Source organism: Myotis myotis, unplaced genomic scaffold (assembly GCF_014108235.1).
Source record: "Myotis myotis isolate mMyoMyo1 unplaced genomic scaffold, mMyoMyo1.p scaffold_m19_p_1, whole genome shotgun sequence".
Classification (NCBI taxonomy): domain Eukaryota; kingdom Metazoa; phylum Chordata; class Mammalia; order Chiroptera; family Vespertilionidae; genus Myotis; species Myotis myotis.
In genome coordinates this window covers 47,217,705-47,335,665 of record NW_023416313.1, presented here as the reverse complement: position 1 = coordinate 47,335,665, position 117,961 = coordinate 47,217,705, and the positions used below count along the sequence as shown (strand labels likewise).

The 117,961-nt window shown below is 38.8% G+C and overlaps 4 protein-coding genes across 4 annotated transcripts in view; all 4 read right to left on the bottom strand.

The window, feature by feature from the left end:
* Positions 1 to 4,322: 4,322 nt before the first annotated feature.
* LOC118669784 (alpha-fetoprotein-like) lies at positions 4,323 to 41,437 on the bottom strand. Its single transcript, XM_036336120.1, has 14 exons — positions 39,056 to 41,437; positions 37,966 to 38,017; positions 37,678 to 37,819; positions 32,016 to 32,227; positions 29,902 to 30,034; positions 26,082 to 26,179; positions 24,936 to 25,065; positions 22,054 to 22,268; positions 20,066 to 20,198; positions 18,369 to 18,466; positions 17,434 to 17,572; positions 16,598 to 16,824; positions 8,998 to 9,130; positions 4,323 to 4,433 (listed from the first exon to the last, which is right to left on the bottom strand). Exons 1-14 carry the CDS (start codon positions 39,138 to 39,140, stop codon positions 4,389 to 4,391), a joined length of 1,842 nt encoding a protein of 613 aa, XP_036192013.1. The 5' UTR covers positions 39,141 to 41,437; the 3' UTR covers positions 4,323 to 4,388.
* A 3,498-nt stretch (positions 41,438 to 44,935) lies between these two features.
* Positions 44,936 to 64,958, bottom strand: AFM (afamin). Its single transcript, XM_036336107.1, has 15 exons — positions 64,829 to 64,958; positions 63,022 to 63,070; positions 62,587 to 62,719; positions 61,724 to 61,935; positions 60,768 to 60,904; positions 60,067 to 60,160; positions 59,180 to 59,309; positions 57,193 to 57,404; positions 54,473 to 54,605; positions 52,094 to 52,191; positions 50,498 to 50,630; positions 48,525 to 48,748; positions 47,283 to 47,415; positions 45,803 to 45,859; positions 44,936 to 45,128 (listed from the first exon to the last, which is right to left on the bottom strand). Exons 1-14 carry the CDS (start codon positions 64,929 to 64,931, stop codon positions 45,824 to 45,826), a joined length of 1,827 nt encoding a protein of 608 aa, XP_036192000.1. The 5' UTR covers positions 64,932 to 64,958; the 3' UTR covers positions 44,936 to 45,128; positions 45,803 to 45,823.
* Positions 64,959 to 78,353: 13,395 nt separating this feature from the next.
* Positions 78,354 to 98,860, bottom strand: LOC118653135 (alpha fetoprotein). The gene is made up of 15 exons (XM_036303826.1): positions 98,688 to 98,860; positions 97,820 to 97,871; positions 97,201 to 97,333; positions 95,223 to 95,434; positions 94,010 to 94,142; positions 92,816 to 92,913; positions 89,495 to 89,624; positions 86,938 to 87,152; positions 85,158 to 85,290; positions 84,513 to 84,610; positions 83,805 to 83,943; positions 81,294 to 81,517; positions 80,062 to 80,194; positions 78,834 to 78,888; positions 78,354 to 78,489 (listed from the first exon to the last, which is right to left on the bottom strand). The coding sequence occupies exons 1-14, from the start codon at positions 98,770 to 98,772 to the stop codon at positions 78,844 to 78,846; spliced, it is 1,830 nt and encodes a 609-aa protein (XP_036159719.1). The 5' UTR covers positions 98,773 to 98,860; the 3' UTR covers positions 78,354 to 78,489; positions 78,834 to 78,843.
* An 8,382-nt stretch (positions 98,861 to 107,242) lies between these two features.
* LOC118669774 (albumin-like) overlaps positions 107,243 to 117,961 on the bottom strand; it is a 17,649-nt gene continuing 6,930 nt past the window's right edge. The window contains exons 7-15 of the mRNA XM_036336093.1: positions 117,689 to 117,818; positions 116,035 to 116,249; positions 114,783 to 114,915; positions 113,574 to 113,671; positions 111,766 to 111,904; positions 110,709 to 110,932; positions 109,193 to 109,325; positions 108,494 to 108,561; positions 107,243 to 107,262 (exon numbers count right to left, since the gene is read on the bottom strand). Of these exons, the coding sequence (XP_036191986.1) occupies positions 108,520 to 108,561; positions 109,193 to 109,325; positions 110,709 to 110,932; positions 111,766 to 111,904; positions 113,574 to 113,671; positions 114,783 to 114,915; positions 116,035 to 116,249; positions 117,689 to 117,818 (1,114 nt within the window). The 3' untranslated portion in view covers positions 107,243 to 107,262; positions 108,494 to 108,519. The remainder of the gene's footprint in view (positions 107,263 to 108,493; positions 108,562 to 109,192; positions 109,326 to 110,708; positions 110,933 to 111,765; positions 111,905 to 113,573; positions 113,672 to 114,782; positions 114,916 to 116,034; positions 116,250 to 117,688; positions 117,819 to 117,961) is intronic.

Genomic DNA, 117,961 nt, shown 5'->3' with positions numbered 1-117,961 from the left:
TGCCCCGACCTTTAAATACAGTTCCCCATGTTGTGGTGACCCCCAATTTTATTGTTACAAATTGAACATAATTAAAGCATAGTGACTAATCACAAAAACAATATGTAATTATATATGTGTTTTCCGATGGTCTTAGGCGACCCCTGTGAAAGGGTCGTTCGACCCCCAAAGGGTCACGACCCACAGGTTGAGAACCGCTGGTTTAGAGGAACAGGTAAGCCGAGGCTGCAGGGTTGGCACAGAGAGTCAGGGACGCTGCTAGGACCGGGAGCTGGAAGGGCCTCCTTTGAAGAAACCTAGGACAACTCTGTGTATGGTTGGTTCTGTGGCACCTTTAAGGCTGCATGGGACAAAGGCCAGGCAAGTGGCTCACCAGATGGCCAGCCCACAGGGCCCTCTCAGGGAACCTGCACCATGTTGAGGAGAAGGTGCAGAGAGCAATGATGTGAGTAGGGCACAGGCCTGCCCTGGGGCTCCAGATTATGCCACCACAAATCAAAAACTGGGAAAGTAGTGGGGGAAATAAAGGCTAGAGAAAGCTGCAAGCCACCGGCAACCAGCACTGGGCAGAGCAGTGGAGAAAAAGTCGGCCACCCAGCCAGCCACTAGGAATCAGGAAAGATAGACTTCCTCCTACGGTGCTTCTCCAATGCCCTCTGCTGGCAAAGCATGGCATCCAGCTGCGAAGAAAACATATTTAAAGGGTCCATATCCATTTCACAAAGCTGACAGCAAAGAATGAATTTGGAACACAGAGGCAAAAAATAACTGGCATGTCAACAAAACACAAATTAAAGAAAAGTAGAATATACTTTTTGGCCTATTAAATTAGTAAAGATTAAGAAGGGACAATATTAAATACTCAACAAATTACAATGAGATGGACTCTCAAACTACTGTAGCAATACAAATGTATATAACTAGAACAATTAAGCTATAATTTCATATTATAATTCTATTTTTAGAATCTTATATTGAAATAATCAGTCATACAAAGACATTATGCAAATATACTTACTATATTCCTATTTATTGTTGTAAAAAATAAAATAGCTTAAATGTCAAATATAGAAGAAAGATGAAAGAAGGAAAGAAATACTTATCTATAGAATGTTATGCAGCTATTAGAATTGTTCCCAAATGAATTTTAATTATAGGAGTAAATTCTCCTTATGTACCTAAATAAGACTATACACACAAATATTCTAAAACATTTCCTATCCATAAAATATGTGTTTATATGTGTGTGAAAACACTGGCATTTGTATATATAACTCACAAACTGAAGACATGTTCAATGTGGTTATGTCTGGATTATAGAATTATCGATGATTCACTTTTTAAAAATTTTCTCTGCTTATTAAATATTTTATAATGAACACGTGTTACTTTTTAAATCAGGAAATGCAAAAGCTGTGATTAAAAAGTTACCAACAAAAAATAGCAAGTACATGCGAACAGAGTTCTACTACATGCAAAAAAGTTCAACTAAATTATTTAAGTGAGGCATTAACATCACTTCTGTGGTAGTTGGAAAATATATCCATAGTGTCTTTGTACTCCCTCTTTAAGGAGTATAGCCTAATCTTCCTCACCTTACAAAAGGATTGGACTTAGTGACTCCAGTTCCAATGAACAGAGGAAAGCGGACGTGACAGCATGTAACTTTGGAGACTAGGTCATCATGTCATTGTGGCAACGTCCTTGCTCACTCTCATGGACCACTGGCTCTGGGTGAAGCCAACTGCCATGTTCAGACAGCCCTGGGGAAAGGCTTACATGAGGAGAACAGAGACCTTTTGCCAAAAGCCAACAATGAATTGAGGCCTTTCATCCATAGCCATATGCGTGGGCCATGAGATAGCCTTAGTCAAGCCTTCAGATGATTACATCCCTGTCTAATAGCTATAACCTCCTGAGAGACCCTGGCCCAGAACACTCCGCTAAACCTGCCCTGGATTCCTGATCCTCAGAAACTGTGTGAAATAAGAAATATGTGTTGTAGTATGCTGCTAAATTTTATACTAATTTGTTATATCACAATAGATAACTAATACAATTTCTAAGGCCAAAAATCTGTTCACTTTAGAGTCATCTTTGCAAAATAAAAGAATATAAATTTTTGTCACAAAACCATTTATCCTTGTCTTAATGGTCTTATTTCACCACCAGTTATACAGTAGTTCAGATTTAATTCCAGATGTTATATTTATTAATGATAGAGTACCTGTCTTTGGATACTTTGCTGCACTTAATGATATGTCTTGTGTATAGAATGTGCTCAATAAAAATCAACTGAATAAGGGCCTGAGTGAATTAGTGAAGAGGTAAATAAATTATTTGAAATATTTTTATAAAATCCCCTGTATGTACGCCTCCTTTTTCACAAATATGATCCAGCTGCTGAAGAAGTACAGAGCCTTTTCTATATGATTTCCCCTGATATGATGGTATAGTTTATTATCTCTTGGCTGTGTGAAATATTCAGATATTTCAGTGTTACTATTCTGTGTTACTATGGCATCTTGTTTAGGGCTAATCAGATTGATTTCAGAAACTGAAGGGGCCAAAATCCATTCGCAAGGCAGTTGATGAGGTGGAAAAGCTGGCAGGTGTACTATTATGTTGGTATATCTACACATGAAAGAAAAAAAGGAATAGGAGGACAAAAGCCATTAAATGGAATGCATTTGTCTTCTAAATTAATAATAACAGCTAGAACCTATTAGATTGAGCCATTTTGTCAATATTTGACCTATAAAAGCAGCAATTCATATTGTTCAAACTAATAGCACTTACCATTTCAGAAGCACTATTTTAAAGCATATATATATATATATATATATATATATATATATATACTCATTTAATGTTCATTAAGTCTCATGAGGAAGTTACTCCTTCAACCCAATTTTATAGATGAAGAATAGAAGCCACGAAGAGGCTAGGAAGCTAGGTAGACATCAAATCTATGGCTTCAGAATCCACACTTTTAAACCACCTCAGGCTGTGGCTTCACCCTAAATCACACTCCCTCAATCTGGCATCCTTTATGTATCCTCATTTGTAAAATGGGAATGATAGTTTCTACTTCATGAGATGGTTGTAGAAGTTATAGGAATAATACATGTAATAATATGATCAAAATACATGGGTGGTTGGCACTTTGCTCAGAAGTGTGTGATATCAGCTGTTATAATTAAACTATGATATGTCCCCTCCCATCATTGTAGCCCTATCTTCCACTAAATCTTATGCCCACTACTTCATTCTTGTCTTAAAGCTAGTCAAATCATTGCTTGAAACACCTCACACACTACCATCTCTCTCTCTCTCTGTTGAAACTCTGTCCATTTTCTAGTCCTTGACCATGACCTTTCCTGGTCTCCGTGACAATGTGTGCATCAATACTCCTGTGCATCATATCATCAATTAGCTGTGCTCTGACTTCTGATACCAGAAATTCGAAACGTGCCCTTTATTGTAATTCCATATGTGTTTATATCTTGTATGAATTCATTAGTGATCTGGCTTTATCATATTCATGTTATTCTCTGCAGCACCTAGCACAGCATATTGGACATCAGAGTTACTTAACAAATGTTTATTGGGTTTAACTTGCTAGTGTATATAAGTATGCTGAAATCACTAGAGTGAGAAAACTATTTAGAATCAAGTAAAGAGCACTATAGTAAAAACTACATTTTTTCTCTAGTAGAAATAATTCACTTATTTAGTAAGCACTAAAACATTTCAACTTACTTTTTTTCTTACAAAAAGAGATCTGGAAAAGTTAAAAAGGCCATGATAAGTTCTTTATGTCATTTATGCCAGGATTTCTGGGGAAAAGACTATTATAAATTGTCATTGAAAGCTCAATTTAATTTAAATATAGTAGGACCCATCCAGCATCATGTATATAGTGTAAAGATGGAAGACAAAATAATTATGAAAGTAACTTTATTACAAAGCACACTTCATTCAGTTCTTTGATGATCACTTTTAGAAGTGGTATAGACAGAAGCTCCAGTTGCATTTGGGATATTTTTTTACTCTAAAAACCCAGCAGCCAGTTTCCAGTGGATGCGGCAGCCCGTTCCATCTTCCTGAGGCTCTTCAAAGATGCCTTGACTTCCTATTTCTGTTGCTGATTCTAAGAAGCAGGAAAATTATGGGGGGATGGAGAATGAAAGTGGGTTGTACAATAAGCAGATTTTTCTGCTGAGTAGGAAAGGAGAATTCAGTGTAGACTGGCTAGAGTTCTTGGGCAATGTTGTGAGTAGCTGAAAAATAATTGCTGGTTTGAATATTAGACATGGGTTTCATTATTCGTGAAGAGCAAAATGCAGATCTCAGCAATCATCCTACACTGATATTTCTGGAATCATTTAGCCTCCCAAGAGAGACTGGCACTTTTCTATCAGTTTGGACTCCTAAGGAAAAAAGGAAATAAGCACATCTGTGAGAGAGGGAAAAACAAACAAAAACATTTAAATAGCTCTGACCCCCATACAGAACATCTTTAAGGCTTCCCTATTTCATTCCTGAGATGGGCTCTGAGTGCCTGCTTCTCACTGTCTTAGAATTTCCCACAGGCCCAGTCCCTTAGCTTAAGGATTTAATTAACTGCAATGTTTCTCCCATTTTCAGGACCCCAGACCTATAATAAATAAAAATTTGCTGCCTCCTCACAAAAATAATATGGGATGCTTTTGCTGCAAGGCAAAAATGGACAATCAACATCAGCTTCTCACTGAATTTTAAAACTGCTCTAGGCTAATTTTGAGCTAAATCATCACATAGAACTCCACTGCTAAGATACACACACACACACACACACACACACACACACACACACACACACACACACAATAAATGGCTTACACTCCTAAGAGCCCCTAGGATCCTGTGGAAAATATTAGAAGTCTATTAATTTAGTCCTCCTTCCAGCCCTCAAACAGCACCACACCTGAATTATCTAGAGAGATTGGAATCTATTTATGCTTGTTTTTAAAAATACCTCTGGAGTTTAAGTATGGTCATTTCTTTGGTAAGCCATGACTTTTATATCAATCTTCATAAGAACTTTGCTATAAGCAACCTCAAGATTCTCATATTTAATCTTATTCATTTTCTCTGAATCTAACAATATTGGGGAAACTCATATTTCTACATATCAGTCTTTCCTGACCTTACTTATTCCATAGTTTCTTATTTGTTATGATAACAAATGCTGGGGAAGAAGGGAAGAATTTTTTGGTAAAGATAAAGAAGAAGGGAGGTGCTGGAAAAGATTACTATAATAATGAAGAATGCCCAGAATGAGATAAGAAGTGATGATAATTCCACATTTTGAGATAAGGCACAAGCAAGATTTTAAAATACAAAATTTGGACTTCTCTGATGGAATCTAGATAACAGAGAAAAGAAAGAGGAAACATCTTACCCTGAGACCAAATCAGCCATTCTTTGATTTCCCATAATGCTGGACACATTGGGAGACAGCTAGCTTGTCACCCTTCCTAAGACTTTGGGATAGACATTACCAGTTTATTTCTCCATATCCTTTGGGACATAATTTTAAATCCTTTTTCCAATCTGGAAACTCTTTGGACATAATTTGCCAATATACTTTTAAAATGTGTTGCCTCTCATCTTTTCCAAAATTACAATTCAATAACAGTAAAAATGTACAAAAATTTTTAAAGAATAAAGCCCTATCAATCCCACATCAATGTAAGAGACATTGATGAAGTTCTGGGAAACCAAAGGAAAGCCTTTGGTATGATATTAACTGATATACCAAAGTGTAGAAATAGGAGCTCAGAATAGGAGCTCAGAATAGTGAGGAGGTGTACCAGCACTAGAAGACCAGAAAGCCACTGATTCTGAGCTCCTTTGGCTCTTGTCTGCTGCCTCACCTATTTTTTAAACTTCCTAAAGATTCCTGAAGCCACCACTATCATTTCAATAAATTAATTTTTACTTAGGTTACCTACAATTTGATCCTATTATTTACAACCAAAGAATCCCAACTGACATAGCATCAAAAATACTGTGCAAATATATGATAAAATAATATTTAAAAATATGAGGACCCAGAAACCTGATCTTCCTTGTGACCATTTCAAAAAATGCATACAGCCTAGCCGGTGTGGCTCAATGGTTGAGCATTGACCTATGAACTCAGAGGTCACAGTTTGATTCCTGGTCAGGGCACTTGCCAGGGTTGTGGGTTGGTCCCCAGTGGAGGGCGTGCAGGATACAGCCTATCAATGATTCTCTTTCATAATTGATGTTTCTATCTCTCTCCCTCTCCCTGGTCCTCAGAAATCAATAAAAAAAAAATTTTTTTAAGAAAAAATAATACTTACAAAAGTAAACTTGACCAAACTTTAGAGATGATGCATAGTTACCTATAATAAACATTTTAGAAGTAATTCTAACAAATTTTAATTAACATAATATTTTTTTTAGATAATTTCTATTATCTCCTTTCGTTTGGGAAGAAACACTAAAAGAAAATAGAAGAGGAAGGGGAGGGAAACAAAAAATATTTGGGTTCTTCAACTATTTGGTTGAAAATTACTATTAGGCAAAAAAGTGTGGGGAAAAGCAGACAAAAATCTTGCTGTCATGCTAATGATGAAATAGATGGAGCAAGCACAATTCATACTCAAGAGCAAGAAAACTTTCTTGGGAATGCCCAGGCACATGCCCTTCTGCAAAAGTGTTTATTTGTTGTTACTCAGGTAGAGACATGTTTTCTGAATACTTCACAAAAAAATAAAGAGGCTTTAAAATAACTAAATAAGTTCTAGTATAGGTGATTATTTTCATTTTGTGTATTGGCTAGTCTGGGGGTCAGCAAATTTTTTTCTGTAAACAACCAGATAGTAAATATGGAGGATTTTGCAGTTACTATACAGTTTCTGATACAACTTAATTCTGCAACTACTCAATTCTATTATTGTAGACAGAAAGCAGTGGTAGACATTATGTAAATAAATGGGCATGCCATGTCCCAATACAACTGTATTTACATAAACAGGAAGTGGAACCAATTTAGCCTGAGAGCTGTAATTTGCCTACTCTTTACTTGACTTTAGATATATGACTTTTAATATAACACACATAATACAGCTGAATAGGTAGAAAAGGGCTACTGAAGGTAAGTAGGCATTCATGAAAATTGCTACCTATAAAAACATTTTCATGGGCCATTGCTAAACTTAGCCCCAGTCCTAACCAGCCTCAGCTGGTTTTACAGTTTTGACTGTAAAGGCTGCTTTATTATGATTTTTTAGCTTTATCCTTGCATTTTTCTGCATAGATACTATTAGCTACTGTATCCGAGTTTCTGCTCCTCAAGTCATGTCCCTGGAAGAGCAGTCCATCCTGACTCCTCTCTATTAATTTACGTGAATATGTGCCACCATGAAATTTAAGTCCCATAACTTTATCATCTTACGAAAAGTCATTTGCTTGTTAACTATATGCAATTACATTAATTACTGAAAACAGTCTCCTGGTAGGCAGTTCGGTGTGTGTGCACAGAGAGATACTCTGATTTGGCATTTGTTCTTTCCTCTTTCTTTTCTCCAATTCCCTAATCTAGTGATCTGCCTACTGAGAAAATAAAATCTTTACATTTCCTAGTTTAACCCCAAATTACATTTGGTGACTCTTGCTGATTGTGGCCTTGAAAATTTCTAGAACAAAACTACAGTTTGCTCAGACAGATTTTTAAACTATTATTTCTTTAAAATTTCTCTATATTTCCAAGGACACCATTTCTCTACAATTACCAAAGTCTTCAATTCACCTTCTTCTGTTCACTCCCAATCCTAAACAACCCAGTGCATCTGGTGGCATGACCCCTGTATTCATCTCTAATCATGTCTAACACTCCTAGTTTCCTCAAATAAATATAAATATTAGCATATCCTAAGATATCCTAAACCCAATTACACCAGTCAATCTAGATCAGCCATTTTCAACCTGTGTACCGCAGAATTTTTAAAACATGCAATACCTTACTAGTCAGGGACACTGACCTCTTTTCCCTTTCAGTGGTTCTCAACCTTCTGGCCCTTTAAATACAGTTCCTCATGTTGTGACCCAAACATAAAATTATTTTTGTTGCTACTTCATAACTGTAATGTTGCTACTGTTATGAATCATAATGTAAATATCTGATATGCAGGATGGTCTTAGGCGACCCCTGTGAAAGGGTCATTCGACTGCCAAAGGAGTCGCGACCCACAGGTTGAGAACTGCTGATTATCAAATTAAAAAATGATAATAGCCAAAACAACAATGGCTGTTGATGTGAATACCCTGTCTCTTTTTTTAAAATATATTTTTATTGATTTCAGAGAGGAAGGGAGAGGTAGAAAGAGAGAAACATAAATGATGAGAGAGAGTCATTGCATGCCCCCTACTGGGGACTAAGCCCACAACCCAGGCATTAAACAGTGACCTCCGGCCTCAAAGGTCAATGCTCAATCACTGAGCCACTCTGATCAGGCATGAATGCCCTGTCTTGAACCATAAATAGGTAGGTCATACAATAGAGCTGCATCTTATTGGTCATGTTGCATAATAAGGTTGTGTCTGAGTGGTTATTTCTTTGGACCAGAAATTCTTATATACAAGTATAGGCAACTGCTTTTTTAAAAAAGTCACGTTAGAGCAAAAAGGATTAGTAATTACTATTATTTTCTTGCAAATCAATCAAAATTATACCTGTTTTTGGTCACATAGGCAAAAAGTATATTTTTTGATATGCTGCTGAATTTTAGTAATACTTTATATGTGCCATGAGATGAAAAAGGTTGAAAATTGCTGATCTAGACTGTGATTTTTTTCCTAATCCATTACAGATTGGAATGGAAAAAAGAGGGTTTTTTTTTTAAAAAAAAACACAAAAAAAAAAAAACACAACTTTGCTAAGTCCTAAGAGTGCTAAGAGAATAGACAAGGAAACAGAAATACCTCTTCTTGGAAACATGTTTCACGTTTTTCTGCTTGGCAGCACATCTTTACCAGCTGAGTAAAATCCACAATAATTGGTTTGAACTGCATCTCTGTTGCATATGGTCTCTGTTTCACAAGGTTGCTGAGGAGCCTGAATCAGAAATGAGTTGCAAAAATAAAAGCACCTCTGATTTCTACAAGAAGAAACTCAAAATAGAGTAAAGGTTTAAATGTAAGACTCGAAACCATAAAAGTCTTAGGAAAAAAAACATAGGCAGTAAAATCTCTGACGTCTCTCTTAGCAATATTATTTCTGACATCTCCTCAGGCAAGAGGAAATAAACAAAATAAATAAATAAATAAATAAATAAATAAATAAATAATAAATGGGACGATAATGAGCTGAAAAGTTTTGCACAACAAAGGAAAGCATAAAATAAAGAAAAGATAATCTACTAATTGGAAGAAAACATTTTCCAATGATACATCCAATAAGGATGTTAATAATCCAAAATTTAGAAAACTCAGACAACTCAACACCAAAATAACAAACAATACAATTAAAAAGTGGACTTGACATTTTCCTAAAAAGGACATACAGACGACCAATAGATATATGAAAAGATGCTCAACATCACTAATCATCAGAGACATGCAAATTAAAATCGCAATGGGATATCACCTCACACTGGTCAGAATGACTATCATCAGTAAATCAACAAACAAGTATTGGTGAGGATGTAGAGTAAAGGGGACCCTGATACTCTGTTGGTGGGAATTAAAATTGGTGCAGCCACTATGGAAAATAGTATGGAGTTTCCTCAAAAAAATTAAAAATGGAACTGCCTTATGACCCAGCAATTCCATTTCTGGGTATATTTCCAAAGAAATCCAAACCACTAATTTGAAAAAATATATGTATCTCTATGTTCATTACAGGATTATTTACAACAGTCGAGCTAGGACGCAACCCACATGCCCATCAGTAGACTCCATATAAAACAGTGATACATATATATAAGGGAATATTACTCAGTCATAAAAAAGAATGAAATCTTACCACTTATGACAGCATGAATTGGCCTAGAGGGTATTATGTTAAGAGAAATAAGACAGAGAAAGGAAAATACCATATGATTGTATTTCTATGTGGAATCTAAAGAACAAAACAAACAAATAATATTGAAACACTCATAGACACAGAGAACAGATTTGTGGTTGCCAGAGGAGAGGGTTTTGGGAGACTAAGTGAAAGAGGTGAAGGGATTAAGAAGTACAAATTGTTAGCTTCAAACTAACCATGGGGATGTAAAGTACAGCATAGGGAATATAGTCATAATATTATAATAACTATGTATGGTGCCAGGTGGGTACTGGAAATATTGGGGGGAACACTTTGTAAATTAAATAATTATCTAACCACTATACCATACATCTGAAAGAAAAAAATGATACATGCTTTTAAAATAAAGAATTAGCTTAAGTATCCTATCTAATAATAGACAAACATGGTAATTAACTGTACCTCCGATATGCTTACCATTGGCTAATCAGGGCAATATGCAAATTAACTGCCAACCAAGATGGCGGCCGGCAGCCAGGCAGCTGAAGCGAACAGGAGGCTTGCTTGCTCCAGTGAAGGAGAAAGCCAAGGTTCCTCGCCTGCTGCTGCTGGGCTCTGAGCTTGCACTCTAAGAAACAATGTTGCAATTATATAAGCTAAACAAACCCCATGCTTTCAGCCAGCCAGGCCTCAGAGCTGGAGTTGCAACAGTGTTTCAATTATAGAAGCCAAACAAATCCAGATACCTGCTTTCAGCAGCCGAGGTCTCAGAGCTAGAGCCGAGCCTCAGAGCTAAAGCCAGCTCTCAGTTCCAGTGACAGCCATAGAAGGTAAATAAATCCCAGAATAAAAAAAAAAAAAAAGCAAACAAAGAAAGGTTGGGAGCTTCAGTCACCCGCCAGCCTGAAAATGGCCCTCAGCCCCTCACCCAGACTGGCCAGGCACCCAGTGAGGACCCCCACCCTGAAGGGGGTGTGACCAGCTGCAAACAGCCATCATCCCCTCATCCAGGCTGGCCAGGCACCCAAGCAGGACCTCCACCCTGATCCAGGACACCCTTCAGGGCAAACGAGCCAGCCCCCACCCATGTACCAGTAAAAGGGTAATATGCCTCCCAGCACTGGGATCAGCGGAGCTGCAAGGCCTCCCAGCACTGGGATCAGCGGAGGCATGAGGCCTCCGGGAGGTGCAGTCAATTTGCATGTTTCTCCTTTATTAGATTAGATATTTTATTTTTAATTTTCAATGCCATGAACTTGTTTTCAGTTTTTTTTTTCCCCCTAGGGTATTAATCTTTTATTTTCATCAAATTTATGCACCATTGTATATACCGTCTTAAATCTTCCAGGGGCCAGGAGGCCTCGCAGCTCCGCTTGACACTGGGGCAGTGAGGCCTAGCTGCTCAGCTGATCACAGTGCTAGGAGGCTCGCTGCTCCACTGTGCCTGATAGGGGAGAGCTCCCCAACCCCCTGATAGGCCCTGCTCTGTGTGTGACAGGGTGAGGCGCCCAACCCCCCCATGGACCCTGCTCTGTGTGTGACGGGGTGGAGCCACAAACTCCCCATTGACCCTGCCCTGAGTGTGACAGGAGGGAGTGTCCCAACCCCTTGATCGGCCCTGCTCTGTGAGTGACAGGGGGCGGTGCCCCAACCCCCTGATTGGCCCTGCTCTGTGCGTGACAGGCTGTGGTGCCACAACCTCCCCATCGACCCTGCCTTGAGTGTGACAGGGGGAGGTGCCCCAACCCCCCAATCGGCCCTGAGTGTGACTGGGGGTGGCATCTCAACCTCCCGATCCGCCCTGCTCTGTGCATGACAGGAGGCGGCACCCCAACTCCCCAATTGGCCCTTCTCTGAGCCTGACCAGGGCTGCACCTAGGGATTGGGCCTGCCCTCTGCCACCTGGGAGCGGGCCTAAGCCAACAGGTCGTTATCTCCCAAGGTGTTCCAGACTGTGAGAGGGCACAAGTGGGGCTGAGGGACACCCTCCCGCCAGTGCACAAATTTTTGTGCACCGGGCCTCTAGTAATTTTATAAAATAATAAAGGAATCTATTTACTACAGAAAAAAATAAAATAAAATAAAGTCACAAGCCAAACATTCAAGAACTCCAATTTTCTATGGGCACTAAATAATTAAAATGCCTTATTGTCTTTAAAAAAAGGAGAAGAAGAAGGCAGAGGTCTGGGAATGAGACTCAGAGCAGGGGTATCAGGATGTCATGCTAGCTCTCTTCAGCATTACAGATATAAGGCCACCATTTCTATAGCTGGAACTTTGTGCCACATGGAAGCTAGACCCCACAAACAACTATGTCACATACTTGTCATAAACTTGCAGTTGACTTACCTCTCCTGCTCTTTTCAGCCCTTCCCCACTATGATCAATTTCTCTCAATCTGACTGTTTTTATTTAAAAATATTTCCTTTAATCCTTTCTATTCTTTTAGTTTAAAAATCCTTAATTTACCTTTTTAATATATTACTAGAAGCCTGGTACACAAAAGTTCCTCAGCCCATCCCTGCACCCTCTCGCAGTCTGGGAGCCCTCACTCCTTACTGCCTGCCTGCTTGTTGCTCCTTATGCTAGGCTCACTGCTTTTTGTGCTGCCTCAAAGGCAGTAGAGGCTCCTGCCACTGCATCTGTGCTTGCCAGCCATGAGCCTGGTTTCTAGCTAAGCAGTGCTCCCCCTGTGGGAGTGCACTGACCAACAGGGGGCAGCTCCTGCATTGAGCGTCTTACCCCTGGTGGTCAGTGTGCATCATAGCAACCAGTCGTTTAGGCTTTTATTATATAGGACTAGAGGCCCAGTGCACAAAAATTTGTGCACTCGGGGAGGGAGGGGTCCTCAGCCCAGCCTGTGCCCTCTCACAGTCTGGGACCCCTAGGAGGATGACCACCTGCTGGCTTAGGCCCACTCCCTGGGGAATTGGGCCTAAGCTGGCAGTCAGACATCCCTCTGGCATCCCAGGAGCCCTCGGGGGATGTCCACTTGCCAGCAGGGAGCAGGCCTAAGCTGTAGTCAGACATCCTTAGAGCTGCTGAGGATGTGGGAGAGGCTCCCACCACCACTGCTGTACTGGCAGCCATAAGCCTGGCTTGTGGGTGAGCAGAGCTCCCCCTGTGGGAGCGCACTGACCAGTAGGGGGCAGCTCCTGCATTGAGCGTCTGCCCCCTGGTGGTCAGTGTGTGTCATAGTGACCAGTCATTCCCAGTCGTTCTGCTGTTAGGGTCAATTTGCATATTACTCTTTTATTATATAAGATAGAGGCCTGGTGCATGGTTGGGGGCCAGCTGGCTTGCCCTGAAGGGTGTCCTGGATCAGGGTGGGGGTCCCACTGGGGTGTCTGGCCATCCTGGGTGAGGTGCTGAGGGCCGTTTTCAGGCTGGCCACACCCCCTTCAGGGTAGGGGTTGCCCCTGGGGTGCCTGGCCAGCCTGGGTGAGGGGCTGGGGGCCATTTTCAGGCTGTACACAGCCCCTTCAGTGTGGTGGTCCCCATTGGAGTGCCTGGCCAGTCTGGGTGAGGGGCTGATGGCTGTTTGCAGGCTGGCCAAGACCCCCAGCAGGTACCCTCATCCCATGAGGATGTGGCCATCCTGGATGAGGGGCTGATGGCTGTTTTCAGTCTGGCCACAGCCCCCAGCCACCCAAGCTTCCAGTGGAGGCTGGCTGGAAGCAGGTATCTGGGGTTTATTTATCTTCTATAATTGAAACTGTGTTGCCTTTTGCGGAGGCCAAGCCTCCTAATTGCTCCAGCTCCGTGGCTGCCAGCCGCCATCTTGGTTGGGTTAATTTGCCTATAGTCACTCTGATTGGCTGGTGGGCGTGGCTTTGGGGCATAGCAGAGGTGCAGTCAATTTGCATGTTTCCCTTTTATTAGATTAGATATTTTATTTTTAATTTTCAATGCCATGAACCCGTTTTCAGTTTTTCTTTCTAAGGTATTAATCTTTTATTTTCATCAAATTTATGCACCATTTTATATACTGTCTTAAATCTTCACATTTCAACTCAATAGTTTTCATAATTGGACTTGAAATTCTTTTTCACCTATTCCTTTTTATTTTCTCAATCTTAGTTCATGACTTCAACTTCTACTTTCCCTTTATTATCCTGCTGAATATTTTATTTTCCCTCCATGAGCCCCTTCCCTTGTTTTTTGTTTGTCCGTTCATTTGTTGTAGTGTGTGTGTGTGTGTGTGTGTGTGTGTATGAATTTATGCTTTGATGACCAGCCAGAATTATATAAGGGTGAGACCATGGAGAGAGCCCTTGACACTATACTGGGAAGTGGGAGTGTTTTTTCCAGCCTGGGCCTTGACTCCAATGTGGATCTACCCAAGATGGTTCAGAAATGCCTATAATAACTGTCTCGGTGTTAATTATACAGAGAACACAATGAATTCCCTGGAATAAGGATGTTTCCTAATACTTCACACTTCTTATCTAGCCCTCATAATTAAAATGAAGTCACAACATCACGTAGCTCATACATTTTGTGGTAAGAATTTAGTGAGATGACATACATAAAGTGGTGCCTATCTATGCCCAGAGAATTTCCTCAAGAGAAAGCAAAACCTGCACTCTAGAACTAAAATAGACTTCTTTCTCCTCATATTTCTACATCAAGCTTGGGTTAAAGAAAGAATGGTTAATTCAATGTTACAATGTACTCTGGATGCTTATTAGAAAGTTTGAAAGTCTAGTTTGTGATCAGGTCGCCTTGGGAAATGAAGAAAGGACTTCAAAGGTCAGCTGGCTACTGAATTGCAAGTACTGTAATAAAACAGAACACGTGACAACCTTGTGCTTGCTGATCCTGAGAAGGTGTTCATTCCCAAGGCAACATAGCCTCACTTGGCAAGTTGACATTGTTGGACTAATAATATTTATACCTTGTACAAGCAAGACTTAAAATAAATAAATGAATTATAAATAAACTACCACTTCGAATGCTCTTGGGGGAGAAAGAACAAGGAGGACCAGGGGCATGTGAGAAGGGCAGGAAGTATGGTGGGCACTGTATGAGAACTGCCCCACTGTCAGGGTTTGGAGGACTTTCAATGCATCCTGCTGACTCAGAGAAATCAGAATTTCACCCTTTGGCTTTTCCTAGAACAGTCACCTTTTGTTGAAGCCAAATAGGCTTTCAATATCACATCCATCCGTAGCAGAATTCATTCTAAGGGAGAATGCCTGGACCATGAGGATATCTTGGCTCTAGGCTTAAGTGTGGGGTGGGGTAAGGAGATGGATGATTGATGCCACTAAGATATTTCTTTATCTGAAGCAGCAAAGAAATAGCCCCTTTTCTAAGGCCTGATCATAAGTGTTCCATTCCATCTATCCATGTGTATGGGATAGGGAGAATTTGGGGAAACGTCAGTCACTTGTGAGCTCTTAATCACCATGCTTTCGGTAGCCAGGGGAAAGAGCAGCTGCCTCAGGTTTGTGTGTGCTGCATGTGCTATTTCTAAGGCTAAGCTGGTCATGCCTCAGCCACCTCAGTCACAGTCAGAAGTCTAAGTAAGTCTCCCAGATTATCTGTCATCATACTGATGCTTCTACATGCCTACTCTGACCCATCTCCTACTCTTATGGCCCTCTCTAAGTCATCCTCTGTCTCCTTTGTAACTTTAGGCTTTCTCATTTAAAAACCTCCCTATATCCACAGCCCCTTTTCTTAACTTCTCTTTCTTGCTCTATAGGAAAACATGGCTCTCCAGAGGAAACAGCTTCCCTAAGACTCTAACAAGAAGGCTATTTTTATTTGAACTCCACTTACTTACCACCTATTTTTCTTTTACTACTTCCAACACATCCCTCCTACAATGTCTTTTAAAAGCCATAATTTCTTCTAAGTATATGTCATCAAATTTATAATATCCCCCATCACTATCTATTCCTGTCACACATAAGAAGCTTAGTCATGCCACCTAATTTTTGATGGCCTCAGACCCAATAAATTGCCTCACTTTCCATCATATCTTGACATTCATCATTGTCTGTAATTTCAACAACTACATTAATAATTCACATGAGACTGATTAAAAAAATGGACCCAATTGTCTATATTTCTCTGTATCCATGCCCTTTCCAACTCTGCTTATCAAGAAGTAAAGTCTATTTCTATATCCTTTTAGTTTGGTCCTATAGAACCTTAGTAGATTCTATGGCCCACATGATGATAAGTTAGAACAAGCTAAATAGATTAGTGCAGGACTTCTCCAACTTCCATTGTTAATGGAAAGTATACATTTCTGAGAAGAGCAAGGATAAAACTTATTTGATCATGGAACTCTATTTTTATGTACTTCTATGTCAATATTTTCTGATTAATAGACTTCAATCTCATTTTCTGATCAAGTTTGGGCAGCACCCATGATAGCCACAATTGCAGAATTGCATAATATTCTCAATTCTACTTGATCTCCTAACATAATAGTTAGCAGCTCCATTCATTATGTAGCACTTAATATCTGCACCTGCTTTATGGTTCTCTATACCTGCTCCTTTGTTGGCAGTAATGAACAAATTCAACAAAAATTCTTACTTTTGCTTTTCAATTTGGATTTCCTCCTCTTGAGCTTTGCATAAGTCCTCTTTAAGGCTGATTATTTGGTCACAGGATAAAAGTGGAGAAATATAGGTTCCATCAATGTGCAGATCATCAAAGCATAGCTTTCTGAAGGCATAGGAATCATCACAACAGTGACCCACACCAGCATTGATAGGCTGTGTCTCATGTCTTCTGCATAAAGCTCCAAGAATTAGCTTAGCCTTTCCCAGAATAGAAGTAAAATAAGAGCAATTAGGTTTGCGGTTGTTATTTTCTTACCCACAGAAAACAAGGTTATATTTAAGTATTCTCACACCCTAGAGATGGGGTGGGCAAACTTTTTGACTCGAGGGCCACAATGGGTTCTTAAACTGGACCGGAGGGCCGGAACAAAAGCATGGATGGAGTGTTTGTGTGAACTAATATAAATTCAAAGTAAACATCATTACATAAAAGGGTACGGTCTTTTTTTTTTTTTCAGTTTTATTCATTTCAAATGGGCCGGATCCGGCCCACGGGCCATAGTTTGCCCATGGCTGCCCTAGAGCCTTGATTTCACTGTTTGGGGGGAAAGGAAGAGTCAGGTGCAGCCTAGTTCTGAGACTTGGCTTCCCTCATCCTATCATCCTCAACTTGAGTTCACCCTATGAATCTCTATATATCTGGCTGCTCATTTCAGTCTTTTATTATAGCCTTTAATCAACTGATAAACATAAGGGACAGAATTATTAGGCTCTATGGACAGGTCATAGATGTATCCTGACATGAGATTGCTTGCTGAGGGTTGGAACTTCAAGAACAGGTAAACATGAAGTCACGGATGTGCTTACCGCGTCCTCCATGCAGACAAACTGCTGTTCATCACTCAGAGGGCAACATTTGGTGGTGGCAGCCGCCATGTTCTTTGTGAACATAACCAACTCTTGAGCAGATAGTTGTGGGGCTTTCTTAGTATAATGGACCAGGAGCCTGAAAGAATAAGTTCCTCCTACAATGACTGTGTGCCTAGAATGACGAATTCTACAGAGTTTTCCTCAATATCTGACATTGTCTCTGATTGAGGTTGAACATGGCATTAAACTGGGTTTAATTCTATCCTTTTAGTCCTTGTTCCAATAGCCCAGTGGCTTATTCAATATACCTGGCATTCTCTTCCAACCTCACACACTGTAATGTTAACCATGTTGCCTAGAGAAGTGTTCTTCAAAGAAACACTGCCACTTTGGGAGTTTTCTCTCTTGCTTTCATGTGACCTTTGAAATACAGTGGGATTTACCAGTCTTTCTGCACATAAGAAGTTGTGTGTGTTCTTTCTGGCAATTAACTAAGGTATCCATTCATCTGTACTCTCAGTGGTGACAATACTAAATTTGCCATATAGACCTGATTTGAAATGGACACAGGGACCCTACATTAGATCTCTGTTGTAGCTTTGACTCAAAATTGCAGGCAAAGCCCTAAGCTAAATGTCCAGGTGTGTGGGAGGGAGCCCCTGTGAGATTGCAGAAAGGCAGCCAGGGCCTGCTTGGCTCCTTAGCCTCTGGACATTGACTGAGATCTGGAATCTGGCCTGGAAAACAGAGGAAACGTTATATGGACATCTATCTTATCAAGACAAAGATAGCTAGGTTAATTCTAAACTGATGTTGTCCCTTAGCCTCTGAGATTTTAAGGTTGGCTATAGATTCTTTGAAACTCCCAGCATCAGGAGTTAGCAAAAACTCACTCAACAAGTATAAATCTGGACAATATCTTACAAGCATACCTGTCGTGGAAGTTACTATCTCCTAATTTCTCACGTAAATCACAATGATTTTTAACGTGCTCGTGGCTTTCATGAACCACTCGTTGGAACATCGCTTTCTGAAAAATAAAGATATCAGTGTTTATCTATCATTGTAACAATGTATCTCAGGTAAGATTGCAAAACCATCTTCTATAAGAATTTAATGTAGCTGTTTTCCTAAACCCAGGGCTTTATTTATTTACTGAGTTAACAAATCTTGAAAATCACGTTTTGCTAAAACAGGAATGGCCGTGTACTTTGTGAGGAAAAAGTGGGACAGTGAAATTAATGTTCAGTTTTTCATGATAAAAACTCATTGTGATTAAATAGCATATTTTACAAGTATAAAGCAAATCATTCATCAAGCCAAAAAGAGATCATTAATGGTAGTTTATAGATCTAAGTTTAATTGGTCAGTGTGCGTGTGTGTGTTTACTGGTTATTTTTAATAAAGCTGTCTTTTTACATAAACAGCAAATATAGAGAAAAAGATATAGAGATAAAGAAATATGGACATGTATTAAGAAGTGGTGGTGTAATAAAAACATGCAGCCTTGAAATATAGTAAAATACTGCAGAAATCCACATTAAATCAATCAAAGGGAATTCTCAGCGATTACTGTAAATTCAGCTTTTGACCACACAAATTAATTCTGGTGGGAAGATACACATGACCCTGCAGGCTGAATACTTTGGTAGGAGCACCAAACCAAGTCCCCCTGATCCTGATAGGCAGTGTTTGTTGTAGGGAAATGTTGCCAGACATGTAAACTGTTTGCCTGGATTTAAGCCTAACCCTGTCCTTACTGCCTGTATGGCATAGGGCAAGTCATTTGAACCTTCTGAAATTCAATGCTCTCATCTATAAAATGTTAGCAATTCTGGTATTACCTGATACCAAGCCTTTATGAGGACCAAATAGAACACTGGGTATAAATTTTCTGTGTTAACTCTAAACATCCATGTTTCCTTAGGTGTTATTACCATTATGATTATTGTGGAGGTCTGCTGGTGATGCCACCAGAGGGTGCTAACCTATAGGAGACTAAATCACTTTCATTTATCCTTCTCTCTGTGAACAGGAGGATGCTAAGTGGACCTGCTCATGCCCAGACAGGTCAAGAGTTTCCCTTCACCCTCCACTCTCACCCCCACCCCACACTCTATAAATACATGTAGGTAAGCCATTGGTTAGAACAAAAGCCTGTTTCCTGTTTCCTGATAACCCCCCCCAAAACAATCGAACAATCAGATTTGTAATCACCTGTATTTTTCATGTCAAATGCATAACAGGAGCTGCTGCCTATGAACAATATGATTTCTGGACAGAAATAGGAACAGTTTCCAGGCCTGCTTGGTAGAAATAGTCGACCTTCCCAACAGGCTGTGCTGTCATGCTACCTGCTACGGTGCCAGACATTTACTTTAAAGAGGAGATTGCGTAGCGAAGCTTCCAGGACTTACAGAATCTATAAGACAGTGACTTGCACAGAGAGTCACTGTGGTATGATGATGTGGCCTTTGGTTTAGATGACAGTGATAGTCCATGTGTAGTGAAATTAGCCAGAACATGTATAATCATCTTACGAAAGTATGGCACTACTAACAGAACTGTATTTTTTCCTGTGCTTGTAATCACTTACGAGTAACAGGTTGAACAATAAAAAGGCATTTACCCCATGGCTATAGCATTCCAGAGGATTTTCTAATTTACAGCATTTTTCCAATAACTTTTGATACACTGAATCCACTCTTAAAATCACTGGAACTGCCAACTCTGGATGTCTTCTTGAATATTCATAAAGAAACCTGTATCCATATGAAACATATTTGAAAGTAAACAGTAAAATTCAAAGGCTATGAGTTTTCTCTCTAAAGCCAATTATAATTCTGAAATTATTCAATATTTAACTGACCTTAAGACATTTAGAAACCTTAGGAGGCAGGCAGGTAATTTTATTGACTACATTTTGAGGTAAGGAAACCAAATCAATAAAATATATTAGGTTTTTTAAGTCACACAGTAGACAAGCCGGGATGGCTCAGTAGTTGACTGTCAACCCATGAACCAAGAGGTCACTGGTTCAATTCCCAGTCAGGGCACATGCCCGTGTCGCAGGTTCAATTTCCAGTAGGGGGTGTGCAGGAGACAGCCAATAGGTGTTTCTCTCTCATCAATGTTCCTATCTCTATATCCATCTCCCTTCCTCTCTCTCTAAAATCAATAAAGACAATAATAAATAAAATACTTTTTCAAATAAAGTCACACACTAATGAGTGGCAGATCCAAAACTTAAACCTAAAATACTTTAATTAGCTGATAGTTCATGGCTCAGAATCTCTAGTTACTTTCATTAAAAATTAATTTTAAGTACTTGGGTGAGAACACATTTTTCTCAATGATTGTTGAGGCTAGATTTTATAAGCATTACAATTCTTTTGAAAGAAGTGCTGGCTGGCTAAGTATTAAATCACCATCTTTCCTTCTTTTCCATATAAACTTTCAAGCATGAGTAGTTCATGCATAATCTACCCATTCTTCTGGATTACAAGGAAGGAAATTTGGAGTCTTAGGATATATACAAAAGAATCATAGAATTGCAGGAGGTATCTTAGAAGTCATCTTATCCATCCACCTCAGTTTACTGTCGGAACACAAGAGTCTGGAGAAATTTCGTGACTTGACCTACATGCCAAATGGCAAAGCTGGACTGGAAATCAAGTCTCCCAACTCACAGTCTAATGTGAAAACCACTAAAAAGCTAGGCCTAAGAACTTCTTCAGTACCAGATGCAAGTTTAGGAATAAGTAGGTTCAGGAAGAGACACTTACTTTTTAAGCCAATATCCAATATATATTTTGAAATATAGCTATGGACTTTCTACAAATCCAAATAATATTTCACAAAGTGATCTTGGAAATATTTGAACCATACAATAATATTGAAGTCAATTTGTCTTATGCACAAATTAATATGCATTTCTGAATGGATGCCAGAGATATTAATACTCCATCCATATCTCTAATCTTTAAATGGCACACTATGGTTTTGGGTGTAAGTATTAATTAAAATAGAAGAGCTGCCCTAGTCGGTTTGTCTCAGTGGATAGAGCATTGGCCGAGGACTGAAGGGTCCCTGATTCAAATCCAATCAAAGGCATATGCTCATGTTGTGGGCTCAATCCATGATTCTCTCTCATCACTGATGTTTCTATCTCTCTGAAATCAGTAAGGAATATATTTTAAAAATAATAATTAATATAAAATAGAAGAGCTGACCAGGTATATCATTCTGAAGCTCTTACTTAGAGGACTCTAAGTCCGTTAGAGCAAACATTTGACCTCCGCTGCATTTTTTGAAAAGTTCCTGTATTAGTTGTCAACATTTAAAAATTAAGAAACTCCAAGAATCTCTCAAAATGCAGTAGACCTAACCACCCACAGCCTGCATTCCAATATGGTAACATGTGGCTGGAGTTATGTAGTAGCTGCCAACTTTGGGCTCCACAAAACATCTCCTGCTGGTCACCGTTCCCATTTAGTTGCTCATTCACATCATTGGCTAACCGCTGTCATCATTTACATTTACAACTTTATATACTATTTTAAATAATCTATAAATATAATATTCCATCATTAATATTTTATAAAAAATTTGTATTACTCTTGTAGAAAATCATCCTGCTTGTCAGTGAATTGTTTGCATACAAATCGAGCTTCTGTAAACCTGCTGAGTGGCAGGGATGAGAGATGAGGTTTATTGTCATTTTCAGAGTTGATAATGCATTCCCCTCTGAATGGCACTGGCAGTGCACAGCATGGAGTGATCTTGCTGGATAGGAGAGCCTGTGTAGAGCAGGTATAGTTCATAAGCTGGCTCTAAAATAGAAAAGGGAGCAGTTGTGTTTGATGACTTCATTCTAACTTATTCATTAACTAGAGGCCCGGTGCACAAAAATTTGTGCACTCGGTGGGGAGGAGGGGTCCCTCAGCCCGGCCTGTGCCCTCTCGCCGTCTGGGACCCCTCGGGAGATAACGACCTGCTGGCTTAGGCCTGCTCCTGGGTGGCAGAGGGCAGGCCCAATCCCTAGGTGCAGCCCCTGGTCGGGCTCAGAGCAGGGCCGATTGGGGAGTTGGGGCGCCACCCCCTGTCATGCACAGAGCAGGGCAGATCGGGAGGTTGCAATGCCACCCTCAGTCATGCTCAGGGTAGGGCTGATTGGGGGGTTGGGGCACCGCCCCCTGTCACACTCAAGGGAGGGTCGATGGGGAGGTTGTGGCGCCACCCCCTGTCATGCGCAGAGCAGGGCCCATCAGGGGGGTTGGGGCTCCGTACCCTGTCACGCACAGAGCAGGGCCCATCAAGGAGTTGAGGAGCTCCCCCCTGTCACTCACAGAGTAGGGCCGATAGGGGAGTTGGGGCACCGCCCCCTGTCACACACAGAGCCGCAGGGCGATCAGGGGGTTTGGGCGCTGCCCCCTGTCACACTGATCCCGGTGCCGGGAGGCCTCGTGGCTCTGCTGATCCCGGTGCTGGGAGGCATATTACCCTTTTACTATATAGGATAGAGGCCTGGTGCATGGGTGGGGGCAAGCTGGTTTGCCCTGAAGGGTGTCCTGGATCAGGGTGGGGGTCCCCACTGGGGTGCCTGGCCAGCCTGGGTGAGGGAATTATGGCTGTTTTCAGGCTGGCGAGTGACTGAAGCTCCCAACCGCTCCTTTTTTTTTTATTCTGGGCCAGCTTTAGCTTTGAGGCTTGGCTCCAGCTCTTAGGCCTCCACTGCTGAAAGCAGGTTTCTGGCCTTTGTTTACCTTCTGTATTTGAAACAAAGCCCAAAGGACTAAAGCAGGTTTCTGGGGTTTTGTTTAGCTTCTATATTTGTAACATAGTTCTTAGAGTTGCAGCTCAGAGGCCTGCAGCGGCAGGCAGGGAACGTTGGAGTCCTCCGTCACTGAAGCAAGCAAGCCTCATGTTCGCTTTAAGCTGCCTGGCTGCCGGCCGCCATCTTGGCTGGCAGTTAATTTGCATATTGCCCTGATTAGCCAATGGGAAGGGTAGCAGTTTCTCTTTTATTAGATAGGATTAATTTATTTATTTATTGTTATTAATAGAACACAAGAGAAAAAACTTCTCATCTTATATTGCTTTATCCTTGGCAAACTGAAAGAAAAAAAAGTCATTTGTAGTGACTCATTCTAATTAGAAAAGCTTCTCTATTTGACCTTACTCAATGTCACAATCTCTTTTAAATAGACCATAGTATTGTTTCCATGTTTACGTCAACAAAATACAAATGAAGAGTTTTATTGTCTTGCTATTGTTGTTATTGTTGTAAGATCTCAATTTAGGAGACATTTTTCTCTGTCATTTACTATATATCCTATATAATAAAAGGCTAATATGCAAATTGACCAAATGGCAGAAAGACCGGTCGCTATGATGCACCCTGACCACCAGGGGGAAGATGCTCAATGCAGGAGCTGCCACCTAGTGGTCAGTGTGCTCCCACAGCTGGGCTCATGGCTGGTGAGCACAGAGGTGGTGGCAGGAGCCTCTCCCACCTCTATGGCAGTACTAAGGATGTCCGACTGACGACTTAGGCCCACTCCTCACGAGGAGTGGGCCTAAGTCGTCAGTCAGACATTCCCCAAGGACTCCCAGACTGTGAGAGGGCACAAGCTAGGCTGAGGGATGCCCCCCTCCCCCGAGTGCATGAATTTCATGCACTGGGCCTCTAGTATTACAATAATATTATTATTATGTATACTTACATACATTTACCTATCCATACATATGTACACACAAATAATGGTGTGTGTGCATGAATAAGCTAGTCTCTACACTTAAGCAACTCACAATCTAGTTGGAGGGTCAAACAATTAAACAATAATAATGCATTATAACAGAAGTTGTAAAAAAAGGAATATATATGATACTTTGGAAGAAAAAAGCAATTTGTAGTGTGAAGATCTTGAATAATTTAAATCTTAAAGTACATATAGAAGTTAGTTGGAAACAAGAGAAGAGGAAAAGCATTCTAGAATTGTTTATCTTTATAAAGAATCTTAGAGGTAAGAGCAAACTGTCACACCGGTTTCTATCTTAATCCCTGCTCATTTCACTGACAAGTTCTTTCAAACCTTCACAGAAAGGTAAGTCTCAATACTATTTAATTTATGTCAAAAAATTCAAAAGGAAAAAAAAATTCTAATTCATTATTTAGAAGTTAGCATAAGTAAATACCAAAATCTGATAAATGATAATTACTTTTGCAGATTCATTACATACCACTATCACCTTTATTTAAGCAGTACAAGGTTTTTAAATTAACTAATTGGGGTGATATTGGTTAATAACATTATACAAATTTCAAGTGCACAATTCTATGATACATCATTGCATTGTATGCTCATCACCCAAAGTCTACCACCATATAGTTGACCCCCTTTAACCTCTTCATCCTCCTCCCAATCTTCGTCCCCTCTGTTAAGAATTATAAGTATTTTAAAGGCCAGAGTGAGTTTTGAGAAAACAGAGGATCCTACCCTGCCAAATACACATGCTACTGCATTTCCTTCACAACAGGTCTGATGAAGATTTTTAATATCAGCAGCCAGTTTGGCAATTTCAGAAAAGTTAGCTTTAGGTTGTTTTTTAGTCAACAGAACCAATTCCCTGAAAAAAAAAAAAAAGTACATTTTAAACAACATTGTGAATTTGGTTATTTCTAAAGTTAGTTCTAATTCATTGAGTAACCAAAAGGATAGAAACACATTGTAAATGTAGGGTGAAGAGAATATTTTAAATGCTTTCTGTTTCTTCAGTGATGGCACCCAGAGTCATATAATATCTAAGTCACAAAACAAATATGATTTAACTGATAATCATGGATAATATAGTCATTTTAATCATTTAAATTATTGCTGAAAGAGTTGAGCTGCTTAGAGAAGTGATTTGGTATTTATCTGACCTGATTTTCCAAGTAAAAGTCTTCATCACAAAGAGAATAATTACAGGAGGCTTGGGTCTCCCTTGCCTCTCTCTGTTGACAACTGAGCAATATCCTTGAAATTTCTCGGGAAATAGGGAAAATGGGCCTGCCTTGGAAGGAGAACTGAGCTTCTAGGCAGCCCAATGTTGTCCTAAATTGGAGAAGAAGGTAATATAAGGCAGATGCATGTCTTTAGGGGCCAACTTGGACAGAAACACAATCTAGGCCAGGAAAGAGGCATATTGGATAACATCAAATTCTTCTCCCGCCTCATCCTCCTCCATTCCCACCCCAAGAAACACCATTGACTTCCTCTGTTCTGTGTAACATTGAGGTCAATGTTTTCCTATCTTCCCAGAAAAAAGAATAGCTTTTGTCCTCCAGCCTTTATCATGCAGAATAATTAAGTACCTGCTTCTGTATGTGTGGAATCAGTTGTGCACCAAGGAAGAGACTAAGGGTGAGCAGATGGAAAAAACTGAGGCAGGAGATAATGGGCAGAAATTACAATTGTGCAATTTCATGCCCAGCCCTGTGTGCCCTATTGCACAGGCAAGGCAAGTAGCGTATGTGTAGAGAAAAGAACCAGGTCTGTACTGAGAGACATTATTAAATGAAAAATAAATGATTTTTCAAATTAGTTTAATCAACAGGGTGATCCAGCAACAACAAAGTCCACAAATCTGAAAAGGTAACTTACACTGCTTTAGCTACTTTGTGGTTGAATTTAGTCTCAATTTCACATAAATGATGATGCCTCAAAGATATTTCTCTAATGTATTTTCTGATGGGTTGTAGCTGTAATTAGAAAAACAAATCATCAAGGAAATATGGTAGTTACATTCGTCATTAGTAAAGAAAAGAAAAAAGTAAAAATTGTGTATCTCTTCAAAATTAGAAAAATTTTAGTGTCATATTTAAAAGAGGCCAAATGCAACAGCATAATTTTGGGGGCTTTTGTTGTTGTTGTTGTTTTATAAAATAGCAACTCTTTTCAGCAGAGATCACTTGTTCCAGTGATCAAACATTTGGAATATAAATGAGAACAAGAAACTGAACAAAGGAAAGTCACTAGAGTACATTTGATATGTGTTACAGTTGTATTTTGGTTTTATTCAAGTAACTAACTCTGTCATTTTGGACATGTCTCCAAGTGTTATCTATAATATGATTTAGTTTTACAATATATATTAATGAAGTCCCCCCCCCAAATATGTTCATTCTTTAACTCAGGATTTTTACTTTTGAAACTATTGCAAATATACTTTTCTAAATAGATAAAAACAAAATTGCTCAAAAATGTATTTTATGATAGCAAAAATTTGGAGACAAAATGTTTCAACAGCAGAGAGGGGAGGGGGTTAACTTAATAGCGCATTATTTTTTAAAAGATGTATATTGCTAATAAAAAGTTAAGATGTTTAAATCTCTATCAAAACTCTTTAGTGTGATTGCACAATGTACAAAATAAAATCTGTAAAGAAAAAAAATACCAAAATTGATATCTCTCAGTGGTGGGAATGTAAGTAATAGTTTAAAATTTCAGAAGAGGTCTATATTTTCACTGAAAACATTATATTGACCACATAATACTTTTACTTTGGGTAACTGCACCTTACAGTACTATTTTTAAGAACAAATTAGAAAATATATACAAAGGAAATATTCAAACCACAAAACTGACACAATAATTATAATTATATTTTTATAATTAATTACAAATATAATTTTATCTTTAATACTACGCATCTGAAATTAAGTACAAACACACACACACACACACACACACACACACACACACACACACATATATATATATAAGCTTAAGTGACCATTATGACCGGTTGACCAGTCGCTATGATGCACACTGACCACCAGGGGGCAGACACTCAACACAGGAGCTGCCCTTGGTGGTCAGTGCGCTCCTACAGCCAACCTCCTGTGGCGGTCAACCTCCCATGGTCCCTCCCCCTGGCTGGCTGGCACCGATCAGCCCCAGTAGAGACTGGGCGAGAAGGCCACGGTTGGCCCCTGATCACCAGACAGTCCGAGGGACTCCATCTGTGCACGAATTCATACACCAGGCCTCCAGTTTATTTATAAGAGAGTTTCTGAATACTTAGTTCATAAGGTTGTGTCTGATCACAGATACAACTTTTGCACAATTGGTTATGTAATTTTTTCTGAGTTTGGGAGGCAGAACTACTAGGAACAGACATCTTGGAAGTAGCAACTCTAAATATCACAAAACGAGGTAGAGGAGAAAAGAACTCTTAACCAACTTAAAAAAATTTGCTTATACCTAACATTATAGAGGCTTGTTATACATGAAAGAAAAATTTTCATTGCAAGGGTTAAGGTTAACAAAACTTTGTAACTTAAAATAGTAAGCACCAAGTTACCTTGAGAATGCATTTTCATGAAAATTCTCAATCTTCAGAAATACCAGGTAATGAAACATAAGTTTGCATGATCATTTACTTTTTGGTTTTTATTAATATGAAACCAAAAGCAATAAAAAAAAAATACTGTCCTGCTAGGAATACAGAATTGGCTTCCGAAAGAATTGGTGTTCACTAAGAGAATGAATGAAGAGGAAGGCTATATATATATATATATATATATTCTACATAATAAAAGGCTAATATGCAAATTGGTCGAATGGTGGAATGACCAGTCACTATGACACACACTAACCACCAGGGGGAAGAAGCTGGGCTCATGGCTGACAAGCGCAGGGACAGTGGCGGGAGCCTCTCCTGCCTCCACGGCAGCACTAAGGATATCCAACTGCCAGCTTAGGCCTATTCCCAGCAGCAGGCCTAAGCCATCAGTTGGACATCCCCTTAGGGCTCCTGGACTGCAAGGGTGCAGGCTGGGCTGAGGGACCCCCCAAGTGCACAAATTTCATGCACTAGGCCTCTAGTTTAATGATAATAGCTATAATTATTGCATATTAGCATATGCCAGAAACTCTTTAGATATATAATTTAATTTCTTGTACAAGGTAGACAATGAAGAACTCAATAGGAGAAACAATGTAAAGGAATAGAGAAATAGAAGTTTAGAGGAATATGAGATAACATCTCACTGAAAAGATTAAAAAAGAAAACAGCAAGGAAGAAGCGGCACTGCTTTTAGCCTTGAGGAATTCATCAACGTGATTATCAAACTACTACTCATTTCATCACAACCTTTGGAAAATCCATCTGGTGCCTCCTCTAGAAAAAATGGTTATTGTACATTGATATTTAGAACCTTTAATTTGCACACACAAAACATATTTTGTCATGAAATTAATCACATTTACAACTATTTATACATAATTTAATGAAGGGCAAAATGCCACATGGTTAAAATTAAGTGTGGCTGACTGTATATTCCAAAGATGACTACAGCAATGTTTTCTATCTTATGCTCGTCTTACAGTGAGACATTGACAGTTCTCCCATTGAAAGTTACAAGATTATTATATACTGTCCCCTTCAAACTGATAGTTTTCATGGTGTTTCAACCACAGAGTATGGCAGAAGTAACATCTGAGTCTGGGTCTTGAAAGGACACATCATTTCTGCTTTACCCACTAGAATACTCAGTCTTAAAGACTTTGGCCATGGGAAAGCAGTGGAATTGCCCAAGACTGCCATGCTGTAAGGAAGCCCAAACTACTTAAGGCATTGTGGGCAATGAAGAGAGGCTATAATAAATCTCACCAAAAATAACCTCACAGGGTGATCTGATCACAGCTTCCTAACTGGGCCCATCATAGTGGGCTGACATTTTAGCAAAATGTTTATCTTTGCCTTAATCAAGTCCTGTCCATTGTTTCTGTACATCTATGTTAACATCTTTGAAATGCTTTATAATCTTGTTAACTATCCAATGTATAAAACTGCCAAACTGCCATTTTCCCAAGCATTTAAGATTTTGGTTTCTTGCAGTGTCATCAGTTTAGCTCAAATAAAGTCTTTTAAAAATTCTCTACAGGTTTTTGCATTCTTTTGTCAACATCAGAGAGAATTCTTGGAGAGGCCCTGAGATTGTATGAGAAGAAAGAGATGTTGAAGCACCTCCGCCCCCCGATTGCCCCTCCCCCGCCCCAGTGTTTCAGCCCTTTAGAGTTCCAGACCCAAGCATTGTCTGACTATAACCACATGAAAGGCCATGGGACAGAAGTGTCCAGATAAGTCCTTCCTGAATCCCTGCCAGTCAGAAATCAAGAAAATGAAATGATTGTTTTAAGTCACTAAAATTTGGGGTGTTCTGTTACGTAGCAACAGTAACTGAGATATTAAATATTTATTATGGAGTAGTATCTATGCTAGATCATGCTCCTCAAATTTATGACTATACATATTGCCTAGGTATCTTGTTAAAATGAAGTCTTGTCTAGTAGGTCTGGAAAGAGCTGCAGATTCTGCACTTCTAACAAGCTTCCAGGTGATGCATATGCCGTTGATCCACAGCCCACACTTTGCATAGCAAGGCCCTGAATAACAGTTGACATATGAGTATCTTACCTTTATCTGGAGGCATTCAATCTTATTATCTTCTTGGCAACATGACTGAACAGCTGTTTCATAGCAAGCAGACATGGTCAGAATAGTGGGTCCATATAAGAATGGATGCTTTCTAGAAGTTTCATAAATGTACCTGTAATTTGACAAACCAGAAATTGTGTACTTTGGAGTTCAAGAACATGTGCAGATGCTGTTTCTTAAAAATTTAGGGTTGCCCTAGCCAGTTTGGCTCAGTCAATAGAGTGTCGGCCTGTGGACCAAAAGGTCCTGGGTTCAATTCTGATCAAGGGCACATGCCTGGGTTGCAGGATCAATCCCCAGTGGGGGTGTGCAGGAGGCAGCCGATCAGTGATTCTCTCTCATCATTGATGATTCTATCTCCCTCTCTTCCTCTCCCTTCCTCTCTAAAATCAATAAAAATATATTTTAAAAAAATTTAGGGTTCACTTAGTTTTGTTGACCTGTAACATCTAGAATATCATGGTGTGAATGATATGAACTAGCACTATATTTAAATGCATCAAATGTTCACAATGGATAGATTACTGTGAAGTTAGTCAGACATTTCGACTGCCCATGAGGTAACCAAGTGTACCTCTGGGGTGATGGGGAAAGAGAATCAGGAATCAAAACTTTTCACTCTTATATAAGCATAGAAATTAGAAAATTCAATAGTCTAAACTGAATTATAAATGCAGGATTGTACACAAGTACAGAGGAATTAAATTTAGAAGTTCTTTCTAGACTAAAGAAGTGTTATCTTTTCAGTCCAAAGTAGCTGACTTTTTCTACAGCTATGATATAAATTACTGTTTCCTTGGTTGAGAATTAAATCAAGTTCTTGGCTTATAATTATGAGGCAAGTAGTAGAAAATTATTTGTCCCTTGAATATTTATAGTTGTATGCACATAAGTTAAAATTAGCAAATAAAATAGCCCCTTAATTACTGACTTTATTATAAATATTCAAGAAGAGGTTAAATTCGCTGCCTGAGTATTGGTTGGAATGTTTAATCTCTGAAAGTTCAACCCAAATCTGATTCTATAATTCTCACCTACGTTAAATGGGTAGCCATTTTTCCGTTCCCATTTAGTTGCCCTTAATATCAGACAAGTTGGGACCCTATCCAATTTCTGTTCCATCATCCTTTCTCCCTATGTGGCTGAGGACACTTAATTTTTTCTTGAAGGCTCAGTAATTGCTGGAGCAATTCTGCCCTTTTATGGGTAAATTAAAAGAATTAGCATTATTCAGCATTGTCACCCTGTCTGCCCATTCATCTCTGGCCTAGAGTTTCATGACTAAAACCTGAAATCAAACTTCTTCCATGACTTGCACTCTAGAACCAGCAATCAAATCTTTCCTTATTCCTGGTGTCTGAGCCTATACTGATAAGATGGCCAGAACTGGATTCCTTGAGGACTGAAGCCTTGTATTTATCTTGTCATTTCTACCTCTCTAGGTATTGATTTCCTGCCTCTTAACCCCAGCCACTTGCTAGCACAGTACTCTCAACATATAGTCTCCTCCTGTGTTAACTAGAAAACCAAAATATGAGCTTGACTACTCATTTGCCATATGCTGTCTACTCCAGGTGGGAATTATAGAACCAGAGTTCTTGTGTAGAAAACTCATTTCTGACATCTACAATTGTTACTTATTCCTAGTGTCCCAATGACAGACCCTGTGTCCATGCCTATCGGATACCATTCCTGATATCCTCTGATGAACATCCCAAATGCCATCCCCTTGCCTGAGCTATTACCTGCTTTCTGTTTCTAGTACTTTCTGTTTATTATGCTTTACCTGCTTGACTATACATTTCAACATCATTTGCTTCTGGTTTGACTAATGTAACCTTTAAGGAGATGGGTTCATTATAGGTTCTAGTCACTTTTAATGTTTCATGGCTCAGACATGTCCATATCCTATTGAGTTCACTGAGACCATAATTGTCATTCAGAGGGAGAAAAAATATATTGTAGCTCAAATTTTCACTTTAATTCCATGTCATAGAGCATTGTGTTCTCAGAGGCTGTTATGTAAAAAAGACCTGTTTTCAAAACTGGAAAGTACTCTTCTTCAAAGACAATGGCAAGGAGAAATGACTTACCTCTTCTTCACTAACACTTGATTCCCTTTGTTCACCTCACAGATCTGCTCAAGATTTGGAATTTGCAACATTTCGCTGTAATTTGCATCATCTTTTTTATTTAATAGGAAGCACTTATGTCTTGCTGTGTTATTTACATTGCAACAGTCAGAAAATACATGTTTGTCAACCATTCCTTGGTTATTACATATATACTCTAAGAAGGTGGTCATCTGTAGGAGGAAATAATAATTTAAAGAAGAAGCATGTGGGTTCTACATTCCTAACCACAGGAAGAGTAAGGAATTATTATTTTTAAAAAGTATAGTTTTATTGATTTCAGAGATGAAGGGGGAGAGAGAGAGAGAGATAGAAACATCAATGATGAGAGAGAATCATTGATCGGCTGCCTTCTGCATGCCCTCACTGGGGATCGAGCCCACAACCTGGGCATGTGCCCTTGACTGGAATCTAACCTGGGACCCTTCAGTCCCCAGGCCGATGCTCTATCCACTGCGAGCCAAGCCAGCCAAGGCAGAAATTATTTTTTTTATAGGCAACTGAGTGCAGAATGTTACACTTTGTATCCAATAGCCCCTGGACATAGTTCTTCTGTACAAAAGTCTTTTAGGTTTGTAAGTCTAAATTCTCACATGTTGGACATTGACCAAATAGAATTTATCATTCTCTCCTTTCCTATGTAATTGCTTCATTTTCACACAGTTCATAATATTAAAATAAACCTAAGCCAGAATGTCCAGGGCCTAAAGAAATCAAGATATTTTAAGTGAGAATTATCTACCAATAAATAGATAGTAGTTTGCTTTCCTATCTTCCTAGTTTTATTTCCATGGCAAGTTATATTAAGAATTGAACTCTGAAGCAATGTGTATTTAGTGTCAAATATTCAAGTGGAAATGTAATAATTCAGTTAGTTTTCAAATACCTTTGGGTGGCAGTAAATGTGTGGAATAGTGTAAACTTCAAATGACATGTTTTAAGATTTGGGGGATAAAAGAGTAAAATCTTCAGCTTTTGAAATGTAAATAAGAAGAAATCACTATAAAATAAGTGAGTCTAGCCCAGGAGTGGGCAAACTCTTTGACTCGAGGGCCACAATGGGTTTTTAAACTGGACCAGAGGGCCGGAACAAAAGCATGGATGGAGTGTTTGTGTGAACTAATATAAATTCAAAGTAAACATCATTACATAAAAGGGTACGGTCTTTTTTTTCAATAGTTTTATTCATTTCAAACGGCCTGGATCCGGCCCGCGGGCCGTAGTTTGCCCACGGCTGGTAGCCACTGACATAAGTACTTCATTTAAAATCTGTTTCTAATAAGACTAATGATTTTTCTAAATATATATACAATCTAATAAAAGGTAGGTTTTAGAGGAAGGAATAAAAATAGAAAGAAGAAAACTACTCATTTGTATTTTAAATTGTTTGTCATGAGAATAATTGGTCAAGCAGATAGGTAGGTAAAAGATGACAGATAGATGATAGAAAGAATATGTTAGTGTTTATCAAGAATTTGCTAATCACAAGATAGACATACTTTATAAAAAACAATAGTAATTCCTAAGATTTCAAGATTATTTACTAACTTGGAAAAGAGCCCATAATAATATTCACTTCTTTCTTCTTTTACATATTCTCTAAGAAACATTTTAAAATTAGTACTTCATTTCCTCAGGAACTTTTTTTTTTTAATTAAATCTTTATTGTTCAGATTATTACATTTGTTCCTCTTTTTACCCCCCATAACTCCCCTCCTCCCAGTTCCCGCCCCACCATCCGCCCTCACTCCCCACCCACTGTCCTCATCCATAGGTGCACGATTTTTGTCCAGTCTCTTCCCGCATCTCCCACACCCCTTTCCCCCCCAAGAATAGTCAGTCCATTCCCTTTCTATGTCCCTGATTCTATTATAATCACCAGTTCATTCTGTTCATCAGATTATTTATTCACTTGATTCTTAGATTCACTTGTCGATAGATACATATTTGTTGTTCATAATTTGTATCTTTACCTTTTTCTTCTTATTCCTCTTCTTAAAGGATACCTTTCAGCATTTCATATAATACTGGTTTGGTGGTGATGAACTCCTTTAGCTTTTCCTTATCTGTGAAGCTCTTTATCTGACCTTCAGTTCTGAATGATAGCTTTGCTGGATAAAGTAATCTTGGTTGTAGGTTCTTGGTATTCATCACTTTGAATATTTCTTGCCATTCCCTTCTGGCCTGCAAAGTTTCTATTGAGAAATCAGCTGACAGTCGTATGGGTATTCCCTTGTAGGTAACTGAGTTTCTTTCTCTTGCTTCTTTTAGGATTTTCTCTTTGTCTTTTGCCCTTGGCATTTTAATTATGATGTGTCTTGGTGTGGTCCTCTTTGGATTCCTTTTGTTTGGGGTTCTCTGTGCTTCCTGGACCTGTAAGTCTATTTCTTTCACCAGGTGGGGGAAGTTTCCTGTCATTATTTCTTCAAATAGGTTTTCAATATCTTGCTCTCTCTCATCTTCTGGCACCCCTATAATTCTGATGTTGGTACACTTGAAGCTGTCCCAGAGGTTCCTTACACTAACTTCGTATTTTCGGATTCTTTTTTCATTTTGCTTTTCTGGTTGGGTGTTTTTTGCTTCTTCGCATTTCAAATCTTTGACTTGATTCTTGCGCTCCTCTGGTCTGCTGTTGGGGGGGTCTGTATAGTATTCTTTATTTCAGTCAGTGTATGCTTAATTTCTAGTTGGTTCGTTATCATAACATCGAGGGTCTCATTAGATTTCTTGTAGATCTCATTAAGTTTATCGGCAGCTTCTAGACAGTTCTTGAGAGACCTTAAAAGTGTGGTTCTGAACTCTATATCTTCCATTGACAATTTTGTCCTGTTTTTTTGTCTCCGCATTTTTTTTAATGCTTTCTTGGTGCACCCCCTAGTGGTCTTTGTGCGCAGTCTTGTTGTACTAAAGCCTTGATTGTTGTAGTTAATACTGGGGGGATTTGACCTCCAGGCCAACTGGCTATGAGAGTCAGCTGTGTCTGTAGTGGGAGAGCTTCTGTGCTGGATCTCTGGGGCGGTGCTAATCTAGCCCTTGCCTGAGGCTATCCGGCAAATGGCTCTGTGCAGGGCTTGGGCGGGGCGGGTCGCATGGGATCAAACAGGGCAGGCCGGATCGTGCAGTTATGGCTGCTCTCAGTTCCGTCCCTAGGTGCTCTGCCTCACAGAGTCCCAGCAACCGCTGCAAACCTCGGAGAGAAAGCTGCCTTCGAGTTCCGACCGAAGCCAGACAGTCCCGCTTCTCCCGTTTGAGTCTGGGTCCCTAGAGACTCGCCTGGATCTGGAGCTCAGAGTCTGAAATTCCCTCCCGAATGAAAACAACAACCGCGCCCTCCGCCGCCAGAACGCCCCGCGCGCACACTCCGCACCTGAGTATTTCACTTCAGCACTGCGCCTTCTCTGAGTCTGGGTATGATATTCTCTTTCCTCCTAGTTGTAGAATTTCCACTCAGCCAACCTTCCTGTGGTTCTGGATGATGTTCGTTCCGTCTTTTAGGTGTACCCTTGAATTGGTTGTTTGAGGCAGCAATCTCCGGCGTTAACCTATGCCGCCATCTTGTTTTCCTCCTCTCAGGAACTTTTATACAAAGATGTTAGACTATAGTAGTTTAGTGCTGGAGGGAAAGCAACCAACTTAACAAATTGACAATTTAGGCTATAATTCATTTCCTTGAATGTTTGGTTCCAAGAGTCCTAGAGATGATCTGATAAACTATCTATACTAATAAAAGCGTAGGTGGTCCTTGCACCCTCACACGCAACATCATCACAAGATGGCCACCAGAAAGATGGCTGCCACAAGATGGCCACATACACAACAGAGGCGGTGCCAGGTGGCTGCTCATCGCAATGAGGACTGGGGGTCCAACAGCTCTGTGTGACTTGGACAAGGTGGGTCCCAGCGTCTCTGCCAGCTCGTGTGGAAGAGGTGGGTCCTGGCACAGGAGGCAGGTCGTGGCAGGGGAGGGCAGTTGGGGGTGATCAGGCTGGCAGGGGGGCGGTAAGGTGTCAATTAGGCCAGCAGGAGAGCGGTTAAGGGCGATCAAGCTGGTAGATAGAAGTGATTAGGGCAATCAGGCAGGCAGGCAGGTGAGCAGTTGGGAGCCAGCAGTCCTGGATTATGAGAGGGATGTCTGACTGCTCAGGGATTGGGCCTAAACCAGCAGTCAGACATTCCCCGAGGGGTCCCAGATTGGAGAGGGTGCAGGCCGGGACATGCATTTTGTACACCGTGTCTCTAGTCTATACTAATAAAAGCCTAGGTGGTGTCTCGCCCTTGCATCATCACAAGATGGCCGCCCTCATATCATCACAAGACGGCTGACCCTACATCATCACAATATGGCCACCCCCATGTTGTCACAAGATGGCTGCCCCGACATTGTCACAAGATGTCCACCACAATATAGCCACCATAAGATGGCCGCCACAAGATAGCCGACAGGGGAGGGCAGTTAGGGGTGACCGGGCTGGTAAGGGAACAGTTAGGTGTCCATCAAGCTGGCAGGGGAACAGTTAGAGGGCGATCGGGCTGGCAGGGGAACAGTTAGAGGGCGATCAGGCTGGCAGACAGAAGGGGTTAGAGGCAATCAAGCAGGCATGCAGGGGAACGGTTAGGAGTTAGTGGTCCCAGATTGTGAGAGGAATGTCTGACTGCCGGTCAGTTGGACACACCCCAAGGGGTTCCAGATTGGAGAGGGTGCAGGCTGGGCTGAGGGACAACCCCCAAGTGCACAAATTTCATGCACTGGGCCTCTAGTCTACATATATATAACAAGGTAGCAAACATAACATGGTAACAACCAGTCACTATGATATTCACTGCAGCCAACAAACCAGCCCGATAGGGGGTGGGGTCAGCAGGCCAACCTCCCCGAAACCCCATCCCCAGCCAGCCCAGCACCTGATCACCGCCCACCACGATCAGGGGCAGGGCTGGCCAGCCAACCGCCTGCACCCCCTCCCCCCAGCTGACCCTGCCCCCAGTGGGTCCCTACCACCCCGATTTGCCTTCGGTCTCTCCTCCGAGCCAGCTCCACCCCCGATTGGCTCCCCCGACTCTGATCAGGGGCAGGGCCAGCCCACCTACTACCCATGGCCTCTCCCCCAGGCCGCTGAACCCTGATCAGCCCCTCCACCCTGATTGGCTCCCACACACCAATAGGGTATGGGGTTTGCTGGCCCACCACCCACAGCCCCTCCCTATGGCCAGCCTCACCCCTAATCACCTCCCCCACTCCAATTGGGGCCGGGGTCCACCAGTCAATCACCTGTGGCCCCTCTCCTCAGCTGGCCCAGCCCTGATCTGGCCCCAATCAGATTGGGCCAGCCAGCCTACCTCCTGCTGTCTCCTCTCAACAGGCCCGACACCAATCTGCTGATTGGGGCTGGGCTGGCCGGACCCCACCTGTGTATGAATTCATACACTGGGTCTCTAGTAAGTTTATAAAACTATAAAGATTATATCATAAGTATGAATATGTACATATTGCTGCCTTACAATCGTCAACCAATTTTTTCAGTGAGCCCTTCTTATAACAACATGTTTTGGTTGCAATTTAATTGAGAGAGAGAGAGAGAGAGAGAGCAAGAGAAAGGTAGAAGGCACAAGATGATTCACATACCAACTGGTAAGAGCATTCTAAAGGTGACTCATGTAGCTTGAGGCTCTTGCATTTCTCTGCAAAATCTAGTAACTCTTCAACTATGGTTTGTACTTCTTCATAAGTGGATTTCTGAAGAAACTGAGCAACCATAATGCTAATGCTGAAACATGACACTGTGAGTGTTAAAGATAGAATTGAACACTTTTCCACCATCATTCTTGTTATCTCTTTGTCCCACTCCCCTCCCCCTAAATAATTAATGTGATTTTAAGTTTCAGATAAAAGTGTATTGATAATAAAACTCACATGTCTCTTAAGTTCTCCTCCAGATAATTCTGGCTATTAGAGTGCTGCATGGCTGAGGTGGAGGGGCAGGGGGAGAAAAAGAGGCTTTATACCAGGAAATTTTCCAAATTGAAATCCCCCTTTATAGTTCTGAAATCTATATTTATTCACCCATAAATTTTCACATGTATTTTTGATTATCATAATAAATTTTAAAAAGTATTAGAATATATCTTTGCTTGTATTTAAACTGTATTATGTGAATGACATTTCTATTCAATATATTGTGCAATTGAAATCTATCATTGGCCTACAAATGAGTTACATGTACTTACATTGAAACTTCTGAAATAATTGAACTTGATGATTTGGTTATTTAACTTTAAATTAGAAGAGTTCAATACCACACTGAAGAAATTTTAAGAAAATTAGAGTTTGCTTAATTTGGCAAAAGTAATATCTCACATGTATTGGATTTGCTCGTCATCTTCATCTTATTCCTTCTTATACTAATAGCTTCTATAATGCTTAGCAGCTATCTAGTAAGTAAAGAAGCCACTATTACTTGCTATACTAACATAGGGGAAGGCTTTAGAGATAGCTATTCTGAATTCAACTTTGAGCTCTGATGCTTAATGTGGCTTTGGGAAAATAAGCTCTCAGAATTTGTGTTTCTCTATAAAATGCAAACAAGTTCTATTACACTAGATAGTTGTTCACATTAAATGAAGTCATATGTGTGAAGCACCAAGCATAGTGCCTGGCTCACAATAGTTACTAAATAATGTAGTTCTAATATTATTCATGCTATTATGAATACTTTTGATTTATCTAAAGCCCTTTATCAAATTTTAAATGCAAGTTTAAAATGTACCATTCTCTCACCAAAGTGAAAATAAGACTAAAATGAGGTTTTCCTGTGGGTTGATTCAATATATTAGCTCTCTTCACTCATTCATTTCATAAGTTAATTTACATCAATTTTCAATGACCCAATGATAGTAATGAGCACTGAGAAAGAGAAGTCATTCCATGTGCATTTCAGTAGTCATTACCTCTTACTAGTACTCTGGGCACATGGAATGTATAGATTGGAAATAGGATTCCCTACCTGCATCTAGTAAACTTCTCTGAAGAGTTTGACCTTTAATGTAGCTGAAGAAAGCAAGAAAATATATGAATCTAACAGTCTTCATTTTGTCAGACAAACTTTTATGGAAGGTACTCTATCATTGGAGGGAACTGAAGAGTCCCCTTATAGTCTTTTTAATTAGTTAATATTAATAATTAAACTTTTTCTGGTGAATATTTTTCCAGGCCACTATGACACTGATCAAGTTGAAGAATTCATAGCAATGATGAAATGTTGATGGATAGCCATTCATTAACGAATACTGGATTTTAAAATGAGTTATGTCAATGTACTTGTTTTTTCAAGATTACACCATGTAGGCCTTGCAATGAAGTAATCAATAACACTTTGGTTAAACATCTCTTTTCCTAGAAATGTCTGCTGACAAGGTCAAAGTTCTAAAGTGAGGGGAGAAGATAAATATGAACTACCCCCAATTCAAATAAACGGTTAAGGCCCCAGTTCCAGTGCTAGACACCTTTTCAAGCCCCTGAGAAAAGTAGAGAGCACAAGCCTTTGGAGAAAGCACAAGGGAATGGGATTGAATTGACTGAATGCTTACTGTGAGTCTGGCACTTTATATTACCATATACTAGCAATACTCTTTCTTGAATAAGGAATTAAGACTCAGGGTCATAGTATTTGCTCATGCATTCACAGGTAGAGATTAAGGCTTGTCTGACTTCAGAGCCTATACCAGCCAAGAGCTAGTATCAACAGCTGAGGTCCCAGCATTCCTCAGCTGCTGTCTGCTTGCCTGTCATTTAATTCTTGGGTCTATGGAAGGAAACACTGATTAAATAAAAATTCTAAAACGAATGTAAAGTCCACAATTTTTGGAAATGAGAGATCGCTGAGATTCCTGTCCTCAGTTTCCTCATCTACAGAGGGAGGGTTTGGACCAGAGATGGAGGGAAGGCCATCTCTAAGGCTGGCAGTCCATTGCTTGATTCTACTACACACGTATTCTCATTTCTGGGCTTCTAGGCAAAATATATCACAACTGAGAGAGATATTTGTTTGAAAAGCAAAGCAAAACTGTCATTATTTAAAATTGGGACACATTGGCTAATGTAAAGAATACTGATGGCCACGTGTGATAGAAAGCCAGGGTCAGCGAATGGAAGTGTCTGGCAGGTTTCCATCATCATTTTCAGGGTTCTCTAAATAGTCCCAATGCTCAACATTTCTTTTGTTGTGCATCCTTAGAGCCATTCCCTTGAGATCTTACTCTAAACCTCTGGGAACTATCAGAAATGGCTCTATTACTCTAGAGATGGCATTACTAATTGATGATTGCATTCTTTCTCTCTGAACCTACACTCAGCCTTAAAATCATTCACAGCACAATGCCACAGGACAGCCGCTAGTAACTGATTGGAGTTGGAACTTGTTGTATGTGGGCAAAGTTAATTCGTCTTTTTAGAAAAATTGAATGAAATTAACTTCTCAGGAGAACCATCCTCTCAGAGTAAGACTTTTGAAAACATAAAAAGATGTTAAGCCTGATGGTGGAATTTCAGACCAGAGGAAAGGCAAGTAGTGGGAATTATTTAAGGAAGGGTAAGGAATGAGTTTTGTGACAGGGCTCAAAAGAGAGCAAATAATTTGGTCCCTAAGAGAATTAGATCTTCAAGCTGACCTTTAATATAAGAAATGGAAGGTATACAGGTACAGAACACACTGATAATTTCTAACAAATGTTATTTGCACAGCAAACTTAATCCTTGTCCAACTAATAGAAACAGAGTTCAAAGGATCTTCAGAAAAACCATGACTGGATCCCTAGGTCCCACCAAAAATCTGGGTGGTGATGGCTCATGCACTCATTAGTCTTGACACTCATTAGTGCACCAGGAGGCGTATCACACTTACAAGCATCTCTAGTACCAGAGCATTCTTCCTGCAGCAAGTCTAGGTATGTTTTACTCCTTGATGTGGGTTTTGTCTAAGCAATACAGAATAAGTGGTTCTGAGTCCTCTCTTCTCCATGCAAAATATGTGTTTTGAATAAACCTTTCCTCCCCCTCCTCACATCACATTGGTCAATATTAGTTTGTTCTCTGGCACATCAGCAGAGAGCTGTATGGCAGTTTCCTCTGTGATAAAGAGCCTTGTGATGGTAACAGGTTTCTGGGGCTCAGGAGTCATAGCTGCTGCTCTTAGCATAGTATTGGACACAGAATAGGATCCACTATTAGATACAAGATAGAATTATCTAATTGTGCTCTTTTTCACTACTGTTGACTGAATTTATAATCTACTAGTGGCCTGTTGTACAAAAGTCGTGCATGGGGGAGGGGTGTCCCTCAGCCCAGCCTGCACCCTCTCCAATCTGGGACCCCTCGGGGGATGTCCAACTGCGGGTTTAGGCCCACAGGGATTGGGCCTAAACCAGCAGTCAGACATCCCTTTCGTAATCCGGGATTGCTGGCTCTTAACAGCTCACCTGCCTGCTTGCCTGATTGCCCCTAACCACTCTGCCTGCCAGCCTGCTCACGCCCAACTTCCCTCCCTGCTGGCCTGCTCACTCCCAACTGCCCCCCCTCCAGCCTGATTACCCCCAATGGCCCCCCACCACCTTATCACTCACAATTGCCCTCCCCTCTTGGCCCCTAACCACTTCTACCTCAGCCACGCTGCCATAGCTTTGTCCAGAAGAATGTCCAGAAGGCCTCCTGGAAGGTCTCCCAGTATAATTAGCATATTACCCTTTTATTAGTGTAGATAGAGGCCTGGTGCATGGGTGGGGACAGGCTGGTTTGCCCTGAAAGGTGTCTTGGATCAGGATGGGGGTTCCCTTGGGGGGCGGGGCAGCCTGGGCAAGGGGCCTGTGATGGTTTGCAGGCCAGCCATGCCCACATTGGGGTTGGGGTCCCTGCTGATGTTCCTGGCCAACTTGGGTGAGGGGTGATGGCTGTTTTCAGGCTGGCTACACCCCCTTTAGGTGGGGGTCCCTGTTAGGGGCTCTGGCCAGCCTGGATGAGGGGCTGAGGGCAATTTGCAGGACCCTCCCTTGGCAGCTGGCCTGGGCAACCCAAGCCTCCCGCCTGCTCAGGCCAGCTCCGTGGCTGCCACCCACAGGCCCCTTCTTCAACAGCCAGCTTAGGCATGTGGGAAGCTTGGCTTCCTTTGTCGCTGGGGATGACCTAAGCCTCCCACCGGCTCTGGCTGGCTCTGTGACCACCACCATCTTTGTTCCGCTAATTTACATATTCCCTCCTGATTGGCTGTGGTATGTGGAGGTACAGTCAATTTACATATTTGTCTATTATTCATGCAGATTATTTAAGTAAAACTTTCTTCCTTGTTATTCTCATTAGTAAATGAGAGTGTTTAGAAAACTGACTTCCCAGTTCCTTCCACTCCCTCTGTTTAGACATCACTGCCACGCACAGCTCCAACATCACAGCAATTGTGGCTTGGAAAGGAGGGAGAGAAGAGTCACTGTCAGTCTTCCTTCTCTCTAAATAACAGATTTTATAAGGCATATAATATGGCCATACCTGAGAGGTTGTGTGTACATGGCTAAGAATATCCTTCTGGAATTAGAGGATTACATGTCATATGACACTGAACAAATTAGTTATCTCTCCAAGCCACAGATTCCCTATTTGTAAAATAAGAATAGAAATGATGTAGGAGAAACCAAGATGGCGGCATAGGTTAACGCCGGAGATCGCTGCCTCAAACAACCACTTCAGAGATATAACTAAAGGACAGAACGGACATCACCCAGAACCACGGGAAGGCTGGCTGAGTGGAAATTCTACAACTAGGAGGAAAGAGAATACCATACCCAGACTCAGAGGAGGCGCAGTGCTGAAGTGAAATACTCAGGTGCGGAGTGTGCGCGCGGAGCGGGCTGGCGGCAGAGGGCGCGGTTGTTGTTTTCAATCGGGAGGGAGTTTCAGACTCTGAGCTCCAGATCCGGGCGAGTCTCTGGGGACCGAGACTCAAACGGGAGAAACGGGACTGTCTGGCTTCGGTCGGAACTTGAAGGCAGCTTTCTCTCCGAGGTTTGCAGCCATTGCTGGGGCTCTGAGAGACAGAGCCCCAGGGGAAGGAACTGAGAGTCGCCATAACTGCTCGTTCCGCCCGCCCTGTAGATCCCCGGGGACCCGCCCCGCCCAAGCCCTGCACAGAACCATTTGCCGGATAGCCTCAGGCAAACGCTAGATTAGCACCGCCCTAGAGATCCAGCACAGAAGCCCTCCCACTACAGACACAGCAGACTCTCATAGCCAGTTAGCCTGGAGGTCAAATCACCCCGGTATTGCCGACATCAATCAAGGCTTAAAGGCAACAAGACTGCGGACAAAGACCACTAGGGGGTGCACCAAGAAAGCATAAAAAATGCGGAGACAAAGAAACAGGACAAAACTGTCAATGGAGGATATTGAGTTCAGAACCACACTTTTAAGGTCTCTTAAGAACTGTCTAGAAGCTGCCGATAAACTTAGTAAGGCCCTCGAAAAGACTGGTGAGACCGCCGATAAATGTAGTGAGATCCTCAAGAAATCTAATGAGACCCTCGATGTTGTGATAAAGAACCAATTTCTAAAGAACTAGAAATTAAGCATACACTGACTGAAATAAACAATATTATACAGACACCCAACAGCAGACCAGAGGAGCGCAAGAATCAAGTCAAAGATTCGAAATGCGAAGAAGCAAAAAACACCCAACTGGAAAAGCAAAATGAAAAAAGAATCCGAAAATATGAAGATAGTGTAAGGAGCCTCTGGGACAGCTTCAAGCGCACCAACATCAGAATTATAGGGGTGCCAGAGGATGAGAGAGAACAAGATATTGAAAACCTATTTAAAGAAATAATGACAGAAAACTTCCCCCACCTGGTGAAAGAAATAGACCTACAGGTCCAGGAAGCGCAGAGAACCCCAAACAAAAGGAATCCAAAGAGGACCACACCAAGACACATCATAATTAAAATGCCAAGAGCAAAAGACAAAGAGAGAATCTTAAAAGCAGCAAGAGAAAGAAACCCAGTTACCTACAAGGGAATACCCATACGACTGTCAGCTGATTTCTCAACAGAAACTTGGCAGGCCAGAAGGGAATGGCAAGAAATATTCAAAGTGATGAATACCAAGAACCTACAACCAAGATTACTTTATCCAGCAAAGCTATCATTCAGAACGGAAGGTCAGATAAAGAGCTTCACAGATAAGGAAAAGCTAAAGGAGTTCATCACCACCAAACCAGTATTATATGAAATGCTGAAAGGTATCCTTTAAGAAGAGGAAGAAGAAAAAAAAAGGTAAAGATACAAATTATGAACAACAAATATGCACCTATCAACAAGTGAATCTAAGAATCAAGTGAATAAATAATCTGGTGATCATAATAGAATCAGGGACATAGAAAGGGAATGGACTGACTATTCTTGGGGGGGAAAGGGGTGTGGGAGATGCGGGAAGAGACTGGACAAAAATCGTGCACCTATGGAAGAGGACAGTGGGTGGGGAGTGAGGGCGGAGGGTGGGGCGGGAGCTGGGAGGAGGGGAGTTATGGGGGGAAAAAAAGAGGAACAAATGTAATAATCTGAACAATAAAGATTTAATTAAAAAAAAAAAAGAAATGATGTATACTTCATAGAGTTGTTAGGATTAAATGCGATGATGCATGAAAGGTACCTAGGGACAGTGTTTGGTACATGGAAAACATTAAGCGCCAACAGGTGATAGTAGTAGCAGCAGCAGCAGCAATGCTGGGTGCCCTCAACTCCCCTTTTCCTTGCCAATAGCAACAAGAAGAGGGTCTGTGAGGATTATGCCAACACCTTTGCTATTTTGAATCCTGCCTTCTATGGAATAGATTTAGCCAGTGAGCCAGAGATATTGATGGAATAATCTTGATTGTTTAATTTTATCAGTTTGACACATGACATCAGTCTTTGAGAAATAGCTCTATATTTTGTGTTATAATAACATTTTAGGAAAACGTTCTTTTTACTGTATTCTTCTCAGAAAATGAAATTCCAAGACAGCTGGAAGTGGGTAAATTGGTCTTCCTCTCTTTTCTCCACAGCCTGGGAAGAAAAAATAGTATCTTATGCAGCAAAAGAATATGAAATATTATAGCTTGGGTGATGGAAAGTCATGTATATAAAAAATAGCTAATGGTAACTCTGTTCTGCCTCTTGTAGATACAAACCTACTCCCTATGGTGGCCAGGTCTCTCTTCCTGGGCATTGAACATCATTGCTATATCTATGCAACATTTTGTTCCTAAAATTTGTATATGAATCTTACCTAAAGTGCAGAAGAAAGTGCATCTATATATACATTTTTGAAATCACAAGCATTGCTTTTTGTTTGTGTAAATGCTGCAGTAAGACTCTTGGAACAGATTGGCTGAGGCCTGTCTGCCATCCCAACCCCTCCTCTCTCTGTCAACATCCAGACATCCGATGGCCTCCCCTTTCTGGTCCAGAGAGCTGAGTGCAACAGCAGAGGCAGAGGAGTGGATGCCTTGGGGTTATTTAGAAAACTGCTTGGACCGTAAGAAGTGCCGGCTCCAAGGCAGCAATGCCAGCCCATTAGGAGTGGTAGACGCCCAAAGAAACATCCCAGGACCAATATCGGGGTCTGTTAGTACAAGGCATCTGGGATTAACCAGAAATAGACATGGCAGCTCAGGAGGGGGGAAGCCAGGACAATTAGAGAAGCTACAAATACATTTGGCATTTAAAGGGAATGTTACCTTTGTAGTTTTTTGTGTTTCTCAAGAAGCCTGGTTTTTGGCTGCCAATTTTGGACCCTAAGAGGGGGAAACAAAAATAAATAAATAAATTAATTAATTAATTAATTAATTAAAATTTAAGACATTATTCTTAATTTTAAATAGATTTTATTGATTTTTTACAGAGAGGAAGGGAGAGGGACAGAGAGTTAGAAACATCGATGAGAAACATCGATCAGCTGCCTCTTGCATGCCCCGCTACTGGGGATGTGCCCACAACCAAGGTAGATGCCTTTGACCGGAGTCAAACCTGGGATCCTTGAGTCTGCAGGCCAATGCTCTATCCACTGAGCCAAACCGGTTAGGGCAAGGCATTATTTAAATTTAGAGGCATATGCTACCTTGAATTTTGGAAATAAAAATTAAACTATTCATATATTGTGCAGGGAGACAGTGAACACTCTTTTTTCAAATGAATTTGAGTCCAGACACCCCAAACCTTCTATGAACTCCCAATGAATTTATCCCTCCCTTTACGTGGCCTCAGATACACACTCAGTTAGATGCTAGATATTGACTCATGCCTCTAATTATGTTAAACATATTTTTTTAAAAACTAATATTTGTTCCAAAATAAATTTTTCACAGACTAGGCACTGAATGAAAACACAGAGGGCTCTCAACCGGAATGAAAGCTGTGGGTGAGTGTGTGCCTGGGAGTGTGCACAAGTACCGATTGTGCACAAAGTCTGTGTGTGCATGTGAATTGAGAGGTAGTCTGGAGTAGAGTGGGTGTCGCTAGGAAAGAAATGGTGAGAAGCAATGTTGGTAAACGGTGAAGAGGTCCTTCCAAGGAGCCATCACTGGGGCTGCATTCACAGGTACTGAGGTGCCTGGACACCACAGTGAGTCCGTCAGACTCCGGTCACTGGAGTGAGAAGAAGCAGGACGCATGTCCTCTCTTTCCTCATCTCCTGCTACCCTGACCTCCCACTTCCTCACTTCACACACGTCTATTCTCAACCTAGGGATGTTGGGACAAGGTCAGGAAGGTGAGACAGCCTTGCCCTGAAAGACTTCACATACTAATGCCCTTCTCATTTGTCTGTGAAGCTGATTAATTTCCTTCCCAAGTCAGTTTGACTATTTTTTTTTTTATTAGATAAGGGGTGATTCAACACAGAAAAGGGCTAATGGCATAATTCAGGGACAATGATTGCCAACCATCCTTATTTACAGGTGGTGAACTACAGTTCAGTTTAAGACTGGTGGCATCTGAACCCAGGTTTTCCTGACATCTTTTCTTATACCATGTTGTCACCAAGGAGACACTGCCAAAACCCTGTCAGTGACAGGATGCATAGTAGCTGTGTAGCAACTATACCCTCAAATATCAGCCTCTGAGACATTGTGGGATGATTCAAAATCTTATGGGGAGTTCCGTTGCATTTTATTTGAGTAGGAACACCTTAGAATTTCAGTGGAAAATAAATGTAACTACCTCTTCATTGAAGCAGGCTTCAGGCCCCTCTGCTTTGCAGCACTTGTCCACTAGGTTAGTGAACTCTGTAAGCGATGACCGCAGCTCCTCATCTGTAAGTTCAGGCTTTAGCTTCACTAAATTCACAAGAAACCTGTAACCCAAAGATGTCAAATAGAATTAATTAAAAATTTATTTCTTAAGTTCTTCTTCTCCAAAATGCTTGTTATGGTATCATATATATTGGGAAAGGAGGCATCTCAATTTGAGTGAGTATAAAAAGTTAAAATATTCCCACTTTTGAAAGGTTCTCCTAAAATTTTTCTGTTAAACTTATGGGATGGATTTCCATGGTAACAATCTTTATAGGGTTATGTAACTTTATAGGTTTATAGACAAGATAGTATAAAAAATGTGAACATATATTATGTCTTCATTATCACAGTATTATAGAATATGTGACTACATTTGATCTTCCTAGAAAATTTATTTCCACTCCACTTGATATAGACATTGCCTAAATCTAAAAACTAGGTCTTATTTCTTGACATTTATAGTATTGCTTAAGAAAATAAAAGTAAGATTCCTATCACTTTCAGGTCTCTCCTTTTTTCAAACACTAAGTGAGATTCTCAGGGCATTCTCTCAAGAAAATTTGATTAATTATAATCCTACTAGAGGCCTGGTGCATGACATTCGTGCACTGGGGGAGAGGGGATCCCTCAGCCTGGCCTGCGCCCTCTCACAGTCCAGGACCCCTCTGGAGATGTCCAACTGCTGGCCTAGAGAGGATCCAACCACCACCGCTGTGCTCGCCAGCCATGAGCCCAGCTTCTGGCTGAACGGTTCTCCCCCTGTGGGAGCGCACTGACCACCAGGGGGAAGCTCCTGCATTGAGTGTCTGCCCCCTGGTGGTCAGTGTGCATCATAGGGACCGGTTGTTCTGCTGTTCGGCCAATTTTCATATTAGCCTTTTATTATATAGAATAAGCCTTTCTGCTGGGTATCCTAACTCACTTTCCCAACTCACAGTCTGTTGGACATTCCATGTCCACAGCAAAGGAAAAGGCTAGCTAGGTTTCAATGTTAAACAATGCAATCAATATGCTCTGGTGTTTTTCCGAGTTAGAGAGACAGGGCAATTTGATGGAAGGAAAAGGACTGTAATACCAAAATCACATATCCATTACAATAAACCTTCTTATTAACACACAGTGTGTCTTCCGGCTGCAGAAGAAGGCGAGTGGAAGAGAATGGTAGTACCTGTCTTTCTTTCTCTGGAGCTCCTCATCATGTGCCTGACACAAGTCTGTGCGAAACATGAATAAACCTTGAGAGGCAGATGGAGGCACATATGTTTTATCGGCTTCCAGGGCCTCAAAGCAGTGCCTTCTGAAGGCAAAGTTGGTTTTACAACAGTGGTCCACTGCAGGGTTGATGGTTCGATTCCCATTTACTCCACATATCTCTCCAATAACTAAATCCACCTGTACCAATGAAATTTGGAACTCAGATAGGACTTTAAAACTTAAGTGGTGCTCTGAAACATGGTTAGGTGAATCATTAGATTGTTATAAGTTCACTGTTAACTTTACTCAGAAAAACCCATGCACTCATAACATGACATTATGTACAAAGAAAAGTAGGAGCTGGGGTCCTAAGTGGCATTACATATAACAACATTTCAAACCATAGCAATTTAAATGCCTAGAGACTGATTTCTTATTATCACATACACAAATTTGTGATTGTTAGCTGCAAACAGCTAAATGAAAATGGCAACCAAACACTATGGCCCTTAGACTTATCTCTCCTGGAATGTGTCCCAGGGTTCTGTTCACTCCAACCCTAAAATACACCCGAGGGGCAGGGAAACAGCAATTCCCTGACTGACCTGGTGGGAGAACTTGTAACATTACTTAAAATTATAAGGTTTCCTATATTCTGAAACATTATTGTGATGCCTAAAACATTTGTCCTAACAAATTACTTCTATATAAATAAGAGTTAAGAAAGATGATTTGGAGAATTCCAAGAAAATATTTAAGACATTCTCTTTTTCTTCTTATGATTTTGATTCAGTGAGTCAAAATGGAATACTATGCTGCTGTAAAAAAGAAGGAATTCTTACCATTTGCAACAGCATGGATGGAACTGGAGAGCATTATGCTAAGTGAAATAAGCCAGTCAATGAAAGAAAAATACCACATGATCTCACTCATTTATGGATAATAAAGACCATTATAAACTGATGAACAAAAATAGATACAGAGGCAGAGCAGCATCAAACAGACTGTCAAACTACAGCAGGAAGGCTGGGGAGGGATGGGGGGCAGGGGGAAGGCGTGGGTAAGAGATCAACCAAAGGACTTGTATGCATGCATATAAGAATAACCAATGGACACAAGACACTGGGGAGTAGGGGAGGCCGGAGGAATGTCAAGGGGGGAAAAAAGGAGACATATGTAATACTCTGTAATACTTTAAGCAATTAAAACAAAAATTTTTTTTTACAAAAAGAAAACTTGACATTCCTTGCTTAACAACGCTGAAAACAATGAAGAGAGGAAAACACATAAGTGCTATAAAGCAATGAGGACATATACAGGGTGTCCCAAAATCATGTATACACACTTCAATAGCTGATGGCTCAATACCTGTTTCTTTCTTTTCAGCAAGACTAAGCTTTGAACAAAGAAAATTAATCCTAAAATGCTACTGGAAGTTTGAAAATGCAGTTGAAGTACAAATACTGCCTTTATAATTATTCAGTGTGTGTAAAAATGTCGACACATTATAACAACTGATAACTCACTTAATTTGCACTCCTTTTCAGGTTTAACTGATTTGGAATAATGGGTGAAGCCAGATTAAGCTTTGAAAAAAAAAGTTTTTATGGGGACACATAAAAGGTAAAGCTTATGGTACAAAACTGGCAACAGTTGGCAAATTGAGGGTGTACAAAAACACCAAACACAATGATTCTTGATGCTTGTGATTCTATTGTTGCGTGTTTTCAGCAGTGCCTGGACCAAAACGGTCATCAATTTGAAAGCAGACATTGACAAAACAAAATAATTCATTTCTGTAGATACTTTTAAATTTTGAAAATGAGCTATATGTTAATAAACACTGACTTAATCATCACTCAAAGTGTGTATACATTTTTGGAACATTATGTCTGTAGGTGCTGGTTTTGTTTGGTGGAAATAGTCAGATACATGGGCCATGCTCACCAAATTATCAACGCAGGCAAACTCTTCACTCAGAGTGCAGCAGGTGAGTAAAGCTGTCACCATTTCCTCGCCAAGAAAGGTCAGTTCGTCCGTGGAGAGCTGAGGAGCTATCTTTGTGAATTTGATAAAGTAGCTGAAAGAACATTTGACTGTTTGGTTCCGAACGAAGCAGGTACCCATTTTCCCTTGTCTCACTACTTGAAACCCCAACACTTTAGGCTACAAACAATCAATGTAAGGACAATGTGAACCTCAGTCCTCTCATAAAAAGCTAGAGAACTGTCTCTTCACTCTGTTTTCCTGCACCCTGCCTTCTGGACCTCTGTATTTTGGCTTCCTTCTAATTTCACGGTAATCTCAGAAACTCTCAGGTTTGCCCTTCCTGTTTACCTGTGGGATGAGGAGCTCCTTGGCAGCAAATACCTTGGCTAGTATATAAAATCCTGCTTGAAATCCCTTGCCGAGGTAATAAATATTGTAAAGGGAGAATTTAATAAGTACACGTGGAAAAGGATAAACTGAAATGAAAGAAACTAAGATCTTTAATGGGCTGAGTGACTTCCCAGCAAACAACCAGATTGCAGAAATAGTTAAAACACATTTTGGTTGGACTGTCTGCTCAGTGCCACTTTGTCTCTGGGTTTATTTTTGTTCATCAATTTATGTAGATCATTACATCCCACGTATGAGTGAGAGCATGTGATATTCATGTTTCTCTGACTGGCTTATTTCACTTAGCATAATGCTCTCCGGTTCCATCCATGCTGTTGCCAATGGTAAAAGTTCCTTCTTTTTTGCAGCAGTGTAGTATTCCATTGCGTAGATATACCACAGTTTTTTAATCCACTCATCTGCTTATGGGCACTTAGGCTGTTTCCAAAGTATGCATGCATATTAGCACGACCAATGGACACAGACACTGGGGCAGTGGGGGCTTGCCCTCAGAGGTGGGAGTGGCGGGGGTGGTTAATCAGGGAAAAAGGAGACATGTAATACTTTAAATAAACAAACAAAAACAAACAAACCAAAAAAATCCATATTTTTTAAACAATGTTTTGATTTGAAAATGTTTGTTTTCAACACACACTAGATTATTATGGTAATTAATTAAGAAAACCCAGAATAAACTGCATATTATCCATGAATGTTCACCAGAGCGCTAGAAAATAAATATTAAAACTTTAAGAAAATCCATAGTTATTTCTACAAACTTAATAAGATGGGCTTAAATCCTGGCAAACCATCCTTTCCTTGGGAAATTGTAACCACTTAAACTTGACTTCACCTCACCCTCACCCCCAAATGGGTAAGAATCCAGAAATTCTGGGTTAAGAGTAGGAAAGATGAGTCCAAACAAAAACTAAAATATTATAGAATCAGTTTCTCCAGCATCCTGTATTTCTTTAATTTCTAGCCTCCTTCCTGACAAGAGCTTACTATGATAGCTCAATGTACTTCCTGACTTTGTGGTTTTATTCTTTCCCAGAGTTTATGAATTCACCATAACTGAACAACTGAACTAAAATTTTGACACTTAGTGGCTCTCTTTATTTTATCCTGATCACAAGTGTTAACCGACTTATGCAAACAACTTACTGGTATTTCAAGTCATCTTTCCCCAAATTCTGGAAATGTTCACATTCCCGTTGTACTATTTTGAGGCTTTTCTCCGTTGTCTCATTGAATTTGTTTTCCTGAAAATAAGAACGATTATGCTTATGAATATTTTATCTAAAATTTAATCATAAACTTCACATCGAGTTGTCAAATAGCTTTTTTAACTTATATACTATTTTCCAACTATTATTAGCTTACATTACTCACTAAATCAAGGGTAGTTTTCTTTATATGTGTGTGTAAAAATTTGTATCTCATTCAATTATAGTTATAGATACTTTTTTGGCTTAAATATGAAAGTCCAAATTTTTCATCATTTTGCACTTTTTTAGCTTTCCAATTTACAAAGTATAATTCAAATCTCATGGTGAGAAGGATTATATTTCATTCTCACTTTGAAGTAGACAGAACAGCTGTTAATCTGTTTTTACGTAATGGAAACTGGACTTGTGAAATAGTGACTTGCCCAGAATGATCCAGCTGATAAGTACTGCTAAAGAATATTTGTATAAATAAAAGTAAATGAATCCCATTTACCTTTATGTTATACCTTCTTTTTCATCAGTTAATGTTGGAAATTGGAACTTCCAAGAGTTGTCTTCAAATACTTTATAAACTCTCTCTCTCATGAGACATAAAATTAGACACTTGCTGAGTCAACACCAGAGAGAAAACTACACACCAGTGAGTAGATGCTGTGGGACAAATTGTGTCTCCATGTAAAATAAAATAAAAAATTATAGCAGTATGATTCATTTAAGAATCAGAAAAAACCCTCTTCATTAGGTACAGTGGTAGAGCTGTACTGAAACTCAAGTCTTCTTACTTCATTGCTCAAATATAAATGAGTATAAACTGGCTTTTATGGCAAGTGGAATAAATTTTTTAAATAAACCAAAAGCATCATATATCATATGAATGAGAAATAAATCATAAATTTCAAATAATTTTTATAATACAAAAAGAGTACATATGAATTGATAGTAAAAACATGAATTTCAATAAGAAAATGGGTAACAAACATGAACAAATTGTTTATAGAAAACATAATTACTATAGCTAAAATTATACAGGAAAAGCTTAATTTCATTTAAAAAATCAAAGGTTTGCTTAAAATATATTCACTATTTTTTATATATAAATCTAGTAAAGTTCATTTTCATGTGCATATAAGTATTCTTGTAGGACTATATGTTGGTAAAAACTTTCTAGAATAACTAAGACATTTGTATTAAATATTAAATTTATGCCTACATATTTAACCTAATAATTTCCCTTCTGATAATCTATTTTAAGAAAATAATTAATAATAAATATTAATAAAAATGATTACAGAGATATTGCTTATAAGATTTACAAAACCTAATAACTAAACATCCAAAATGCCCAAAATAGTAGAAAAGCAGTTAAGTAAATTATTATTATGGTATACCTCTGTTTAAAGTAGATTTTGAATTCCATTTAATGACATAAAGTTTTCTATGACACTAAATGAAAAACACATCCAAAAATTCCAGCAGAAATGTTATTCTAATGTTATTTTGAAACACATTCATATACAGGGTGGGCAAAAGTAGGTTAGAGTGCACAAAAAATAGATTATTCTTGTCTTATTGTTTATTAATTATTGTATTGTTTTCCATATGAACAACTATAAACTATATTTTTACCCCACCCTGTATAAGAATATTTAATTCAAAAGATGAAAGAAAATGTTAATTATAGCTATTTCTTGGTGACAAAATCAGAAAGGTTTTATATTTTTTTTTGCAATTTTTGGTACTTTTTAAATTCTCTTTAATAATCATTTATTATTTTTATAATCATAAAAATATTCAGTATGATTTGATAAGATACAGAGTACATAAATAAAAATGCAAATGAAAAATATTTAATGGGACATTTGTTCATCAACACACAGGATTAATAGTTCAAAACATTATACATAACCCAATGATTTTGGTCTTCTTAGTGGTCACCTTGCACTGAATTCCAAATAGACTCAGATTGGTCAGTCACATTTTCTACCCCCTAGACCAGTGGTTCTCAACCTCCCTAATGCCGCGACCCTTTAATACAGTTCCTCATGTTGTGGTGACCCCAATTTCATTGTTACAAATTGAACATAATTAAAGCATAGTGATTAATCACAAAAACAATATGTAATTATATATGTGTTTTCCGATGGTCTTAGGCGACCCCTGTGAAAGGGTCGATCGACCCCAAAAGGGGTCGCGACCCACAGGTTGAGAACCTCTGCCCTAGACTAAATTAAAACTTTGATATCAATTTTTATGTGTGTGTTGTTTTGATTTGTGGGTTTTGTTTATTCCTCAGGGCCCACCGAATGGAACCTACCAAGGTACTGTAACAGTCTGGAGGGTTTTCTGTGTTGCAACACTCTCTCAGGAGGTCATCGTACACTCTAGCAATTCTTAAAAGCTCCGGTGTAGACAGTTCTTGATGTCTCCTTGAGTATTCATAAAGAAACCTGTGATGTGTAAAGTATCTTGTATATTAGAACTTAGAGAATGAGAAAAACACCAAATCCTGCTATCTTATAGTCTAGATTGAATATTAAGTCTGCTCTCAAATGTCGTGCCTCCTCTGGTTTGGTCAGGGAGTGATTTAGGAGGGCAATGTAAGTACAGGCTATTATTTTACCTAAATTCTCTATAAATAATGATTTAAACTAACAATGCTTTTACTTAGAGGATGGAATTGTTAGAGTTAATTAGAATTAATTATTAAGATTATTTAATTAATAAAGCATCAGATATTAATTGAGGATAATGGCTTGGGTCGATTTCTGGGTTCTCTGTTCTGTTCCATTGGTCTATATGTCTATTCTTGTGCCAGTATCAGGCAGTTTTGAGAACCGTGGCTTGGTAATATAACTTGATATCCGGTATTGTGATCCCTCCAACTTTGTTTTTCTTTCTCAGGATTGCTGTGGCTATTCGAGGTCTTTTTATATTCCAGATGAATTTTTGGAGAGTTTGTTCTAGATCTTTGAAATATGCCATTAGTAATTAATAGGGATTGCATTGAATCTGTAGATTGCTTTGGGTAGTATGGACATTTTAATGATGTTGATTCAATCAATCCATGAACATGGTATGTTCTTCCATTTGTTTATGTCTTCCTCTATCTTTTTTTTCAGTGTCCTATAGTTTTCCGAGTACAGGTCTTTTACATATTTAGTTACGTTTATTTCTAGGTACCTTAATTTTTATGTTGCAATGGTAAATGGTTTGTTTTTTTTTTTCATTTCTCTTTCTGTGAGTTCATTATTGGTGTATAAAAAGGCCATAAATTTCTGGGTGTTGATTTTACATCCTGCTACATTGCCAAATTCATTTATTAGGTCTAGTAGTTTTTTGATGGAGTCTTTGGGGTTTTCTATGAATAGTATCATGTCATCTGTGAATAAGGACAGTTTCACTTCTTTTTTTCCAATTTGGATGCCTTTTATTCCTTCTTCTTATCTGATTGCTTGCATTTAGTAAGCGCTTATGTCAGGCTCAAGTGAAATGCATTACATCTATCATTTGGTTTACTTTAATTTGATTTAGCACCATGACTTATGAGAAGCAATAGATCACAGTGGTTGTAACAACAGGAGTCTGGAGTCAGACTGCTTGCATTTGAATCCTGGCTCTCCAGCATATTAGCTATGTGACTTTAAAGCAAGTTACGTAACATCTGTGCTTCAGTTTCTTTGCTTGTAAAATGAGAATAATAAAAGTATTTTAGCCTCAGAGGGTTGTTTTGAAATATATATGACAACAGGTAAGAAGCACTTAAAATTTGGTAAATATTCAATAGCCTGTATCTTCAGTCCAGGCCTCCTTCCAGAGCTCCAGGTTGTCATGTAAAATTTTCTCTTGACAGTTCCAGTGAATTTTTCTACAGGCATCTCACAGTCAATGTGCATAGATTCAAAAATACTATCATACCCCCATAACCTGCTTCTTCACCCATACTTTCCATCTCATTGAATCTGAAAACTACTTACCCAACCACCTAAGCCCCAAACTGGGATTTATTCCAGATGAAGTTTCTAAGAAACAAAAGTGATTTTGTCCTTCCTTATTCTTTAATGAAAATCCTGCAGCGGCATCTCGTTACTTGGCATGCCTGCATGACCTGAACCCTTTCACTTCTTACTACCCTGTCTTTCTCTGCAGATACTCTGTTCATAGCCACATATACACCAAGTGGTTTTATACTTCAGTCCATGCTCTACCCCCTGGATTACCAAAGTTTCCTCAAGAACTTCCTTCTGATCAAGCTTTTCCAGCAGCCCAAAATACCATTGACCACTTCCTTCTTCTCTGCCCTCACATTACTTAGCATATGGTGCACGAAATAAAAGAACATTTCTTGCACTCATTTGTATGTCTGTCTCTTCTCACATTTTGCTCCCTATTGATGAAAGCTTATTGGAGATATAGAAACCCTATAGTAAACCTAGTAAAGCTCCTGAATTATATTCCATTATCAATAAACTTACAATGAATGAATGACTATTCCATAAATTTTATATATGGTGAATTAAAGCACAGAAAGGTTAACTCATCCCAGTGATTCAATCAGGATTCATATCTTGTCCCTTTGGTTCCAAGTCCACTAGTTTTGCCTTGAACAGCTGGGGTGGCATCCCATGACAGTTAAGCCCACAACCTTCTGGAGTCAAATCCTTACTCTGTCATTTTTTTAGCTATGAACTTTGGGTAAGTTACTGAGCTTCTCTGTACCTCAGTTTGCTCATCTGAAAAAATGGGGGGAATCATTTATTTTACATGACTTTATAAGAATTGAAATAGATAATCTATATAGATTAGCCCATTGTCAGGTACATATCAAGTACTCAATAAATGTTAGCCATCACTATAAAAACACAGTTGCATTTTCTTAAAATTGTGAAAATACCATAGTTTGTAACCATGATTTTTTAAAATTATATACTACCCAATGAATTAAATGGTGCCCATTCTTTCAACCCAAGTTGGCCAAAATAGGTCAAATCATAAGTTTCTGTTTGCCTTATAAATTTCAATATAGAGTTATATTACTTAGCCATGAAGGTATCTTGGTCAGCATTTCGTTCTTCACACACATTTTTATTTTCAGTAAATTTTTCTTCTTTTAGAGATAAATCCTGGGGCTTGTCATCTTTACGCTGAATTATGCACTCGCCACGCTCTGGTATTTTCTTTTCACAGCACTCTTTAATTTTGCTTGAGATAGAATCTTGTTTTGAACAAATATGACTCATAAGCTTGCTCTGTAAGAATGAGAAATGACTTTATTTACCCAACTTTGTTGCGACTGGGTTTTCCTTCATAATGAAATGCAAAGCCAACCATGAGCATAGCATCTGAAATTGCTTCGTTTTGATGGATATAATTTATTTAAATTTTGTATTAATTTAATACACATCAAGTATCAAATTAAAACAAGCTTTTTTACTCAAGATTTTAGATGATAGAACTATGAAAAGTAAACTCTATTATATAAATTCACATTTATTGTTAAATAGTAATCATTTAAATACTTTACCCCTACTTCTCTGATTTATTGTTATTTTAAATTCTATATGTAGCTTCTTTCCCATAAGAGTTTACCTGTGCTTCAATGAGAAACACCAAAGATATGTTACTTTAATATCTATAATCCTAGATTTCTTCCTTGTGTCCTGAAACTACATTGCCAAGCACATAGTAGAAACTCAATAAACATTTGGTAAGTAAAAGAAAGAATGATAAACAAATAAACCTCTATAGTAACTACCAGATGAAGACTTCTGAAACATAAGAAACTATTCTACTCACTGTTGTCATTTTCCAATGGATCTTATTAATTTGAAGCTGTTCAAATTATCAAATAATGTACAAAATAAAAAACCTACTCTAGTCCCTCTCCCTGTCTCTCATCCCAATTCTGATGTCCACATAAAGTTGTGAAAATAAGACAGGGATGAAGTTATCTTATTTATACATTAGCTGGATAATTTTTTACAAGCTAATCTGGCCCCTAGTTCCTTCTCCAGACTTTCCAGAATGAGGCTGCACATTGTTTCTACTCTCTGTTGCAGCTTCACATGAACTCCATTGAGTGCCATGAACACATCAGGCCATCCCAGATCTCTCGGACTTTGCTCAAGTTCTTCCTCCTGCCTCGAATCTTTTTCTGTGACTTTCATGCTCACTGAGGGTGAAGAATGGGATAAAGCTCTGGGTTGAGGTGAGAAGTGGAATGGGGAGTGGAATCATGTTTTCCATAAACTACATAGAACCAGAGAGCCAGTCTTTGCAAACATATGCACCTCTCACCTAAGGCCATTATCATTCTAGGCAACACATACCTTATTATCTGGAATTCATTTCTATTTTGAATGAACTACAATTCAAGTTCTCTTATTTCTCTATAAAGGCATCAAAGAAGATATTAAGGATATAATATGATCCCTTTGTCTCAGCTCCAAACTTCAGAGAAAAATCTTCAATTATATCTTAATTCAGTACTATAAAATCCACATTCCCATAAACAAACAATATAAAAACAAGTAACTAATGAGAGAGAGAAACATTGCTATGAGAAACATTGATGAGATCTAACCCACATTTTCACTCCTACACTTCTAGTAGGTATGTGCCCTGACCAGGAATTGAACCCACGACCTTTTAGTGTACAGGACTATGCTCCAACCAACTGCACCACCTAGTCAGGGTAGAATGTGCAATATTAAAGAATACTTCAATCTGGTGTTAATGAATGTTCACAAGTTCTATATTTATGAAGTTTTATGTCAAACACATTTAGCCAAATAAAATAGAATCTGCTGAATAATCTAAAAACAATCCCATGTATTTAAAAAAATGTTTTTGTGGGCATATTTTTTAACATTTCATTTTTTTATTATGTTTATTTTATGTATTTATCTAACAATCTATTTACATTCTCATTTCATTATGATAAAGTAGCCACCCATTATTGAAACTTCAGGATGAAAAATAACTGTAAAATCACTATCTTTACTTGGTTTTAGAGAATATTTACCCTGCCACGGATGCACTGCACAGCATCCCCTTCACAGCATCCATCATACTTGGAAGAAACATCTTCTAGAATGGAGGTAAGTTCTTCAAATTCAGTCTTGGGGAATTTTTGACTAAGTATAGCAATGTATCTGGAAAGAGAATTAATAAATCACTCAAACATCTTGAACAGCAAGTAAGAGAAGAGGGGGTTATTTGATGATACAGTATAAGTAGCTGCAAAAAAAGTATTGGTACCCTTGTTTTTTTCACAGAAGTCTTTACCAAATAGCTGTTTATACATTGCATGACCTGCATGATAACTTTGAAAATCCTAGGCTTATAGTTGAGTCCTATATCAGGACTGGGGATAAAATGACCTGAGAGTTGTGCTCTCTCCCATAATTTTTGCAGCAACGCTCATCTTGTTAGGACCACCGCTTCCAGTTGTGAGCCCATGGTCAGCATAGGTAATCCATCACAGACTTCTCTCCTGCTGATGTACTTGAAATCTCAGAATTTTTCTCAAAACATTACACTAGCACCATTATTGGTTAGGTCAAGCAATGAGATAAAATGTATCTATATAAAGTCTTCTAGTCATTAAGGTCAAAGATGGGTAGATATGTTAAATTAAAGCACTTGGAGGATTTAGTTTCTAATTGGAAGTTCTCAGACCAATTCAGATTCTCAACTAACCATAAAATATCTCAGAACTAGTCCTCTCTCTTTCTGGGCTCTCCCCACCTCCCAAGTCTTTATTCATCCCGAAATAATGTCCTGGTTCTGAGTTATCCACATAGACTGAGGAACTAGGGAGAACATAAATAAAAAGTCATCAACGATTTAACAAAAATGGAACACAGACAAAAAAATACAAGTAGAGACAAGATACATATAATAACTCACATAGAATTTACGACTGTCGGTCCAAATCTCAAAAATGCCCCACACACATTTTTTTGAAAAGAAGAGAATGCTTTTAAGTATTGTATGACAGGTACTGCCTGAAGAAGAAAGAGAAAATTCCATTGAAGCAAGAGCGAAATCCCACTATTCTCTTATCTCGTAACTATATGTCAACCAAATTATTCCAAAGCTTGCTCAGAAATTTAAAAAAATATATGAGATTTTTTATTGTAGTAAATTTACATATCAGAAGAAATACTCATTTGTGACACACTAGAAAGGTGAGACCAGTCTTTCTGATAACTAAATTGTACTTGGTGGGAAGGTGAGTCATGCTGTGTGCTATGAGCTTCTTCATCGTTACTGGGATGAACCCATTTTAGGGTTAGCTAAGAGAAATCTTGCCAACGATGGAGATAAAATGTCAAACTTTACCCTGAATAGTTATTCACTAGGGCTTTCTTGCAATTTACAAGTAAGACAAAGCCAGAAGAGAGACCCTGGAAATGGGTGACTGTCTTTCAAGGGTCTCGGGAAATAAGAACTTTTAGATCAGAGCAAGTGGTCAATGGGTTGAAAACTGGTGAAAGTAGGAAGAGAATGGTTATAAATGGTAAACAACTCTTTTGCTATAATTTAATTTTCAGTAAAGATCTGTGTTGGGTGACTCCTTATCCTTATCTATGAAATAAATGGAATACCTGCCTTTATTCGAAAGCAGTTAGCTTTGTCTTGTTCTTCACAACATGTTTTAGTCATCTCCTCAATACGACCCATGACTGTTAGAAGTGTAGGAGTGAAAACAAAGGGATGCCTTCTGGAAACTTCATAGATATACCTATAAAAGAAAAAATAGAAAAGGAAAGAAATGAAATAATGGTAAACAATAAAGAGGGAACAATAGAAGGGAAAGGAAAGATAGGAAAAGACAAGAAGATCAAGTTGTGAAAAATGAAAGTACAAGAAAGAAAGATTTCTCATTAGACGAGTCTTCAATATAAGGCAGTGTTATCCAGTCTCCAATAAAAGTATTTTACGGTCTTCTCATTGAATTGCCAACTCTAAAATGAGATTGTTGATTGCAGTTATAATCCTGAACACAGATATGGCTATTGCCCTTCCTCCCTATGCTGCCACATGGTTGGCATCTCTCCCTTCCATGTTTAAAGAACCGCTACCTACTAGACACACTCCATCTGAGATTCAGGGATCATATTCACTTACGTTCAACCAGACTTGTGATTTGGGCTTCAATGAGTACACGAAAGAAGTCTCTGTTTCTGTAATTACTGCACTACTGAAAACAGATTTTTGCTAAACAATTATTGATTTCATCTTTATTCTCAGTAAAAGCTGTACCTTCCCTTGGACGGCAATATTATTTCCTCCACTAGCAATTTTTCACCATGCACATACTTTCTGTTCTAGGGTTTATCACATTAGAAAATACACATCATTAATGAAAGGATCTTGAAAGCAGGTTTCATAGCTTATGTTTATATTCTCAACTGAACGCAGAATCTGGCACACAATAAACACTGAATGAATTAATCACTCAACGAACACCACTATATTCCTTTGAAATAGATATTAGGTATTCTTTAACCTAAGGATATTTCTTCAATTAGATCATTTTTTCTATTAAAATCAAACTTACTTGCTTAGAAAAGATTCACTGTTATTTTTATAAGCCTGGCATTTCACTTCAGGATCCAGAGTAGGGAGAGGAGGTAGAAATCCTACATCAGCTTTCTTATTATAGAAGAAACAGAGTCTTCTTTCAAAGCCATCCTTATTGCAGCAGTGTGAAAAGTTGCGCTTTTGTGGTACCCCCTCCATAGCACATATTGCTTCTAGTAAAGCATCATTCTGGGCAACAGAGAAGAAAAAGACACTTTCTATTCAGTGTATAGTTTCTCAACATTTTGAGATGATGCAATGATTAGTGAGCATCACCCTTTAAGGAAAATATTGCAATTTTCCCAACATCAGCAGCTAAGGATCTTGACCCACACCCTTGGCAACCATCCCTTAGGCAAGCTTTTTCTATCCTATCCTGAGGCTCTCTAACCTCTTTTTTTCCTTTGCTGCTTATATATCCCTTGCATAACAGCGTTTTTCCTTTTCTCCCAAGGTGATGAGGTATTGATAAAGTATTTAGTAGAGGTGTTTAATAATACTTTTTTAGATATGCAGATGGTGGGTCTATGTGGGAAAAGCCAGGAAAAGAGGGTGTGATAGTGGAGTCCATATTGAGAGAGGCAGCTAAGGAGGGTACCTCCAGACTTCCGTGAGCTTTGCCAGGCTTCTGGCTGCCCTGTAACTTTATATATACAGCATGAACTGCAAGCTCATGATCAAGTCCTCCTGTGCGTCTCTCCTAGGAAACTACCTTACCCTAAGTACCAGGCAAAGTAAAATGAGGGAACATAGTATCTTTCTTTCAAAATTTTCAAGCCAAAAATTCTCTGTGTTGACAAGTAATCTTATTTATTTATGAAATGCAAAGAAGTTACTTACAGCTAGTTTTGAACACTGAGGGAGTTTCGAGTTGGCCAAGCATTGATCTCTGTATTCCGTCATGGTTTTTGCGAACATTTCTACTTCCTCAAAGGATGCCTCCTGAACATATTGAGCAAATGCAATGATGGTGCTGCAACAGTCCACACAGATGCACAATGATTACCTAAAGAATTTCCATGTATGTCCAACAAAATCATAGGAACATCCACTTGTTGACAATCTCAGGAAATTATCAAAGTGTGAGGTTACAAATTGCCCAACTTCTTGACAATTCAATGACCTCATCTGAATTTTATGATTAATACTATATTTACTTTTTATATGGTTTCTATTTAATTAAATTACTTTTAAGAAGCATTAACAGTTCTGCAGTATATCAGATTAGATTATGATAAATACCATCATCATCAAAAAGACTTTAGAGAAACTCACATATATCCAACATTGTCCTCTATAAATTTCTGGGTAATATTAAAATCACCTGAAAAGCAAAGATATTAAAATTATTAAATATCCTGATATTTTTAACAGTTTCCCAATAACTATATAGGTCATTTAAATTCACAAAGTTCAAAATAGAGAACTAATGGTAGAAAATATTTTGGTATATTTAACAAGAAGGAAAAAGTCATATGAACCAAATATGGGATCTTATTCACAACTGATTGTGTGTTAAAGATACATTCATTAAATTGAATTGACTTGAATTAATCTCAAACTGATCAGACTTTAGATTTGCCATTGATGGCTTCCCAGTCACAAATGCCAAATACAAGCACCACTTTCATGTTAAGTATTTATCATGTAAGACTATAAAAGTAATGTGAAGGTAAACTGATAGGTGATGTAATATTACAATAGAGCCAAACAAGAGCTGCCATGGAATGCTGATGGTCAGTAGGGTTTACAGTGCTGGCCACACATACTTATTTAGGTGATCTCTGGACTAGTCTTAGATCATTGATTCCCTCCCAATTAGCATAATCCAAGCACATTTATATTTGTTCACAATGACTACTTTTACTGAGTTCTTACTTTTACAAAATATTGAGTTATACATTATGAGGCAATCGATGATGACCCACCCTTGGACATCAGGTTCCTAACTACTCTTACAGTACAAGTGATTCATGAACATGACTATGTATAATCCAATTTAAAATGTATATACAGCATACTGGTTAGATAATCATATACTTTATAAAGCATTCCCCCCAATATTTCCAGTACCCACCTGACACCAGGCACAGTGAAAGTGACAAGAACTATGTCAAATAGATGGACATAAGAGTGAATGAGTGGATAGAAAAATGCAAAAACAAAAAAAAACAACAGCAACAACAAAAAAAGTCTTTTACTGAGAAATCAACAGGACATGGATTTTAGTAGGATAATGGAAATACAAAGGAAAACATAGGTTCAAAAGATATCAGAGACAAAAATCAGTAGAACTTTTGAACAAGTTGTTACAAGGGGCAAATGAGAAGGAAAACTCAATAACGATCACTCTTTTTCAAGCCCTGTGACTGGGTTTCATTAGCAGGCACTGTGGGCTATCAAACTAAGACACAATCCTCCTCTTCAGGCCATTATGTACATTATATGGCAATCAAAACACTTACTGCACCTTTGTGCAAATTACAAAAGGCTACTCCTTTCAGGCCAGAGGAATTACAATAAGACACCTCCTCTGATCAGATGAAGTTCAGAATTTTGCCCTTTGGGTAGAAGAAATATAAAAGTCACCCTTTCCTCCAAAAGGGTACTTCCTTGGCCAGGTTTGTGAGCAGGAGGATGTAGAGGTTTGGGGAGATTTAGAAAATATATAGTTGGAAGAAACAGGGTTCAGCATACCCAAAGGTTTTTCTACCCGGCTGGAGATATGCTGAACAACTAAAAATTCCAGGAAAAATCCCAACTCAAATCTAATGTTCACTGTTACTATACACTATACACATTTGTGAGAAATATGAGTATTTTCAAATCTAAATTATATCTCCCAGCAATACTTTCTATACTGACATAAGACTAGGTTTCTGTCTGTAGATTGGGTATGACCACCAAAATACAAAATCTGGAATAGTTAAGGATTTCCAATCAGTATATACAAACTAACAGGGGAATGAGAGAGAAAAAACAAACACAAATAAAAATTAAGTTGAAAGAACACAGATTTAAAAAAATTAGAAATTACCCCAACTTAGTCATTCCTTAGCTGATATACAAGTAAATTTCTTACCAACATCTTGAGGTTTTGTGGGCAAGCTTAGGCATTCAGTCAAAAAGAACAAGAAAATAACAAAACCTGTAAGTTTTAACTGTTTCATTTCTTTAGAAATCATATTCACAAAGGAAAGTAATGTGATAGAGGAAAATCAAGTTTTTATATTAGCCTTTGACACTACTAGTAAAAAAGTAACCTGTTTAACCTATTTCTCACATACGTCATATTTGATAGTTACTTGATCACATTGCAAAATGTTTGCTAATTATTAACTAGGAAAAAATTATCTGTGTTTTACTGGGAAAGAAATCTATTGAGTTAGAAAAAAGTTCATAAGGTGAGTATGCACAATACCAAATCAAATAGATAACCGAAAAAAATTTGAAATATTGCATATGCTAAGAGAAAAGGGACTAAAATAGATAATTCTCCAAAGAGAAAACACAACTAAGAAAATGTTAAATTTTGCTGGTAATCAAAGGAAGTTAAATTTAACAATAATAATTTTTATACCTGCTAGAATTAAAAAAGCAATTAAAATATTCTGGTAAACATATAGCAAAACAGGTACCCATACATTCAAAGCTTTTGGAAAACAAGTTTATAATAAGGATCAATAGTCTAAAAAAAATTTGTTATTTGAACCAATCACTCAAATTTTTGAATCTATATTAAGAACATGATCCCAAATATGGAGCTGTTTTAAATTACATGATAAAAAAAATGCTAACAAAGCAGGTGTTAATAAGAATAGTAACAGTGTAAGCAACTGGGTGCAATCTTACTGGGAACTGTCTAAGAAGTGGAAGATTTCCTAGAATCGTCCTACCAGAGTGGGAAGCTGGAGCATTTGTCCACTGGCTAAGGTGGACAAATAATCATGAAAACCCTAAAAAGGAAAAAAAAAGTTACTGAGATGAGGTATTGTGCAAAGCAGCACTACTGGATAGTACAAAAAATTCTAAAATCCTATATAATAAAAGGTTGATATTCAAATTGTCCCCTCAGGAGTTTGATCGACTAAGAGTTTGACCACTAGTTATGACATGCACTGACTATTAAGGGGCAGTGCAGAACCAAGGAAGGAAGGAAGGCCCTGGCCGGCAGCCAGAAGCCAGGGGAAAGAAGGCCCAGATCATCCCTGATTGTCATCTAGGTCTAGGGAACCTTACCCATGCACGAATTTCATGCACCAGGCCTCTAGTATTATAATAATTAAAATAGTGTGGCATTGGCAACCAAGAGAGAGACCAATACAATAAACTAAAAGTCTAAAATTATATGCAAATGCCTACTCATACACTAAAATGATTCCAAATAGATTAGAGATCCAAATGTAAAAAGGAAAAAAAAAATAAAAGTACTAGAAGAAACACAAGTAATTGGGGGATAGTTTTTTTTAACTATGGTGCAAAACAGAGAAAGAGTAATAAATTCTACTAGATAAAAATTTTCTCTAGGACATTACATGGAAAAATACATAGGCAAAGTCAAAAACTTGGAGGAAAAACTGAGAAAAAATATCTTCAATCTATATCATAATACACGAAGAGCTCCTGGAAATTGAAAGTAAAAAGAAAAAGACAACAATCTGATAGAAAGTAGCAGAATGATATAAGCAGATAGTACACAAAGAGAAAAAAAACTAATGGGCCTTAACCATCTTAAAAAGAAACTTATAATAAGAGGAATACCAATCTAAACACCCTAGTAACATTTCTCACCAGTCTGATTGGCAAAAATCTAAAAGTTTGATGACATCTTTTGAGGATAAACTGTTGGGAAATAGATCCTCTCATCCATTTTGATTTGAATGCAAAGCTGTAATGCAATATCTGCTGGCCTGGTCGTAGGCAGCCATCTTGTGAGGGTGTGAGGGTTAATTGTCATATTACCACTTTATTATATAGGATGACTAAAGTACTAGGTTATACTAGTACATTGTGACATTGTTTGCTGTAGTAGAAGAATGGAAATAATCCAAATGTCTATCAATAAAAGGGTGGTTAAGAAAATATAGATATACACAAAAAGAAATTCTATGAAGCTGTTTTTAAAATTTTAAGGAAAAAATTATGATAATATTGAGTGATTGCCAGGATTACATTTTTTAAGTGATAAAAGCAAGGTCTAGAACAATATTTGTAATATGTAACCCCTGTATAAAAAAGATAGAATGGTATAATAGCAACACATTTATATACATACTAGAGGCCCGGTGCACAAAAATTTGTGCACTCAGGGGAAGGAGGGGTCCCTCATCCCAGCCTGTGTCCTCACGCAGTCTGGGACCACTCAGAAGATAACGACCTGCTGGCTTAGGCCTGCTTCTGGGTGGCAGAGGGCAGGCCCAATCCCTAGGTGCAGCCCCTGGTCAGGCTCAGAGCAGGGCCCATTGGGGAGTTGGGGCGCCACACCCTGTCATGCACAGAGCAGGGCGGATCGGGAGGTTGCGATGCCACCCTCAGTCACGCTCAGGGTAGGGCCGATTGGGGGGTTGGGGCACCGCCCCCTGTCACACTCAAGGCAGGGTTGATGGGGAGGTTGCGGCGCCACCCCCTGTCACGCACAGAGAAGGGCCCATCAGTGGGTTGGGGTACTGCCCCCTGTCACTCACAGAGCAGGGCCCATCAGGGGGTTGGGGCTCCATACCCTGTCACGCACAGAGCAGGGTCAATCAGGGGGTTGGGGAGCTCCCCCCTGTCATGCACAGAGCAGGGCCGATTGGGGGTTGAGGAGCTCCCCTCTGTCACTCACAGAGTAGGGCTGATAGGGGAGTTGGGGCATCGTCCCCTGTCATACTCAGGGCAGGGCGGATCAGAGGGTTGGGACGCCGCCACTCTCATACTCGGCAGGGCCAATGGGGAGGTTATGGCTCTACCCCGTCACACACAGAGCAGGGCCCGTGGGGGGCAGGGGGGTTGGGGCACCGCACCCTGTCACACACAGAGCAGGGCCGATCAGGGGGTTGAGGCGCCGCACCCTGTCACACACAGAGCCGCAGGGCGATCAGGGGGTTGGGGCGCCTTCCCCTGTCAGGAACAGAGCAGGGCAGATAGGGAGGTTGTGGCCCCGCCCCCTGTCACACACAGAGCCTCAGGGCGATCAGGGGGTTTGGGCACTGCCCCCTGTCACGCTGATCCCGGTGCCGGGAGGCCTCTCGGCTCCACTGATCCCAGTGCTGGGAGGCATATTACCCTTTTACTATATAGGATAGAGGCCTGGTGCATGGGTGGGGCTGGCTGGTTTGCCCTGAAGGGTGTCCTGGATCGGGGTGAGGGTCCCCACTGGGGTGCCTGGCCAGCCTGGGTGAGGGGATGATGGCTGTTTGCAGCTGGTCACACACCCTTCAGGGTGGGGGTCCCCACTGGGATGCCTGGCCAGTCTGGGTGAGGGGCTGAGGGCTGTTTTCAGGCTGGAACTGAAGCTCCCAACTGCTCCTTTTTTTCTTTTTCTTTTTTTTTTATTCTGGTCCATTTTTAGCTCTGAGGCTCCAGCTCTTAGGCCTCCGCTCCTGAAAGCAGGTATCTGGTTTGTTTGGGTTCTATAATTGAAACTCTGTATCAACTCCAGCTCTGAGATCCCAGCTCGCTGAAAGCAGGTTTCTGGGGTTTTGTTTAGCTTCTATATTTGTTACAATGTTTCTTAAGCTGCAGGCTCAGAGGCTGGAAAGGCAGGCAGGGAACGTTGGAGTCCTCCGTCACTGAAGCAAGCAAGCCTCATGTTAGTTTCAAGCTGCCTGGCTGCCAGCCGCCATCTTGGCTGGCAGTTAATTTGCATATCGCTCTGATTAGCCAATGGGAAGGGTAGCAGTCGTACGCCAATTACCATGTTTCTCTTTTATTAGATAGGATTTGCTTAGATATGAAAAATAAAGAACAGATGGATAAAATAGAAGAAAAGCTATTATCTATAGGGGAAAGGGAGAATAGGAGAGAAGGGATAGAGTCTTAATCAGTTCAGACTTCTCTAACAAAATGCCATAAACTTGGTGGCTTTTAAACCACAGAAATGTATTTCTTACAGTTCTGGAAGCTGAAAATCTGAGATCACCCCTCAACATGGTCAAATTCTAGGGAGAGCTCTCTTCTGGGTTGTAGGTAGGTGGCTGACTTCTGGTTGTATTCTCAAAAAAACAAACAAAAAGGGTATCAGGCTTCATGAGTTAAAAAATATTTCTTTCTCTTCAGTTTTTTTGGAAGAGTTTTTGTATAATTAGTATTATTTCTTTTTCAAATGTTTAGTAGAATTTATCAGTTAAGCCAGCAGGTTTCTTTGTTTAAATGACCTTAACGAAATTTTTCATTTCTTTAATAGATACAAAATTAATCGGATTATCTATTTTTTCTGGAGTGAGTTTTGGTAATTTATCCATTTCATCTAAGTTATCAAATTTATTAGAAAAATATTTTTCAAAATATTTCCTTATTTTTATTATTACTAGGGGCTCAGTGCATGAATTGGTGCACCTTGAAAGGAACTGTGGGCCGCGAGGCTGCTGTGGGCACAGGGGTGGGTCTCGGCCCATCCTCTGTGTCTCCACCTGGCCTCCCACTGCGGCCCTTGGTCCTCTGTCTGCCAGCAGCCCCGCTCCCACCACTGCTGTTCCCATGTGCTGACGGCACCAGCACTGCTCATACCCGCTGGCAGTGCAGAGTGATTGGGGCCAGTGCTAGTAGTGGGTGTGAGTGGGTCTGGCGCTGGCAGCAGGTGCAATCCCCGGTGGGACCACAGCATGCAGGAGCAAAGAATTTTCAGTAACCACCAGAGGCCTGCTCCAATGACAGCGACCAGTGCCCCACCTTAGTCTGGTGCCCCCACTCACTTGCTCCACCATCCCGCCATGACCAATACCCACCATGTTCCGTGCATGCCCCCTGGTGATCAGTGCACATCATAGCGACCTGGTTGTTCAGTTGTTCCACTGTTTGGTCTATTTGCATATTAGGGTTTTATATAGAGACATTATTAATTTCATATCTATAGTGATGTCACCTCTCTCACTCCTGATATTGATAATTTGTCTTTTCTCTTTTTAAAAAAATATTTCTTTATTGATTTCAAAGAGGAAGGTAGAGAGAGAGAGAGATAGAAACATCAATGATGAGAGAGAATCATCAATTGGCTGCCTCCTGCATGTCCCACACTGGGGATCGAGCCCATAACCCAGGGATGTGCCCTTGGCCAGAATCAAACCTAGGAACCTCCAGTCCTCAGGCCAACACTCTATTCACTGAGCCAAACTGGCTAGGGCTTTTCTCTTTCTTTAACTATTGATAAATCTGGCTAGAGGTTTATCGTTATTATTGATCTCAAAGAACAAGCATTTGGTTTCATTGATTTTTATCTATTGCTTTTTCTGTTTTCTAGTTCATTAGTTTCTGCCTTCTATATTATTTTCTTTCTTATGCTTACTTTGTTTTAGTTTTTTTTTCTTTTTCTTTCCTTTTTTTGTTTGTTTGTTTGTTTGTTTGTTTGTTTGTTTGTTTCTTAAGGTGGAAGCTGAGTTTGTTACACAAGACCGGAGAAAAACTAAGCAATGCTTAGAGAGATGGAGTTCCACTTTATTATTATTATTACACTAGTGGGCTCAGAGAAAAATGTCTTTCAAATTCTGAGCAAATCAACAAACAGGAGTTTGTTTTTGTTTGTTTTTTTATTAAAGAGCCAGTCCTATGTGTGCTTATCTCGCTGGAAGCTTGTGGCCTTGAAAACAACACAGTTCTATTCAATTAAAAAATACATCTGGCATAAGCATGGGAGTATCTAGTCTCTGGCCTACAAGGTCAGACAGTTGAGTTTATCTCCCTTATTATTCAAGCAGGCTAGAAAGCAAAGTTATTTTCTCAGAATAAGGGGCTGTCTAAAAAAATAGTAGAGTTGACTTTACAGAATGAAGAACTATCTAAATAGATAATTTCAAAAAGTAGTTTTACAAAATACAGGTTAGCCTTCTCAAGTTCATTAATTTGAGATCTTCCTTCCTTTGTAATATGTCATCTGAGGATAACAGAGGGCTATAAATTATAAAACAGAGTGCATTTATTGCTGTAAATTTTAAGTACTGTTTTAGATGCATCCCAAAATTCTGGTATGTCATGTTTTCATTTTCACTCATTTCAAAATATTTTTAAATGCCCTTTTTGCTTCTTTAGTTCATGAGTGCTTTAGAAATGATAGATTTAGTTAATGAACATTTTGGGGTTTCCAGATACCCCACTATCATTTATTACTAATTTAATTCCATGCTATCAAGCAATTCTCTAGAATCTCATTTAACTCTCTTCGAGGGAGACAATTCCCTTACATGGTAATTCTTAATTCCTTATATGATTGGGCCAGAGGGGGCAGGGAAAAGTTTGGGAGAGCTCATTTTTTTCTTTTCTCTTTCAATTTTATTTTGTATTGGTTTCAGGTGTACAGCTTAGCAGTTAGACAATCATATACTTTTCATAGTGTTCCTCCTGCTATTTCTACAGTACCCACCTGGCAACATAGATAGTTATTACAATATTATTGACTGTATTTCTTATGCTATAGTTTATATCCTCATGACTATTTTGTATCTACCAATTTGTACTTTTCTAAAGCATTTTTATAGTTATCTTTATTGTTGAAAGAATTACACATGTCCCGTTTGTCTGTTTGTTTGTTTGTTTGTTTGTTTTTCCCATTGACCCGTCTCCACCCACACCCGCCCCTCCCAAGCTTTCACCACTCTATTGTCTGTGCCCACAGATGATGGGGGAGCTAATTCTTTTTTTTTTTTTAAATATATTTCATTGATTTTTCTACAGAGAGGAAGGGAGAGGGACAGAGAGCTAGAAACATCCATGAGAGAGCAACATGGATCAGCTGCCTCCTGCACACTCCCCACTGGGGACATGCCTGCAACCAAGGTACATGCCCTTGACCGGAATCAAACCTGGGACCCTTCAGTCCTCAGGCCGACGCTCTATCCGCTGAGCCAAACTGGTTAGGGCCAAGAGAGGCTAATTCTTAAGAGTGGCTGTTCTGTGCTCACTTGTTTTCAACAGTTTGTGTACCCCACAGGAGTTTTTAATTTATCAATATCTGGAATGAGAAAGGTGACATCACCATAGATGTTAAAATGGTAACAAGGAAATATTTTGAAAAATATTTTGCCAGTAAATTTGACAGTTTAGATAAAATGGGCAAATGCTTTGAAAGACACAAAGTACCAAAGCTCACTTCAGAAAAAAGAATCTAATCCTGTTGACACCAGGCAATATGGTCGCTGCTTCTGTTTATTTCACAGTAGCAATACTTCAAGTGATGGTCTTCTTTGCAATTTAGTGTACAGACAAGAGCACAAGTTACATTCTAACCGCCCCTGCGCTCCCCCGCCCCTCACACACACACAACTATTCATCCTCTTTAAAGCCAGCTACCCTATCACCACTCTCCAAACCCCATCTCTCTCCCTCTCTCTCTCTCTCTCTCTCTCTCTCTCTCTCTCTCTCTCTCTCTCTCACACACACACACACACACACACACACACTAAATAAATAAAAATAAAACATGAGAAAACACATTTCTCCTCCACAAGGAAAAGATCTGATGTGTGTGTGTGTGTGTGTGTGTGTGTGTGTGTGTGTGTGTGTGTGTGTTTTACAGCAAAGGTGGAAATTTATTGAAGAACAAGTACAGACTCCCATGTGGGGAGAGTGAAAGAGTCCCACAGAATGGACTCCCATGTGGGGAGGGGGAAAGGGTCCCACCAGTCCCTTCTGCCACAGTTTATGAAGGCTTCAAGTCCCTGTGTCCAGATATCCCCTCTGATTGGCCACTATCCCTCTTTTTGATTCAGTCACTATAGCAACTCCTGAACTCAAAGGTCAAACACCACATGGGACATGTGATGCCCTCCTCCCTCCTTGTTCTTCTTTTCATTCTGGCTCTCTTCCTTCTTTATTTTGTAAATATAGACCTTTTTGGCTACTTCCAGCTCCTTGTCTTATGTAAAATGCCACTATTGCTGCTCCCTGCACCTGGCTTCCTTGTGTTATGGAGATGTACCTTTTCCCAAACTGTAGCCCTGTTTTGTTCCCTGGACCCCAATTCTATAAATTCCCTAAGCCTTCCTATTGAAGAATGGTAACAATCATCTCAAGTTGAAGCTATAGTTTAACTTTAACCCTGCTGTTTGGCTTCTGTACTTATTTGCTTTGTTTAACAATAGAAAAGTTATTTTGATTTTCTGAACTTACGTATGCTGTCCCATTGATTGTGATCTTACTGGTTATCCAAGCACTTTCTTCTGTACCTGGGAACTAGGACAGCACAATTATCCTAAATTGCCTCAGTGGCTCCAGATAATGTGTTTCCGTTGACTCAGTGGTCCCAAGACCCGAGGGCTCTAGATAATGTGTTTCTGTCAACTCAGTGGTCCGAAGACCCAAAACTATAATTAATCTTTGTAGATAACTAATTGGCTCAATCTCGCTTCTGTAACTGCTTTGTGCAAACCAGGTCCACATTCCAAACCCTGGGATGTAATCAATACCTTTGTGATCTTTGCCTGTATAAATCTGATGTTGGGGCTGGGGAGGACACTGCGAGATTTGGGAGAGTGAAATGCCCCCTCTTGGTCCTGGATTGCAATAAATGTGACTCTTTAATTCGACTTCTTGAGGGGTCCTTCTGTGATTCACGGGGTACATTACAACATTATACTCCCCTAAAATTCCTGTTTCAGTCCCCCCTCCTATTAGGAAACCCCAACTGCCGTTGGGGACAGGGGACGCCACATCTTTCTGACTGGTTCCCGCTTCCTGCTGGCAAAAGTGTTGTAGTTTGGGGCAGCAGTCAGGGTCCCATTAGAAGTGGGTGGTCTAAGGATCCACGGAAGATGGATGTAGCGGCCTCCATTTGCTGTTCCATGTGGAGGACCAGTTGTATCTTTAGGGCTTCTAAATGGGAAGATATGAAAATCCCAAAGGTTAAACAAGCAATGGTTAAAGATGAGTAATAAAAATCAGTGTAAACCAAGGTCTGAGAAGGGGGGCTAGCTAATAGGGATGACATTATATCTTTAATTGGTGCCCAGACTTCTGGGGCTGTCTCTTCCGAAAAGAGCTGTAGGGCTCTCTGATATGATTAGGAAGGCATGGGAGAAGAACAGCTCACCCCAGTTATACCCTAGAGGTCGAGAAAAAATCTCTTTATTGGCCTTCCAGACACACCTAAAATGGTTATTGCCTTTGATGATTAACTGACCAGGCTTAGAGATAAGTACAGAGAAAGTGGCTCCCGTGTCGAGGAGGGAATTAATTTCCTTGCCCCCCACTGTTAGACTTACCCTGGGCTCCTAGATGGAAATAATGACAATCTTGTGAGGGGCTGGGTTGGGAGACCCTGGGCCCTGTCAGTCCTGTTGTGCCAGCTGGGTCGCAAGCCCTGACCCAAGAGACCTCCATCTCCGGGGACAGTCCAACTTCCATTGGTTTCCTTGAAAGCCAGGACAGGGCTTCAGGGGTCTACTATGCCTCTTGGGGCAATTCCAGTGCATATGTCCAAGTTGGCAAGTGAACAGGACTGACCATTTGCCTCCGGGCTCTGACTGGGGGCTCCTGCTCTCCCTAAGCCTGGCATAAAGAGCCTCCATCTTGGCGTGGCTTCTCCTGTCTTTTCTATCTTCTTCCTCCTGCTCTCTATTATACAACACAGAGGTGGCGACTTTCAAGAGATCGTCTAAAGTGCTCTCAGGGCCAATGGCCAATTTCTGCAATTTCCTCCTGATGTCTGGGGCTGATTGAATAATGAATTTGTCCTTTAAAATCAACAGTCTCTCTACTGAACCTGGGGTTAGATTGGTGTGCTTCACCAATGCCTCTCTAAGTCTCTCTAAAAATGAGGAGAGATTCTCATTAGCCTCCTGGCTGATGGTAGTTAGATTGGAGTAATTAATAAGCTTAGCCTTGCTTCTCCTGAGGCCTCCTACTATGCAGGCCTGACAGTGTCTTATTTTCCACATCTCGACATCAGGCTCCCACCTTGGGTCTGCACTAGGAACTGCCTCAGACCCTGTCAAGTATCTTTCTTTCTCATTGGGGTTTGTAATGTCTTGTACACAGGAGATGTAATAACTATTGCCAAAGTCTGAAGCTTCTGCTAAAACTTTTTCTTTCTCTGTGTGGGACAAGGTTTGCTTTAGAAGGTTCATTAAGTCCCCGCAAGATGCATCAAATACTTGACTGATTTTCTGAAAGGCCTCAATATAATTATCAGGATTATCGGAGAATCTCCCCAGGTCTTTCTTTATCTGGCTCAGGTCTTTAAGGCTGAAAAGGACCTGAACTCTGATGCTCGCAAATTCGCCGTTCCCCCCCCCCCCCCCGCCCCCCCGCTCCCGCTCTTTCAGGGGGAAGAGACTGTCCGGTCACCCCCATGGAGGGAGGGCCCTGGACGTCCGCCTTTCCGCTGGCAGAGGCATTTTCCCTGGACGCCCAGGGTGAGGGTGGCAAAACACTTCACCTGGGGCTTCAGATGGAGGGTAAGAGGGCTTTGGTGGCATTGGAGCCTTTTCCTCTGGCAGGTTTTGGGCTTCTATTGCCAGGAGGGAGGGATCAAGTTTGCAGTTCTTGTGCAAGTCTGGCTTGCCTCTTAGGGCAAAGAAAGTTCGGACATATGGAACTTCTGACCATTTTTCTTCCTTCCTACAGAAAAGATCTAATTGTAGGAATGATGTTATACTTGAGGCTTTCCTCTGAGGGCAAACTCTCCCAGTTAGCTAGTTGGTATTGGGGCCAAACCTGATGCAGAAAAAAATCAGGTGCTTTTTCTTTAAGGTTTGTGGGTCAAACTCATTCTTGAGAATACATTTCAGTGGACTATCTTTAGGTAGTGTAGAGAACACACTTCCCATGGTTCAACGTGAAGAGGTTTGAATTACGGAGAAATTCCTGGCTGATGCATCATTTTGAAATGGAATTTTTGGACTGGAACCCAGATTCTTTGTCCACCAGAGTCAAAGAATGAATCCACAGACAGAAAGTAGTATAGCAAAGGTGGAGGTTTATTGAAGAACAACTACGGACTCCCACGTGGGGAGAGGGAAAGAGTCCCACAGAATGGACTCCCACGTGGGGAGGGGGAAAAGGGTCCCCTCCCATGTTTTTTATGTTAATTTTTAGAACCATGCTTCTTCCTCTCCTTAGTGTGCCTTTTAGAGGATGAAGCTAGAAACCTCTCTAGTTCACCACCTTATAAGAATATACAGCCATTCATCCATATATTCAATAAATATTTATGGAATGCCTATTATGTTCCAGGCACTGTGCTCTATGCTGAGGATAACAGAAGTGAACAAAACAGACTGAAATTCCTGTCCTCCTGGGGCTTCCACTAGTGGAGGTAGACAGAAAACAAACCAAGTAAAGTCTAGTGCATATCTGATGGTGATAAGTGATGTGGGTGATAGTGATAATGGTATAACTTAAAATAGGACACTAAAGGAAGACATTAACATCCAGTAGATGATAATGAGTAGAAAGTGTGAGGAGGTGATGGAGTGAGCCCCACAAATATCTGAGGGCAGTTTTCCAAGCAAGAAGAATCACAAAAGCAACACTCAAAGCAGGAAATTAATTGGTGACTTGAAAAACAGCAAGGAGGCCACTGGCCTGAGCAAAGGGACCAGTGGGAAAGGCAAAACAGAAGAGTGCAGAAGGGACTACCATGTAGGGACAGTGCACAGACTTTACATTTTCTCTGAGTGAGATGGGAAGACACTACTGATTTTTAGTTTAAAAAACTGGCATAATGCATGTGTTACATGCTATTGAATCAGGTCCAAGTCCTGGCGACCCTATGAATGGGTGATTCCACAATGTTCTGTCCTCAACAGCCCTGATCAGCTCCTGCCGACTCATGCTTATGGCTTCTTTTATGGAATCATCCATCTCATATTAGGTCTTTCTCTTTTCCTGATGCCTTCTATTTTTTCCAACATTACTTTCCCAAGAACCCTGTTTTCTCATGATGTGCTCAAAGTGAGACAGCTTTAGTTTTGTCATTTTTTGCCTCCAGGGATGTTTCCGGTTTAATTTGCTCTAAAACCCACTGGTTTATCTTTTTGGTGGACCAGGGTATCCATAGATCTCTCCTCTAACACCACCTTTCAAGTGAATCAATTTTTTTTTAATCATCCCTTTATACTAGCCCAACTTCCGCATCCACAGGTAGTAATTGGGAATTTGAGGATGTGGATGATCTTATCCTTAGTCTGTAATGAAACATATTTACTCTTGATGATCTTTCCTAATTCTTCCACTGTTGTTCCTCTGAGTCTCAATCTTCTCATGAATATTTTTATCCAGGCGTAATGATGTAAAGAATCATTTCAATTAGTATATTGAAACTAGAGCTGGGACAGGGAGGTCGAGGGGGGGCGGGGGGGACAAGGATACTTGAGAGGAGACCAATTAAGAAACTATTGCAATAATCCATGTGTGGTATGCTTGTGGCTTTTATTATAGGTATTGAGAAAGAGTCAAATTCTAGATCTATTTTGAAGGTAGAGCCAACAAACTTTGCTCATAGATTAAAGGTAGGGGCGATATGGAAGAGAACCAGAGATGACTCTAAGGCTTGTGGCTTGGGAAAGGAGAAGAATTGACAAGATGGAGGGAAACACACATTTGGGATAGAGAAGAGTTCAGTTTGGAATGTGCTAAGTTTGTGTTCTTTCTGCATGGTCACCATGGAGCTGTGAGGAAGGAAGCTGGCACATGAACCTGGAAATTAAGAAAAAAATCCAGGCTGGAGATATAAATGTGTGTTGTAAACACATATTAATGTGTTGGTGTTACTGCACTGTCTAGATGAGATCATCCAGAGAGGGAGTTTAGATTCAGGAAAGGCTGCTCTGAGACGCTCTAATACTTAGAGGTCAAAGAATTCCAGAAATTGCAGTGAAGAAGACTCAGGAGGTGCAGCCATGAGATTGGAGGGAAATGCAAAGCCAAGTAGAAAAATGTTTCAAGGGAAAGGGAATGATCAATTCTGTCAGGTTGTACTGAGAGAACTCAAGTCAGCTAGAGACTGAGCAGTAACTACTGGATTTTACAGCATGAAGGTCATTGGTAACCTTGATAAGATGTTACCTTGAATCTTTATTTGTTTGCCTGACTTGTTTTTTCAAAGAAGTAAAAACTATTTAAAATCTCCAATGCAATTACTATTGCATTGATGTCAATTTGTCCTTGTGTTTCCTTTTTTCTTTTCTTTATATATTTCACTGAAACATAGTTTGGCTCATAAAATTTTCCCAATATTTTTATTATAACTGAACTTCCTTCTTAACAAAAAAAAAATGTATTTTTTTATTTAATGCTTTCAAATTGAATTCTACTTATCTTGTTGTGATCTCTAAATTAATACCTTTCAGAATTACAACAAAATCAGATGAAGTCCAGAGATGTTGCAACAGGAATGAAAGAAAAATGTAAAGTACTATTTAAAGAAATCATCTTTAGGTTTTCATAAATAAGCAAGTAGGAAAAAGGAGACATTTGAAGATACTTTATTTTGATGATAAGGAAATCTCACATAAAAGTCTTCATTATTTTATTAATTCATAAAAAGTACTAAAGTCATTTAGAATTAGAAAGTTCACACCAAACCATAAAGACATATTTTGTCTTCTCTTCACCCTGTAATGTGAACAAAAATATATTAAGTATTAATTAAATGAGTAAGTACAGAAGGTAACTGGTTCTATTATTTGATATCAGAGAAATATTAGATAAATAGGAAGTTCTGATGGCAGTCCTTGAGGCCTCTGAATCAACCTCAACAAATTTTGAGTTAGTTGAGTCACTAATTAACATTTTAGGCATAATTTTGTTTCAGTATCTTTAAAATAAAGATTTTTTTTATTGAATTGCATTTCTTTGGTAGGAAGAGCATTTAATGGTAGTTGTTAGGATGTACTTCACTATAGAGTGATATTTGGTGAATATCAACAGTATTTAGCTTTGTCTGAACGTTTTGTTACCTGAGATAATTTAAACTCCCAAAGCAGCACGAGTTTTTGAAATCAGTTTTGGACCCTGCAAATTAAGAACAAATAAGAATCATTAGATCAGCGGTTCTCAACCTGTGGGTCGCGACCCCTTTGGGGGTCGAACGACCCTTTCACAGGGGTTGTCGAAGACCATCGGAAAACACATATATAATTACATATTGTTTTTGTGATTAATCACTATGCTTTAATTATGTTCAATTTGTAACAATGAAATTGGGGGTCACCACAACATGAGGAACTATATTAAAGGGTCACGGCATTAGGAAGGTTGAGAACCATTGCATTAGATAAAGAAATTAGTTACTGTTCTAGTCATACAGTTAATTCCCCACTATCCAAGGGTGATCTTGCAAGTTTATAGATGAACCAAGTTAAAAATAAAGATATACATTTCTGATGCCAACAAGCTGGGACAATGGCAGCCAGAGAGAGAGAAAAATCCATTCAGATCAATAGTAGATTTTGTTTTTCCTACACTAATCTCTGTACACACTCAAGCACATTTAATTATATTATCTATTGAAAAGCTCAAGATTTCTAAGTATTATATAGCTTTGGAATTTATATTAAAAAATCTAAACTTTTACACTAGGAAATAGACAAAATTGGCAAAAAGGCTAAATTATACAATATATTTTTTAATGTAGTGATGTTATATTTAAATGTTTAATAATATAAAATAAAGACTTACAAAATGTAGCCAGTTACAAATACAGCTAAAATTGTTAAATAATTAGATTAAGATAATTCCTAACTACTACTCTGTTGATACTCAAAGCTATGCTTCCTAAGGAGTTCAGATATATTTTCTGTAAATATTCCCCCAGGATCCTGTTTGCACATTTTATTTGCCAATAATCCATTTAACATATTCATCTGAACAGATAAATTTTAGGTCAGAAACTGTCTAAATTATCATCAATCAGTTATATATTCAATTTATTATTTTATCTACTAGGAAATAAATCAAAATTAGTAATTTTCTTAATATATTTAAAATCATACTACTTCCTAACATTTGGTGAGAAAACTGTGATTATTTTTTAAATGTCACATAATTCTTCAGTCTATTTCTAGATGACATTTACATCTCTCTGGCATTATTTTTAAGGTATAGATCAGTGGGGTGTTCTTTTCACTATTCATTGCAGAAAATCCTGTACCAAGTCTTCTGAGTGTGAAAATGAGCTGCACATACCTCTTCTGCAAAGCAGACTTCCTGTTCTTGACCTTGGCAGCACTTCTCCAGTAGGCCAGAGAAATCTGCAATGACAGCTTCAAGTTGTTCCTCTGATATTTGTGGCTTTTGCTTCACAAGGTTAATGAGAAACCTATGATTTAAAACAAAACAAAATACGAGAGAAGTCTGTTATGCAATGATATTTTTCTAAAATTTTCCTCGTAGAGAATATTCAGAGTCTTGGCAAACCTCACCATAAACCCTCTTTCCATCAGCCCGTAACCAGACTTAACTCACTTGTCTAATACTTTCATTAGAAAGACATCTAGAAACATGCCAAGTGTTCCACTGGTCTGCATTTGTGCAGATGATAGAGGAAACATTATTTAATAGTTTTACCACACTTACATGTAGTGAAATACAGTCTATTTCTTAATTATCCAGAATATTGTTTCCGATTCTCTCTTCTCAAAGGCCCAGATTTCCCAACACCTGCCATTCATAATTATGACACCCTTACCTGTGCACTAGCAATACTAACTGCCTGCTCTACTCATTGAGCAGTGCTTTCATGTTGGAATTAATGTTGGATGGAGCAAGAGGAAAGGCCTGCCAGAAGAGATAGCATTCTTACTGTACCTTGCAACATGCCCCAGATTTCAACAGAGAAAAAAGGGAAGACCAGGTTTTCCAAAATGAAGGAAGACCATTTACAAAACAGGCGAGTATTAAAATGCATGGGGATTTGGAGACCATGTGTTTCATTGACTTGCATTACCATTACAGAATGCCTCCCACAATTAATTGAAACGTGCACTCCATTTCTAAACACCCACACTTCATGGCTGAATTAAATATAGTTATTCTTTTCAAAGAGTAAATTATGTGAAAAAAGATTCAGTGGTGGTGTTTTGGAATGAAAGTACCCAGACTTATTGTAAAGGTATATCCTAATTCCATAAAATAAATTGCCCATTTTCCTCAGTCCCAAAATAACATTACCACAATAGTGCCAGTAGAGACTGCTTTGACAAACAGGGAATTGTCTGCCTTACTGAGTTTTTCCAGCTCTACATCCCAGTGAGGCTGTGAAGTCACTGAGAGAAGACTATTTTGAAAGCCACTTTCAGTGCTTTGGAGTAATACTGTTCTCCTGAGGAGCCCAAGAGTGTTGGGTGTGTAGCATAGAAATATCAACTGCTACTTGGTGTTGTCAGCCTTCTCCATGTTATCAAATAACAATTTCTTACTGTTGCTTCATTGTTTGCAGTGCTACACCCTGAGCTTGGCACAGATCCTTATGGAAGATGAACTTGTCATCAGAGAATGGTGGAGGGACATATGTTTCATCCACCACCAAGCTGCTGAAGCATGGCCTCCTGTTGGCATACGAAGAAGTGCAGCACTGGCCAACAGCAGCGTTTATAGGTGTCTCTCCATGCCTGATGCATAATTGGCCAATAATAACGTCCGCCTAGTTAGGAGAATGGGAAAAGAGAAAGCAAAGGGATTGAGCATTAGTCATAAAATTGATTCAGGTTTCCAGAAAATCATTGCAATAATTTTTAATGTATTATAGCTTAATTAGTATTATAAGAAAATGTGCTGTCTGTGTAGGATCATGTATTGCTACATTGTAGATTCCTGTTTACCCATTTATTTGGGATGAACCTCAGCATTTAGTGACAGATGTTCTATAGGTGATGTTGAAGATAGTCTCTTTAATTCTATTTTAGTTCTTTGAAAGATGATTCCAAAGGGGAAAACGTATCTTCCCTGACCTAAGAAATCAATCCATGGCTTACATTTTCCTTGTTATGTGGTTGAGTTCTCTATTTTACTTTTGGGACCAAAGAATCACCTTCTGAAGATAAGAATAGCACAAACTTAGTCACTGCGTGTGTGTGTGTGTGTGTGTGTGTGTGTGTGTGTGTGTGTGTAAGGCTTTCCTAATGTGGAATCCTCCTACCTTCCATACTTTGGAGCTATTTTGAAGCACTTACTAATAACTTGTATTAAGGGCCAACATACTTTTTGTGCACACTAGGTCTTAGGCTAGTCCTAATACAAGTGGGTTAGGCACATTACCTCGTGACAGCTGTCTTATGAGGATGGCATGATTTTTATTCTCCAATGCCAGATGAAGAAGCTCAAGCATAGTGAGGTAACTAGCTTCCCCCGTGTGAAATGACTAACAAGTGTTGAAAGTGGGAAAGGACTGTAGTTAGGAGCCCCCCAGAACACACTCTTGAACCATTGCACTATCCTACATTCCTGCATCCTCCCAACATATCCTATATAATAAAAGGCTAATATGCAAATAGACTGAACGGCAGAACAACCAGAACAACCAAACAACCGAACAACCAGTCACTATGACGTGTGCTGACTACCAAGGGGTGTGTGCAGAACATGGTGGGCAGCAGGATGGTGGAGCAGGTGAGCAGAAATGCCAGACCAAGGTGGGGCATCAGTTGCTGTTATTGGGGCGAGCCTCTGGTGGTTACTGAAAATTCTTTGCTCTCATGTACTGCAGTCTCACCCAGTGCTTGCACCTGCTGCTGACACCAGAGCTGCCACTCGCACCCACTGCCAGTGCCAACCCCACTCGCACCCACAGCTGGCACTGGTCCTGATCACTCGATGCCATCAGTGGCTACGAGCGGCGGCTGCTGGCCCTAATCGTCCCTGAGGGCTTTTACACCTCCCCCTGCTCCTGAGGGGTGATCAGGGCAGCAGCCACTGTTTACATCCACTGACAGCACCAGCCCCACTCACATCTACTGCTGGCACAGGCCCCAATCGCTCCACGCCTTCAGCGGGTGCGAGTGGGGTTGGCACCATCAGCAGTGGCAGCCGTGGTGGGAGCAGTGGCGGGAGTGGGGCTGCCAGCAGACAGGGGACCAGGGGCCGTGGTGGGAGGGACTGGGTGGGGGTGCGGAGAACGGGCCGAGACCTGCACCTGTGCCTACCACAGCCTCGCAGCCCACAGTAGTTTTCAAGGTACACAAATTCGTGCACTGGGCCCCAAGTGGAATTCAATAAAAAACTAAGATAATGCTTAATCACAAGAAATTCTCCTTTTCCTTCTAGTCTCTAGTGAAAAGTCCCAAGATATGAAGACTAATTGGTAAATCACTCCCCATCATTAAAAAGAGAAAAGGGGAAAAATTTGTATACAATTTTGGTCATAATTGTGACTTTAAAGGAAAAGATTTTTTAAAAAACCTGTAATCATATGTAGGACACTGGTGACATCAGTCATTTTACTACTGAGAACATGGGACTTACCATGTTCTGTACCCTACACCCAAAAGGGAACAACTTATTCCTAAAATCACAATACAATTATACTACAAATGATAAAAGTATAAGTATGGCTAAAAATAACATGACTAATTTTAATCAATCAAAAATGAAGCTTTTTTTTCTTTCTTTTCAACATTAAAGTAAATATTTAGTGAATAAAACAAGGAAGTCATGGAGTGAATGATGTGTTGGCCATTCTCTCCTCCCTTTATGAAAAGCTTGCTCAGACATTGTTGAATAAACCGGTTGCATTTCCACCCGCCATTCTAGAACAGGAAGCCTAGCCACATGCTAACTGATCAGAGTTGAGTTCTCACACCCCTTTCGACTAAATGAGTAAGTCTACTAAAGTCCCCTCTGCATTGGTTTCTACCATTTCCCCTGCATGGGAATTTTGAGGCCCTTTCAATCAAGCAGGGCAGACACCAGATGAGACTAGGCAAAACACTCACCGCTCCCTCACCACAGGCCAGTTGTTTCTCCTCACTGAGCCTGCAACAGGTGGCTGCTGCACTTGCCATTTTTCTGGTGTAGGTCATCAGCTCAGGAGGGGTCAGCTGAGGAGCTTTCTTTGTATAAGCAACAAGAAACCTGAAAGACATTTGTCACCAAATCCTGCTGAGTCATTCACGAGTCTTTGGACTTACTTCTTCTCCAAGACAATCTTTTGGTATCAGACGACATGAACGCAGCTCATTTTATCATCCACATGGTACTTGGACTAACTTTTGAGATTTGATTATTCTAACAACCACCCCTTATACTCCTGTTATACCAACGATCACAATGGGAAAGCAACCCCTGGGCAGAAGGTTGACTCCTATTCCCAACCTCAGAAGTTTCATTGATTTTAACTTTGATTTTTTGTGCTTTAACCAAGACAGACTTTGATAGAATAAATAGCTTTACAGCTTGATTTTGGGGAAACCAAAGTGAGTGCCACAGATCAGACTTCACAGGCCATGCATGTTGCTTCCTGAGCTAGGGAATGGGGAGGGCTGCCTTCTCCCAGGGGAAATTGGGTGCTCACATTATACTGACTCCCAATCTGAAATAGGAGCTGAAATTAGAGTCAGATGAGAGACTAATGTAGATGTATATTTCCCTCACCAGTTTGTAATTTTAAATCACCAAAAATACTGCTTTAAAAAAAAACATACGCATTTTGTAAGTAATATTCTCCTAGTTTCTGGAAGAGGCCACAGCTTCGCTTTGCCAATGCTTGGTTCTCCTGGATATATTTCTCTAATTCTTCTTCCTGAAAATACAAACATTATTTCATACATTTTTTTTTTCTCTTCCTGGACACACAACTTTGTATGTAAAAATTGACCAATAATATTTTATTCTATGATGATACCATCTTAGAGAAAGTAATTTTAGAGGGATTTTTAAAAAATATTAAAGATGGCAAAGTTTGAATTGTGAGAATTAAACAAAATGAACTTTGATAAGAGTAAGTTTAAAACTTTGTGAATCACCAAGTTATTTGATGACAGAATTCAATCTTTGGATAAAGGATTGCAGTTGTTTCTATACAAATTCTTGCCTTTCTGGAGCTGTTAAAAATGAATATTATTTTTATTCTGTGCATCAAAGAACTTATGGGTAACATTTTTATTTCCAAAGTAAGCCACTAGTTGTTGACAACTAGTTAATAACTACTTATTATCTAGATGACTAATTAATAGATATAACTAGCTAACCATTGGTTAATAACTAAATAATTTCAAACTAACAGCATTTTTAATGGATGATATCAATCCAGTATTTCATATTCTCCCTACAAAGCCAGAGCAATTTACCCCTTTATCCTGGCATTCAAGAGGGTTTTGGGACTGGGAACACTTCTCCAACAACTCCTGATATCCTTTAGCAACTCTTAGAATTACTGGGACAGCAAACTTAGTATGTCTTCTTGAATATTCATAAGTAAATCTGAAATATGTGTAAAAAAAACATGTTATTGGAATTAAGAGATAAATTCTTACTTTGTTATATGGCAAGCAGAAATTAAAATTCAAATAAATAAACATGGAGATCATATATAATTTAAACTTATCTGCATGACAAAACTATCAGTACAAATTATAATACCCCCATTTGTTTTAAAATGCTGTGTTTCATCTTCTTTTGCAACCTTAATTTTGGCTTTTTAATTGTGGACTTTACATTCATTTATTCAACAAATATTTTTCCAGTGCTGACTCTATGCAAGCATTGCTTTAAGTAGCAAATTTTCAGTAATGTATAAGATAAAATACCTGACTTCTCAAAAGCATACATTATAGGGGGCAGAAAAAAAATAAACAAGAAATGTATCATCTAATTTCCAGGGGTGATAAATCAATGAAGAGAAATAAAGGGAGTTAGGAGAGAGGAAAAGAGGTAACGCCTAAGTTAAAGTGTGTGGCCAAGAAAACTCCCTCTGGCAGCTCTTTCAGACCAGAAACCTGGGTGAAGGGAGCCACACAAGTATCTGGGGGAAGATCATTCTCGGCTGAGAAAATGTCTACTGCAAAGAACCTTTCCAATTGAAGAACTGCTTCAATTATATAAACAACAAGCTGTGGACATGCATGGGTGTGTAAATTTAAAGATAACTCTTGAGTTTACTAATTGCATTCCCAGATTATAGAAATGGGTTATATTAGTTCTGCTACCAATAAATTGTCAATATGGGTTCTTAAATCTCAGCTTTGTTCTTATTTTGCATAATTTTATTTAGCTGTGAAAACAATGTGTGAATGTCTAATTTTAATGTAAAAATAGAGTAATATCCTCGGGGAATATTAAAGAGAAACGATTGGGCCATTATTTTCATTACTACATTAGAAGCAGACTCTTAAATTTAGAAAGAACTTTGGAGGTCATTATGTGTAATGTCCTAAGAGCTGCACAAATTCCTCCTCTAATAGTGCCCATAGATATACACTGTACAATAAAGGAAAATCCCTAGACTGCTTGTTCCCTTAAGGCAAACAGAATGAGAATATGCCCCATCAATTACAACAAATTACTAGACTGCAAATGTCTCTAAAAACCTTTCTATTTTCTTACAAAAATAAAACATGAATTCAATAAAGCAAATAAACTGAAAAAAAATTCATTCAGCAAATAAACTGTCCCAATAAAATTCCTTTTACCTAGCATTAACTATTGCATTACATTGGGGGGGCGGGGGGGGCATAAAATATGCACAATGAAAAATCACATTCTGAATCATGAGCCCTTCTTTTAAAAAAAGGTCACATCTTATGTGGAAGTTCAAAGGTGATCTTCCTATGAGTAATCCATACAGGGATGACAATGCTTCAGATTCTAGAGAAATTCATACAAAATAAAATACAGCCTAAAAAGCAAGCATTTAATAATAGTAATGGTGAAAGTCCCATCAATATAAGATAGATTTCATTCCTTATTCCTTAGTTATCTGCTCATATATATATTTTGGCTAAGGACATTCTAGCATTATTCTCACATACCAAGCTAAAAATTCATGGCCTTCACTCCCCATTTCAACAACACAAAGCTGTCAGCTACATAATCTTTACTTGTGTGAATGTACATTGATAGAGTGTTTACCTTGCCATAAAGAGGTCTTTTTCCCTTGAAGAAAATTGGTTGAAATCTCTCTCTCCTAAAAACCTATTTAGAGTTGGAGATAAACCTTCAGGTTTGTCATCATTTTCTGCATGAATTATGCATTGACCAAGTTCAAGTGTGGGCAATTTGCAGCATTCTGCTATTTTGCTTGACAGAGTATCTTGTTGAGAACATATGTAGAACATAATTTTTTCCTGTGATAGGAAAAATAAAGTATACATTTTAAGGTTTAATGCATAACCTCAGGGCCAGTTTCAGGGAGGGAGGGAGGGAGGGAGGGAGGGAGGGAGGGAGGGAGGGAGGGAGGAGAGAAGGAGGGAGGGAGGGAGGGAGGGAGGAAGGAAGGAAGGAAGGAAGGAAGGAAGGAAGGAAGGAAGGAAGGAAGGAAGGGAAGGAAAGGAAAGGAAGGATAATAAAAGTAAGGAAAGAAGAAGACATTTTACCTTGTCTCCTATTTTAGTGCTTTCTCCCAATGTTGCCTTTCCTCACTCCTTTCTACCCCTATTTATTCAAGTTTTTTGATAATGGTCCCCTAAAACCTACTCATTTATTTTAATGTGAATCTTTTAAAAACAAAATATAAACGTACTCCTCAAACCAAATGACGTTCACATTTATGTATATCTTTCTATTAATGGTGAAATTTGCTGCTAAATACATTTGCTGTTGATATAACATGGAGGGCAAACATTCTGCTCTATCTTTAACAAAACAATCTGCAGTGACCCATAATGACCTCCAGAGGGCAGTATATCAATAATGAAATAGTTCACCTAAGTGGCCAGAAAGCAATAGAATGTACACATTCACCTGACAGGACTGAACATTCTGTGCATTCTCAGAAGGGACGATTAGAACCCATTATTCAGTCAGTAAAATCCAAGTTACATGCTATATTGAACTTAATGTTTCTACTTAAAAAAAAAGTGGTTATGAGTTCCAGAAAATTTAAAAACTAATTTTTAAATGACTATACAAAGTAATAAAATTGTCAATTAAAACTGACCTCAAAGAAAAACAAAATTGTTCTCATTTACTGTCCCTTATCTGCATGTAAATAATTCTAAAAGGAAAAGTCAATAAAATAAGAAAGTCTGTCTTGGTGGCAGCCCCCTCTCAGTTCATCTTCCCCCCACTCCTTACACCAGGGTCTCTGCCTGTGCTCAAAGACTGTCACTCTCCCTGCAGTTGTGACTCCTTGCTGACTTCCAAGACTAGCTCAGCCAAATCGCCAGTGAAATGAACATTTTACCCTCACTTTCCACCTTCTGAAAACCATGTTTAAGCCCCCTTGGAGAAGAAGGTATATCATAGGGACCAGAGAGAGAGTGATTTGGGAATAGACAGGCCTCTTGTACAATATCTAGGAAGCCTAGGGTTGGTCAAAATAGGCCAATGCCACACTGCTCAAATTGTGACTGATATGGCATTCTCCACGGATTCTGCTGCTGGGGTGGTTTGGTCTTGGTTTTTAATTTTCCTAGAACCCTTCATTTGCACCTCTCTTTGGAATGGCTATAGCTTTACCTTATAGAATAGTTTCTGTGTTACTTTGTTGTACTCATATGCTAAATATATCCTATATAATAAAAGGGAAATATGCAAATTGACTCTAACAATGGAACGACTGGTCGCCATGATGGGCACTGACCACCAGGGGGCAGATGCTCAACACAGGAGTTGCCCTGTGGTGGTCAGTGTGCTTCCACAGGGGGAGCGCCGCTCAGCCAGAAGCCGACTCATGGCTGGTCAGCACAGCGGTGGTGGCGAGAGCCTCTCCCACCTCAGCAGCAGTGCTAAGGATGTCTGACTAATGGCTTAGGCCTACTCCCCAGTCGCATATCCCCTGGGGGCTCCTGGACTGCAAGAGGGTGCAGACTGGGCTGAGGGATCCCCTCCCCGCCCCCCCCCACCCCCCCCCCCCCCAGTGCACGAATTTTTGTGTACCAGGCCTCTAGTTAATATATAATAGAGTGCCTCCCAGGTGCCAGGCATTGTGCTGGCAGCCTATGGAGATAACAATAAACAAAAGACAATGCCTACCCCAAGGAGGTCATCTGTCTTAGCTCTCCTATCAGCCTATAAATGCCTTGAGGTCAGCATGTGCATGGATGACAAATGTCCTTTACAGTGGCTATTGCATAGGAATTATTTAATATGTCTTTGTCAAATGAAAAAACAAATGGATGAAAACCAAATACATTAAAAGTAAAGAGTCTGTGCCTCCCCCACCCCCCACCCCAACCACCACCACCACCAAATCTGATGTGAGGCCTTCTGAGATGGTTCCATCTCCTTCAGGAATAAGAATGAATGGGTAGTGAACTCACAAGAGGAGAACATCCCTTAAGTGAAAGGCAGGATCAACAAAAGACCGTTTGCTTCACTAGCACCAAGTGTAACTTCACTGAGTCAGCTAGCTACCCTCGCCTGTGACCAGCTCAAGTCAGACCGCCTTCTCCCGTTTAGAATGATAGCAAAAGAAAGAAAAGGGAGTGGAAATATGTCTTTTTCTTTAGGAAGCAAGACTCCTCACCGCATCCTGCAGACACTCCAGCACGTTGCCTCTGCAGCATTCCTCGTGCGTGAGAGCCACATCTAGGACCAGTTTCTGAATTTCAGTAAAATTAGTCTGGGGAAACTTTTGACTCAATTTTGTAATGGTTCTAACGAGAGAGAGAAAAAGAATTTGAAATAAATCTTGGTTATTTATCAAAATTAAATAACATTTATCAAGTGGAAATATAATTTCATTTCCAAAGACAAAGAATTGAAATGTCCTTGTTGTTTCAAGAGGGACAGAAAAGTGTGACAAGTCTTGTTGGTTGCAGCAGTTTCTCAAGGGAGTGGCTCTGTAATTATGACCTGGTCCCACAAAGGGTTTAGAAGTGACTTGTCTTTACCTAAAACGCTTCCTGGGAATTGCGATGAAACCTACCTTTTTGCTGTTCATCCTTGATGCTGAGCACTTAGGAACAGTGTAGTGAGTGGGATGAAAAAATTAAAAAAGGATAAACAAGTAAGAAATGGAAAATTCAATGAGAATGACAATCATTTTTTACTTGGGAGGAAAAAATAATAATTCTGAGAATACAGGGAGGGGTCTGTATGTGTAAATAAATAAAATGGAACAAGAAAATGGAGAAGAATAAGCATTCAGATGTGTCATCATACCAAGTCATGTAGAGTGGCCCAAAAGGGAGGTGAGACATAAAAATATTTTTCCTCCTGCATTTCATTAAATTTAAGAGATATCTAGGTGAAACCCCTACTCCCTAGAGCAGCTGGTGATGCTACTACTGATGAAGATAATTTTTCTTCATAAATTCACAATATTTAAATTTAATCACTTATGAGTATCAAGTAATAAAGTCATTATAAAAATATCTAATTTATAGTTATTACTAAGATAAATTTAAGTAAACCAGTTAATGAATCAACCTTTAAATTTCTAATAGGATGAGAGGGTAAAACGTAAATTTAACCTCTCCCAAGAAAAAATTTCAGTCAATCTTGGACCTAACTCCATGACTAAACACTTTAATCTAGGCTTCTATTGTGTGCAATATTCTCAAATGTGTAATTTACAAGCAAATAAGCAAAAAATATATAATGTGAATGCATATAATTAATACTTTTTGATTAGCAGCTCAGATGTTTCCTATACTAGGAATATTTTATCATAAAATTTGAAGAATATTTTAACCAGTGTGTAATTTAAAAACGTTTAGCAGTTGCATTGAAAAGTAAAATAAAACAGGTTAAATTCACTTTAATAATATATTTTAACACCACACATCAAAAATATTATTTTAATACAGAGAACAGGTTGATGGTTGCCAGAGGGGAGCAGGTGTTGGGGGCTGGGGTAAAAAAAGATGAAGGGATTAAAAAGTACAAATTAATAGTTACAACATAGTCACATGGACATGAAGTACAGCATAAAGATTATAGGCAATAATATTGTATTAACTATCTATGGTGCCAGTTGGGTACTGGAAATAGCCAGGGAATCACTTTGTAAAATATATGATTGTCTAACCACTATGCTGTACACCTGAAACTAATACAAAATAATATTGAATGTAAAATTTTTAAAATATACATTATCTTAATGTGTAATCAACATTAAAACCTACTAATGATATATTGTACATCTTCTTCTTCAAACAAAGTTTTTGGAATCTGGTGTATATTTTGCACTTAGAGCCCAGTTTCCCATTTTCACTAGTGACCTTTCAAATGCTCAGTAGCTACATGAGGCCAGTGGCTGCCATATTTGATAGCAAGCTCAAAACCATTGGTAGTTCTGATTTTATATTTGATTTCAATGTCTCATTGTCAGAATATAGAAAATTAAAGATCACTGATGTAGTAGACAAATAGGTATAACTAAATAAAATAAATCATGACAGGACATAGAAAACTGGCTTCTGATGTCCAGCAATGCTCTTGGATAAAGTGCTTTAATTCCTGTGGCCTTCAAGTTACTCATGTGTAAAATGAAGAGGTTGGATTAGATGATTTAACTGGATTTATATTATATTCCTCTTCATTGTAACAACAAAGATAAAAGAAATGAAATAGAAGTTAGATGGGTGGGTGAAAAGATTATATAGATGATAGATGATAGATAGATGATAGATAGATAGATAGATAGATAGATAGATAGATAGATAGATAGATAGATAGTAAATAGAATATCCTATATAATAAAAGCTTAATATGCTAAGTGGCTAGTCGTCTGGTTGTTCATTCAACCAATTAAAGCATCATATGCTAATGATATGCTTAAGGCTACTCAACCACTTGCTATGACATACACTGACCACCAGGGAGCAGACAGTCAAACAGCCACTACGACGTGCACTGACTACCAAGGGGCAGAAGCTCCAACCAGTAGGTTAGCTTGCTGCTGGTGTCTGGCCAATCAGGACTGAGTGAGATGGGCTGGACACAACCCTGGAGCCCTGTCACAGTCCCTCCTTGGCTGGCCAACTTCCACGTCTCTCCCCAGCCCTCATTATGCACTGGTGGGGTCCCTCAGCCTGGCCTATGCCCTATCACAATCTGGGACCTCTTGGGGGATGCCAGAGAGCTGGTTTCAACCCAATCCCACAGGCCAGGTGAGGGTGCATGAATTCGTGCACCAAACTTCTAGTAGATAGATATAACAGACTGATAGACAGATAATGACAATTTACAAAGGGAGAAGGCAAATATGCTAAGTGTAAGAGTTAATATGGCCAATTGAAAAATTCCAAATTTACCTTTGAGCTTTTTAGCAGCTAAGACAAGAACACAAACTTCAGTGAGTAACATTGCTTTCATTAGCTAGAATACATCCTAGTTCTTCACACATGACAATTTGTTTTTCTCCTGTGACTAGATTCTAATATTATTGACTCAAGTGAATGTTTTCATGGGAAGCAGCAATTGACATAATGGAATTTAAAGCAGACTAGGAAGCAAAATTAATATAAAAAACTTGTACTTAAGCCAACAATATTAAATGACACATCAGTGAAGACTAACCTATTTTGAAGAGAATCTAGAAAAACAGCCTATGAGGTATAATTTGATTACAGCCCAGGAATGTAAGAGTATCTAGAATATATCAGCAGTATAAGTCTTAGATGCCCTCTTTAAGTATTTTCTCATCTAGATTAATAAATGTGAAATAGCAAATTGATCTATTAGCTTCCTCCCAATCCTAAGATTTCATGCTTCTTAATCACATGAGCTCTCATCAAAGGAAACTGCTCACTACAACAGTGACAAAGAGAAAATGAACTTAAATTACAAAATGGTAGTTCTGCAGACCTCACCTTGTTCGCTAGATAGAACTTTAACTTACATGGCTCCGAAGGTTCGGGGTCCAAAATTTCTCATTACCGCACATACATGTTGATTTAACAAGCTGTTTTCTCTTAATTCTTTTGTAATTGATGCTGCCTAAAATTCAAAGAAACAAAGCACCAAGAAAGCATGTATTTTCTATTACAGCCTCTAATAATTTCCAAAACAACAGATATAGGTAAACTGTGAAATTCTATAAAATAAATTTTTCTCTAAAAATTATAAATACAATACATTTTTGTAGAACTGTATTTATTTATTCATTATTTTAAGTTGGTTTATGTGCATCTATGCCACATAGATATTTTTAAAATACCTTAAAATAAAAATCTTATGACTTTCATATTTGGGATAATGAATAAACAACTGTAAGACAGATTGAAACCTGATAATTTATTAAATGTCTGCTCAGTCACAAAAAAAATAAGATTGTATCACAGCCTGACATTCTGGAAATAGTCCTCATTCTTTGCAAATTTTTGTTGTAGGGCTTCTGGTGGCAAGTAATTAATTGTGGGTATTATTCTAGCTCTCTAAACGGATGAAAGCTATTTGCTTCTCTCAACCTAAGTTGTCTTGATTGTTAAATAACAATAACAACATGAGTTTTAACTGTGCAGGTCAACTTAAATGTGGATATTGTCAATAAATACCTGTACTATTTGTTATCTGTGGTTAGGAGTCCACGAATGTGGAGTGCTGATGGTATGCATTGATCTAGGCCATTTTACATAAGGAACACCTAACCCTTACATTGTTCAACGGTCAACTGGGTCAACTGCACTTACACCTCAAATTTGTTCTAAGGATTAAAAGAAATAATGAATGTAAAGCATTTATCATAGTTTTCTTTTCACTATTTTGTCTCTTCTTCTGTTCCTCTACTATTCTATCCTCTTTTACTTTTTTCTTTTACCTCTCTCTCATTTATCATCTCTACATTTGTCTTTCTTCATTCCCACCAGACTCACTTCCTTAATAATAAAATAATTTTGGCTGAATGAAAGAATAAGTGAATGAATAAAAACAAAGCAAATTCAGGTTTTATAGCCCAAAGAGTATCAAACTGCTAAAATATGTTCTATTCTGGAAATGATATTCTATACAGAGCATATTTCCATTTTTAACTTTGGTTTTAATGAGTCATAGCCAGATGAAAGTAATGGTTCAGATATTCACACAAATATAATACCTTTGTTTGGAAGCATTCTATTGCATTTTCAGCTTTGCAACAAAGTGGAATTATTTTGTCATAATGAGCAGCCAAAGAAAGAAGTATAGGTGCATACAGGAAGGGATGCCTCCTTGCTATCTCATAGATGTATCTGTGAAATGAAATAGAACTATAAGATTTACAAGCACATAAAATAAGGCCACTACTGCTTGGAAGTGGACTCTGGAATATGTTTAAAAATACAGAAAACCAACATACTTTTTGTCCATGTGCTATGAAAAATTTTTCTCACTAAAAATCCCCAGGGGGAAAAATTAGACAACAGATACCATATTCTAATATGAGAACAAAATAGGCGGAGATGCTGACTAAGCTTCTTATTAAAGTGTCCTTTTCAGTCAGTCTACTCAAGGGTCAGCAAGGCCCGACAACCACCGAGTAAAACAGAATGGTAGGTGTGTTTTTCCTCCTCAGTGCAGAATTGAATTATCTCTCTTGTCAGTCTCCAGAGCAGATTTATTCTAAGGGCAGTCCCCCTAGTTTTCTGGTTTAGGTAGCCACATAGGAGAATACCAGTGATTAAGGGTTAGATAACAGGCTTTCTTAACATAGAACCTGGGTTCAAATCCCAGGTTGGGGATATACTAGCAATGTGTTCTCGGCCAATTTCTTTAATCTTCTACACTTCAATCTCCTCATCTGCAAAATGGAAAGAGGAAGGAAAATGAAGAGAAAAAAGGACAAAAAGACATCACGGGCTTCTGTGAGCATAAATCTGATCATATGCGGCAAGAACACATGTTCTTGTAACGTTTGTGCACAACAAATGTTAGCCATCTTTGTGTATCTTACATGTTCCTGGATCACATTTCTTTATTTAAAGGACATTTGTTCAAAACACCAAATATTTGACTCAGAAGAAGTCCTTTTGTGAGGTACTAATGCATCCTTGGGCAAACTGAAATGGAGGAGTAGAAGGGAAAAAACAAGATGTATCCCAAGAGGCCACAGGAGCACTGGAGGGTCTGCTGTGTGGTCGCTGCAGCATCCCTCTGGCATGCTGTGGAAAGAGAGGAGCGCTGAAAGCTGCTCACCGAACTTCCCAGTGCAGGGCCCAGTGCTTCTACTTCTCCGTGTTTGAGAGTGCAACTGTCATTTGCAGAAATACTAGATTCTGCTTGGGACTGCTCCCTTTCTGGGGTTTTCATCTACCTCTGCCTTGGATCCTTACCGGTTCATGAACGCCTCCCTGTTTTCTTTATATTCTTTACAACCCGTGACAGGTTCTGGAAGCTGGAAAGGTGGGATGGATGCTGGAGAGGCCTTTTTATGTGCGAGAAAACAGTTATGTCTTTCTTCTTCACGTTGGCTGCAGCAGTCTGAAAGTCCATACTTTTCAGAAATTTCCTTCTCGTGGCAAATTTCTTCCAGAAAGGCAGGGAGCTAAAAGAAAGATTTCTTTTTAATAAAAGACAACTGACTTTACTTTTAAAATCTGGAAAACACATTAAAATTTTTCCAATATCCAAAATCGGAACTATAGATTAAGGAAATAATTCCCCATACAAATTCCCATATATGTAGTTTTTTTGTGTGTTTTTTCTATCACCATTTATCCCCTCTTCCACCTCTACCCACTCCCTTCTCCCCCACAATCACCACACTGGATCTTATTTTTAGGCCAAAAAAAATATTCTGAAATGGAACAAAAATAACTTCGAACATTTTCATGGGGCATAATTACAGATTTACCCAAAATATTTTAAAATGTACATTTTAAGTCCTTAAAATCCTTTTGTGTTGCCTTAACTTTACCAGGGTCAGATGATGCCACCAATATTCTGAAGAATGACACTGAGGAATCCTGTGTTTCATTCATTTCAGGGAACTTTTAATTTAGCTTTCAGAGCTGCTAACATTTAGAGAATTGGGGATATCTTAAGTATGTCTTCCAGTACCTAAGCTACATAAAAATCATGCCTTTAACTTTATAAAGATAAATTGCCAATCTGTGAAATTATGCTGAATCTCTCCTCTGAGATAGTTGCAATATGAAATGTATGATGTTGAATTTATACACATCCTTAAAAGATTATCAGGACAAGCCAGACATAGAGATGCAAAACAGGGGTCTTTATTAAAACATCAAATTCTTATTAAAAAGTGCTTTATATCTTTAAAAGGGCATCTCCTCTAAATATTCCAAGCACATTGTCTTTTGGCCACTTCACCAACCCACATGACGAAGGATTCTCTGGGCATTTTGCTCCATAATTAGGGTTGCTCTAATCACTATCAAGTTCTTTTCTATATTGAAATAAAGTAACAATAACTATTATTTATTGATCTTCCACATTAGAATACCCTTATTCTAGAAAGAGTATTCATTATTTACCTGAAATTCAAATGTAAGTGGGCTTCAAGTTTTGTTATTGCTGTTTGCTAGGTAACCCTATGAGCTGTGCATCTCGCACTCACTGCAGGGCAGGGTACAGTGTAGTGAAGCTTCCAGGGGTATCAGTGCTGCAGCCACATGGCCTCGTTGAAATCCAGGTTGGATCTGGGCTCCCTTAAGCAAGTTACTGAGCCGCTCTATGACTCGGCTTCCTCAACTGGAAGACTAGCATCTATCCTTTGGATTATCATAAAGATTTAATCAATTTATATTTGCAAGCAAAGCTGATATTCTGCCAATAAGCCCCAGCCAGGGTCTCTTGGCTCACTGGACAGCCATTCTGATTCATCGGTGCTATGTTCTATGTCATAAAATATTTTGAGCATCAATATGTATGTAACTCCGTGCTTAATAAAAATTAATTCTATTACTAATATTATATCAATTTCCATGATAATCCTGAAATGGAAGCTATTATTATTCCTTATTTTATAGATAAGGAAACTAAAGGTTAAAGAAGTTAAGAAATATGCCTATGATCACCCAGATACTCTTATATCAGAACATTAGCTCCTAATCACCAGGCTTATATTGTCTCTTTATAATAGTCACTCATTGTTTTCTCTTCTACCCTCTTTAGCAATTCAGAATTAATCTAATGCCTCTTTCACACAATAATTCTTCAAATATTTAAATGTGTTTCTTATGCTATCCCTGTATCTTCTCTTCTGCATGTTAAATTTTGGTCAAATTTAATTTGGTCAAATAATAATAATTATTGTTATTATTAGTAGTAGTAGTAGTATTCACTCACCTGGTTTTCTAGACACCCTGCAGGCTGTTCATTGCCAGTGGGTTTCCCAATTACAGGCAATACATCTTTTACCATTTTGTTTACTTCCTGATAAGTGGCTTCTTGAACAAACTGGGCAAAAAATATGGTAGCTCTGAAACAAAAATACACATGAATGCTTAAGAAGCACATTATATCAAGCTTCTTTCTCTAAAGTTTAGTTTTTACTTGTTTTTGTTTCTGTTATGTTATGACCTATTTAGGGGGTAACCTTTGTTAAACATTCATGTGAAATTAAGTTCTAGCCATCCAGGAAAAAAGTAATCATTCTTCTTGTCCTCATTCCCCATAAATAAACACATATCTGTTAAAATCAAAATAAGTGAGTTTTCTATAAGAGTAGTTCCTCCTGCACACCCCCACTGGAGATCGAGCCCGCAACCTGGGCATATACCCTGACCAGGAATCGAACCAGGGACCTCTTGTTTCCTGGGTCGATGCTCAACCGCTGAGCTACACCAGGCTAGGCTATGCTTTTATGTTTAAAAAAATCATAGAACTACCCAATTTTATTTAATTACTTAACTAAAATTATCATTGCTTTGCACGCTTAAAGTGGATCTACACAAGCAAAACTTACAGGTCAGCTAAATTCACCTCTGCAGAGCATTGGGAAGAATCCAGTATGGAAGCTGGAAAGCAAAATAAACTTCATGAAAAATGGTGTTTTCATTTGCAACCAGAAAAGTAATCATTATCACATGTAAATGTTTGTATTTAAGTTAAAGGTAAACAATTTTAGAAATAAGAAGACATTAAGGATCATCTATCCAAACATCTTAATTTTGTACTTAAGAAAACTAAGAAACAAAGTTAAGAATGATTTATAGTAGACTTAACACTAAAAATCCGTATTTTATATCTTCTAATTATTTGTTTCTCCCCTGTACTGTGATGCTCTAACAGGCTTGGAAATAAAGTGATTATAATTATTAATTTTCATCATCCTTTTGAACATATTTACACCATAGTTTGCTTGCCCATTTGTATCCCAGTCACATTGTTTCTTCTTCAGCTAAATAACCCATTTTTTTCTAAAATAAAGAATAAAAATGTTACTTATATTACTTATTTTACCAGTCTGAGGGATTTTGCATGTAATAGAGCCAGGATTATGGTCTGATATATATATCAGACCATAATATATATATATATGTGTATATATATATATATATCAAAGTAAATAGGTATATCAATTGAATAAATACTGTACAAAAATGAATTCAACATGAAGAATACAAAGCATTCACAGATATTAAGCACTGCCATAATTTTGTAAACCTCTTGTAAAGTTACAAATTTATCATGCTTTTAATAATATTCACCAATTAAATATTTCCCCTGTGTAGAACAGTAAGGGTGATGAATAAATTAAGATAAATGAATCAATTCAAATTTAAGAATTTTAATATAGAGAAAAGACATAAAAGTAAAACAAAATATCTTACCTATTCCATATGCATTGTTATGCGTTGTTCTGGATTCAGTAGCATTTAGTAGGAAAATTAAAAGAATTGATACCACCCACTTCATGGTTATTAGTTATTTCGTTGTTGTTGGCAAAGGTCAGGCAAGAATACTGAAAATCATGCTGAAATTCTTTTATACCCTTCTCAAGCACTGCCTGTTAACTAGTAATCTTTTATTGGTGTATCTGTTACTTTATTTCCTTAGGTTGAAATGGACCACTTGCCAATAATTAACAGCACAGGGATTATTTGTATTTAATGTTCAAGGACACAGGCCTCTTTTGGGTGGAAAAAGAAAAAAGCAACTTGAAAATTCATCCCATGTTGAAAATATAACAAATATTCTTTTCAAACTATATAATATTCAAAGAGATTATTTTTCCCTAAATTGTACAATAATTAATTCCTTTCAAATTAAAAAATGAATGAAACTATAAAGAAAAGAAACCAAACTTTGTATGAAATTCAACTAAATCCATCAATTCATTAAAAAATATTAATTGAATGCCTATCACATGCCATGCTCTGGACACAATGACCAACTCAGGCTTTCTCTGAAGAACCATTGATTAATTATTATGTTGCTGTTTAGCTCAAAATTCCATTTCACCTGATTCATATGCCAATAAGGTCCATTTTTAAAGTATTTGGCATACTGTGTATGGCTTGACATAAAAAGCTTAGAGAGCAAACCAAGTCCTATCATCATTTTATTTGTTAAAAATAATTTTGTATGTGTGTCAAACTTTGAAGTGGGTTCATTTAGCAACTCAAGATAATTATGTTAGTACACAATAAAGTGCACTTACAAATGCCACCTGATTCTAAGAGTTCATCTCAAATCTTCCTTGTCTATGAGGGCTGCACATTAAAATCACTAGAGTAACTACTAAAATTATCAGTGCCTAGACTGTACCCCAGACAAATTAAATCAGAATCTTTTGGAGTTGGGACCCACACAGTAGTTTTTTCTAAAGCTTCACAGATGATTCACTATTCTACAGTTAATATTTAAAAATCAAATCAGCTCTGGTAGGAAATAAGCAGGATACATTCATAAGGTGGAATAATATGCAGCCTAAAATAATTTTGTGAAATAATATTTGATGATATGGAAATATGCTCAAGGCTGGATAATCCAGTCTCATTATTCATCAAAAGATTTGAGGGGACATATGTAAAAATCCTGGCAAATAATAGGACTTTATAAAATTTTTATTATTTCAATATTATAGATATAGATATAAATAGACACATAGTTATAAATAATATGTGCACATTAAGCTAGAGGTGTGCTGTGACAGTTACCAGTCTCATTCATCAGGACCCTGATAAGACTAAACGAGGAGTAACAGCTTCACTGTCAGTCCAGGATTTTGTTTTGTTTTGTTTTGGATCTTTCCTCTGATACTGTGCTGGTTTTGTGTCTTCCTTTAATCTCCTTCCATGTTCTCCCTCACCAAGCCGAATTCTGCCATTTTTCACCATATGATCAGAATGGCAGTGCAGTTTCATGGTTAAACATGTGGGCTCAGGACCAGGTCTGAATTTTTGCCCCATCACTTATTGCTGCATGACTTTGGATGAGTTATTTAAATTTCTCTGGGCCTTTTTTTATCATCCATAAAATAAGGATGGTGATGGACCTCTTTCATGAATGACTGGGGATTAAATAAATTAATGAGCATAAGAGGCTCAGAAGAGGGCCTCGCGCAGAGTAGCACATCGTAGATGGGAGTTTTATTTATTCACTTAAGAAGAACATGAAGTCTGCATACCCAGCACTGAAATTGGATTAGAATAATCAGTAACAAGAAGTAGGCACCATCCCACTCTTGCTACATTGAGTATCTCATGGGAGAAACAGACAGTTATGTCAGCAATCACAGAACAGTGTGATGGATGCAATGGTAAAAAGAGTGAAAAAAGAAACACCTGACATCTTTAGAGGGTGTCAGGTAAGTCTTCCTGGAATAAGTAACATTGTATTGGACATCTGAAGAAAAACCGGAGGTGAGCCAAATAAAGAGGGAGGGAAACATGTCCAGGCAAATGTAGAAAATCGTGGAAACATCCCCTGGTGAGGGCAAGCATGGTGTATATAAAGACATGGATTTTCAATAAAGTACAAAGCTTAAAGATGAGAAAATTTATTCCATGAAGGACATTTTCTGCAAAGCTGGCAGGGGTCACATCCCAAAGACCTTTTAAATCAAATTACACCTCATCCTAAGATAATACAAAAGAAAGCCAATGAAAAATCATGTGTGTGCTTTGAGGCCATCTCTCTTGGTATAGAGGGGTACAAGATTGTGATAAGGATATAAGTTAGGAAGTTTTTGCAATAATGATCCAGTAAGTGGCCTGAATGAGACTAGTGCTAATGGGAAATGAGAGCTATGGATGAAGTTAAGTGGTATGAATGAGATAAAACCAGAAGAACTTAATGAATACGTGCTGTTTTGGATATATGTATTGAGCTCAAGACAGAGTGGCCAATTTACTCAAACAGAACTGGTTTGTGTCTGTTGACTTAGAGTAATTATTAAGCAAAACACCCTGGTTTGTGTGTTGAAGTATCTTTAAGACCTTGAAGTCGAGAAGTTGACCGGCAGTTGAGTAGCAATTCTTACCCTCTCACACAAGACTGAGGCTGGAAATAGAGATTCAGAGATCGTCATCTTGTGGAAGGTTATTGCAGCCATGTGATTAAGAAGAAAGAGAGATTGTAGAGAACATAGGCACTTGAAGGAACACCAAATTTTAAGAGACAGCAATAAAGAAGATCTTCAAACCAGAGTTTTTTCTACGAACTGCAAACACACTTTGATCTATATGTCATTGCTCAAAGTTTGATCTAAGTACATAGTGCACATCAAATGCTTTTCCATTTCCTGAATTCTGATTCTGTTTACTTTTTCATCAATATGTGAAACAGCTCAGAAGCAGCAAAGCACAGTAAACTGGACTTTGGTATCAGGCAGATTCTAATCCTGGCTTTGTCAATTATTAGCCATATAACATTAGGCAAATAATTTAATCTCTCTGATTCTTAGTTTTCTCATATATATAATGAAAACGATATTTCGCTTGAAGTTTGGTGTTTTTTTTTTTATGTATAGATGGAGTAATGCCTTTAAAGTATCTGCTACCTAGGAGACAATTTAAAAAGATAACACTTGCTTTCATGGTTAGCATTGTATTCATGATAAATATTATATGTACTTTTCTTCGTAGCAGGTAAGCTATGCATGTGATTGCTAGAAAATGACTTCTGTTCAAACAATACTGGACTATGTATTCTTCCTGGGATCCATTTTGTTATTTGTTTGTTGGCTTGAACAGTTGGTTGTTTTACCATGGTACTTCTCATTTGGCCTTATAGCAGTCATTTGTAAGTTATGCAATTCTTCCAAGATCGGTGACTTGTTGGATTAAAGGATTCATCTTTGTGAGTCCTGTGGTACCTAGCGCAATGTCTGGCACAAAGCAGAATCTTTATAGTAGAAAATGAATAGCCCTGAATCAGATTGTTGTAGTCAGGATCACTAATTGCCCCACTAATTCATATTATACAAATACCCTACTTACCACAGAGCATTACTGAAATCTTTTTCCCCTCTGCATTTATAATTTTCTCTGACATTCAGGGTCTAGAGGCCCTGGGACAGATCTGAGAAGAGGACAGTGCCTGGTGGTGGGGCGGGGGGGGGAGGACAGCTGATGAGTCTTGTAGAGCTTAAAGTTGTAGAGCTTAAAACAAAATCCATCAATTAGATATAATTCACATTCTAGCAGGATGAAAGTACCCAGAGTCCTTCAGCCCAATAGGGTCTTCTTGTCCCTTTAGATTTAGTCCCTTTTCCTCCATGCTGATCCCACGTACAGAGAGCAACCAGAATTATCACCACCATCCTCCCCAGATTTCTAAGGATTCAGGAGTCATGGAGGACTGCTTGCCTTTATCCTTGATAACTCTGGCTCTTACTTCCTGGTACTGCTAAAGTCTATCTTTACCTATGCTTTATATTCTCTCCTATACATACTCCTTCTTTGTCCTCAACCCTACATTGGTTACCTCTCAATCACTTTTTCAAAGAACCCCAACACTAGTTTGTAGCAAGGAACTTGAAATCAAACATGAAAGAGCCTTTCATCTTGTATCAACACCACCTGATTTTTCTTCTCTTGTTGAGCCCTGACCAACCTCCTTTCTTGGTCCCTCCCCCTCCTTCTTTCTTATCTTTTCTCATCTAGCCTTGGCTTCTACATTCCCTTTCTACATTAATGATGTCCTCTGGATTTATGCAACACCAGCATGGGCCAATGTGAATTACATTAATTTGGCAATTAAGATTTTGAATAATGAGTAGAAAAGCAACAATTACATACTTGTTTATTGTCCAATATGTGCACATGATGATTCTTCCTAATGTCCAGGCACCATATCTTTCCATTCAGGTGCAGGTTCTATCTCTTGTTGGTACTACCTTCTTTATTGTCAAGTGCATCTCATTCCTGGCTAATTTTGAATATGCTATCTCAAGAAAAAGGTAGCAGTGCTGTGATTCCTTGAAGATTGTTTGTATTAAAACAAATAAATATTCTTGCCTTGATCATTCTCTTTTATTACATATTTAATATTTGTCTTATCATTATTCATAATGATGCATCCTCCATATCACTGTGAATTCTAGCTCCCAAAGACTCCTTTAATTATCACTGTGTTTCATTGATGATAACCACAAATGCAAGGTCACCTTAAATTTACTATTATGCCTTTCTTAGCACAAATACATCTTCCAACAATTTTTTCTTCCTGAACTCTTAGGCCATAATGACTTCATTTTTAGAATGTGATCTCTGTCCATGTTAACTGCACCCCAGACTTCCACATACAGAGAGGATAGGTGAGGGGCCTGTGGTGAAGCAAGAAGAGTGACCCATTCCTATGAGGCATGTTTGGAAGAGCTCAAGGCCAACTCAGGGGCGCATAAAACAACCACACTGACAGAGGCAAGAGAGGACTTCAACTGGAAGGGCCCAGGGGCATTACAGAGCAATGACCTTCAAAGCCCTCAAAAGTGATAGACATGCCCACCCATGAAAACTGCATGACACTTGATGGGAAGTTTGTGAAGGACTTGCAGTGTCCTCCCTGGTTGCCAATAAGCAGTGTGCACCAGGGAGGACACTGGGTAAAGATACCCGACACCTTTGTGTACTGTGGACAGAGACTATACTACTGGTACAGAGAGACAGGAAAGAGCTGCCCACACACTGAGATCATCCCAAACAGCCCAGACACCAAGCTTACCTTGTGTCCAATGTGAGTGATTCACCCAGAACTCGCCAGTCTAAATCTCACTGAAGAAGAGAAAAAACTGGGCTGCCCCAAGTAACTTTGAAAAATGAGTTTTTGACTGGAAACTATAATGTTAAAGATAAAAGAAAGTGTACATAAATACTGTACTCTAGTTACAAATTTGTTTCTCATGGAGGTATGAGTCAACAATTCTGAAATTCCTTCACATGTATCTTGGGATTGAACAATAAGTAAGTGGATGGTAGATAGTGGGAACCAAGTTTTTCACTGTCGGAGAGAAATTACAAATAAGCAAGAAGGGAAGGCACATAAACTCTGTGGTTCTGGAGCAGAGTTAGAGACATCAGTATGAATTTATATTTAGCCAGGTTGATAGACAGATAGATGTATACATAAAAAAAATTATAGGCATGTGTACATGTATGGGTTAGTGTACACACCTACATTTTTTAGCTGTCCCCTGAAACAGTCTAGAAGCAGTGATACCCCATTAGCAATGAGTACACCCAGTGCTCCTAATATCACTCTGTAGTAAACAGAACCAAAGCTCCCTGAATAAATGGCAGTGCCAGAAAGAAGTGCCAGAAAGTTAAGATGTGTTCAAAACACAAAGTTCAGGGGCACGTCAAAGGGACACAAGGAGCCTATTTGAGAACCCCAAAAGCCAAAGCTTGGATCATTTAAGTCACAAAAATCAATAACGTAGAATTGTATTATAACCTAAAGTATAAAGTAAATACACATGAGTTCATGGTAGTAAAAATTAGTGAGTAAATAAATATAAGTGACAACCTTTATTACAAAATAATTTTGAATATATATGTTGATACTCATCCTTCCAAGACATTTATCTTCTCCCTCAATCACTTAGACTGTGACTAAATTTAGTGACTTGCTTTCAAAAATAGATATGAAAAGGGAAAAGTAGTAACTGTACAGTGAAGAAACCTGGCAATCTTTACTTTAACCAAGTGCTCAATCTTAAAGTCCCTGGTGATAAATCATGTAGATATTATGTACCTCCTGGTGAGAAATGAGAACAGTTCATACACACATACACACGAGAGAGAGAGAGAGAGAGAGAGAGAGAGAGAGAGTCACATTGATGTGTCTGCATGTTTCTAGTTGCCCAATCTCCCACATTGTGCAGCAAAAGACATACAGTGAAATCCAGATAGACAGAACAATGCGCTTTCCAAGCTGCTGTCTCAGAACCAGGGAGGGGACTGGTCTCCTGGACCACTCTTAGGCTCCAGTGTTCAGGACATTTTGGGAATTTACCTGACCATGAATAATTGGGCGAAGCTGGGCTCCAGGAGTCCCACATTTTGGATTGCTTTTTCTAAGATTGTTAAGTCCCCATTTGGTGATTGGACTGCAAAACATCCAGGCAAAGGTGCTCAGATCTAGTGGGTCCAGTTATGTGGAAACACCTTACTCAAAATCTTCTATGTTGGCCTCCAGAACCCTGAACAAGCCCTCCATCTCCATTCCTCCACTCCCAGGCTCTCTTTCCCCATTGTGAAGATGGCAACAAATGGGGAAAGTATTTGACACAATCAGCATGAGGCCAAAGTGGGGTTGGGTGTGGATGGGGGAGGGCGTGGATTGTAACAGTCATATACAAAAGGAACTTTTCATTTTAACTTGGTACCAAAATCATTTGCAAGAATCATACTTAAAATAAAACTATAAAGCAATATTATTAAGGACAAAATAAATAAGCTGTGGAATAGCATATACAGTATGAAATCAATTATATAAAAATAAAAACTATACAAAGTAACAAGGCTATAAAGGACTTTTAAGTACATAAATTTGTAGACAATGGTCTGATATTCTTGACTATTTCTGGGACCCTGGAAAAGAGGCCCAATATTGAATATGACAGCTTGATTTTAAATATATATATATATTAGAGGCCCAGTGCACAGACGGGGGTGTGTGTGTGTCCCTCAGCACAGCCTGCATCCTCTCCAATCTGGGACTCCTTGAGGGATGTCTGTCTGCCTGGTGGGATCGGGCCTAAATGGGCAGTCGGACATCCCTCTCACAATCCAGGACTGCTGCCTTCCAATTGCTTGCCTGCCTGCCTGCCTAATTGCCCCTAACCGCTTCTGCCTGCCAGCCTGATCACCCCCTAACCACTCCCCTGCCAGCCTGATCAATGCCTAACTGCTCCCCTGCCGGCCCAATTGCCCCTAACTACCCTCCCCTGCAGTCCTGGTCCCCCCCAACTGCCCTCCCCTGCAGGCATGGTCACCCCAAACTGCCCTCCCCTGACAACCCAACTGTTCCTAACTGCCCTCCTCTGAAGGCCTGGTTTCCCCCAATTGTCCCCCTCTGCAGGCCTGGGTCCCCCCCCGACTGCCTCCCCTGCTGGCCTGATCGCCCACAACTGCCCTCCCCTGCAGGCCATCTTGTGTCCACATGGAGGCAGCCATCTTGTGTGTTGGAGTGATGGTCAATTTGCATATTACTCTTTTATTAGATAAGATATATATTTGATTTAAAATATATATACATGTTTTATTATATATATATATATATATATATATATATATACAGTTTAAATATATATACCAGCCAACTCTTATACTTCTTCTATTCAGTATACCTTAATCACACCTTACTGTACTTTTGTCCAGATCTTCCAATTCCCTCTTCCACTAATACTTCTACAAACTTGTTAAGTTTCTTATACTCTTCATGTACTGTCATCCTAGACTGTTACATTTCTTCTAGGGTCAGGGTTTATTTCCCAAATAAATTAACTATCTTTAGAATGATCTCTAGCTTTACTGTCTCACATTTCTTAGAGGTTTCTAATAGTAAAGGAATGGCATGTTTCATATACCCTACTGGTACCATAATGCTGAAATATTACTTTCAGTGTTCATAATCCACAACTCAGAAGAGTATTAATGTTTCTTTTAACTAATTAACTCATTAGGAATGAGAAGTCCTCCTATGAAGTGGGGGAAAACAGAGACTTTCACATAACCTACAAAATTTTCAAGATGGCAACTATTCTTTGAAAAATAACAGTCCTGAGCCATTATATTAGTTTTTTTTAAATATTTTTATTAATTGCATCACAGAGAAAGGAGGCAAAATATTTAAAGAAATGTATGTACTTTAGAGAGGCTGTGGTTTTATACCAAAGGAAAGGAAAAACAGATGACTAAGCTTTGGGTCTTCATTTCTCTTTCTTTCTCTCAGAGTAAGCTGAAAAATAAAAAGACAAAGATAAATACCGTGTGTAAAATGGCATGTGTTTTTCAAATCTATTTAAGTAAATGTCAAATAGCTTAGCCTGTCTTTCTGCAATTTCCAATTTTCACCAATGAAAATAAGTCAAGCTTGCCCTCAACCCATGGCAGCTGAATTCTTCTGCTGAGTTAGGGGAGCAGACACCCCACTAGGTATTGTAAAGTCCTCTCCTCATCACTGATGACTTCATACTTATTCAAAGTCACAAGCTTTCATAATCACACCTCAGAGTCATTTACGTAAGAGTTGTTTCTTACCTACACTAATTACAAACATACAAGGTGTCTTCTCCAAGTTAATTGCCATTTAGGATTGAAACAAACCACATTTAAAAACAACCAATTTGCAGAGACAGGAAGTTCTTCCTTGTCTGAATGCACAATATGTAGGTATTATCATGTGGCAAAGAGTAAGCTTAAGTTCAGTTAGTGGAATAAGCATCACGGTCAGTTTAGAAAATATAGAAGGAATTAATGCTCGGAAAAATGTTGCACAACTGATTTTTCATGAAAAAAAGTTTTATATATTTTTAATTTCCCCCAAAATATTACAACCAAAATGGATAAAACATGTTTATGGTCAAACATCTAAATTTTAAAGTGGGCTTTTTTATCCTATGAAGAGAAAGTCTATTAAAACAACATGTTGACACCATTGAAACCTAGTAGCAGATTACTTACTATTAAGTAGGAATTCACAGGGCAGATTTCTCATATTCTCCAATGACATGAATTTGTTATTGAGCTATTAAGTTGAACCTTGTGAAATCCTCATCATTCAACTTTTTTTAACCTTCAAAAATGCATATCATCTTGCCTAATACCTGAAGTAATCTGCTCTGAATCATTGCTTAGTTGAATGGCTGTCTACTGTGACACACTAGGTCAGAACAGGACAGTGATTAACTATCAAGCTCTGGCTTCAATTTTTAATTGTAGCTCCACCTCAGAAGCTGGGTGATTCTTGAGAAAACTACTTAGTCTATGCTTTGATCTGTGCTTTCCGTTTCCCATCTGTGATATGGGAATTATAATGGAACTCAATTCAGAAAACTATTGTGAGAATTAAATAAGCTAATATATACAAAGACCTTAAAACAGTGATCGCCACTAGTCCATATGGCTCTTAGCTATTTTAATATTAACTATTATAATTAATTTTTTAAAGAAAATCCAGAGAATATTACCTGAGATGCTTGCGAGTGTGTTGTTTTTAGGCTAAAGCAGCTTGACTTGAAGCAACAAGTTTTGGACCCTGGATACAAAGAAATGAGAGATTTGGGAGAAGTATTAGCATCACTATTAGGATAAATGAACATTTATACAGCCATTGATGATTACAAAATAACTTTCCATGTTTCACATCCTTCAATACGAGTTTAGTACTAGAATCTCTAGAAGGAAACTTATGAACACCCATTGCACCCAAAGCAATAAAAACATTACTCTCAAGTTGTAGAGAAAAAATAGTAACTGAATCAGACATTTAAATATAAACTTCCCACCCGCCTGTGAAATCAAGCACTCAGATTCAACCAAGTTGCAAACCAATACTTGGAAAGAAAATACTTAAATAAATTAAGGTTTTGGTTTAACGATGTCTTTACCATAAAGGTTTCAGAGCTTCTCAATATATCTGTTTGAATTCATAAGTGACCCAACTTTGGAAACAGAATAAATACTACAAATATCTAATAACATGCTTAAATTTAGCAGGGGACTTTTAAAAAGAATTAATTTAAGTCATTTTTTTCAGACAACTGTATGCAGAATAAAATTCCTGGGCCCCATGTACAAGTGTCCTTCAGATACAGAGTCCCCTGCGCCCTAGCCTGAACAAGCAGCAGCAAAGGGTACTATGCATATTAAAATGAAGACTCCAGCACCTCCTCTGCAAAGCAGGCTTCTTTGTCAGCAGCTGCGCAGCACTTCTGGAAGAAAGTTGTGAACTCTCCCATAACAGTTTTCAGTTGTTCCTCAGTTGCTTTGGGCTTGTGTTTCAACAGCTCCACAAGGGCACTGCATTTAAATGAGATGAAAACAAAACAGGGAAATGGTTACTCACATAGAGAAAAATGAAGATGCTAAAGACAGTAGTACTGTTGTTTGAGATCTTAAGTCTTAGAGCCAGGCAACTCTGCGCTTGAGGCCCAGGCTTGCCACTATAAAATTCAATATTCTCATTTCCATAAGGAGGAGAATAAAATCTACTTTCATGGGGTTGGTGGAAGGTTCAAATAAAATCATCAATGCAAATTGTTTAACATCTGTAGTATCAATAAATCTCTTTTCAGTTAAATCTCTAGAAATGATTATGTTACTGCATTTAGAAAGTACTCAGATTTTTAAATGTGTGCCATGTTGAAGCTTATAGCAATTTAAGAGCTATAAAAAATCATTGAAAAATGATCTTTAAAAGCTTAATTATCTTGGACTCCATTTAAAAGTTTTTAATCAAAACCCAGCCAGCGTGGCTCAGTGGTTGAGCATCAACCTATGAACCAGGAAGTCACAGTTTGATTCCTGGTCAGGGCCCATGCCTGGTTGCGGGCTTGATCTCCATGTGGGGTGTGCAGGGGCAGCCGATAAATGACTCTCTCATTATTGTTGTTTCTGTCTCCCTCTCCTTTCTTCTCTGAAATCAATTTAAAATTTTTTTAAATTTTTTAATCCAAGAATCTATATTTTGGTCTTTAATTGGCCCATTCAAAATGAATATGCAGAGGCCATGGGAAACAAGACTATCCAAACTCATGGAAGCTGGTGGTTCTCTTTCATTGACGTCTGCACAGGTAATAGTGCTAGAGAGTCATGTGACCACAAGTTTTTGCATTATTCCTCTTAAGTCTATGGCCATGATCAGAACCCACCAGAAACAACAGCAACTTTACGTTGCCTATCTAACCCCTAGTGACAGCAGCAGAGAGTCATGCTTCAGAACTCGCATTTCTAGATGTTTTTCATCCAAATTTCATTCTCAAAAGTTACATCTTGGAGGCTTGCCTTGCCTGTGGGTTGCCATAGAACAAATTTAAAATAATCACGTATGCCTAGAAAAAAATTCTTCTAAGACTTCTACTAACTAATTTGCTATCTTCACAAATGAATCAGTTAATTGTTAAGCTTTTTCTACTGGACCTGTCCTAAGATATTATTCTTATTACTTATGGAGCCTTTATCCACATGATCATTCGGAATAATTCCTATAGAAAATTATAGTATGGTTTTGTTGTTAATGTTTGTTTTGGTAAGAGAACAAAAACCTACCCATTTTAATTTTGACACTTTTATCACCTTAAAAAGGCCAATACTTAAGTCACTACTTAAGAAAATTTTGCCCATTCAGTTGACAGTTCTCCCTATCAAGATTACAAACATATGCAGGAATGAAATGCTCCTCACGTTTGTTTCTTGACTTGTTGCTCAGGCACAGGAAGTGCGCATACATCTGCATGGAAGGTGAATGTATCAGCGTTAAAATCTTTGGGAGCATAGCTTTCATCAGCCTCCAGAGCAGAAAAGCATGGCCGCCTGTTCACCAATGACTCTGTGCAGCATTTGGTAACTCTGTCGCTCACTGGTGCCTTCTCGTGGGACACGCACAACCAGTTCAAGACCACGGACAGCTGAAGAGCAGGAAGTAGAGCAGAAATTCAAAACAAGCATAATGAAAAGTTTTCCATGAAGTCCTACTTTCCAATGGACCAAAAGAAGTGTTGTATTTTAACTAGCAACACTGAATGCAAGATTGATCTCACGTATATGTGGAATCTAATGAATAAAATAAACTGATGATCAAAATAGATCTTCCTGGAACAGACTGATGAATCTCAGAGGCAAGGTGGGCAGGTGAGGGGGGCGGCGCAGGAAGATATTAACTAAAGAACTTGTATGCATATATATGCGTAACAGATGGACACAGAGAATAGTGAGGTGAAGGCCTGGGGAGGGGGCAGAAGTGGGAAGGAGGGGGTCAATGGGAGGAAACAGGGAAACATCTGTAATAATTTCAGACATAAAGATAAATTTTTAAAAGAAGTCTTTTGTCTTTTAAGTGTCTACATTTGCAGAATAATCCATGTCTACATTTGAGAAAATAATTCATTAAAATAATTTGAGGTGATTCCTAAGACATGTGTAGGAATGGGAGAAAGCAGTCTTATACTGATACATTAAAGGGAAGACTGCCCCCCCCCCCAAAAAAAAAGTAAAATTTTTTAAATGCCAGGATGAAGCATTAAATATTCATGGAATTTTTTCAGAATCATTTATCATCTTCAGGGTCTTGTCTCAATCCTCATTCTGATGGTCAGGATAATGTAGGGAACCAAGTCCTACACACACACACACACACACACACACACACACATTAGTTCACTCCTACTTCTGAAAGTTAACTTTATAAATATCTAAAGGCAAAATTCATCATTATTGACTTATTATATTTTAAAGGACTTACATAGTCTTCAGCACAACCCATTCTTTTTACTTCTGGAAGCTTACAGCAGTAACTGCCCACTCTGCCTAGTTTTCTTGAGACATCCACAAGAGTTGGAGTTGACACTTGGGGTAGTTTCTTCGTGTAACGAACTAAGAGCCTGTAACAAAAGACTCTTTGTATTTTCAACCAGGCAAGAAACTATTTTTTTCTAACATAGTAGGTGAAGCAAAGAACCATTATACAAAATCAATTACAATTATTTTCCATTCATAAAATTTTCTCCATCTTTTGGTTGGTGGAGTAGAATGGGGGAAGACCTTTTCCTAAGCAACTAGGTAAGCCTAACTTTGAATTCCAGCTGTGCTGTATAATTTTAGGAAAGTGACTTAGCTTACTATAATTCAGTTACATTGATGCATTTATTCATTGCTTCTTTCTTTCAATAAAACCTACTTAGAGTTTAATATGCAGGGGTGGGCTGAAGTAGGTTTACAGTTGTTCATATGGAAAAAGATATGCAGGTTAGGATTATTACTACAGTTTTATTAACTGTGTGTTTAGCTTATTTACAACTGTAATGCTAATCTTGCCCACCTCTGTTTAGTAGCACTGTGCTAAATTAGAAAGATATGGATGAGTTTTTTCATCTATAAAATGAGAGGCTATGTACCTGACTCAATAGGAATGGTTCAGGGATTAAAAAAAAAAGTATGCCATCAATCTGGCATGAGATCTAACATGTAACAATCCTTTATTAGGAATTCCAACCACCATTGAAAGGCAATGTATCGCTGTAATCTACCCAAGGAAAGAGACTTGTTAATTATTGCTATCTCTAGCACCCACAGTTACAAGAGTGTTGACATTGATCAGTAAATATCTACCTAATGATGTGTCCCTATTGTATTTACCTCCACAGGTAAGGCTCTATTAGATCAGGATATTATTCATCAACTCATATATTACATTACTTCTTGAGTCACTGCTATTCAAGTCCAACTATTTGCTATTCTGGAAAGCATTGCTGTCTCTCTCTTTTTTTTTTTTTCCATAAACTATTACTTAACCTTCAGAAGGCATTTTCAGTTCCTATAGCAAAATATTTAGTATTTTCCTTCCCAGTCTCAAGAGGCTAATTTTTAAAACTGAACTCAAATATAGGTCTCTTTAACCCATCAACTATTTTATCTCTCATTCTCCAGTCTTTCTTGATGGAGAGGGATTAGAAAAATATGCTATATTTTCATGATTAGAAGTTCTATGACAGGTGATAATCAAAAGTTCTAATCAAGGTTTTATATATATATATATATATATATATATATATATATATATATATATATATTGCTCATTAGACTGGACATCTTTCCAGATGTAGCTGGGGCTGTGAGGGCTGAGGTGGCCACTGTGGCAGGCGGGGGCTGAGCCTCTTGCATGAATTTCATACATTGGGCCTCTAGTGTGTGTATGTGTATAATTGATCTCACTTATATGTAGAATCTAGTAAACAAAATAAACTGATAACTAAAAAAGATCCAGAGACATGGAAACATGGAATAAACTGACGAATCTCAGAGGGCAGGGGAGGGGGGCAGGAAGTGATTAACCAAAGAACATATATTCATATATGCATAACCCATAAACACAGAAAATAGTGTGGTGAAGGCCTTGGGAGAGGGGTGTGGGTAGAATGGGTAAAATGGGGGAGAAAGAGGGGACAACTGTAAGACTCAACAATAAAGATAAATTTTTATAAAATAAAAATAAAATTTAAAAAACCTACAAATTGATCAAGAATGACATTAGTCAAAAACAAAAATACGTACGCATTTTGGAAGCCATACTCTCCAAGTTTGTCAAAAGTTTCACAATTTTTTGTGACTAATGTCTTTGGCTCATCCACAAGAGGCTTAAGTTCATCAAACTGAAAAATAAAAGAATTGTGTTTACAGGGTTCCACCCAGGGACCAGATGCAGGATGCTTTTTGCCCCTATAGGCAGAATGAGAGCCTTCTTCAACCCTTCTGCCCAAAGTCATGTAAATAAACCTTTGATACCAAACCTGTTACAATACATCCACACTGCATAGTATAGGTGATTAAGAATATTCAAGCTCTGGAGTGTGACTGCCGGTTTTTAAGCGAGGTCATCCGACTCCTTTTCTAGTTGTGGAACTTTACTTCTGATCACCAAGTGTTAGAAACCTCACCTCTAAAATGGGGATGAAGGTGGTACCGTCCCAGAGAATGCTCTGTGAGAACCACCTGAGCTAATGAAATTACAACAGTTCTTGGAACACAGTGAAAGCTCAATACATTATAGCTATGGCTATAAGCACTATTATTTTTGATCCATCTCTCCAGTTGGATCCTAAGCTCTCTGAAATAAGAGATTATTATATTTTGGGCATAGGATCCAGCACGGTGCCTGGCATATAGCAGGTTCTTGATAAAGAAAAAAAAAATTGGAAACCACTCCAAATGTTGAAAGTGTTAAATATCCTAAACCTGCTAAAAAAAAAAAAAAAATCTCATTTCAGCATAGCAAAATGTATTAAAAATCCTCCAGAACGGATTTTCTCAACTTACTAAATTTCTTATAAAACCATTCCTAAACCTTCTCAAAAATATTTTAAAATATTCTAAATAAATAGATTTCACAACCTTCCTTATGATACTAATTTTTGATACTAGATAAATCTTGAAATCAGGTTAATTTTCTTCATATCTAAGTTATATCACTTTAAATTTACATTTACTTTATCTTATTTTGTTCTCAGGACTGTGAAAAAGAGGAAAGATGTGGTCAATATTTTTGAAATTAGAGCTTGCTCTTTCCTGAGCCTTTTTTAAACAGACTACTCTAGTTTTTATTAACTAGTCTATTGAGGCCATTTTCCCTAAAATGTTTAAGAGCACAAAATTGAAATTATCTCAAGAGAATATCTCAATTGCATTATATAACATATTGCTTTCTGGCATTATTTTTCTCTCTTATTATTGGAATCACCAGTCAAAGAGCTTTGAGAAACCTACCACTTTGGAAACACATGCATGAGAATCATCGGAGGCACAGCACTTCTCCAGTGTAGCTTCATATCCCTTGGCAAGTCTCAGTAGCAATGAGACAGCGTAGTCAGGATGCCTTCTTGAGTACTCATACAAAAACCTAATCAAGATGAAAATAAAATAGACTTCGTTGAACAAAGAAGCAAGAAAAATCACCTAACTAACCACAAGCATGACTCATACCCAAAGGTTCGATTTGACCAAACACATGCAATAAACCTTGGTGGCTAAGGGCTAGGGTTCAGAGTAAAGCTACCTTCATTCAAATTCTTGCTCTAATACTTACTTTACTATATCACCTTAGGCAACTGATTGAAACTATCAGAACCTTAGTTCCCTCCTTTTTTAGAAGGTGAATTGTGAGAAATACATGTCATAATTAGTGCATAGCACACACTGGCATATATAAAATGTTTGATCAATGACACCTGTTATTATGTTTATTTTGTTTGATTTGGACTACATCTCAGAAAGGGATAGATAGATAGATAGATAGATAGATAGATAGATAGATAGATAGATATTCTTAAGTTTTTAGTTTCCTCTCTGTATGAGTGAAATCTTGAAGGGTACATAATTTTGTAAAATATTATTTAGTGCACGGAATACTATTATAATCCAATAATAAAATTCAAAAGTTTATCACCACTAACTGATTACATATAATCATTTATTTTATCATTTAATTGTATGCTGCCTTGTCATGCTACTGAACATCTGGTCTTTACAAACAAATTAAATTACCTGGTAGCAGACTCCATACTTCTCTTTATACATCTATTCTGTTGTCAGATAGATACAGTGATATAAAGATGCATGGCTTATATTCATCTGTGTATGTCATGGTAAGTTCCAGAAATTCTCTTTGAATGAATTAGTGAATACTCTGTATATAATTTATGTGTATGCAAAATGTTTCTAGAGGTATTTCCAGAAATATATCAGAGGACTAAAGAATGAGGGGATGACAGAAACTTCTACTTATTACTTTGTACTCTCCTCAATTGATTTTTTGCTATGAGCAGGTATAATTTTATGACTATACTTAAAAACTAATTAATTTGTTCCCCCCCCAAAAAAAATGTAAAAGCTCAGAGAGGGAAGGATAAAGTAGCACTGCAGGCAACAATTGTAACAACTCCAAAGGAAAGCCCAGAACTGTTTTCTAAATCCTCAGAGCCATTGACAGCTATGAAAGGATCATTCTTTATCCACTTACGTGCCCAGGAAGACATCTTTTGCCTCCTTGTAGTTTTTGCAAACATCCTTATCATCAACATAATCAGCATTTACTGAGGGCAAGTCACTAGGCAAATCATCATTTTCCACCTCTGCAAGGCACTGGGATTTCTCCAACAGAGGTTTAGCACAACATTCCTTCAATTTGCTGGAGATTGAATCTTGATTTTCACACATATACTTGGCAAGATCCGCCTATAAGCAAGTGGATGATAATTGTTCAAAGTAAACTGACATCCCTAAACTTTTTCTCTAGACTTTTATTATGTTTGCAGAACACGTCCACTGTATTCTAAGACCATGTGCATACCAACCTGCCTTCTATGAACATTTTCAGTCTATGCTCAGAAATCTGGAGACTCAGAACTACTAAAATATTTCCACTTGCTTAAAACCTATTCAGTAAGTTATTTATTAAATTTATATTTCTATTGTTAAGGCACTTAAGTTTCAAAATTAAAAACCAATAGTAGATGCCCTGGCCGTTTTGGCTCAGTGGATGGAGTGTCGGCCTGCAGACTGAAGGGTCCCAGGTTCGATTCAGGTCAAGGGCATGTACCTTGGTTGCGGGCACATCCCCAATAGGGGGTGTGCAGGAGGCAGCTGATCAATGTTTCTCTCTCATCGATGTTTCTAACTCTCTATCCCTCTCCCTTCCTCTCTGTAAAAAATCAATAAAATATGTTTAAAAAAAAACCAATAGTAGAGGGCTGGATGAAAAATATGTGGGGATTAATAAATACAAATTTATAGTTAGAGAATAGTCACAGAGATGTAAATTATAGCACAGGGAATATGGTCAATAGTATCCTAATGACTATGTGTGGGAAACATCGGGGTGGGGTGGGGGGCTCGCCTGTACTATAAAGTATATGATTTTCTAACCACTGTGCTGTACATCTGAAACTAATACAGAATAATTCTAAATGTGAATAATAAATTATATATATATATATATATATATATATATATATATATATATATCCATCCCAGTATTGTTTTCCAAATATTCCCAAACATTAAATGCAGGCATTTAGAAAGCAAATAACTAAATAAAGTGTGAAGGATTTTTGGAATATTAGTCAAAAGCATAGCCACAGGCCCTACTTACACATGTAAATTTTGTGTAATCTGCCTTAAATTTTCCAGAAAGTGTTCTGAGAGATTAGGATTCTGATATTTGGTCATGTATTTACATTTTGGGGACATAGATATTGTGCTAAATATTTGTATATAAAGAGAGGATATGTAGAGAAAAGTTACATGATATGCAAAGGTCTCTTCAGGTACCAGCACTTCTCCAATTCTACCCAAGTCCCGGAAATTTTTCTTAGTAAACTACCTTTGCTGCTGTCCTACTTCAGTTTAAGCTTTTGTTCTCAGAATACGATTGAAAGGAATTAGAAATTAGTGAATGTATTTATCAGATCATTTTGTGAGTGGGATAGCCAGGTTCACAAAAATAAATAAATAAATAGCATGCCACAAGGCAGGGAAAGAATTGAGCATATTAGACATAGAAGACAATTTCAATTCACTGTCAGCTGTCACCAATTACACTAAGCAACTTCATTGTACCCACTGCGCATGTTACCAAAATAAAGTCACCAAAGAGAATACTGAGCATTCCTTACCCTGTCATCTGCACATTCAAGCATGTCACCTGAGCAGCATTCCTTGTGGACTTTGGTAAGATCTGTCACCAGCTTGGAAACCTCTATAAACTCAGCTTTTGGAAATTTCTGACTCAGGCGAGAAATGGACCTAAAAAGAAAATTCACCCATCACAATTTATTAACATCCAATATTTTATGTGAAAGCACTAGGAAAATACTACTTTTAACAAGAAAATTCAGGACAAAATGAAATATAGAAACAATTTGTAAAACTCATTCGTTCTTATTTTA

Coding starts and splice junctions, on each gene's coding strand:
- LOC118653135 (XM_036303826.1), bottom strand. CDS start 98,772: ATGAAGTGGGTGGTATCAATTCTTTTAATTTTCCTACTAAATGCTACT. Junction 94,143..95,222: donor AGGGAGGCGTTCATGAACCG/GTAAGGATCCAA, acceptor TTCATTTCACAG/ATACATCTATGAGATAGCAA. Junction 78,889..80,061: donor AAGTCTGCTTTGCAGAAGAG/GTATGTGCAGCT, acceptor CTTAATTTGCAG/GGTCCAAAACTGATTTCAAA.
- AFM (XM_036336107.1), bottom strand. CDS start 64,931: ATGATTTCTAAAGAAATGAAACAGTTAAAACTTACAGGTTTTGTTATT. Junction 60,161..60,767: donor CTGCTTTCGAATAAAGGCAG/GTATTCCATTTA, acceptor TTCTTCAGGCAG/TACCTGTCATACAATACTTA. Junction 50,631..52,093: donor AAAGATGACTTGAAATACCA/GTAAGTTGTTTG, acceptor ATGTTCTTTCAG/CTACTTTATCAAATTCACAA.
- LOC118669784 (XM_036336120.1), bottom strand. CDS start 39,140: ATGAAGACTGTTAGATTCATATATTTTCTTGCTTTCTTCAGCTACATT. Junction 9,131..16,597: donor ATCCAAATTGAAAAGCAAAA/GTAAGAATTTTT, acceptor TTTCTGATTCAG/GCTCCTCAGCAACCTTGTGA. Junction 4,434..8,997: donor AAACATGTTTCCAAGAAGAG/GTATTTCTGTTT, acceptor TTTTTTCCTTAG/GAGTCCAAACTGATAGAAAA.